At 40.2% G+C, this 115,000-nt stretch overlaps 4 protein-coding genes across 7 annotated transcripts in view; 1 reads left to right on the plus strand and 3 right to left on the minus strand.

The window, feature by feature from the left end:
- crebbpa (CREB binding lysine acetyltransferase a) overlaps positions 1 to 47,592 on the minus strand; it is a 59,796-nt gene extending 12,204 nt beyond the window's left edge. The window contains exons 1-27 of one of the 4 annotated variants that reach the window (XM_077719637.1): positions 46,701 to 47,592; positions 39,700 to 40,391; positions 35,338 to 35,517; positions 27,863 to 28,112; positions 26,406 to 26,519; positions 25,922 to 26,191; positions 25,655 to 25,754; positions 25,414 to 25,542; positions 23,780 to 23,897; positions 23,488 to 23,662; positions 23,202 to 23,264; positions 22,635 to 22,756; positions 22,283 to 22,495; positions 20,658 to 20,975; positions 20,229 to 20,408; positions 18,583 to 18,745; positions 18,277 to 18,395; positions 16,268 to 16,507; positions 12,568 to 12,656; positions 11,160 to 11,240; positions 6,873 to 6,929; positions 6,269 to 6,346; positions 6,116 to 6,183; positions 5,779 to 5,929; positions 3,028 to 3,174; positions 2,817 to 2,930; positions 1,315 to 1,480 (exon numbers count right to left, since the gene is read on the minus strand). In XM_077719637.1, the coding sequence (XP_077575763.1) occupies positions 1,315 to 1,480; positions 2,817 to 2,930; positions 3,028 to 3,174; positions 5,779 to 5,929; positions 6,116 to 6,183; positions 6,269 to 6,346; positions 6,873 to 6,929; positions 11,160 to 11,240; positions 12,568 to 12,656; positions 16,268 to 16,507; positions 18,277 to 18,395; positions 18,583 to 18,745; positions 20,229 to 20,408; positions 20,658 to 20,975; positions 22,283 to 22,495; positions 22,635 to 22,756; positions 23,202 to 23,264; positions 23,488 to 23,662; positions 23,780 to 23,897; positions 25,414 to 25,542; positions 25,655 to 25,754; positions 25,922 to 26,191; positions 26,406 to 26,519; positions 27,863 to 28,112; positions 35,338 to 35,517; positions 39,700 to 40,391; positions 46,701 to 46,788 (4,485 nt within the window). In that variant the 5' untranslated portion in view covers positions 46,789 to 47,592. Of the gene's footprint in view, positions 1 to 1,314; positions 1,481 to 2,816; positions 2,931 to 3,027; positions 3,175 to 5,778; positions 5,930 to 6,115; positions 6,184 to 6,268; positions 6,347 to 6,872; positions 6,930 to 11,159; positions 11,241 to 12,567; positions 12,657 to 16,267; positions 16,508 to 18,276; positions 18,396 to 18,582; positions 18,746 to 20,228; positions 20,409 to 20,657; positions 20,979 to 22,282; positions 22,496 to 22,634; positions 22,757 to 23,201; positions 23,265 to 23,487; positions 23,663 to 23,779; positions 23,898 to 25,413; positions 25,543 to 25,654; positions 25,755 to 25,921; positions 26,192 to 26,405; positions 26,520 to 27,862; positions 28,113 to 35,337; positions 35,518 to 39,699; positions 40,392 to 46,700 lie in introns of all 4 variants that reach the window. The other 3 variants (XM_077719636.1, XM_077719638.1, XM_077719639.1) reach the window with 3 other exon arrangements.
- Positions 47,593 to 50,230: 2,638 nt separating this feature from the next.
- Positions 50,231 to 89,875, minus strand: adcy9a (adenylate cyclase 9a). The gene is made up of 11 exons (XM_077718286.1): positions 86,246 to 89,875; positions 69,488 to 69,678; positions 68,971 to 69,078; positions 68,589 to 68,863; positions 68,230 to 68,332; positions 66,639 to 66,856; positions 63,658 to 63,817; positions 59,785 to 59,927; positions 59,518 to 59,547; positions 56,787 to 57,069; positions 50,231 to 53,887 (listed from the first exon to the last, which is right to left on the minus strand). The coding sequence occupies exons 1-11, from the start codon at positions 88,131 to 88,133 to the stop codon at positions 52,958 to 52,960; spliced, it is 4,329 nt and encodes a 1,442-aa protein (XP_077574412.1). The 5' UTR covers positions 88,134 to 89,875; the 3' UTR covers positions 50,231 to 52,957.
- Positions 89,876 to 93,040: 3,165 nt separating this feature from the next.
- On the minus strand, positions 93,041 to 114,357 carry srla (sarcalumenin a). The gene is made up of 8 exons (XM_077718161.1): positions 114,280 to 114,357; positions 102,228 to 103,628; positions 100,688 to 100,780; positions 100,483 to 100,578; positions 99,956 to 100,072; positions 98,698 to 98,931; positions 95,447 to 95,796; positions 93,041 to 94,445 (listed from the first exon to the last, which is right to left on the minus strand). The coding sequence occupies exons 1-8, from the start codon at positions 114,335 to 114,337 to the stop codon at positions 93,963 to 93,965; spliced, it is 2,832 nt and encodes a 943-aa protein (XP_077574287.1). The 5' UTR covers positions 114,338 to 114,357; the 3' UTR covers positions 93,041 to 93,962.
- Positions 104,792 to 108,037, plus strand: LOC144198286 (uncharacterized). The gene is made up of 2 exons (XM_077719212.1): positions 104,792 to 106,787; positions 107,902 to 108,037. The coding sequence occupies exons 1-2, from the start codon at positions 105,001 to 105,003 to the stop codon at positions 108,035 to 108,037; spliced, it is 1,923 nt and encodes a 640-aa protein (XP_077575338.1). The 5' UTR covers positions 104,792 to 105,000.
- Positions 114,358 to 115,000: the final 643 nt, after the last annotated feature.

A 115,000-nucleotide genomic window follows, 5' to 3' on the forward strand; every position in this document is an offset into this window, starting at 1 on the left:
CAAGGGAGCCATGACATTGTTCTTCACAAGTGTATGCAAACTTTTGACCACAACTGTATGTGCAACAAATGGCAAATACAGCCCGCGAAGACGATGCTGTCGTTCTCTTGCTTGATGTGGCCAAGCATCCCAGCTTGGCCACCTGACATTAGTGGAGCATTATCACTGCCTAGTGCAACATAATTTTCCCAACCACGATCAAATTTCAGCAACTCTGCACTTAGTGTGTTAAAAATGTTACGACCATTTGCAGACACGTGTATGTACAGGAACAGATAAAAGCAATGTTGAGATTTTGTTTTCCACTGAAATGTTGCAACACTATGGGAAAAAAACGTAGCCGAGTTTTGGAGTATTCCGAGGATTGTTGGGCTTTCAAAATATCAGTATCACAGTTCTCTCATCTTCGCTTGGAAGCCATGGCTATGATACGTCTATGCTGCTTAAAAAATCTATGGAAACTATATCCATGTGACCTAAACAGATGTCACATCACGTAGATGTCGTTTCGATTTGTGCCATCTTCAATTGGCGAATTTTAACCGAAAAAAGTTATTAAAAGTAAACGTAACATGATCGCATTAGACCTTGCTTGATTTTTTTTAATTGCGTAGTTTTCATAGAAAATGCGGATTTCGTAATTTGCTATAAACTGTTTAGTATTTGGTAGCTCTGGATTTGGGTGGATGTGTGAGTGTGTTTGCTTTTCACCTCATGTCCCGGACCTTCAGAGCTTTCCTTGCTCCATGCCGCCGGAGGGACACGAGAGATAAAAAAAAGCAAACACACACACACATCCACCCAAACAAGACATGACAGTGGTTGTGTTCTGAGGCTTTCCGGGCAAACTTCCTGCTTCTTTAAACGTATCCTCCTCCATTACACTCGGTCACCGTCATCATGTCTCGTTTGATGACAAAACGGTTAGGGACCAATTTCAATGTCAACTCAAAATCAAAACAAAGCTGGAATAGGCACGTCGTAATATTTCTCCACAAGCGATGAGCGAGATGGGAAATTTACTCTCAACAATTAGGTAGAAGGCAAGATATCGGCCTTTTTTATCATTCTTCTTCTATAGATAAATGTGGCTTCTTCAGCGCTGAGTGGCACCCAATTCAATGCCGAAGAAGAATTCTGCCATTTTTTTCATCCCGTCTTCCGCTTGCGAGTTTCAGCGTGAATTTTGTCGAGAACTTTTATAATACTTAAGATTAAAAAAAAACAACCTTATGTACTGAAGCCGCGAATGTTGAATGCGCGAAGTGGTGAGGGATCACAGTACTGCAGACATGAAAGCTAAGTTATGCTCACCTTGTAGTCATGCAAGATTCTCTCTCCAAATGCTTTGTCCAGCATCTTCCGATACCAGTCTTGAAGCCTCTTAGGTTTGGGAATCTTCTGCTCAGGAGGATGACAGTGGAAGATATAGTCATCTCCCTCACTTGGTGGGCATGCCCAGATGTGGCCTTGAGCATAGCTGCATACAAGCAGAGACCAAAAGGTTAAGACCTGGGGACTGCATGCGATTGGAATAAAATGTGCGACATATCGTGGGGCAGATAAATATTTACTCAACCACCAATTGTGCAAGTTCTCCTACTTGAAAACATTGTTCCCTCTAAATTGCGAGCATGCGCAATTCCTCACTACTTTCGTCTTCTCTGCGCAGCAGTAATCATATGGCACGCAGTAAATAAAATCCAACGTTGTTTTTACCCCTTTCCCCATGATGGCGCCGCTTACGCGGCAGCCAGTTGCAGTAGCTCTGTTCACTCTTATCTTTTTCGTGTTATACAACATGTTTTACATGAAAAATTAGAGGGAACATTGACATGCACCTGCTTATGGCAGGTGTGATACTGGTGTGCCCATAGCGAGCAATGATGATGTCGCTCACACTGGTACTCAGCCCAGACCAACGAAAGATTAGAGGGAGCATTGCCTGTAAATGTCAACATTGATAAACCTCAACCATAAGAGACAGAATGTGGAAAAACAAAAAAAACTGAAAATCACATTAATTGATTTTTAAATAATTTATTTCCAAATCAGAGTGGAAAATAGGTATTTGGTCACCTGAAACTTCTCTACTTTCTTTCTGGCGGTCAGAGGTCTAACTTGTAACGAGGTCTCCACTCATCACCTGTATAAATAACATCTGTTTTAACTCATTATCGGTATGAAAGATACCTGTCCACAACCTCAGTCTCTAAAAATCCATACTCCAGTATGGCCAAGACCAAAAAGCCGTCGAAGGAAACCAGAAAATTGAAGACCTGGGTCTTTCAGCATGACAATGATCCCAAATACACAGGCAAGGCAACAAAGGAGTGGCTTCGTAAGAATCATTTCAAGGTCCTGGAGTGGCCTAGCCAGTCTCCAGATCTCAACCCCATAGAAAATCTGTGGAGGGAGTTGAAAGTCCGTGTTGCCCAACGACAGCCCCAAAACATCATGACTCTAGGGGAGATCTGCATGTAGGAATCGGCCAAAATACCAGCAACAGTATGTGAAAAGCTTGTGAAGAGTTACAGAAAACGATTGGCCTCCTTTATAGCTACCAAAGGGTATATAAAGTATTGAGATTAACTTTTGGTACTGACCAAATACTACTACACCATGATTTGCAAATAAATTCTTTAAATATCAAACTGTGATTTTCAGTTTTTTTTCTTCACATTCTGTCTGTCATGGTTGAGGTTTACCCATGTTGACAATTACAGGGCTCTCTAATCTTTTCAAGTAAGATAACTTGCACAATTGGTGGATGACTAAACACCCATTTGCCCCACTGTATGTAGAACTGGGATTACCCGAGTTTCTTGGCATATTCTAGATAGCCGATAAGGATCTCATGGTACACTGCTGTTCTTAAAACTCTGGGTTTGAAGAAGTGAATACTGTCGAGGTAAGATATGTAGACTCGTCTGTAAAGTTAAGGAGGGTAGAAAAAGTTTAAGATTTCCTCCACATAAAGCCATTGATTGTTATGTATAATATTATGAAATAATTAGAACTACAGACCTGGTGTTGGGGAATGGGCATTCAGAGCCGTACTCCTGTACATGCATGCCAAAGAAGCACACATCGACACCATCTATCTCCTCAAAGGCGAAAAGTGCTTTGGTTCGGTAAGGAAAGCTCTCTGGCATCTCACCAGTATCCACAAATCTATAATTAGAAAGAGAAAACATACTTGACAATGAGAGATGAATGTAAAAGTGTTTTTTTTGTATCAATCTTAAATACACTATGTCTCAACTTACAAATATCCGCTGCCTGCTCTATATTTGCATGTACCGTATTTAAACGCCTACGGGGCACGTTTAAAAATCTAAAATTTTCTCTAAAATGGATGAGGTGTCTAATTAATCGGTGAATCTTGTGTATGCACTAAATTGAAAATTCTATAGATCTTGCTCTGTGACCATGACCACTTGACTGTCTGGGTGCATGTCTTGTTGAAATGCAACTTTTACACAAGAAAATCCTTGACGCTAAAGGGGGTGGAAGAAAAGAGCACGTACCAATAGGGCATTTTGCAAAACAATACCAGTTTGACACCTGCAAAGAGATATGCTTACGGGGCACAGTTCAAGCTGAGAGCATGGAGTTATACAGATTTGCACCGTATTTTCTCCCATATCAGCCGACAACGCGTTGCTCAAATGCAATGGTGAGCATCGATGGCTATCTTGAAAAATATTGACTACATTTATGCATATCTAAGACTGTCTGTATGTTTAGTGGTATCTCGACCTACGATCACCTCGTGGTACGACATGCTCGTGGCACAACAAAAATTTCGATCGAATAATTCGCCCGAGATGCGATCAAAATTTTGAGATGCGACCAAGCCAGGTGGCCATGGCACTGTTTTTTTCGCATCTCTTTCATGTATAAAATATACCTACAGGCACTGGGCGGACTTTGCATTTCCCCACCCATTTTACCCCACGTTGGTCTACATTTACATAAAGTAAACAACTACTATGGATCGGCAGTTTTGCAAAGAAAATGCGACCGTTGACAAACGACATAAAACACGAAATAATTGAAAAATATGAGTGGGGTACGTGGTGCTGAGCTTGCTATGAGTGGAATCTGTTAACCATTTCCACCATCCTTTAGCAGAAGGACGCAATTAAGGAGAAGAGGCCTTCCAAAGGACTAACTATAATTTCCCACCGGCGCAGTGACATTCACGACGAGATGGAGAGCCTTCTTTTGTTGTGGATAAAATAAAACAGTTAGCAGGAGATAGCGTGACCGAGTCAACCATATGTGAAAAAGCCAGCGGTATTTACATGGATTTGATAACAACGGAAGGAGAGCCTTCAACACCTTCAGAACCCTTTAAAGCGAGTCATGGCTAATTTGAAATTTTTTTAAAAGATCTGGAATACACTCGGTAATCAGAAACGGTGAAGTGGGAGGTTCCAATTTGAAAGCTGCGGTGGAATTTATCAAGACATTTCCCCTCAATTATCACCCAGTAAAGTTACATCCCCAGCAAGTCTTCAACTGCGACAAAACTGGTCTTTTTGTAAAAAGATGCCCAGGCGGACGTTCATCGTGGCAGAAGAAAAGGCATTACCGGGCATAAACCTACGAAGGACCGCTAACAAACTTTGTGTGCCAATGCCAGCGATGACTGTAAAATTAAGCCGCTAATGGTGTACAATGCTGAGTGCCCATGCACTCAAGAGAAAAAACATCAAGAAAGAAAACCTACGAGTTATGTGGCGCGCTAATTCTTAGGCTTGGATTACGCGCATTGTGATGACATGTGTGCATCGTTATCGAAATATTTTGAAGGGGAGGCAAAAACAAAAAGCTCTTGATGCGTTTGTTTTGAAGATTGCGGCAAAACGTCCGGGTGGGCTCAACCCGTGGAACTAAGGTAAAACAAATGTCTAGATGCGTTCGTTTTGAAAACTCCAGCAAAACTTTCGGGTGGGATCAAATATGTTCATTAAAATGTGCCGTCCCTTATCAAATCAATCAATCGATAATCAATCAATCAATCAATCAATCAATCCCGTAGGGCACGAGCATTGCTCAGGGCTTTCCGCCAAAAGAGCAGATTTCGGCACTACTGGTTGGTTGAGGACCTTCTACGGAACTGTCTAGCTCCTTGAGAATAACCACCAATCTCCTGAAATCTCCATGTTCTGGAGATTGTGTTACAAGACACATTAAAAACTCCTTGCTCCAGCACATGTGGATGTGACATCCGGATGACGTTGGACAGCCTGTGCAACTTCTATAGGGTTCAGGAATCGTCTCAGTGGTAGTTAAGCAAAAACAAGCACAAGTGGAAAACCAGCCGATACAAATCAAGAGCGAGAAACTTGAGATAACCTCCACATGTAAAACCAGTGCAGTTTTGAGTTTTTGAAATGTTGCAATTGTAGTGCACCTGTTGTTAATTCCATGAACACCTATACAACTGAGACAACAACTCAAGTGAATAATAATGCCCACAGCTGCTTAACCAGCCAGAAAATTGTCAGACAGGTTTATGTCATAACAGGACCAATAAAATAAATACATTTTGGGATTTTAACTTGAAATTTTTTCATAATGATTTTGGAAATTTTTATTAAATTTTGTGAGCAGTGTACATTTTAAATGAAAATTGTGGAAACAATCTTCATTATCTACTGTATGCTAAAAGGGAAATTAAATTAGACATTTATTTCTAAAATATATAAAATAAGGACACAAAAGTGTTTTGTTTTTTTTATTTATCTTGGTTAGTAGTACTCTCACCTTGCTTTCATTCCTTGTTTAACCTCTACCGTTTTGTCGGAGCTAGCAACCACCCGCACAAACACCTCTCCAGCTTCTGGGTGGTTCTGTCGCTTCAAGAATTTATTGACACGCTCTTCTATAGACATTCCCAGTCGCGTTGACTGCAGCCCTATAGTATAAATACAAGAATACAATTGTGATGCTCTATCAGGTGGATGAACCGAGGTGTGGCAGACCCTCAGGGGATAAGCCTAAAACTGTATGCTTTGTTAAGAGCACTCTCTAGATAATTAAAAAAATAAAAATAAAATGACAATGGATCTAAAATGGCTCATATTAGAGACTGAGAACTAACTTTTAGCCGAAAACTTGTTGTCCTTTCGTGTTTTCCCACTCCTCTTTAAACAGTTGTCACAGATGAATCTGTCGATAGGTACAAAACCAATTAATAGTAAAGAAAGAAGCACATTGAGATGTAACGTATGTCCATTTTGGATAGATTTCTCACCCAGATGGCCAAATAACTTCATAGTGCAAGACACATATCTGGTGCATCTTCCGCCCACAATCTTTACATTCAAGAAACCTGATAAGAAGCAAACAAACAGTAGATTTTCCATCACAACATAAACATGTCAAAATACTTGACTGTTTCTAACTTGGATAACAAGCATCGCGCTGTACATAAAGTACTTAGAAGTTATCATCTCATCTCATTTTCTGAACCAATTTATCTTAATTAGGGTCATGGGAGGGGGGTGGCTGGAGCCTATCCCAGCTGACTGCGGGCCAGAGGAGGGGGACACTAAATCAGTGCCCAGCCGATCGCAGGGCACAAGGAGACAGACAACCATGCATACTCACACCAATATCTATGGGCAATTTAGACTGTCCAATCAGCCCATCATGCATGTTTTTGGAATGTGGGAGGAAGCCGGAGTACCGGGAGGAAACCCACGCAGGCCCAGGGAGAATGCCTTGGATGAACCCAGGATCCCAGAGCTGCGATGCCGTGGCGCTAATTATTCACGACACCGGGCTGCCCATACTTAGAAGTTGACAAGTGCATATAGCCCCAACAGGACAAGTTGTGGGAGTTGTTTTCTACTTACGGCTCAGGTTCTAGGACATCGTTCTTCTTTTTTTCAAACTGGTCTTTTGATATCATCCTGATGGGGAAATGTGGATGAAATGGAAGATAACGTGAGAAAATAATGTCATCAAGAGAGGAAAACAACACAAACACTTGTTTCAGTAACAATAAAGCTGTGGAAACTAGTGGGGTAACACAGGCTGTCAGGTGTTGGAAAACCATGGCCTGTGATTCTCATGGATGCAGGCAGAGCTGCCAATCTCCGTCGACCCCATTTCAGGAGTACCCATGTCCCATTTCCGGAGTTTTATGTTTTCATCAGGGCCCAATGCAATTCGCGCAAAATCGATATAAAATGTAAAAAAATATAACATCGGACAATTGAAATCAAACTTCACTTAAAAAAAACCTGGGATTTGTTTCAAAACAAAAGACTGGTGGTGAGCCTTAATAATACTTCCCTTATGAAAAAAAATAGTGATAAAGGCTGCCTATGCAATTGATTTTGAACCGATTGCCACACTGAAGTCGCACAAGACGAATAATTTGTCAGAACTTGTAACTCGGATGATTCACAATGGACTCATGTCATCATCTTATCATTTTCTGAACTGCTTTGTCCTCATTAGGTATTTTGGGGGGGGGGGGGGGGGGGGGAGCCTATTCCAGCTGACTCCAGCTGGGGATGTGGGAGGAAACCCACACAGGCCTGGGGAGAAGATGCAAACTGTACACAGGCGGACGTGATCTGAATTTGAACCCAGGAGCCCACACCTGAGGCCGACACACTAACTACTCGCTTCACCGGGCTGCCCACAATTCACTCGTGTTACCAAATTAATCTGTATTACTGTGGAGTTGGATTAAAATGGCGGAAGACAGAGCAATGGTGGGAATTTCGAGGCATCTAATTAAATTGGAAATCTGGTACTTTTTCAAAATGGTTGCTTCAAAAACACATTAAGTGACTTTTTTTATGATTTCCGGAATTTAGGGAGGTTGTCGGGAATCCCAAAGTTTGAGTTGCTGGTCCAGAGTAAACTCTGGAAATTCCAGAGCAGTTGGCAGCTCTGTGGATGTATTGAAACATTACCTGATGTTGTGTAAAATTAATTCCTAGTGGAATGTAAGTGCCGGGTGCAGAACTGATATATATGGTGGTTTCTGAAAAAGCAGCTCCTCGTGTCAGACGAACTGACCAATAGCGCCACACGTAGCTTTAAAAAGTTAACTGGATAAACCTGTACTTCTGTGTACATTACTCTGCTGTCGCGCATGGTGAAATGAACCTATCTCAAATATTAACACTTTTAAAATTGCACCATGCGACAATGAATTGTGCCTGCGCACAAAAGAAAATCAGACACTGGAAAGAGATTTGTGCTTCATGCAGAAAAGGCCAAAAAACATTATTTACATTTACCATGTTCTAGCTTTGCTGCTAAGGGTTCAGAGAAGAGAATTTTGCTTGTTTATTCATGTTCTATGTTATTAGGTTGTCCTAATGATTACAAATTGTAAACGTAATTACACACATTTAAGCTACTTTTGTCAGACAAAAAAATGACTTAATCGAGGGTACGGCTTCTATGCGCATAAAACACGTCATGCAAAAAAACTGCAAATCACTCCATGATGACGATGGCGTCGTTGCCTCGACGCATGTTGTCACGAATTCGGCAGATACTTTAATTTACTTCAAAGTAGAGAAAAGATAAGCAGATAAAATGCTTAACAAAATTAATTTTGACGTCTATGAATGAAATTCAAGAAAAAAACAGTACGTATCGTGAATAAAACGTGAAAAAAACGTGTTCCCATCCCTCTTTCCATCCATCTTACGTAGGTCCCCGGCAGCCAATTTATCTAGGGCGCTGAGTATGAACCTAATTAACGTGCTTTGACTGGCCAGACACGAGCAGCCTTTATTTTGATATAAAACAAAATTCCACTTTTATTGTTATGAATTTCCTATGTTTTCCGTTCTTTTCATTAAAAGGTTGTAGCCTTCTTTTCGTTAAGCCACCGAGGAGGACAGCTTGGGGTCCTATAGTTGTAGTTTGACTTGGGGAAAAAAACTGAGACCACCGCAAACAGTTCCAGCGGAGTTTGATTGAGTAATGTTCATCAAAGTTTTATGGAATTTGTTGTCAATGAAGAATGCTCTACATTGTCAATTACTTGGATTTGATCTAAAAGAAAAGCAGCTGCTTCTGTTTTTATCATCATCCCTCCCAAGACATTTACCAGTGCAAATGAAAAGAAGTGGTCAGCGTGGATGATTAACTGGCCGAGGGGGCATAAATACAAAATCTCTACTGTTAATGGAACAAGCCAATACGAGTGAATACATCAAGAAAGCAGATGAGGAGGATGCAGCGAGCATTGCAACAGCAAAAAAAAAATAACAAAGAAATGCTTGAGATATTGTCTTAGAAAAAAAGAAAAAAAAAGAATCCAGTAAGAGTCGTTCGATTCGCCCATTTCGATGACATTTGTCTGTTGCATTATAGAAACGTTATCAAAAGTCGTCAAAGTCAATCGTCTTTGGATAGTTTCAAAAAATGTCCGTCAACCAGCACGCCAGAAGGGCAAGTGAAATCCCAACAGGAAAGAACCAGTTGCGACTAATAAAACGGGTGAAAAATTAAATTTCAAAGAAACCATAAAACGATAATTTTTGTTGTTGATTAATGTTGTTGTCAGAACTCTTAATGTTGCGTTTATAAGACGTGTGCTTAAGTGTCCGTGTGGATGTGTGTTTGTGTGTTTGATTTTCTCCTCTCGTGTCCCCGCCCAATCGGGCTTAATTGCTCCGTGCCACCTCAGAGGAACAACAGAGAAAAGCATTCATGAAGTTTGGTTCTTTTATGACTTTATTATGGGTTAACGGAAAGTGATCAAATCTGCTGGATCTGCTGTATACATACAGCAACAGGAATTAGAAATTTTGGTGACTTAGAAAGTTGGGTCAGTTAAATGAGCTTCATAGCATGGCCTCTTAACTTCTTGTGAGTGACTATGAGAGAATACAGCTGGTGACTTCTCCGAGGCCATTTAAATAGGGCTCATTGGATGCAAATGCCCACAAACGCTACACTGGGAGAATAAAAAGACCTCAGCATGGATCTGAAAAAGCGAATCCTTGACTTGAACAAGTCAAGAAAGTCACTTGGAGTCATTTCAAAGCAGCTGCAGGTCCCAAGAGCAACAATGCAAAAAAATGTTTGTAAGTATAAAGTGCATGGCATGGTTTTGTCACTGCCACGATAAGGAAGAAAATGCAAGCTATCCCCTGCTGCTGAGAGAAAATTGGTCAGAAGGGTGGAGATTAAACCCAGAATCACCATAAAGCAGATCTGCCAAGAATTAGAAGCTGCTGGCCAAGGGACATGTTAACAAATATTAGCGCTGCTGTATGTATATTTTTGACCCAGCAGATTTGATCAATTTGTTCTGTTCACCCATAATAAAGTCAAAAAAGAACCAAACTTCATGAATGTTTTTGTGACAAAGAAGTATCTGTTCCAATCATTCTATTAGAGAAAAATCTGAGTTGTAGAAATAACTGTAAACTCAAGAGAGCCATGACATTATGTTCTTCACATGTGCATGTCAACTTTTGACCACGACTGTACATCCACTCAAAACAAGAGTTGTTGTGTGCTCTCTTTGTGTGCTGTCAGTGCCTCTCAACACGGATAGATTTTGTAAGCTTTTATGACATTAATAAATCATGTTCGTTACAATTTTCTCTCACTTTGCTTTTCCTCATATCTTTCATATAAATTTGGGACACTGACCAATTATAAAGGGTTTAGTCGGCAGTTGTGTGAGGAATGTGAAACGAATTAGAGAATTTACATATAAAGTACACCTCTACTTAAGAAATTTTCAAGTTACTAAAAAAGTTTTGGAACTAATTAATTTTGTAAGTATATGTATGACTTTTAAAATATTCTATTTTACAAAAAAAGTTCTGGTATGGCTGCTGTTTAATTGAAATCTCTCAGAAATAGATCTGAGTAACTCAAGTACATAAGTTCTATTGTTTAGTTTTTTTTAAATAAAGCCATTCCAGGTATTTTTCTTGCTCAAACCCAACCAGGTACTTTACAGCCCTTGTGTTAATATTGGCCAGTACAATACAATTCTTTGACATATCTGTAGCATTAGAAAACAGGAACAACTCCAATACATAAAATTAATGAGTACCTTGATGTACACAACACATTGGTGTCCGAGCTAAACGTACAAGAATATTATTTAGATCTGAACTATCTCTTGTATTTGTCAATTTACTTACGTCTGTGGCTGCGCTGGGTCATCTCCTAATGTCACACTCTCTCCTTGAATCTCATTGAAGCATTTCTCACAAAAGTGGTACCTGTGAACATTGTGCAAATTAATTGACTGTTCAAATATAAAATATAAAAACTTTTTGTAGGTGCCTTGAAAAAAATAACAACCCCAGCAAAAAAAAAGTAATGCTACCTTTAAGATACGAACTTAATTCGCTCCAGGATTGAACTCGTATATCGATATTCTCGTAACTCAAAAAACACAGAAAAAAATGCAACGCTCCGCCGAGTGCTCGCAGAGACATTACAAATAGGTAGTTGCGACCAGAAATATTACATGAGTTGCGGGTGAGAGAGCCAGTGCCCCTGATGTTCTTATGAGCAGCAAACGAGAAGTAATATAATATACTCCTCGTATTAGTAAACCAACATTTGAAATATTTGCATAGGGATGAATGACCAAATAAATAGTATCTTGGAAATTAAACTGCTGGGATTGGCTTTTGTGTCCATAGTCTCTGGTATCAAGGTTGATATTTTAATGCTCAACCGCAAAACCTTTGATCAGCCTTAACAACCATTGGAATGTGCTGGCCTGGTGAACACTATGAATACTATGAATCAAGGCTTTTCACATCTGGCCAGTCAGAGCACGTTTGACTACCGGTAAAAGGTAAGATGGGGCGCCCTGAGCGAGCAATGGTGGGTACAAGTGAGTTTTTTCGCGACTATGCGAGATACGATTTTTTTCATAAATTCCATTCTTAAATGTCAAAATAAAATTTGTTTAGCATTTTTTGATATTTTCTCAATTTTTACATAAATGACCGTATCAGCCGCATTATCTTGAGTTATGGCGTTTTGTCAGTCCTGCCACCTTGCAGTTTCTTGTATGTCATGTCTAATTTGTGCACATATAAGTCGTACCTTTGATTTAGTCATAATTTTTTTAGGTACAAATATGGCTTACATGCGAGAAAATACCGTAATTGCATAGCACAGTGATATTTGAAACCCATAAAGCAAAAACTTTCAATGCACTCATTTAATATTTCATATCTAAGAGACATATTGTAGGCTGTTGAATATATGCTGTATGGTAACATGATTATTGCCAGGATTTATGTGTAGTTTGTTATCCTGTGTCTTTTCTGATTGAAATTTGTTAAGACAACATCTTGATTCTCCTTGATAACATGCTTATTTGGCAGGCCAAGTGGATTAGAATAGTGTGCATCAATATTTAGTTCCTTGTTCTAGTACCATTTTAGACAACAAATGTTCTTCAAAGTCCGTGTATGATTCTACAATTGTGAGATGTGGACTGCTTAAAAGTATGGTAAGCCTTTGAGGTTGTTCTAATCACTGTGAGAAAACTGGAATTGTAATAACACAGAACGGTGCGAAGAATACCTGTTTTGGTAACTGAAGTATGTTCCGCCGGTTGGGATGGTACACAGCTGTTTTCCATAACAACAGAGTGTTTGTGGGGAAAATTCAAACTGCACATAAACATGGGAAAAAGGAAGATTTTTTTTAGTAAAAATAATAAACAAATAAATAAAACTATTTTCACACCTCTAGGGGGAACTTAAGTCTAAATTATTCTCCACAATGGACGGGGTCCCCAATCAGTCGATGCGCTTTGGTTATGCACGATATCCCAAATTTTGTATGACCTTAACCGGTTCACTGACTGGTTTACTTTCTTACCTACTCACCTACATTACGTGCGTCCAACCCAGCGGACGCTCAACCTAAAAATAGCCTCCCCGCATATTCCAAGCATTGCGGTCAGTCCGTTCAAAACATCCCAGACTAGTGCTGAGGGAGGTGACTTTGGTGTGTGCTCATAGCGCTTTTAACCCTAAAAAACTCTTCTGAATAGAAACTACACATTTGAGCTATACAGAAGAAAGGCTTGACATGAATGACAAGAATGCAGGTGTGTGAATCCTTGGAAAATGGACCGAAGCCATGGATACAACAGGTGGAGAAAGTGTTGCGAACTGCTTGGGAGTGAGGAATGTCAGATGGCAAACATAGTAGTCTTTCCTTGAACATCAAGGCCTCACTTATTGAAAATGCACTGCTTCGTGGATATTTTTCTGCATTTAAAAAAAAACTTTGCAACCTGAAGACATTAAAATGGCGGGGGGAAATAGCGAATATCAGGGTACCGCCTTTTTTTCTGCACTTGAACTGGTTGGTTTTAAGAACCAATTAAGAAAAAAAATATACCACAGAAAAAGAAAGGGCGCGTCGAAAACTCCGACGTCAAACAGAGAGTCGGCGGTGAGCAAGGTTTGCCCCGCGACAGGCAGCAACAAGTACAGTGGTACCTTTACTTACGAAATGAATTGGTTCCAATACTTTTTTCGTAACTTGAAATTTTTGTATGTAGAAGTTTACTTTATATGTAAATTCCCTAATTTGTTCCACGGTTGTCACACATCTACAAACTAAACCCTTCAAAATTGGTTAAAGTGTCCCAATTTTGTTGGAAAGATGTGAGGAAACACAAAAAGGAAAAAAAATACAAGGAAATTATTTTGTCTTAAAATAGATAAAGCATTTGAAAATTTGTCCTGCGCCGACGAAATATTTCCCCCCGTGGTCATTCTAGATGTAATGCCTGTGTTTGTCCGCCGCATGGCGGCTAGGCCCCGGTCTACCAGGGCAGAAAAGCCATCCACTTTCTAGTACATTTTAGACCAGGGGTCTCAAACTCAATTTACCTGGGAGCCGCTAGAGGCAGAGTCTGGGTGAGACTGGGCCGCATCAAGATTTCCACAAGAAAAGCGCTGATAAAACATTCCAACGTTATCAAATATCTTTATTTTTTTAACAATATTTTTTAACAATGGGGGTCAACTCTCAAAAATTGCCAATGCTTGTCTGCTTCTCCACTCACCTCCCTGAAATTGGCTTTGAGTGCAGAGTTGCACTGCAGGTCAATGAGCTCCATTTGAAGCTCAGGAGGGGCATCTTGCACATCAAAAGAGAAGGGGTCTTCAAAAATTTGAGATGTGGCTTTGTGTGTCTGCAAATCTGTGATCAAATTCCACCTCCAGCTTTGACATGGCCTCCACCAATGAATGATGTGCCTGCATCCACAAAAGCCTTGCTTGCTGGGAAATGGCAAAGGTTTGCCTGAGAGAGCTGGGCTTTCCATAACACAAGTTTAGTGCAGAATGCTCTCACGTTGTCATAGGCAGCACTGACAAGTTGCCCCTGGCCTTGTAGCTTCTTGTTCAGTACATTAAGCTCATGTGTAATATCAACAAGAAAAGCTAAGTCCATAGGCCATTTGGGATCACTTAGCACATAAACAGCAACCCCATCTATCTCCATGAAGTCTTTTACTTCTGCTCTCAACTCAAAAAATCTCTTCAATACGTTTCCCCTGCTGAGCCAACGTACCTCAGTGAAGTAGAGCACATCCCCATGTTCAGACTCCATTTCCTCCAAAAAAGCACGAAACCTTTTATGCTTTAAGCCCCTGGATCTGATTTGGTTGATGCATTTCACAACGACAGACATCACATTGTCAAACTTCAGGCATCTGCTGCAAAGGTCCTGCTGATGGATAATGCAGCACAGAGCTATGGCCTCCTCCACACCCTCCTCTTCCAGTTTTTTTTTTACAAGTGCTACCAGTTCATTCTTCCTCACCATCATTGATGGGGCTCCATCAGTTGTTATTCCAACAAAGCTTTTCCATGGCAAACCGGCATTCTCAATGGCATCACACAGCTGATGAAATAATTCCTTAGCGGTGATCTGGCCAAGCATTGGAATTACTGTGAGCAACTCCTCCATCACTTCAAAATTGTCATCAACACCACGGACATATATTGCGAGCTGGGCAGTGTCTGTGGTCTCATCAAGAGCCACTGAATATACACTGAAACATTGCACTTTCTCACACAGTTGATCATAAATGTCATTTGACAGGTCAGAAATGCGCTCTACCACGGTGTTGGCAGAAAGGCTGATGTTGTTGAACTGACTTTTCTTTTCAGGACAGACAATATGTGCGGCCTGTAATTGCACTTTTTGATAAATTCACCTTCTGTGAATGGCTTTCCTGCTTTAGCAATCAGCTTACAAATGGCGTAGCTAGCTTCGACGGCTGCATTACTTTCTTTGGTAGCCTTCTTGAAAAAATCCTGTTGCCTCAGAAGACGTGTTTTAAAACTGGCAACCTGGTTGGCCTGGTATTTTTCATACCCCTCAGCATGCCTCGTAGTATAATGACGTTTCAAATTGTATTCCTTGTGCACCGCAACTTTTTCAGTGCAAATGGGACATGTCGGGGTACCCCTGTGCTCAACAAAGAAATATTGCACTCCCCACTTTTCTTGAAACTGTCTGAGCTCATCACTGACTTTTCTCTTCAAGGCAGGCTTTGAAACAGACATCTCTGGGGCTGTAATATGTATACTTGGAATGAGTCTCGGATTGAACTTTAAACTTTCAGTTGCGCAAGTCATTGGCGCGAGTCTGTGGCACTAAGCGACCATCTAAGCCAAATTCTGCCTGTGAGTTTCAGCACAAATTGACAAATTTTTATGAAAAATCTTTTGTTTTGGATACTTATGGTAAATACCACGATGTACTGAAGGCGCAAACTTTGAGCTGCGAAGTGGCGAAGGATAACAGAAATATGAGACTGGTTTCTTATTTCTGCACTTGTCACCTCGTATCTAGGCCTAATTTAAATACAAGAAAAGGGAGGCTTAGGGAAACTGTTCCTTGTTTTTGAGATTTGTGAACACCATGGAATTTAAAGTAAACATTTTCCTTAAAGGCAGAGTGGTTAGCAGGTTGTGTCGACCTCGCAGTTCTGAGTTTGAGGGTTCGATCCCAGGCCTGGGCCTTGTGGTTTTTTTTTTTTTCTAGGTACTCCAGCATCCTCCGTGACCCTTTGAGGGTAAGCGGTACAGAAAATCATACATTTTCCACATTGAATCTTTTGGACTGCTTTCCATTTTCTAGGCTAATTAAAATGTCGCACGTAAAGCATAATTGCATGACATTATTATTTGTAATGCGCCACAAATTTTGAAACCTGACATATTGTACAGGTAGGTTTCTTTGTATCACATACCTTCCTCCCGCAGCAGTAGCCCAAGCTTTGCATGACTGGGTCAATCTCAGCCTCGAAAACCTCGGCTAGCTTGGAGCAACACTTGTACACACGAGATGTCTTGCGGTTGTACAGCCACGCGTTGTTGAACATCAGCCAGACATCATCAACATACTGCCAGGGATCCTGGTACTGGCCTGTGTCCAGTTTGCGCTTTATTGTGGACAGGTCTATTGGGTTCTTAACTATGTCAAAATAGTCCTATAAAGAGAAAATAAAACGTTTTAAGTTACAAAGAGCTGCTTCGTGTGAAGTGCTTCACTAGCATAACTTTGGTGCAGGCAAGCATGGCTCGATTCACGCCGTTGGCGGTTTGATTGTAAGTGGGAATGGTCGTCTGTCCCTGCCCTGTGGCTGACTGGAAACTAGTCTAGAGTGTAATCTGCCTTTTGCCTTAAGTGAGCTGGGTAGGGTCCAGTAACCCCCGCTACCTTTACGAGAACACGTAGTACGGAAGATGAATTAATATATGGAAGTTACAGAGAAGTTACAAAGAAAACCAGTGAAACTTCTTTAAATCAGTTCATGTTTAAAGCTTTCATAATAAATGCTGTTCAAAATGTAGTTGCAAATCTAACGGCAAGTTTGAAAAAAACAAGACAAACTGATAAGATTAAATTATGAAGGTTGATAAAAAGTGAAGAGAGAAAAATAAAAATCCAAACTCGTTAAAGTTAAAATGGCATCCCCATCAAACAAACAAAAAGGTCTTAGTGTTTTGTTTCAAATGTTTGAATTTGCTATCAGTTGGATTTTTTATTTGCTTGCGGTGCAAAGCGCAATATCTTGAGGAAGTATTTTCTTCTTGGACACAGGGACACGAAAAATTACTGTAAAAAAAAAAGTGACGGCGCTATCAGTCCTCCTCCGTACAAGCAGGTGTCGAGTTTCATTTGCAAACCACTCATTTTTCTCTTTTAATTTTGAGATAGCACCATATTTAGTGAGTAAGAATCTTTAAAAAAAAAAGGATGTTAGCCCGATTAGGCAATCCAAAAACGTTTGCAAAAATAAGTAGATAGTTTTGTGCTTTCCATGTTTATTTCCTTGAGTAAAGTTGGCAGTTGGCTGTCGTTACTCTAAGTATTTCACAGTGTAATATGAACATATTAGGAGTTCCTCCTCCTTTTATAATGATTATAGGTCTTGAGTGTAACGTGAAGGCTGAATTTCTGAGTATTCAATCGGTACTGTAATTTCTTGACTGTAGAGCACACATTAGTTTTACAACTGCCCAAATTGCAAAAATTCGATGGGGGGAAAAAAATCGATACAATAATATATCCATCACATCGGACTATATGTCACAAGTGTACATACATATCTTGATGTAGGACCTGGGTGGCCAAGACCGGTCCTCAAGAGCCCCTATCCATTCTGTTTTACCCATCTCCCTCCTATACCAGACCTGAATCAAATGATCAACTCATTAGCAAGCTGTCCAGAAAGGAGAAGAGACGGATAGGGCCTCTCGAGGACCGGACTAGGCCAACCCTGATGTAGGATATTTACAAGGAGAGATGTTAGAGAAATATTAAAGTTATTAAAATTGCTTAACATTAAATGAAAACAACTTTCTAGTAAGAAAAAATAAAGCACACAAAAAAATGCATAAATAACACCACAAAACAGAAGAAGAACGAATAAATGTTTTGTTATGCCGACATGTTCAGCATTTGCCAGTAACCAGTATACTGGTGCAATCCTTGGTGTGAGCTGAGAAAAACTAAAAAAAATGTGTACCAATTTTTAGTCACAAATTATGGGTGCGCGTTATGCTCGAATAAATATGGTAGTTACTGCACAAGACGACCATTTATTAAAAGAGTGTATGAACAATTTCCACGTGATGGGAAATAGTTTCTAGGATTTAAAAAAATAATAAGTCGGTTCTCATGCCCACCATAATATTTGTAAATGTTTCAATGTTTATATTTTTGGTGTGAGGTATGTTTCCGTGTTTTACTTACTGGAATACATAAAAGCATAGGGTCAACTGGCTGTCTGAAGGGCAAAGACTCTGAATCTTGTCTGTAGAGGGATTCCAAAGTCGGCATAAGGGCCTGGCGCAATTCTTCAGGCTTAAAGACTGAAAGAAAAAAAAACATGCAAAGTGTTTGCCTTATGTGCAAGAACAATTAAAAATCATATTTCTTCATAAAAACTAAAAGAATGAAATTCGATACTGTTTTCTTTACAGGTGACTTTTGAATTTCGTCTTCAATTTCTTTTCTCCCAATTTTCACCCCAATTGTTAGTTGGCTTCACTGACTGACCTTTTTTCCGAAAGGGGGAAGAGGAGGCTGTTCTGTTAGTTCCATCCAATTCTTCTTTAGGCACTGTCTTCATTTCTACTTTCTTCTCTTCTACCTGCATTGGTTCATGTTTTTCCTCTGACTCCTCCTTCTTCAGCAATGAAGAACTTGAGTTTTCATCCATCTAAATATTAAGGTAAAGTCAAAAACCTAAATGTGGTTTAATGTAAAATACTCATCTACTTTCATCCTTCGACAGCTTGCAGCTTCGACATTTGGGGCTTCAGTACATCGCATTGTTTTATATTAGGTATCCAAATAGAAAATGTTTATAAAAGTGTCAATGTTCGAAGTGAAACGGGCAAGTCTTCCACTTGACACTCATAAAAATGTCCCTCAACTAGAAGTAAGATTGGGCCAAAAGAAATCCAGCCTGACTTGAAAAAATAAAACGCTACGCCCAGTGCTCGTTGAGACATTACGAGGAAGTTGCGGGGAGACAGACAGTGCCCATGATGTTCATATGAGCAGCCTCTCACATCCGCTGTATGCTTGTATATCAAAATTTGTCTGTTATCGCAAGATAAATATTTGCTCTAAATTTGACTCGTATCTCAAATTGCTCGTAGGTCGGGGAACTCCTATGTCGCGGTATTACTGTATACAAAAAATGAATGTATAAAATATACAGAATCAGGATGAGCCTTCTAGTAAAAAGTCCCAGCAGACTCCGGGCCAGACGCACAGGAAACCCTGAATCCGTGGCCAACCGATCGCAAGGCACAAGGACAACCATGCACACTAACACCCATACTTAGGGGCAATTTAGAGTGTCCAATCAGCCTACCATGGATGTTTTTTGGAATGTGGGAGGAAATCGGAGTACCCCAAGGAAACCCACGCAGGCCCAGGGGAGAACATGCAAACTCCACACAGATGGACATGACCTGGATTTGAACACAGGACCCCAGAGCTCTGAGGACAACACACTAACCACTCGCTCCACCGGAGCCACCCACTTTTAACCAATTATGCCAAAAAAGAGGAGTTCTCATTTCATATCGAGTTGGGAAAGGCATAACCAATTGAAGCGCACCAAGATGGCAGCACAATCTTCTGAATTCGAAAGTGGTGGCGAGGCTTTGACCTCAGCGGTCATCAATAATCCTTATGAAACGTGATTTATGGATGGGTGTTTGTCCGTGCATGTTAAGATTCTCTCACTGCGTTTCTCCAAATCGTGCAAGGTAGAGACTTGACATTTTTTATGGTGGCCAGAAACGGCTGGTTGCATTTCTTCACCTTTTCCAAGTGTGTTAAGTCAATGTCTTATTTGTTAAACCCCCATTTTTCCAAAAGATATTTTTTTAATAGAGCAACAATTGTATTTTGGTTATAAACAAGCAGGTGTGACCAACGAAGCCGGGCCCCCTGCTTGTATGCCTATAACTGTAACATTTGATGAATACACTGATAATAGTACTTCTGTATTTTTTGTATAGGCACGAAAACATAGTATTGTAGTAATAATAAGGACTGTGGAATTTTGATCGTTGTGGCCATGTCTGGTTTATATTCATCGTGAAATGTGAGGGATTACTGTATAAGGTTAAAGTCCTCAAGTATCAATTCAGATGGATAACTGTGGGAATCTAGTTTCAACCAACCTCCATTTTGGGTTCAGTTTTTCCACCAGAAGCCTCAAGCTCATGTTTATCATAGTGATCCTCTGTTTTGATCCCCTTTGTAGGCAGGTCAGCTGCACCTTGCTGAGAGTGGAGGTCAGCACTTGCAGCTGAGGCTGGTGTGGGCACCCGGTTATCCAGACTGACTGCTGGTTGAGAAAGCTATAGGGACAAAAAAACAAACTCAAGTTTAAACGACTGCACAGTGCAAAACAAGTGGGTCGTTGCATGCATTGCTGAATGGACTGTACAAAAGTCACCCAAATGAATTTTCCTGTTCTCTTACAATGCTAAGGTGTCAAGGATGTAACAAAAACTGGTGAAATTATGTTATCAGACAGTGAAGTGAAGATGATGGCATGGGTTGGCAGGGGTCAAGAGTGGAGGGCATGCGAAGGAGCTCAGGCTCACCGGTGTGGTAGGGGGCTGTGGCAAGGGTTGAGGCAGGGGCTGCGTCTGTGCTGATGAAGGGACTTCCACTTGTGTTTGGGGCTGAGTGGGACAGGGTGGGGTTGCACCTTGAGTAGATGCAAGGCCAGACAGGGTGGGAGTGGCACTACGGCTAGAGGATTGGGGGAGGGGCAAGTTAATGCCTGCCCCGGCTGTGGAGGCGGAAGAGGCAGGAGGCGGAGGAGTTGAATGCAAGGGGTTTTGGGAAGAGGCTAGCTGAGGGCCCAGCGAGGGGCCAAGTGCATTCATGGGAAGGTTAGTGCTCTGCTGCTGCTGTGGCTGCTAAAGACACACATACATACACACACACACACACATACAGAAGGAAGGCAAACAAGCACACACAAGAAGCAGACAAATGAAGTTATCAGATTAGACAGACAATCAACATGCCACACCACACAACAGCATCATCTTTTCGCTGTGAGACCTTGGAATGGGAAATCAATTCTAATTAGTAAAGTATGAGTGGTGTGATTGTTTGGAGAGGAAATCCTGATACCTAAATATACCTATATATAAAACTGTTTTAACACAAACATAAACATTCGGTAGTCACACTGTCTTAACTTAGTTCAGAGATATTGGGAGAGGGGCAAAATTGAAATCTCATGGCACTAAACAGCCTCCTAAAGGACATAAAAAAAACAAACAAAGTGCCTAGATTACAGAATTTCAATTTTAAATCCAGGGTGAATTCATCTAAATTAAATGAGAAATTTATAAATTTCAATAGTTACTGTAATTACCATTGTATATGGGCTAACACTAGAGCACATGTGTCACAGTGGCGACCAGGGGGCCAAATCTGGCCCGCAGCAAAATTTTGTGTAGCCTGGGAAAGTAAATCATGGGTGCTGAGTTTCTGTTTTAGGATCACATTAAAATGAAGAGTATAGATGTATATTAAATTTCCTGATTTTCCTGCTTTTAAATCAATAATTGTAATTTTTGTAATCATTTTTTTCAGTTTTTAGTCCAAAAATTGTTTTGTAAAATCTAAAAATATGTAATAAAAGCTAAAATAAATAATGTTTTAGATATATTAAAAAATGAATGTTGAGGGATTTTAATCCAGTTCTTTTAATCAATTTAGTTTTTAAAATCTAATTATTATATCAAAAATGGTCCAGCCCACGTGAAATCAAGTTGATGTTAAAGCCCGCGAACCAACCCGAGTCTGACCCCCTTGCACTAGAGGTACATTTTTAACAATAAATTATTTTTTTAACACAGACCTGTCAAAGAAAAAAATGGTAAGATTATAAATGTGAAAGGCATTACAATTTAACGCAACAAACTTGGACAAAACAAATAGTGTAGAATGCCAATTTCACTACCACAATGTATTAATATGAACAGTTCAGTAATATGCCGCAAGACTTGGTGTACCTAAACCTTCAGTGTGAAAGTCAAAATTGCATTAAATATATTTGGATGAATATCAAAAATTGCACATTGTGATATTGTAATCAATGTCAAATGGTTTGCAAAATCTAATAAAAGATTGCACAATTCTAAAGTGAGGTGATTGGAACATCACATGCAATATAAAATTTTTGCTAAAATACTTATTATGGTCTCACCTGAGTAACAGCAGCCTGTGCTTGGGGCTGACCCACACCTGGTGCCAATGTGACATTCATTGCCCCTGTAGCAGAGACAGTAGAAGATCCTGGACCGAATTGAGTCTGAGCCACAAACTGTCCCTGACTCGCTGTTTGCCCCACCATGTTACCACTGTTGTGACTTGCTATCATAACCTGGGTTTGCGGCATCCGGGAGGGTGACATTCCCACCTAGATGGCAATGGAAGATGAAAGAAATAAGAAATTATCAGGTAAAGAAGATATACATTGCTAACAATAAAATAAGACTGTAATAAAAGTGACAAATACTAAGCAATTATCTGGCCCCAGTTTCCCCAGCCCTCCTCACCGCTGGGACAGAGTTCATGTTCATTTGTTGTGGATGGTTCATTGGCGAGGCAGCACGAGGCCCCATTGGCGTCTGAGATATCTGAGCATTGGGCAAAGCCATGTGATTAAACTGGTTGATTCCTGACAGATAAGCACAAAACATACAAAACATTATGGATTCTGAAAGTGCAAAAAAATAATTCAAAAATCAAATGTAAAGACATCAAGAAACAGTTCCTTGTTTTAAATGAAATGTGTTAATGAAATGTTAAACAAAAATCGTGTGCAGATGCAGAAACTGAAATCACCTTTTCTAAATGGTTTGTAGGGTTATTTAGCTGAGCAAAAACTGCAATTGTCTTTATTTCCAATAAATGAAATAGAATGTTGGACTTTTATCTTAAGAATATACTGTGGATGGTTAATGTGCAGATCAAAATTCAGCACTCAAGAATGCAATTAATAACTCCTGACACTTCTCTCATTAATTGCTAATCTAGTGGTTTACAGGAGCATGTTTTTTAGTAAGATGTGTATGAATACAGACAAACAGAACACTTGCTATGGCTGAGAATTTAAATTGTACCTTGTGTAACCTGCATGCGGTTCATGATTTGATTTGGCATGTTTGGAAGAGGATTAGGTCCATCTGAACAAATAAATAAATACCAAATTCACAGTCAGGGCATTCGTTTCCATCACTAATTATTCTAGTAATCCACCATATTAGATAATACTGCTCAGCAAAAAATATGTTGAGCAAAATTGATTGATTCTTCATTTTTCCCAAGAAGTAGGACAATGTGGATGATTGCAGTGAAGCATATTTCCACTTTCCATATTCAATGAATCCAATAACACCTGATACTTACTCTGTGGCCTGGGGCCCAAGGCATTATTGGGCTGTGGGAGCCCAGGTTGCTGGGTGCCCTGGGCGGCCATGGGTGCCTGATTGATGATTTGTTTCTGTAACCGTGAGCGCCTCTTCTCTTCCAGTTCCTTTTGAATTTTGTATATTTTTTCAGCAAGGAAGTGATAGTACTCATCCTTAGCAGAAGGAGGTCAACAAATTAAAATAATTTAGTCAAACTTCAGGTATTTCATGGCAATGATTTGTGAATATTAGTCATCTATGAATTACTAATGAGTGGTCAATTTAGTCACCCGACTATTCGCTGACTCGTACATGTCCCCCTCCACTTTTCTGGCATAAGCTACCAGGTTCTCCATCCGTCTGTCCTTCAATGCCGCTGGGTCAGGGGTAGGAAAAATGGCCTGTACCCTGCAAGTGAATGGGGGAATTGAGAACACTGAGTCAAAATGACATTCAAGTAACAGTCATGAAAGATGCGATATTACAGTAACACCTTGACATACGATTGCCCCGACGTACAAGCAATTTGAAATACTTGTAAAATTCCGAGCAAATATCTACCTTGAGATAAAAGACACATTTTGAGATACGAGCATTTGAGACATCCATTTGGCCAGGCTTCGAGAGGCTGCTTTATGATTTCAACGCAGTGTCTCTCTCGCCGCATCTCCGCGTGCCTTGCTTTTTTTTTCATGTTTTTTTTAATTAAAATAATTAAATAATTTTTAATAATTTAAATAATTAAAATTATGAGATTAAAAATGCTTAATTAATTATTTTTACATCACTAAAACTGGAAGTTGTTCAGAGTCTGCAAACACTGACTTTTGTTGAGATTAGGTCGGTGTAAAAATTTAGATTTTTAATATTTATTTGATTCCTGTTGATAAAACGTTCAAAATCATTGTAAAAATACGTGAGAGTTTTAAATTAGAAGATTTTCTGATGATGCTGTGCCTTGGAATTTTGTTCAACGCAAAAAGAGTGTCACAGCTAAAAAATGTTGGGAAACACTGTTTTGATGCACCCTGTTGATCGCTAATAATATGGCATAGACCAGGGGTGGCCAACCAGTCAGTGACCAAGAGCCACATTTTTTACTGTGTTACCGCAAAGAGCCACATTTTTTACTGTGTTACCGCAAAGAGCCACATCACACACAAACCTTTCTTTGCTCAGCCAGATTTATTGTAAATGTCACACACCAGCATAGTAATGACATGAATTGACTCCTACAGTACTAACAGCACAGGCCAGTCATTATCAACAATGAACATTGTGTGCACTGTCTCACACAGACAAACTCTCAGTTCAACCAAGTCCACAAACAAAAATATTATAATTTACAATAGCGTTTTTCTTTTACTATGCATGTTACTTAGTGGGACTTCTGTCATAAGATCAGAGCCTATTTTTGCGCAACATTTGCTCCTTGTGAGCTGTCATTTATTATGAATGGCTTTTAACTAGCGCGCCCACCACGTGGGTGTACACCTCGCTCTCCTATTGGCTGCTCCCGGCTGAGCACTCTCGCCTTGGTCTGCCTCGCAGGGGAAGTGGCTTTTTCAGCCGACGCTCGATCTTTGGGATACTTTTTGTGTGCGCGACGCCGTTCATTGTCGCTTCTGGTTCACGGGAGCTCTCCCACTCTGTTAAAAACGTTTACTCAAATGATCTTGCTCCTACTGGGAAACTTTGAGGTATTTTCATCCAAAGCACATGCGCATTGGACGAAAATACCGTATTGAACTCAAGCGAAGCGCACACGCAAATTAAAATAAAACACAAATACAAACTTTGATATGGACGTAAGAGCCGCATGAAACCGGGCAAAGAGCCGCATGCGGCTCGGGAACCGCGGGTTGGCCACCCCTGCCATAGACAGTCAGAGAAATCAAGCACTTTATTAATGGTCTAAACTTACAGTTTGTGTACAAGGTGATTGCGTAGGTCTTGGGTGACATGTTCATGCCAGGCTTTCCTGGTGCCTGTGGAGGAGATGGGAGCTGCTGTGGGTAGGTTGCCTACAGCTGACCCATCCGACAACAGCTGACTAAAGTTGGGAGAAACAGGATGAAAAGTTACGTAGACTATAAACGGTTTATTCTAAAGAATTTAAATAAATAATTTCCAAGTAGCTGTATGCAACAGGTAAAATTACTGACTTATTAGTGTTGAGTGTATTTGGAAGTGAGTCAATGTGCAAGCTGGTCTGTTCTGAAGTGGTCACACCCATTGCGCTGCCTGTAAGGGCCATCTGGTTGCCTGTAACAACACAATGGTGTGAGTACACAGCTGTGATTTTTTGGTGTAATAATACGAGTTCAACTACCTAGCTGTATACAAATTTAGGTGGCAAATTGTCAAGTAAACACAACTAGGAAAGACAGCCGGCAGAAAATTTGAGATGGGACAAGCATTTCTGACTTTACCAAGTGCATTAATGGACCTCATCTGTTGAGGAAGCTGTTGTTGGGCCTGAAGGTTCTGTGCACCAGCAGGCTGCCCAGGACCAGAGGCTTGCTGGGAATGGGCCTGGCCAGTGGCTTGGCTACCATAAGGCAGCCCAAGTGCTGCGTATGCTCGCTGCATGGAGCTCGGGTCTATGGGAGTTGAGGTATTGATGGTAGGGGTACTTGACTGGCCCACACCCACAGTAGACATGGAGTTCTGGAGACTAGTATTGGGGGAACTGAGCATAGCTAAAGAAAAGAGTCACAGCAGCATTGATTGTGTTTTTAAACATACATTTTTTTTACAGCAATAAAGACACTGATTCGACAAGCTAAGAAAATAAAGCGCTACAACAACAAACACTACAGGACATAAAATGAAAATGTCAAACAGTCGATCTTTAAGATATGAATAAACATTCATAAAATTCTAAGAAGTCCGCAGTGTCTTGCTTCTACTTACGCTGCTGTGTGCGCTTGTCACTAGCGTTCTTCAGCGGCAGGCAAACCGGACAGTCATGACGCGTGCAATTTTTCCAGTGGGAGATGATCTGTCTGGATGATGCACAATGAGCAACTGCAGAAAAAAAATACAAGTACGATTCATTTTGCAATAGTTTTTCCAGAACGAATAATAGAACCTATTAAACAGTTGTGTTGAAAAACCAAGGGGATTGGGAGGATGTGGATCGCTGTAGGGGATCAGTCAATCGTGTTTGACCTTAGTGTGCCTCTTGTGTTTGGACGTACAGATAAAGTAAACGACATGGAGATTTCACTTGAATCTTTTAGTGAGTAGGCTTGTGTTGTCCTACATCTTATAATCGCTCATATTGGCTGTGTTATAGTCCTTTCGCTTTCATGGCCTGTGTGTGCCACTATATTACTAACTTTGCTTAGCTGTATCTCACTATCTTCTTCGTGTACTGCAAGTTGGTCTGGAACTAGAGTTCATGCAGGTGCTAAGACAGTGGAGTCCTTACTTTTCTTTAGAAGGCACTCATTGTCTAAAGTTAAGTAAGTTTTGTTTGCCCCGGCTTCACCTGACTGCTGAGTATGCTATTTATTCATTGTCATATTGACTATTTATGTTGATAAAGTTAATTATTTTGGGCTGCATAGGTGGACTGGAGATAAGTTTAGACACCCCTGGGTGTACAGATAGTTTGTTGCACTTATACACGTAGTTTATTCCCCACGCCTAGGCTTTTATTACATCAGTTCTGACAGTGGCACCCTTGGGCCTTATTTCCTGTATTTTTGGGGGTGTTTATTTGAGCACCTGTTTACCTTTTTCATTTGAGCGTGCCACTTTGGTATCTTTTGCTGTTGATGTCCCGTAGTCCAGGTTTTCTGTGGACTTTGTTATAAATAAATTATCATTGAATACTACTTGCCCTGTGTGCCTGTCTCCTCATTGGCCAAATTTTTCTGCTGTGGTAATTGCAGCTTCCTCGTACCTCTTACTACCAGGGGGAGACGTAAAAATGTGTGTACAGTAATCTAAGTTTATTTAAGTTAAATTGAAAGTTTATTATGTTACGAGGCAATTGCCGTCCGTCAAGTCTTTCCCCTGTCCTGTCTCTCTCATCCGTATCAGCATTCGCTTGTTCCATGATGTCACGGCGCACGCAACGGCGCAATTTTGTCGTGATGTCATCGTGTCATGGCACCGTAAACTTGCAGTTTTTTATGCGCATATAAGCTACCCTCGATTCAGTCATCATTTTTTGTCTGACAAAAGCCGCTTATATGCGAGTAAATACGATATGTACGGTACTTTGAGAAATTATCTACGAGAAACCGAATAGATCAATAGTGGAGAATGTTAGCAGTTTATCAGGGTCTTAAATCCCCTTTTCTGAAAATTCCACCGATCAGCCATTTGTCGAGTTACTTATCCTAATTACACCAACATACCCTGGCATGACTTCCCAGCTTGACAGTGAGTCATGTGGTTGAGGACGTTCTTCATTGTGCGGCAATGAGGTAGGGCACAGGACCGCAATTCTCCATTGGCCTGCTCACGTCGCTGGCACTTGTGTGCATGCAGCAGCAGGACCAGCTGCTGCTGGATCAGCTTGCGTTTTTCTGGGTCAGCTGTCGGTCCGGCTGAGGGAGAGGCCACACTTCCACTGCCAGACAGTGGCAACATGGCTGTCTGTTGTTGCTGTTACATGGATGAAAGAAATACAGGTGTTTAACGAGAGTGTTCGTGTTGTTCCAATAACCTACACAAACAACTTCCGATTACTGTATTTTTTGGACTATGAATTTTACAGTAATCCTTCGAATACTGTGGATAATGACGACCAGATAATCTATATATTAAAAAATGTGAATACTTTACTGTACTAATAGTGAAAATAGTTCCTCTCCGCTGAATTTAAATTTTTAAAAAATTGGGAAGTCTTTTTCAAGAGATTCAGGAGGTATTGGATCATCGATGGAATTTTCTGGAGGCGCCTTAGGGGAGCTTTTCAGGAGGAGCTTTTGCGTGAGGTTTTGGCGCACAAGAAAGATGTTGGTGGGGAGTTGTGACCGCTAATTCTTTTTGGGAAAAAAGATGCATTTGTCAATGACATGAAACTGTCAAGATGATCGCCATATTACATGACTATGACCATGTTGTCATCAATCTCTGTGCTTCTCAAATAGTGAAATTTGGTCACGCCGAAAATTATGGCCAAAGCCTCTTTCTCTATCTGGCTGTATTGTCTTTCTACCTCCGACAATGTACAAACGCGATCGGCTTCTCCTCCCTATCTTCCATTATGTGAGACAAGACTGCCCCTATTCCATAAGGGGATTCATTTGATACTAGTCTCAGGGGTTTCTTGGTGTCATAATGAACGACTACACAGTTTTTTACTCACTGTTCCTTCGCATCCTTGAATGCCGCTGAACATTCAACTGTCCATTTCCACTCAACTTCTTTCCTTAGCAGTTGATGTAGCGGCTGCAGCAGTGTCGAAAGATCCTTCATGAATCGACCATAAATAGTTCGATATACCTAGCAAAGACCGCAGCTCTGTGACCCATTAACGATGGCTGCAATTTTCGTCTCAGTGGGGAGCAATCCCTCCTTATCTATCAGATGCCCCAGGTATTCCACTCTCTCCCGCAAGAATTCACATTTGGCTCTTTTCACTCTCACCCCGTAGCTTTCCAGGCAGCTCAGTACCTCCTCCAGATTCCTTAGGTGCTCAGCTATTTTTTCCCTGCGACCAATGTCATCCAAGAAACAGGTCACGTGCTCCAAACCTTGGAGGATCTGGTCCATCACATTCTGAAGGTGCACTGGACACTCCGGTACACATAAAGTCCTTTGTGAGTATTTATCGTTAAATACTTTTGAGTCTTTTTCCAACTCTAGCTGTTGGTAAGCGTGTGGACAAGTCCAATTTGCTGAAAGGGGTGCCCCCAACTAGGCTGGCAAAAAGGTCTTCAACATTTGGTAGTGGATAGGTCTCTTCTTCCACACTCTGATTCACTGTGACCTTATAGTCCCCGCAGATACGAGTTGACTTGTCTGCTTTGGGCACTACCACTATGGGCGCAGCCCACTGACTACATTCTTTCCTTGAGATAATTCCCGCTTTTTCTAGGGGATTCAACTCATTCTCTACTGCATTCTTTAGTGCATACGGTACTGGCATGGCCTTCCTGAAGATCGGTTTGGTATTTGGTTTTACTGTAATGTTGGCCTTAAAATCACAAATCGTGCCTAGCTCTTCAGAAAACACTGCTTTGTGTCTTCGCAACACTGCCTCTACATCTGAATAGTCAAATCCTCTCGCTGGTCTAACTCCGAAGATGCTTCCCCAGTCTACTTTTAAAATTTTGAGCCAGTTACGACCAAGGAGGGCTGGCCAGTCACCTCTTCTGACTACCAGTGGTAGATCACCATTCTGATTTCCAATTTCTACCTTCACAGTTACTTGTCCAATCAAAGGAATGTTCTCCCCAGAAAAGGTCGCCAGCCGCACTTTACTTACTTTTAATGGTCGATGCGAGAGATGCCTCCTATATATTCTTTCAGAGTTAGAGCAGCTCCTGTGTCGAGCTACATTGCTAGAGGAGTTTTTTCTAATCTTAATAGTCCTGTCATTTCCTTCCTCCAATTTCCAACTGTATTTGTAGGATACACGGCATTCAAGGGATATGACCCAACAAGCTCATCAACATTTCCTGTTGTCTCACTTATATCCTCAGTTACATTCCGTGTGTGTCCTTGCCTTTATTCTGTTGTACACATCCTTGCCATGTGCCCTACCCTGGAACACTTGTAGCATTTCTGTTTTAAATCGGCATACTTGAGCTTCGTGATTGCTACCGCCACATTGGTAAAAGGGTTGGTAAGTTTCTGCTCTCTGTGGTCTGAAATTTCTAACATTTGTGGTTTTACCCTTCCATTTGCTGGTGGTTGTTGGTTGGGATTTCCACGCACCTTTATTTGTTTTCTCCTTGTTGATCCTATTCACTGTGGCAGGTCCCTCCATTTTGCTGGTGAACTCCAATGTACTCCTTGAGGCCATTTCCATTGATCACGACAGTTTGCATGTTTTTTTAAATGTCAAATCTTGCTCTGCAAGTAACCTTCTCTGAAAAGCCCCCACTCTCAATCCACTAACGAATCTGTCTCTCAGTGCTTCATCTAAATGAGTACCAAATTCGCAGTGGGTGGACAACTGCTTTAAAGCCACAACATAATCTGACAGACTCGTTTTCCTTTTGATTCCTTTTTTGAAATTTGAATCGCTCCGCAATCACCAGCGGTTTCGGGTAGTAATGGGATAACTTTTGGCTTAATACCTCATACGAGAGTCTACCTGGCTTCTCTGGAACGCATAGGTTTTTTAGCAGTCCGTAAGCTTCGGCACCTATTATCGCCAGGGAAATGTTGGCTTGCTTACCGTCCTCCACCTCGTTTACAATCATCGATTGCTCAAACCTCTCCACGTAGGACTCAAAGTCTTCTTACCTTCTTTGTACTCACTGAGATTTCCAATGAACCTCGCCATGGTGCCCCGCCGCCGTTACCTTGACAACTCTTGCTAATGCTAATTTGCAAAGTCTGTTACCTCCGTGTAAGGCCTTAGTTCCACATACCGAAACTGGGAATCCCTACTAGCTTGAAAGGGATCCTATCCTCATTGCCACTGTAATAACTTGGCCGTATGGACGACGGAGCCAACTTGCATGCGTGCCAGAGGCTAGTCTAGCGATACTCACAGACAGGCTTTTAAACCATCAACATCCGGGTCACTCGTAATACGTAATGCCCATCAGGTGGCGATGGTTTCGCCCACCGTTATTGTATCCATATATTACAATTCCGTTGCCCGGACTTAAATGGAAACTAAACTTCCACATTGTTTCTCCGCGGCTTCCAGTCGTCTTGGCCGCCCAAAGGGCTCTATTTTCGACGCGGCCGATGGCATCCGCCGTAATGTCGCCCAGATTTTGTCTTTTGAACCATCTCTGGGAAATTCCACTGTCAGTTCCGCTACCACAAGAATCCCACAGTCCACGGAACAAGCTCTGTTTTCAGTTTAGGACCACGGTGTTCACTGTAACTTCGCCCAGGGCTCGCATTGCTGAAAAAAAATCCCCCTTCACCGAGGATCTCTGACATCCAGTTCGCCGAGCAAGCTCTATTTTCAAATAAGAGCAACAGCGTCCGCTGTAAGGTCACACTTTGCTCGCATTTCTGATGAAAATCCACCCGCAAAGAGGCTCTTTGCCGCTCAGAGATCTCTATTTCTGGGAAAAATTACGGCAACCGCCACCGACGGTTCCTGCCATTAGAAAATGGTGCTGAGTTGAGTGACAGTCCACCGTCTTCAGCCAGTTTCTTAGTGGCAAGTGTGAAGACAGTGAAGTGTCATTTGACATTTTTATGAACTTTTTGGATCTGGAAAATTAATATGAAAAAACTGCTACGTACTGACGCGGCTGTCAGTATGATGACAGTGAATGAGTATGGCAGCTGCTTTGACTGATGTAAGGACCCCGAAATGAGACAGTCTGCAACCTTACCCACAATGAGACACTTAGTTTGAAATGTGGTCAGATTTTTTCAAATATTTTTTTATTTTCATTTTAGCAAAAAAGAATATGTAATGTTGATTTTCCCCCCATAATTTTGCACTGATTAATGCAAAAAATGCAACGTGTACGGCCGGTGCTCGTAGATATCTTCACGCAAGGGGGATGTGGTGAGAGAGACAGAGTAATGCTGATGTCATAAGAAGCCTCTTGCACACTCGGTCGCCCAGACGGCCGCACCATATCTCAACTTTGATTCGTATCTCAAAGAAAAGATTTGCAAGGCATTTTCCTCGTATCTCAAATTTTTCGTATACTGGGACACTTGTATGTCAAAGTATTACTTTATATCAAAGTAATTGCCCCACTATTCTTTAGAATAGTACAAGATAATTTTGGACAGATTTGGTCTTTCGGGACACAAAAACACTTTCAATTACAAAAACTGAGACGACCCTTTTGACAAAATCAACTTTTTAGAACGTGGTTTAACTTTGCGTGTTTTGAACAAGTATGAAATCTCTTACTGAGTGCAAACAGTTCACATCTATTCATCCATTAATCTTCTGGTCCACTATCTTCTCGAGGGTAATACCGTATCTGTTCGACTATACAAAGCGCAACTTTTGTACCAAAAAAAATAAAGCAAAATTCGGGTGTGCGTTATACATGTGGTCTTTGCTTTTATGACCAAATCCTAGTGAAAAACTGCCCTCCGCTGGTGGAAAAGTTCCCTACACAGCCATTATAATGGGAGACGAACAACACATTTTTGTCCGCCAGATGGACCCAAGTAGTTATATTTGAGCCCACTTTTTGGGAGATATAATCTATCTTTTACAAAAGCCAGTCCTCTCCAAAGAGCATTTGCCAAGTTTAAGAGGAGGGTAAAACAAAAAACATTGCTCCAGAGAAAATGTTGGCCAGGCAGCCACTCATGGGAGTCTGCCCAGAGATCTGCCCAAGGAGCGCTATCCTCGCTCAAGAAGAATGGAATCAATTGTTTGGTGAATCTGGTGAAGATGAACCAGACTATAATTTTTTTTTAAATGATGATGAATTAGACATAAATGATTTACAATTATAAATTCCATTTGAGAATTGTGTTCATACTGGTAGTTTGTATAACCAAGTTTCATACAATATATTGTGAATAAATGTTTTGTCATTGCGACACGTGTTCAGCTATTGCCAGTTACCAATACTGGTGCAATTCTTGGTGTGAGCTGAGAAAAAGTGAAAACAAGTATACAGATGCTCCCCTACTTACGAACAAGTTAGGTTCTGAGTGCATGTTCATAAGTTGAAAGTGTTCATAAGTTGAAATTGTTCAAATTGAAATTGATTGAGTGCTATATTTTGTATTAATTTATGTTTAAGGCCTATATAAGTATATTGAAGGTTTATATAAGTGAATTTGTGTTTAAGGCTTGTACAAGTACCAGCATTGGTTTGTACTAAAAAAAAACATTTCATGAAATGGAGATAATACATACAGTACTGTATACATACATTAGAGAGATGGAGAGAGATTTACTAGAAACTGGCCGAAAGAAGCCATCTAATCACGATTGCAGTTTTCTTTTTTTTCATCATAAATGATGTGGTAGCACTGCATGGCATCATTCGATTGATTTGCAACCTTTGTGCAACATTCAATATTTGGGTCCTGCTCCTCGATCTTTCTGTTTATAAATGGTACAGACGGTCGAACGATTCAAGATGGCGCCGTTCAAGCGGGAGCCTGTGGCAGTAGCTCTGCACCAAGGGTGTCAGACTCTTATGTTTTTCATGTTTTACAGCCCTTCTTTCTTTTTTTAAATGACATTTTAATATTTCCTAATACATTCCTTTTTACTTTAATGTTTTTACAACTTTCCTTGTTCTGTTAGCCTGGCATTTTTCGGCCACTTCTTTTTTGTTGGGGGGGGGACCAGCCAGCCATGCCAACGCTGTCACACACATGGAACTATCTGTTACAATACGCAGCAGAAGGAGCAATACCTCGGTACCGCCGGAGGTCTGGAGCTGGACAAAAGTGCTGGGAGAAGAGGCAACGCTTCTGACCAACCATTCCATCGTGGGATGGGATGGGAGAGCTGTCGGCCCCTACCAGCAATGGAGTTGAGGTGTTCTGCCCTGCTGCGGTTTTTTCAGCTTCAGACTACTGAGTAACTGTGCGGATAAGCTTGCAAGAGCGACTCTGTACATTCTCCACCTCGGTCACAGTCTGCTGAAGTTCCCCATCTCGTGGAAGACTTCCTGTGTGTGGTTCCAGTTTTTGTCTTTACAAGGTCTTTTTGAGTCCGATTCAGTTACCGCAACCAAAATGGCGCTGTTTAAGCGGCAGCCGGCGGCCACGGTAGCTCTGTCCACTCTTGTTCGTTTTGTGTTTTTGCTGCTTTTATGTTTTAATGATTTGATGATTCCATTTACTTTGATTTGCTTTGTACTATGTGTTTTTGCTTTGCTGTTCTGTGGGGTTCCAGTTTTTGTCTTTACAAGGTCTTTTTGAGTCCGATTCAGTTACCGCAACCAAAATGGCGCTGTTTAAGCGGCAGCCTGCGGCCACGGTAGCTCTGTCCACTCTTGTTCGTTTTGTGTTTTTGCTGCTTTTATGTTTTAATGACTAGATGATTCCATTTACTTTGATTTGCTTTGTACTTTGTGCTTTTTGCTTTGCAGTTCTGTCTAATCACCCTCTTGCTACTGCCACAATGTAATTTCCCGAATACGGGACGAATAAAGTTATCCAATCCAATCCAATTCCCGTGCAATGCTCACCACTTTCTCACGCGTATTAAGCTTCTTTATTATTGCCACTTTCGTTTTAAATGAAATGGCTTGCCTCTTCCTTGCAACTCCCTCACCAGAAGCCTTTCGCTTTTCACCAACCATATTGAACAATGGATGCACGAGATATTTAATGATAGAAATGAAAAAGGTTCTTTGCGCATTGGAGATACGTCACGCACTTCCGCACTGCAACAAACTGGGCAGAGGAAGGTGGATGCTGGGTGACCTGAGTTGTCACAGCGCCTGGTGTTGGTATTAGCGGCGGAAAGATGCACTACTCGGAAAGAGGCGCGCAATACAAAATCGAACTTACGAACATTTTTCGACATAAACGCAATTTTCAGACATGTTCGTATGTACCGTTTGTTCGTAAGTTGAATGTTCGTAAGTAGGGGAGCGTCTGTACACCAATTTGTAGTCACAAATTATGGATACCCGTGATACACGGACAGACGGGTGCGTGCCATATTACATAGTACAGTAATCGATGGGATCTCCCATCCATTGTTCATAGTAAGGTCACGAAAAAATATGTGACAGTCACATACCATGTTCGGCACACTGTTGACAGCTGCCACCTTCAGTTCATTCAAGAAAGGTGGTAGACTGTTACCAAGGGCGGCCTTGTGTTGGAGCTGTTGCTGAGTGTTGAGCTGCTGGCCAGGCCCTGTCGTGCCCTGTCCATAAGGCTGAGTCACAAAAGGACCCCCGTTGCTTCCAAGACTCATCTGGATTAAAGCAAATATGAGAAATTCATGGCTTTACAGCTTAAAATGTAAAAGGAAATAAAAGTAGAACCCTTTGGTGAACAATACTGACCCTTACAGGGTAGTGTGTTGAAAAGAGAAAATGCTAAAAGCAGCGGAACAACACATTAACATGGACAAATACGCAATGTTGTCATCACAAGCCCTAACAGCTTTCTGGCCCGTCTTTACAACTAATGAAGTCAGTTGGCCTTCTATTTTTAGCAAGGACAAAAACAGTATGTACTCACATATAAGCCACACCCTGAATATAGCCTTGAGTTTTGTTAATATCACAATTTCTCATGTATTAGCCGGCCCCCTGATCTCCAATTTTCACATCCATATTCATGGTTTTAGAATGGAGTAAAAATGTGTCACTTTGAACAGAAAGTGGTATTTCTGAGATACACTATGAATCAAAAGCACATTATTAGGGTGAATATGATAAGGAAGTTAATATGCCTGCCTTTGTAAATGCAAAATATCAAATTATTCAATTTGAAAGGAGAAATAAGTCTATATTGATAAGGACCCGATGCTTTCTATAGTGGAGCAAATAAGAACAGTGGCACCTCAAGATACAAGCTTAATGCATTCCGGGATGAAGCTCGAAAAACATTTTGATTTGTTCTAATTCGCGATCTTTTAAAAAAGTAAAAAAAATAACTTGTTTAATAGTAATGAAATGTGTTTAATAGTACTGAAATTAGCCGGATTTCGCGGAGGGGAGAGAGAGGGACAGAGAGGGAGCGGGTCTTTTTACATGGCAACGCGCTTCTAATATAACAAACAAATTTAAATGACATTGGATTGCGGTGCGCAGACACTCAACAATAAGTATAATCTAACTTTGCACTCAACTTAATTCTAATTTTGTTTGAAACTGTTATACCTTTCCCTTCAAAATATTCCCGTCATATCAGGAATACAATCCTTTCCTCATTTGACCCTCACCAGTTTGCTTATAGAGCAAACAGGTCCACTGAGGATGCTATCACCATTGCTCTATACACAGCACTGAGCCACCTGGTGCACCAAGGGAATTATATGAGGCTTTTCATCGACTATAGCTCACCCTTCAACACTATAATACCGGACATTCTGACTGACAAACTCTCCCACCTTGGACTATCCTCTTCCATCTGCTGCCGAATAAAGAACTTCTTAACCAACCAATCAAAAACTGTTAGACTTGGTCCCTACCTCTCTTCCTCCATTACACTGGGCACTGGCTCCCCTTAAATGTACTCTTCAGTACTCCCTGTACACATACGAATGTACACCAACCCACCAGTCTGACTCCATTATCAAATTTGTCGATGACACCACTGTGGTCGGACTCATCTCAGGAGGGGATGAGTCGGCCTACAGAGATGAGATAAACAAACGGTCTTCATGGTGCTCGGTGAACAATCTCACACTGACCACCACGAAAACTAAAGAAATAATCCTGGACCTTCGCAAACACAGCACAAATCTGGCCCGACTCCTTATAAATGGATTATGTGTAGACAGGGTCCAGTCCTTTAAATTCCTGGGGGTCCACGTCACTAAGGTAAATCCATTCACAACATCCCAGGGGAGTGGCAAGGCATTTGACTTCCTTGTGCTTGCAGCGCTTTTAACCCTCAAAAACACTCATTGCGCACGGATTTGTAATGAAATGTCGATGCCGACATGGCAGCGAGGAGAATCAGAGGCATGAGAGTGATGCATGTCACGAGTTACAATGGATTTTGGATGACTGGGCTCAAATGTCGGCCAGCACTGTTGTTCGAGCATCTGTCAAAGCTCGAATCAATTTTCGGAAGACACAACTCTGTCTGACAGTGGACCATAGCATGTTGAACGCCGAACTATTTATAACAGATACAGACACAACTTGTGTACCTTATACCTCAATGAAGCACTATCAGACTTAGTTCTGCTCAGGCTATCTTGGGTTAAAACACGCTGGTGGCAAGCTTAACATACGATAGTGGCTAGCCCAACATAGGTACGCTAGCGGCTAGCATAAGATACACTATCCTAGGTTTGTGCTAGCGCCTTTTCCGGGGAAGCGCCATATATATTGACAAAAAACTGAAAAATATACCTGCAACTGAGACTGCTGCGCCCTATCAGACAGTGCTTGCTATAGGTGTGAAAATTGATTGCAATAAGTAGGGTATCAGCAAGAAATTAAACCAGTCAGTCAAGTGGTCAAGGTCAAATTAAATTTTGAATATAGTACATAAACAAGGCGCACCGAATTCATTTTAGAGAAAATTTTAGACTTTTAAGTGCACCCTATATGTATGAAAATATGGTACATACATATGACAAGAAAAGCATTCAATTTAATTCAATCAAAACCCCTATTTTTGTGTGAATGTTTGTGTGGAAGTTTGTTTCTTTCAAGATCAGTTTTTAGATTCTACTGTCATCCTTCACCACTTAGTGACTTAGTGACATATGATCCATAGCTCCTGTCCGTTTTTTTTTAATAATAAGTATCCAAATCAAAAATTCTCATTAAAATGTCTTCATTAATACTGGATTAATACTTGCAAGTGGAAGACAGCCAGAGCACTGCGAACTTTCATTTTAGAAGAATAATGACGCGCTGAATAACATAGAAGGGCGAGAAGGGCGAGGTCTCGCCCTTTTCTGCTCTTTTCCCCCAATTGAATATCACATCGTGCACAATCTCGTGGAAGATGATTATGCCGACCTTTTTCCAGCTTTGTTTGGATTCCGATGTGCCCATGACAATGCCTCCCCAAGAGTCCTGGGGCCATCTAAGGCATCCATCCAATGAGTCCCAAAAAAAATTTGACATGATGACATGAATAAGTGACGGTTTTGCTGGTGTCCTAGGATTCTTGCTTTGCTTTCAAGGCCATGTAGATTTCACTGGCTTTTTCACAGATAAGCGACTTGGTCACGCTATCTCCTGATAAGAAAATTGCAACCTGTAAATATCTACATGAAAGAGATCCGGCGAGAAAAACAGATCGAGGCTGTTCTTATAAGCAGCCTCTCGCATACTTGGCCACCCAGGAATTTTGCTTGCATCTCAAATGTCTTGTGTGTTGGGACCATCTTAGGTCAAAGTATTACTGTATATATTTTTCCAAGGACACCAAGTGAGTGACAACTACCAGGAATAAAAAATGAATCTGGTTTATGAGGGATAGTTCATGTACTTTTATTTATGGCTAGGCGCACAAACGTAGTGTGGTAGAAATATTAGGCGTGAACCTACCTCACGGTTTTTCGATCATCGCTGTTTTTTTTTTATTATGGCTGGTCTACATTATAAAATCAGAGGGGTTACTGTAGTTTGAGATTTCGTCAAACCTGGAATCACTACACTAATACCTCAAAATACGGTTGCACCGACATACGAGCAATTTTGAGATTCGAGTAACATTTCGAGCAAATATTTGCCTTGAGGTACGATTCAAATTTTGATATGCGAGCATACAGCCAGGTCTGACCGACGTGAGAGGCTGCTTTTGAGATCAACACAGGCTTTCTTTCCCGTCGCAACTCCCCCGTGTAGTGTCTCTACAAGCACTGGGCGTTTTTTTTCAGTGTTTTTTTTATGATGATGGATCTTGCTCGCTAACACGAGAGGAATATACTACTACTCGTTGGCAATTGGTCGTGCGTTATCCTATTGTGAGGACATTTGTGTGCATTATTTTCAGAATATTTGATGGGAAGACAAAAGCAAACAATCCTCGATAGGTTCCTTTTAAAAACTGCATCTGAAAGTCAGGGTGGAGGCGGGGCAAAAAGAGCCAAGAAAGGTATAAAAACAATGTTTTTCCAATCCAATATCCTGTTTTGGGTGTTTTTCAAAGGTTTGGAACAAATTAATTCGCCTTTTAGTTCATTTCTATGGGAAATTTTGATTTGATACGAGTAAATCAACATACAACCTCAATCCCGGAACGCAATAAGCTTGTATACGCATTAAGCTTGTATCTCAGGGTATCACTCTATTGTTAAGTCTGAGAGCATTACATGGTCATGATTCACTAACGTGACTTGATTCAGCCTTAAAACACCACACGGGCACAGAGGTCAGATATAAAAATATCTATGAAGCCATCTAAAGTTCAGAACTTGAATCATGACAGTACAACACTTAAATCGATAATGTCAACTTACCTTGTTGATGTTGCTTGATTGTTGTGCTGCATGGAGCGTAGCATGTGCACCTATCTGCTGTCCTCCCTGTGTGACTGTATCTGCCAAAGCACTGCTAGCTCCCGAGGCAGCTCCTTGCATCGTTTTTCCTTGGTACTGCATATTGACCACGGCTGACCCCCGCCCTCTCCCACCACCAGGACCAATTCCCCCATTCATGACTTGCCCAGGCTGGGGCTGCCCACTCTGGCTTAACAGCGCAGAATGATTCTGGCTATCATTCATCAATGCCGGACTGAAGCCTTGATTGTTCAAACTCATTGTTGTAGCACTGTTGTTCTGTCCTGTTACTCCAGTTGGTGTTCCTGCCTTTTGAGCTACAGCAGATGGGTGGTTGTTAGGGGAGCCTTGGCTAAGAGGGATCTTACCCAAAGGTGTACCAAGCTGAGGAACATTACTTCCAGGCTGAGGGCTTCCAGAGCTTAGCCCTACACCTGTGATCGTATTGGTGCTACCTGCTCGTAGAAGCTCCGAGAGCTGCTTGTGTTTTGCAGCAGCATCAGATACCACAGTGGTACCGCCAGGCCCACCTGCCCCAGGAGTTGGTCCTCCATTTGTTGGCATCCCACCCATAAGGCTCAGGTCTCCGCCATTGGGTATCAACTCATCTGGCAGATCATTTTCTAGATCATCCCAAGACAGTGATCCTAGATCTTCAATAAAAATAGAAAAGAGAAATATTAAGATGAATAATATTATAAAACATAAAGTAAGTTACAACAATGAATACGAAACACTGACGAGTGATCAATACAAAACGAGGCTAATATTATCAATTTTAACAACTGTGCAATCCGTTGAGCTGGATATTTCCTGAACACAACACAAACTGCTATTAATCAAAGTACCCCGCCTCATCGCCTAAGACTTGCGTCACCTACACAAATTTCATCCCCATCATTTCAGTTGCAATTCAAGGTGGCATGGGGCAACTTCCACAATACCCTAAAACCCCCAAGTCTGCTCTGGATTGTGAGAGGAAAGAACTGAGTTGAGGACTGGGCCCAGTAGACAGTATGAGGTCAGCAGGAATCACTGGTAAGAAATCAAGCACTATATACCTGACGGTTACCAAAGCCTCTGACTTGAAGAACATATTTGTTATGCTGTATCCAAAATAGGAGGGCCCAAACACTTGTCCGACAGCTACTGCTACACCTGAAACAGGATTCTGATTGTGGCAGCGGCGGTGCCATCATCTGGGCAAAAGACATCCTGCCTGGTTTGATTCAGGCAAATGGTTCAGATCAGGTGAATTATCTAAATTGGGCGTTCCTGTGTCAACCATTCATGGGTTCCTTACGTAAACAAATAGATTACCAAAACACACGCAATAACAACCTCTGCCAAACAGATGCGACCGGGGAAGCTGGGCCCCTCTGCTTGTAGATACAGATGCTCCCCTACTTACGAACTTTCAACTTACAAACAAACGGTATATACGAACATGTCTGCAAATTGCATTTGTGTCGAAAAATGTTCCTAAGTTAGATTTTGTATTGCGCGCCTTTTTCCGAGTAGTGCTTCTTTCCGCCGCTAATACCGACGCCTGGCGCTGTTATAGCTTAGCTCACCCAACATCTACCTTCCTCTGTAGTGTGGAAGTGCGTGACATATCTCCAGGGCGCAAAGAACCTTTTTCATTTTTATTAAATATCTCGAGCATCCATTATTCAATATGGTTGGTGACAAGCGAAAGGCTTCTAGTGAGGGAAGTGGAAGGAAGAGGCAAGCCATTTCATTTGAAACGAAAGTGGCAATAATAAAGAAGCTTGATGCGTGTGATAAAGTGGTAAGCATTGCACGGGAATACTACAACTTGAATTGTTCAACCGTTAGTACCATTTATAAACAGAAAGATCAAGTAGCAGGACCCAAATATTGGACGTAGCACAAAAGTTGCAAATAAATTGAATGATGCCATACAGTGCTACAGCGTCATTTATGAGGAAAAAAAAAGAAAACCACAATCGTCATTAGATAGCTCCTTTCGGACAGTTTCTCGTAAATCTCTCTCTCCATCTCTCTAATGTATGTATACAGTACTGTATGTATTCTCTTCAATTTATTAAATGTTTTGTTTAGTACAAACCAATGCTGGTTACTTATACGTCCCTTAAACATACAAATGCACTTATACAGATGCTCCCCTACTTGCGAACGAGTTAGGTTTGAGTGCTTGTTCATAAGTTGAAAGTGTTCATAAGTTGAAATTGTTCAAAGTGAATTTCATTTATTTCATATTGGACAGCAACTTTTGGTTGGAAGGCAAATTTTAAAAAATAAAAATGACTGTCAAAATTTCGGCAGGTTTTATTATTTACTTTGCACAACAGAAAAACAAAAATAGTTTTTAAAACATTTCTTTCTTTTCTTATAAAGTAAGGTAGCATAGTTACTTTCATATTTGAATAAGCAGGAAAATAAATTATTCACAGAAGTTTAAAATTTCAAATTTGAAAGAAAAAAAGATATGACAGTTACCGTGATAAGATTATAACTTTATTTTATCCCGGATTTGGAAAATTCTCTTGGTTGCAGTATAAAGACTGTAGCAAGCACAGACACAGAAGACATAGTAGATAGATCATTATCGATATTGACCGACATTTTTTCTTTTTTTATCATGATAACAATTTTTGTTATATCGCCCAGCTCTACTTAATATGCAAAAACATGATCTACTGAAGCCAGGAATGTTGAAGCCATAAACCGGTCAAGGATAACAGTGCACTCTGGTACAGTAGGTGACAGCCATTAGAGATGGACGAAATGGCAAAAATTGTCTTAGCAAAAATTTATCAAACTCCATTTGAAATGATATTTATGTTTTTAGTAAAAATATATAAGAGGGAGCTGCACTTCCACTCCCGTCTACTAGTTCGCAGCACCCAACCGCCGTGCCTTGCAAAATGAATACATTTGTGTGACCGGAACTGTAGTATCATAAGAAATGAATAGACGAACTTTAAACCCTGTGTCCCGAGAGCAGCCAATCAACAATCATTCCCAGCCGTGAAAATTACTGACCGTATTTTTATTTACTGTGGGATAAACTAATTTATTGCATATCATGACAGGTTTTAATCTGAGAGCGAAACCGACATGCACATTGAATGGCATTCTGAGCTACAAGCTCCAATGGTGCAGGCCCCAAGTGGAGCCTATGCCGTTGGTCGGTGCTCTGATAAGTTGGGCTACCTCTTCAAAGTAAGCTCCATGTTAATGGCAGTGGTGTTAAATTGATGGCAACATGCTTTTATTTGTTTAATTTGCTGAGAGCCACATGACTTCACACATAAGCACACAGGCCTTCTCCTCTTAAAGGTGAATGAGCAAAGCCTAACAACATGCATAGTCAAAGCAGGCTGAAAACACTACTTTTATCACTTCATTAAACAAATTAACCAACATGTTCAGAATTACATCAGTTATTGTGAATCATATCGGAAATTATAAACCGTCGGTAAAGCTCTCTACAAGCGAACCCACATTTATATGTATTTAAACAAACTAGTAGGGGTGTGTATTGCGTTATATCTGGCAATACAATTTTTGTCACGATACCATTCAGATTAATCCCAATACTACATTTCAAGATGATTATTGTGATTTTGTATATCACTTTGGTAATAACTAATCAAAATGGACATTAAACTACATTTATACCACTATTTTTCAAAACCTCATTGACCACTGAAATCGACATGTTTTATGTTTGCAATACATATGGCCATAATTACAACATTTTTTTCAGTTTTAAGGACAGACCTTCTAAGGTGCAAAGCTGCTTTAGTACATACCTGCAGAAATCGAGATTTCTAAATAAGTTAAAAAAATATTAAAATGTATAACACTCAATATGAGATTTGATGTCGGACTTGCACTGGGAAAAAGCCCCCTCATATGTCAGGGGATCGTGGCTGGCTGTTGCTGACTAGTCGAATTGAGTGGAAATGTGACCGCTAATTTTGTATTTTCACATAGCAAATTGTAAATCAATACGACAATTGTGCAATGGAATATTGCAATACAGTAATACCTTGGCATACAAGTGCCCCAACATGAAAAATTTGAGAACAATGAGGAAAATTACAAGCAAATATTTGCCTTGAAATATGAGACACATTTGAGATACGAGCATAGGAGACAGCCTAGAGGCCGAGTCCGCGAAATGCTACTTAAGATAACAGTGCACTGTCTTTCTCACCGCATCTCCCTCACGTAAAGATATCTACGAGCACAAGCCTTACTCGCGCATTTTCAACGTTAATCAGTTCAAAATTAAGAGGAAAAATAATGGGTCCAAAGCAGGCCAGTCCAATGAAGGGCTAGCCATCATTTCCTAGCTGTGCAGTGACATTTATAACGAGACGGAGCCTTCACTATGTTTACTACCTTCAAGGTACCTTCACTACCTTCAATATGGTTAAAAGATAAACAGTTAGTGGGGGATAGTATGACCGAAGCCAGAATCTGCGAAAAAGCCAGCGGAACATATATGAACTTGAAAGCAAAGCAAGCATCTGAAAAAGACAGCTGAAAAACCCTTGAAATCGAGTCGTGGGTGGTTCGATAATTAAAAAAAACTAAATGGACGAAAGAAACACTTGGTTTTGAGGTACGGAGAAGCAGGAAGCTCCACTTCAAAAGCCACAGTGAAATACATAATATATATTGCCTCGGATATTGCACAAGAAGGTTTAAATTTAGTGCAATTTAATCGATGTATCCAACCAGATTAATGAACACGCAATGAAACATTTTATCATTCATCTTAGTGAATGGTGAAGTACCTGAAAACTTACAAATCCCCATAGGTACCAATTTTCAGGTAACAAAACCATTTCATATGCAAACGACCGTTCCAACATACGAAAAGATCGAAATTACAAAACAGATATCTACGAGCACTGGGTGGAGCCTTGCATTTTTTCAGTGTTTTTTTTCCGCCACTCAGCGCGAATGGCGTAGGGATCACTAGTACAAGGAGTATATACTACCTCTCGTTGGCAAGTGGTCGTGCGTTATCCTATTCTGAGGACATTTGTGCGCATCATTTTTGGAATATTTTGAAGGGAATACAAAAGCAGACAGCCCATGGATAGTGAAAATCGGGGTGGAGGCGGGGGGGGAAGGTATAAAATTTAAAACAAAAAATTAGAATTAAGTTTAATGTAAGGTTGGATTAAATTTATTTTTGAGTGTCTCTGCATTGTAATCCAAGTTCATTTAAATTTGTTCATGTTATATTGAGATTCACCGGTGCAAAAAGTCTCCCCCAGCTTTTCTATAGATTATTCCACGAGAACCACTTTGTCTTAGTGTTGTGATTACATTGTATCTGGGGCTGAAAGCACCAATAGTGGGAGAGAAACATTATATTTAACCCTATATGTCTAAATATATCATATTTGAGACACAAATTTTGAAGAATGTTATATAATATCTTCTGCTAAAACTGATGTATCATAATTATGGTAGTAATTCATGGAAAATTATATTTTTAATGTTGTAATCTTGCTTTGACAGACCACTAAAGACTCATTTTTTTGTTGCTGTCAATTATTTTGTAGTTTGGGCTATAATGGATTAAGAAAGAAACCTGTCGTCTGTATTAAAAAGTAGGAGAAATTTAAAAGAAAAACTTTTTTTTTTAAATCTAATTTTATATTTTGGCCATTTCGCCTATCCTGGGCTGCCATATAGATAGCAATAGATGTTGAAACTGAAATTAATCCTTCCTGTTAAAATGAAGTGGATATCCATCAACACAAATCCCAATGAGTGAATAAACTCACACTATTGAAATCATTCGAAACAGAGTTTGCTCAAGGAGTTATGCAGAAATGCACATAGTTCGGTTACGAAAATTAAATTTGGGGTGGCCCGGCAGATGAGTGGGTAGCACGTTGGCCTCAGTCGGAGTCCTGGGTTCAAATCCAGGTCGATCCACTTGAGTGGAGTTTGTATGTTCTCCCCAGGCCCATGTGAGTTTTCTCTGGGTACTCTGGTTTCCTCCCATATTCCAAAGACAAGCATGGTAGGCTGACTGGACACTCTAAATTAACCCTAGGTATGAATGTGAGTGGTTGTTTGTCTCCTTGTGCCCTGCGATTGGATGGCCACCAATTCAGGCTGTGTCCCCCGCCTCTGATCCAAGGTCAGCTGGGATAGGCTCCTGCACGCCCCACAACACCAGTGAGGATAAAGCAGTTCAGAAAATGAGATGAGACCGTAAATGTTTCCATGAGGGCAGGGGACACAATAAAAAAAATGAGAAGCACTGCTATAACCAAACATAATTAAGAGGTACCTGCTATGTATACTTTTTTGACACATTGTATGTGGGACTAAAACAACCTGGTTTCTTTGTGATAAGCTAATGTCAGGTCCTGAGTTTTCTCAAGCAAAATGTGAGGTTTATGGAAAATAAACGCTTGGAAAAATCGATTCAAGGTGTATTGGTCTAGTCAGTGGTTGCCATTGACGAGGCAAGACGCCCACCCAGCTGACTGGTAGCTTGCTGTCTTCTTTCAGTCTAAATACATTGGACGTATTGCAATGAAAAATTACTATTCCCAGCAGAACTTTAGTTAAAATAAATTGGATATCTGTCGATGTCGATAGAAGGCAATTAGTTACGCCGCTGGCTAACTATTTTCATTAACTTCGATTCCAACTTGATCTTTAGAAAAGGTGCTGCAACATTCTCACGCTGTGATGAAACGTTAGATAGCGTGCTTACGCAGCCGGACAACACCCATACTTTACATCTGAAATTAAATTGACACCAGCTATTATTTGTTAACGCCAGTCCCGGACGTTACTAGCAAGCATTCCTGTACACATTCGCGGCCTGTCAACATGAACGCAAGCTGCAAGCATGTTGACAACGAATGTTATCGGCAGACTTCTAGTTGCACATTTAAACACTAAAAGGGTTTGTGAGGCCTTTTTACCTGGTCCATCGGACGCGGACAGGGCAGGTGAATTCAGTTTCGGCCGCTTGGAGCTCGGAGGTCCCACATCCAGCAGGTTTTCAGCCATGGCTATCGATCGTGTCCCACTGATCACTTGGATGAGATCCGCAATTATTGAACGTCGCCGGGAACGTCGTTCGCTTTCCGGCTAATACATTAGTGAGGTGACTTGCTAACGTGAGCTAACTGACTAGCAGCTAAGTTAAGAGCTAGCGTTAGCTAGCTCCTCCGTGTTGAGCGAGTCGGTGTCCTCAAAAGAGATGCAATAGCGCCCCACTCCGCCACCGCCACTCACCCCATGATAATCCAACACCCACATTATTAGCATCAAATAACCCAAATTATAAAATTCTCCATGCAAAATTCGAATTTAAGGCGGTCTGTCCAAAGAAATCAAGTAAACCGCTGCATTTCGATGAAATGTTCGTAAATTCTAGATGTTCAAAGTACTCATTTGCGTGACGTCAAAATTTCTTAGTGCAAAAATTTGCAGAAGCTCCACAAAAATGCATGGCTGCACGAACGAAAATATGGGGGGGAATGCAATTTCCTCACGAAATCCGCGGGCCGATCCCTGTTTGCGAACCGTAAACAACACTGCTCCCGAACGGCGACGGGTTGGTTCGCCGCACTCTGAAGGGAAAATCGGATATAGCGAGCCTTGCTGTCCGACGACCACCGATCCGGTTTGCCTTTTTTTCTGCACAAAATGTCTCCGAATCGATTTTAAGATTTCATTTTCAGGGGAGGAGGCTTTCATAGCGCGAAAAGCATGCTCGATTTCAACGTTAAACCCAATGTTAGACCGAAATTCCTATTCCGAGCCACGACAAGATGGCGGCTGTTGATTCCTTCGATACAAAAAAGTTTTTTTCTTTTCCAGCTCGGCTGTGAAGGGGGAGGGGCCCTCCAATCACGCCCTATGTGAAAACACGTACCCTGCTTGACCACAGGGGGCAATATGGTACTGTCGAAAGAATATCTTCAAATGGTTGCCTCATTTCATTTTATTAACCGCTTTATCCTCACTAGGGTCGCTTTGTGCTGGAACTTATCCCAGCTGCCTTTGGACCAAAGGCAGGGGACACCTTGAATTGGTGGCCAACCAATCGCAGTGCACAAGGAGACAACCATTCACACTCACTCATACCTAGGGGCAATTTAGAGTGTCCAATGAGACTTCCTGCATGTCTCTGGAATGTGGGGGGAAACCGGAGTAGCCGGAGAAAACCCACGCAGGCACAAGGAGAACACGTGAACTCCGCACAGGTAGACCGACATGGATTTGAACCCAGGTCTCCCACTGTGAGGTCATCGCATTAACCACTCAACCGCTGGGCCGCCCTCAAATGGTTACCCGCAGCCATAATTCCTTTGAAAACTGGAAACCTAACACGCACTTGCTTGACTAAGCATAGCATCGAAACATATCGGGTATCTAAAACGACCTAAAAAAAACGCCATTGTCTGTTCTGGACGAATCAGTCAAAACATAGACTCTATTCTTGCATTTTAAAGCATGAGGGTGGTCAAACATGTTGATTGAAACTGGCTTTGCCATGAAGCCAGGCAGCAGCATTCCCACACATGATAATGATGATGATCTGCGCATTCAGTTAAGCTTTGAATAAAAATGTCCAGGAAGGCAGGTCGCAGGGCAGACCTCGCTCGCCCCCAGCATGCATCGGCTGCATGGATCGCCGGCATGCGCCGCCGGATTGCCAACCGATGCGGCCGGCATGCTTCACCGGACCGCCGGCAGATCTCACACTTCAAACTCCCCTATGGCCAAGACCAAAGAGCTGTCGAAGGACACCAGAGACAAAATTGTAGACCTGCACCAGGCTGGGAACACTGAATCTGCCATCGGTAAAATGCTTGGTGTAGAGAAATCAAATGTGGGAGCAATTATTTGAAAATGGAAGACGTTCAAGACCACTGATAATCTCCCTCGTTCTGGGATTCTATGCAAGATCTCACCGCGTGGTGTCCAAATGATAACAAGAATGATAAGCAAAAATCCTAGGACCACACCGGGACCTAATGAATAACCTACAGAGAGCTTGGACCACAGTAACAAAGGCTACTATCAGTAACACAATGCGCTGCCAGGGACGCAAATCCTGCACTGCCAAACGTCTTCCCCTGCTGAAGACAGTACACATCCAGGCCCTCCTGCGGTTTGCTCGAGAGCATTTAGATTATCCAGAAGAGGACTGGGAGAATATGTTATGGTCAGATGAAACCAAAATCTAACTTTTTTTGTAGAAACACAGGTTCTCATGTTTGGAGGAGAAAGAATACTAAATTGCATTTGAAGAACACCATATCCACTGTGAAACATAGGGGTGGAAACATCCTGCTTTGGGGCTGTTTTTCTGCAAAGCAACCAGGACGACTGGAGGAAAGAATAAATGGGATCATGTATCGAGATATTTTGTGTGAAAATCTCCTTCCATCAGTAAGGACATTGAAGATGACACGTGGTGGGGTCTTTCAGCGTGACAATGATCCCAAACACACAGCCAGGGCAACAAAGGAGTGGCTTCGCAAGAAGCATTTCAATGTCCTGGAGTGGCCTAGCCAGTCTCCAGATCTCAACCCCATAGAAAATCTGTGGGGGGCATTGAAAGACTGTGTTGCCCAACGACAGCCCCAAAACATCACTTCTCTTGGGCTACCTGGCTTTTGGGTTAAATTTCACGATGATCATAAATTCACTATTACCTTCCTAGAAGAACTACATTTGACCATTCACAAATGTTTTAATACTTATTTCGCACCCACATTGGTGTTCTCAAACATGAAGCTGAATGACAAAATTGATTGATCATAGATTACATTTTAATTTTGAGGAAAATTTAATCACTTCCCCCCTATCTTTTTTTATATTTTTGACACAATTAAAACATGACAACCACTAACAAATCATCAATAAAATGCAATTGACACTTGGAACATCTCACTCTCTCAAGGAACAGACCTATTGTCAGAAATGGTCATTCAAAATTTAGGGGGAATGAGCTTCAAATGATAAAATCCCAGTGCATATAGGGTTTTTTCAAATATTGATTTCAAAGCCTGATATCCCACAAAAATGTTGGGAAAAACAATAAAACACTAACAAAATAATATTTTGCAAAAAGACATTTTTATGAAGTGTTGACAATTTTTTTGTTTGGAGTTTTATTTCAATAATACTGAAAGAGAGCAATGAAAATCATGACATTCACACTCAAATAGGCACACATGTCATCCCTTGTAAGAAAAGATGTCTCCTTTTCATAGCAAAATTTGACATGTGTATAAAAATAATTATTTAACAAATCAACGGCATATGTACAAACATTGAGTGCTTTTGCAATATGTGTATGGTTAATGATCATGTGTTGATATAAGATGATGTGCAGAAAACAAAGCATCACATTAAACCAACATGTAATAAAAAAAATCTTGGGTGAAATATATATATATATATATATATATATATATATATATATATATATATATATATATATATATATATATTTTTTTTTTTACAAAGCTCCCAATTGCTGGAAAGCCAAATGCTATTAATATTGAAATGAATGATTAAAATACATTGGTAACCTATCCATAGTATTAATGGGACAGATTAACATTATGATGTTGTACTTTTAACAAACGCTTGCCAAATGTGAAAATTGCTTGATTGTTGGGGGCTTAACCAAAAGTTTTTGTGCAAAACAGGTGTTGCAGTACAATCTATCAATCATGTCCTTCTGTGTTGTAGTTATCCAATCCCTCTCATTCATTAAGCATCTGAAATGTTTGTTTTAAAAATGCATTTCATCATTGTATCTATATTTGTGAAATTCTCATTCATATTTATCTCAATTAAATTTTGATTTGAGATTGAATTTTTGATCTTCCAAGCCTTGACTACTAAATTTATTTACCTTGGCCTACCAATAAAATTCTATTCTATTGAGAGGCCAAGGTAAATAAATTTAGTAAACAAGGCTTGGAACCTTGAAGCACCTTGTGTGACTGACTGTGGAGTATCTTTTCTTTATTTTCGAAATATGCACTTGAAATGTAACGTGAGGTTTAAGCAGAGGCCACACTGATGTAGATAATACACCAGATTCGTGTCAAGGCACTTTTGGAATTTCACAATGGCAAAGGTAAAACATTTCCTAAATGATACATTTTTCAAAAATAATAAAACCAGTGATGTATATTTAAACTTGATCAGGCAGTTGTGCACTTATGGTCTTAGCTGAACACAAAAATGTTTGCTTATATTATTATTTAACTAAAATCATGATTATCGATTCAAAAGTCAACACCATTTTTGGAGTGTTTACATGTTATATTGATTTCAAACTAAAGCAATGTAAAAAGATGTAATTTTGCCCACAGCAATGCAATCAGTTAAACAGTGGCTGATTGTTTCTTTTTGTGCTCAATTATTGCAATTATATCAGCTTTAATAACTTTAATTTTCTATTTCTTGGGTGTAAAAGAAAACAAGTGCTTCATTTGATACAGACACCGCCACCAAAACAGAGGCAGGCAGTTAATGCAGCGTTGAAAATGGTAAAAAATATAACTGTCACTTATGAAGACAAATTTAGATACTTTTGCGCTAACGCAAGTTTCACCCCTGAACATATAACCATCTATTTTTGACAGCATAGCATTAACACTCATACATTCAGGCACTATATATATAATTTTTGTTTTTTAAATTTAGGCTTACATGTGCCCAAAGATCAAACAAGTGGCACAATATTAAAAGTCTATTGGTACACGTTTGGAACCAACATAAGATCCCCCCCCCCCCCCCCCCTCCACACCCCGAATGAAAAGGCTGTCCCACACTCTAAAACAACAATCATCTAGTATAAAGGGGGGGGGGGGGGATCGATCTGAAGAATTAAATAAATATAACGTGGACTGACCAGTCAATATGTTATTCTTTTCTCCCGACAACAAATCCATATTTTGTGCTTTGATTCTACAATGTGAATATTTTTGTGTCTAAATAGTGATTGTGCATCAGAGTCCCTCTAAACTCTGCCAATGATGGAGGTATTTGTTCAATCAAGTCAAAATGAATTGCACATCAATTTCTTGTCGTCAGGTGTTTTTATAAAATATATAAATGTTATTTTTCTAACTGCCACAACACATACTGTGTAAATACTACACATATAGGATTTAAGAGCTGGCAGTGAATGACTTAATCTACTTTTTCTTTTCACTTCAGGGTAAATCTTTTCAATTTCATATGCTCAGCTTTGCATGAGAAAAGTCTCTTTGATGTTGTTCAAATTAAACTGAAATTTAATCATTTGACATTTGAACACTTTGCACTTCTAGTCAGACTGGAGACAAGTGAGTTTGTAGTGTGGCCATTGGTGTTAAACTTTAATGAGTTTAAGTTAAACATTTCATTAGCCTGAAAGATTGTTTCATGGTCATATTTTGGGTAACGGAATCTAGTATATCTAATGTGCAATCCTGCTATTTGTATTGATCTCCCTTTTTGTCCTAATATGAATTTTAAGATTTAACTTTAATCTTTTGATTTTTTTTCCCACAATTTTCAAAAGTGACGGAGGAAAAACACGTACAATCTTTGCACCCTGCTTTGTAGTATATATCGTAAAATCCGTGCAAAGGTCAACACTGAATAGAGCAATCATGTCAAGGTAAAATACATGGAAAATTTAACACTGCTTCATGTGATTCCCTCATTCTTCCCAAAATTCCCTGTTCGGCCTATTATTACAAAGCCTTATTATTTCCCCTTAATCATCATTAACTTTGAACCATATGGCGAAACAATGATGATTTTGTTGTGTGTGTGTCAAATAAAAAGCCACAGAATGTTTGGTAGTCTACATAAGTAACTTTGTCAGTTATTCATATGTTTTGTTGTAGTCCTCAAGGCACTTAATGACAAAGAGAATAAAAAAAAACAATAGCAACAAAATATGGTTCGCCCCTCTGCCCATCCTTCTCGACTGTCCTTAACCCAGGTTCAGTTCGCTGCCTCATTAAATTCTATTTAACAATAAAGGAAGAGCTTTTTTTTCCTTTTAGACCTCAACCATATTCTTCTTGTTCTTCATGACTCATCAAGAAGGTACATCCTGCCTGGACCAGCAAACAGCTCTGGAGTCATAGCAGCTCATGGCAGCAAGGGATGGAAGGGGCAGGGAGGGCATGACAGGTGATTAAGAGGATCAGAGGCGAGAATAAAACTCCTCATTGAGTCTTGTTAGCTCATCTGCCTCCAACTCTATATGTGTACCTCCACTTGACTGCACCTGATGGGGAACTTGTGTCAAAGTGGTGGAAATGGACTCATGGTTTTTGTTTGAGAACCTCCGACCTGGATGTGAAGTGTCCGTATATCCTTCCTTTCTTGCTTCCTTGGACAAAGCCAAGGCGGTCTTGGGCCTGACTGTGCTCTCTAAGGGCAGTGCTGCTCTGGCAATAGTGTTTGTCAATGGCGAGGGCCCGGCCCGAGCAATAAACTCCCGTTGATCTTGGCATATACACTCCTCATTTTTCGGGAAGAGAAAAGTCCTCATTTGACCTTTTCCTTTCACATTTACGGTTCCTCTATAATCAAATTCCAAGCCCAGACCCCTGAGCACACCATGGCTTTCCTCACTCACCTGCACCCGACATTCCACACCAGTGGAATCCATGCGGCTGGCAATGTTGACCGTGTCTCCCCAAATGTCATAGAGCAGCTTGGTGGTGCCGATCACCCCTGCGGTGAGGGGGCCGTGATTGAATCCGATGCGAAGCTTGAAGCCGAAGCCCAGCATGTTCTTGTTGAAGTCGTCCAGTACGCCCATCATCTCCAGTGCAAAGTTAAACAGTGCCTTCAAGTGAGCATGTGGAGATTCCTCTTCATTACCTGCCAGCTGCTGGACATTTAGGCCAGATGCCGCCATGTAGGTGGCACCAATTGTTTTTATTTTTTCCACTCTTTTAAATTCAGGTTTTCGAAGGAGCTCATCAAAGTCTCCAATTAGTTCATTGAGGACACGGTAGCACTCTTTGCCACCCTCGTAGCTCTCCTCATAGAACTCACTGAAGTTTACAATACTGGCAAAGATCACGCCCGCGCTGTCGTGGTTTTTGGAGTAGCTCTGTGTCACCTGAAACAATAAAACAAAAATAAAATAAGTTTAGAATTGACATGTTATTGCTCTTATTTACACGGCCTGACCGCAAGTGGTTGGCGCCAGTTCTGGGGTCAAGGGTTTGATCCCATGTCGGTCCTCATTTTCTGGCATTTGCATGTTCTACCCGGGCTGCCATGGGTTTCTATCTGGTTTCCTCCCACATCCCCTAAACATGCATTTAGGCTGTTTGACACTAGATCTAAATTGCCCCTTGGTATGAGTGAGTGTAAATGGTTGTCAATTTAGGCTGTGGCCCTCCTGATGGCCAAAGTCAGCTGGGATAAGCTCCAGCACCACCCATGAATCGAAGATAAGTGGTACAGAAAATGTATCAATGAATGCTTATAGCTATTATTGTAGGTCAATTTGGCCAAAAGCCTGATCTCAATTCTATTCACATTTTTTGTACATTAAAACAATAATTAGAGAATAGATCAACATTTTAGTCACGTTTGAAATGTTTAGACCACACGTGTCAAAGTGGCGGCCAGGGGGCCCAATCTGGCCCGCCACATCGTTTTGTGTGGCCCGGGAAAGTAAACCATGAGTGCCGAATTTCTGTTTTAGGATCAAATTCAAATGAAGAGTATAGATGTATATTACATTTCCTGATTTTCCCCCTTTTAAATCAATAATTGTCATTTTTTAATCATTTTTCTGTTTTTAGTTCAAAAGTCATTTTGTATAATCTAAAAATTTACATAAAAAAGCTAAAATAAACATTATTTTAGATCTATGAAAAATGAATATTCAAGGCTTTTAATCCAGTTCTTTTAATCCATTTATAAAAAAAATTAAAAAATATTATATCTAAAATGGTCTGGCCCACATGAAATCGAGTTGCCATTAATGCGGCCCGCGAACCAACCCGAGTCTGGCACCCTTGGTTTAGAGCAGACATGGGCAAACTACGGCCCGTGGGCCACATCCGGCCCGTTAGGCCTTTTAATCCGGCCCGCCGATGTTGTCCAAATAATGTTTTTTTTTTCTTTCTCCAAGATGGCGCCGTCACGCGGAAGCCAATGACAGTAGCTGTGTCCACTCTTATTTGTTTTTCGTGTTTTACAGCCCCTCTAGATTTTTCTAAATTATATTTTAATATTTCTTAATACATTTCTTTTCACTTGACTTTCTACTTTCTACTTTTTACATTAATGATGAGTGATGAGTATGTTAATACTTTAGTCCTTTTTTTATGTTTATGTTTCATATGTACTGTTAACGAATGCACTGTTTTATTTGTATCGTATCTTGTGCTGACCCGGCCCATCTGTCAAATTTTTAAAGTCAATGTGGCCCCCGGGCCCAAAAGTTTGCCCACCCCTGGTTTAGAGTCTAAACCAAGGGTGCCAGACTCTGGTTTAGCTTGAGGTGCTTTATTTAACCGTCTAAAGTTTAGACTCTAAACTTTAGACGGTTAAATAAAGCACCTCAAGCTAAATTTTGTTTTTGAAAGCACATCAATGGTGTCTTTGATTGTAGCATTATGCTACACACTGTTTGAAAATCAAATATCATATACCTTGCATGTTAATTCAAAGTTTTTTAAATGTTTAAATTTTTTAAATTTAAACTTTTAAATTTTGTTTTTGAAAGCACATCAATGTCTTTGATTGTAGCATTATGCTACACACTGTTTGAAAATCAAATATCATATACCTTGCATGTTAATTCAAAGTACAGTAATACCTTGAGATACGAACTTATTGTGTTCCGGGACCGAGCTTGAATGTCAATATACTCGTATCTCAAATAAATGTTTCCCATAGAAATAAACTACGTCAATAAAAAATAATTCATCCCTTCCCTCTTAAAAAAGGTTATTACACTGGAAAAAAACACCTTTTTATTGGTTCTAATTCCCCACCTACTCACAAAGTAACAAATACTACCAAATCTAGTGGTTATGCCCTTCAATACAAAAATGTGACGTTACTCAGTATAGACAGACGGCGCGGACGGGAGAGGACAGGGGAGAGACTTGACGAACGGGCTCGTAACATAACAAACTTTAATTTAACTTAAATGAACTTATATTACTATACACACACTTAAACACTTAATCTTACGTTACACTAAATTTAAACCTTCTTGTGTGATAGCCGAGGTAAAGATTTTAATGGATTCCACCGCGGCTTTCGAGGTGGAACTTCTCGTTTTTTTTTTAAATTTATCCAGCCAGCCACGACTCGCTTGGAAGGGGTTTCACGTGTGTCTTTTGCAGATGCTTGCTTTGCTTTCCAGTCCATGCAGATTTCCCTGGCTTTTTTGCAATTTGTCAACTCGGTCAAAATGCAACCTGTAAGGCCCAGTGCTCGTAAATACCTTTACACAGGGGAGATACGGTGAGATAGCCAATGTGCTGTTATCATAAGCAGTCTCTCGCCTGCTCTGCCACCATGCTGTCTCGTATGCTCGTATCTCAAAGTTGCCTCGCATCTCAAAGCAAATATTTGCTCGAAATTTTCCTTTTATCTCAAATTTTTCATATGTTGGGGAACTTGTATGTCAAGGTATTACTGTATGTGTAATTTTCTTTGTTTTGTGTGTTAAGAGTTAGTTTACCACAACTGGTTTGTAATGTACTACTTTGAAACCATCAACATTGGACCTTTTTTGAGAAACGATAAGATATCTGGCAATGTACAACCTTGGTCAAAGTTATCTAAACACCTAACCATTCCATAGGTTGAAAACATATCGCAAAACCTTTGAACACGGGTGTACAGTCAATTAAAATATGTCATTGCTGAACATCGCCGTCATTTTTTGTTTTGCTCGAGAATGAGTGCTCTTATAATTGCTCAGCCATACAATAAAAGTCTTGGACTTGAAAAGAAGAATAGCCTTGTTATTGAACATTTTATGCAACCTTGAGCTGGTCAGCAACATGGATAGGTATTATGTTGCCAAGTAACCACTCTGCCTGGTCCCGCATCGTCTGGATCTTGGAGCGGTGCTTGTCCGCTTCCACGTTGCCATGGTAATGCAAACGGTAGCTGACTTCAAACTCGCGGTTTAGGAACCAGACAAGTAGAAGAAGCAGGAAGAAGGCAAGAACTGCTTCTGACACCAGTAGATCACGGGGTCTAAGAAAACGGTCATGGTCTAAAACTGTAGTTGACCCAACATTGCTGAGCTGGGAGATGTTCAACCTAGGGGACAAAAAAGATGGTAAGTGAAAAACTAAAACATCAAAACTAGAGAAAATGTTTGAAAAGCATTTAAACGGTAATTAGATCATCTGCCCCATAGTTTCACCCATTAAGACTGGGGCTATTTTGTCCAATTCCTCAAATATCAGGTCGTTCCTTCTCTCTCACAACGCATGAATACTCCAACATCACTTCTAATACAGTCATACCTTGAGATACGAGCTTAATGTGTTCTGGGACCAAACTATGTCGATTTATTAGCATCTCAAATCAACATTTCCCATAGGAATGAACAAAATAAAAATTAACTTGTTCTCACCCTCTGAGAAAAACGCCCAAGTCATCATATTAAATGAAAACAAAACATTTCTATTGGTTGTAATTCACAATTTACTAACAAGGTAAATAATAACTAGTAGTTATGATGTTTAATAATAAAATGAGGCATTATTCATCATTCGCGGATGGGCGAGAGCGCGAGAGCGTGCGAGAAAGAAAGAGAGACCTGACGGATGCGCTCGTAAACACCAGGGTGGCTGCTGGCCCCGACAGAGTATCTGCTGACCAGCTGGCTGGAGTTTTCACAGAAATGTTCAATTGTTCCCTACAACAATCCAGTATTCCATCCTGCCCAAAATCTGCCACCATTATCCCTGCCCCCAAAAAGCCAACCATTGACAACATGAAGGACTATAGGCCTGTTACACTCACGCCTGTGATCATGAAGTGCTTTGAAAAGTTGGTCGCCCGCTTATCAGGAATACAATCCCTCCCTTAGTTGACCCTCACCCGTTTGCTTATAGAGCAAACAGGTCCACTGAGGATGCTATCGCCATTGCTCTACACAGCACTGAGCCACCTAGAGCACCAAAGGAATTACGTGGGGATGCTTTTCATTTACTATAGCGCAGCCTTCAACACTATAATACAGGACAAGTGATTAACACCGCAAAGTCGGCTGCACTCTGCCCTCACTGGAAAACATTGCCAGGAAGGAGCCAGGAACATTGTCGCGGACCCATACCACCCAAGTCACAACCTGTTCCACCTGCTGCCCTCTGGCAGATGCTATAGGTCTCACCAAGTACGGACAAATAGGCTTAAGGACAGTTGTTTCCCACATCCATCAGGACTCTAAACTTGCAGTAACACGACACACAATCCCTTCTGTGTAATAACTCCGGGGTTAGGTAACATGAAAAGACGTTGGGCGGTGATCTGCCTCCTATTGGCTGACTGAAGGTTAGTGAAATACAGTGAGATCCGCTTGGCGGGGTGATGCAATTTATCCATCACAGCAGAATGTCAAATTACGAGTCTAAAATTATCACTTATTTGTGTCTTTTGCCGGGAAAACGCACCGTATGGAGAAGCACTACCAATTTCATCATACGCAGCTGCGTATGATGACATTTAGGCTTTTGTTGAGTCAATGATGATGACAAAGCCTATGTCCGATTATTATTATTTCTTTCCTCCAATGAGAACGCGCCCATTTTGTGACTCATTTTCGTATTCTGCGCAGATGCCTGGGCATGTGAACTTTTTCCGCTGCTCGTGTGAAATATTTGTCTATGTTTACTTAAGGTCACTGCACTACTCGTAAAATGCCATAATCGTGCCAGATGCATAGCAATGAGGAATGTTCTCAGACTTTTACTTCAGTCTTAGCATTGCAAATTTTTATCTTGCACTTTGACTTGCACTAAAACATTGTAACTACCTCAAGTACTGCTAACCACTTTAGTCACTTCATTTATATTGTATTTACAGTGTTCCCTCGTTTATCGCGGTTAATGGGGACCGGGACCACCCGCGATAAGTGAATTTCCGCGAAGTAGGGATGCCCCTTCAAAAATGCTTAATTTTAATTTAATTAAAAAAAATGTTTAATTTTTTTTGTGTATAAAACACTAACAATAAAGGCTATAATTTAATCCAATCCTAGCTGTACTGTACTATTACTTGAATAGAACATGTTTTTGCATTATTATTCATTTTAATACATTAATGAACAAATGTTCTAACATTTTTGTCTGTTTCTCGCATCTTTTATACAAATGTGGAACAGGATCACTTTTAAAGGGTTTAGGTGTTATGTTTTTGAGGACCATGGAAGGAATTACATAATTTACATAAACAGTAGTGCTCTACTAAAAATCCAGATTACGTAAAAGGTCTGGAACCAATTATTTCGTAAGTAGAGGTACGATTGTATGCATTGTACCATTATCAAAAGAAATTACATTTATCAGTCATGTTAGCTAGTGCGCAGTGAGAGTGATAAGGAGATAAGGGGCCATGTGGACTCATAGGATTGTATAAAAGCCAGCTGAAAATGTAGTTCTTTATAAAAAATAAATAAACTAATGAACTATTGTAGGCTCCTTTTGACCCAGGAAATGTCACTTATCCATCATACATTTCTGTTCCTATGGAAACACTCACCCATGAACTGGCAAGTTGTTATTACTGGAGCTGAAAAAAGAAACTTGTGTCAATCACAACTGCAGTCATGTAAACATAACACACGTATACACAAAAAATATGATGACTTAGTATATGGCCACAAAAAACAAAAAAATATGCTTAAAAGTTACTGTTTTAAATGTTTTTTTTTAAATTAGTAGGAAACAATACACATTGAAACATGCACGGTGGTGGTGTCATTTTTTTTCTAAATAGGAAGGATAAACAACCATAACGGACTTGTACCTGTGCAAAGGGCTATAGAGCAACAGCAACATGGCAATCCCGGTCGCAGTAGCAAGGACTGAACGCATCCAAAAACTCAGTTGACAGAAATTGCAATATTGGATGATGGCGATGATATTGGCACAGCACAAGAACATTGTCATCTAGAGGAAATGAATTAGAGAAATTCAAGAAGGTTCAGAGTACATACTCATTTGCACGTTTGAAGATATTTGGGCGTAACTACGGCAGTATCACTTTGGAATACAGCAATGCACTACACTAAAAGAACATTAGCAAGTTACTTTTCCTCCTTCATATCTGGCCAAATTGTGCCTTAGATTTACTGCACTCTGCTCATTTCTACCACACCACCATGCAATTAGCCAGGTAGCTAACCAGGTTTGCCTACACATATAGTTTCAATTCTGTTTGTCGTATGAGATGAGGCACAGCATGATTGTGTTATGATCCCGCTGCTGCGTCGTGGCGCGATTGGGAATGAATTAGGACCCAATCGCGGGTAAGCAGGATGAGAGGCAATTGGCTTCAAAACAACTTTTATAACTTGGAAGGGATCTTATAAAACAACAAGGACTTGTGGAACGGTAACATAACCAAACCAGAAACAGGAGAACGAGTGGTATTGTGAAGGGTAGCGTGGCTGCATGGCTATTGAACCTACGCAGTGACATACAGGAATATGCAGGAATTGTAGGACGATCCGACAATGATACTAGAACTCATCGATGTTCAAATACAAACTCAGGAAGTAATCAACAGATTGATTCCAGCTGCTATGCCTTGACGGCAAGCCAGGAGTGACAAAACGGGCCGCTCCTGACAGTACCTCTCCTCTAAGTGACAGATTGTAGACGTCCTAATGCCGAATGTCCAAGAAAAAAGAAAAGCAGGCAGGGAGGGCGGGTGTCAACCCTCCTTCTCCCTTGTCCGGGGGGCGTCTGCGCCGGACGGTGACGAGGTGCAGGAGTCACCGATCCGGCCGGCGTCCGCGCCGGCCAGTGACGAGGTGTAGGAAAGGCCTATCTGGCGGACGTCCACGTCGGGCAGGAACTGGGCAGGCAGGAATTGGGCGGGCAGGAATTGGGCGGGCAGGAACTGGGCGGGCAGGAACTGGGCGGGCAGGAACTGGGCGGGCAGGAACTGGGCGGGCAGGAACTGGGCGGGCAGGAACTGGGCGGGCAGGAACTGGGCGGGCAGGAACTGGGCGGGCAGGAACTGGGCGGGCAGGAACTAGGCGGGCAGGAATTGTAGTATGATCCGACAATGATGCTAGAACTCATTGATGATTCCAGCTGCTTGGACGGCAAACCAGGAGGGACAAAACCGCTCCTGACAAATTGTGTGATTTTGCACTTGAATAATTGACTTTGCTTATCACAGTATATGAACCATTCACAGCGGAGGTGTCCAAACCGATCCTCGAGGGCCGCTGTGTATGCAGGTTTTTGTTCCAACCGATCCAACATCGTTTTACCAATGAGGTTTCTGCTAAAAAAAGAAGCACCTAATTGCAATACACTGATATTGCATTTCTATTGGTGGAAAGGTTTTCTCTCACAGGTTGGAACAAAAACCCGCACCCACTGGGCTGGCCAATTCAGCAGTTGTTGTGAGGAAGTGGCTGGGCGACTTGCCTTGGCGCATGATGAGACGCCAGCCGCCTTGTCCTGAGAGCATGATGGGACGCCAGCCGCCTCGTCCAGGGAGCATGACGGGACACCGGCCGCCTCGTCCAAAGAGCATGACGTTACGGCGGCCGCCTCGTTCAGAGAGCATGATGGGACGCTGGTCGCCTCATCCTGGGAGCATGGTGGCTCGCCGGCCGCCTCGCCCTTGAAACTTGGTGGGTTGCAGTGGGCTTCACCCTGAACACATGGTGGGTCGCAGGCTGCCTCGCCCTGGAAACATGGTGAGTCGCAGGCTGCCTCGCCCTGGAAACATGGTGGGTCACAGGCATTGCGGCCCCTTTCACAGAGCATGCCCCCATCTAGTGGTAGAACAGGCGCTTGGAAACGGCACTTGGAAACGGGGCGTCGGCACGGGCGTCGGCACGGGTGTTGGCACGTGCGTCGGCACGGGCGTCGGCACGGCCGTCGGCACGGGCGTCGGCACAGTCGCTCGAGCACGGGGCATCGGCACGGGCACTCGAACATGGCGCGTTGGCACAGCCGCCGCGCAACCGCCTCCGGGAAGACGTAACCCTGCACATTCATTGTCTTCATCCTCTATTTCATCTTGAAGTTCGGTTATCCGTTTCTCATTGGTTTCAATGTGTCTGTTAATTCTCATCTAGCCAGTTTCACATTCTTCATTTAGCAACAGTCTATTTCTACTTTTAGCTTATTTATCAGTTCTCTAATGTCATCCATTCTGTCAGATAGTAGTTGTCTTTAATGTTACCGTCGCCGTTGACCACCACACTTGCTAGCAATTCACTGATGTTTCTTTTTCCATCTGTAGGTCAGCAGCTCGAAGAAGCAGCTGTAGGAAATTTCTCACTCTAGCATCCGAGCCGATCGATGGTCAACTCCTGACTGATGGTTTTTTGTTTGTTTTATTGTATTCCATTCGTTTATGAAAAAACATCGAACCACCTTGAGAAATTGCGGGTGCTAAGCTATAAAACTGACTGACGAAACTCCTCCGCGGTTCACGCTTCAACTGTTGCTAAGTTTCGGACCTTCTTCAAATTAAATAATAATACACAATGAACTAATATAATCAAAACACTGTTCAAGAAAGTAACAAGTACAAATGTGATAATTCCTGAATTAAGTCATTTAAATTACTAGAATTTTTCATAAAAGAACAAAGGTCAACTGATAATCATTGTTGTGGAGATGTCGTAGCAGACCGGTTGAGGTGTTGCAGCTGATACAAAGTGGTTTCGTTGGAGTAACGGGGTATACTGTCCCATTAACCGGCATAAAATACTGCTTGCTTCTACTCGAAGTTTACAAAACTATGCTTTGTAAAATGCTCTTTTGTACCCCTTTATTGTTGGAACAGTTGGGATGTACAGTTAGTTGGTCGAGTAGGTCGAGTGTTACCAAATTTTTAGAAGGGGAGAAAATAAATGTCATTCACCTTCCTCCTTTTGTAATTAAGAACATGTCTTGCGCCCTCTTTTGATATGATACTTTTGTTGATTATTTAGGGGGTTGTAGAGTATTATAGCAGCGCATGACTTTCGTATTGCCATTAGTGGCAGGAGGAGGAGCCGCGGTCCTGTATAATAGCTCTCCTTTTGTGTTGCTCTTAGTGAAATCTTTTTGATCACCTCACTTGTCGGTAGTTTAAATAACAGCACCATGTTGTTTAGTTCATTGTCGGATCCAGCAAATGCGCATTGTAAAAGCAATTTTGTTATTCGTCCTTATTAAATTGGAAATCTGACAGATTTATATCTTGGTTGTGCCATGTTTTGTTGCGGTTTGGTGGTCGCGCGTGTTTTCCCTTCTGTGTTCCATCCGCGTGATTGCCAATGTGTTTCACCTGGTGTGTTTTTCCAGTGCTCGTTCACTCGTGTGATCCCAAACTACCCCGAGGATCTACTAGTCCCAAAAGCAATATAAAGATAAGGGAAGAGAAAGATGCAAATTAGGGTGAGGCAGAGGTCAAAATGGAAAAATAAAACACAAAATTCTTTGTGCTTCTTCGATTTACGAGGAATATAAATGAAAATCGGTATAGCTACAATACCGTTAATGAAAGCTTGTGAATTGTAAGGAATGCAATTATCTGTTAACACAAAAAGTGCAGTATTATCGAAGATTATCATTAAGTTATGTTATACAACCCTAGTAAACACATTGAGTGATTATTTCTAGGATTCACAGACAGATTATCTTTCAGAACCCCCTGGTTTACCTGAAGAGATAGCTGAGCACTGTGGGTCAGGTGGGACAACACAGAGATGGCTGGTAGTGAAACTAACACAGCCCCAATCATGTGTCGAGCAGTCCACCCAGATACCGCCAGAATCAGAGAGCGGGTACAGTTCATCACGTCCTCCAAATGGAAAGCCATGCTGCAGGGGAGGAAAGATGACTTAGTCTCACACAAAGAGAGGATCTTTACAACAAAACAACAATATGACATGGTTTGGCTTCACTAAAAACATTAGGGACAACATTGGGTGTGGTTACATGCACAAAGCGTATTGAATTTCCATTCGCGATTTACGTTTAAATTCTGCACTTACGAACCGGTAAAAAAAAAAAAAAGACTGAAAAAATGAAACTCCGCCCAGTGCTCGTAGAGACATTTACACGAGAGAGTTGCGGAGAGAAAGACAGTGCCCATGATGTTCTCAGACTCGCGTAGGCTGTATGTTCGTACACCATGATTTGTCTCGTATCTCGAAGTAAATATTTGCTCGAAATTTTACCCGTATCTCTAATTGCTCATATGTCGGGGCACTCGTATGTCAACGTATTACTGTATGGTGAGTATCCAATACTTTGGCCCCAACCAAACTGGAAGTCGGCCAAGTCTTGGCTGAAAGTTGGAAGAATGAGCAGCATTTGCATTGCAGCCTTTGCATTTGAACAAACTCGTCCTAGGCACGTTTTCCGATTCGCCTCAAAATTGATGGCTCTGTTCCTGAGACTTGGTAGATAAAAATATCAAAATGTTGATTGATTGAGTGTGGCCTCCATGATGGGTCATGATGGATGAATTAGTGTTTGCCAGCGTGCCAAACTCACTACATTGCCAAACAGTCCTAAAGTCTATTTTTAACTATTAAGATGAACGCCCTAAAAGGCAAGTGTAAGGTTTGTCTTGATTTTGAAGGTGGGCATGGCTAAACAGCTCATTGGCAGCCCCTTGCTTTTTTTAAATCATATCTTTGCTGTAATTAAACATAACTACTCCAGACCTCATGAGCTCGTTGAGAAAAAAAACATTTTTTGAATTCACAAGACCTTTATCATACTATAATTTGAAGCCCATATCCACGGGCCGTTGAATGTTGCCATGGCGACCCAGTGTTCGCTGTGCACAGACGTTTTATCTGGCCTATTAGGAAACAAGTACGGCCTCGAAATATGGCACGCCTTTTCGCCGTGCCCCAAATAGGACATTGATTTGGGTTTTGTAAGAGGACATGGCCTTGGTGCTAACTGCCACCTTCTTTCATCCTACAAGCCTCTCCGTGCGAACTAGCGAATTTGCCATGGTCTGGGATGCGTCAGGTCGAGAGTTGGTGTATATCCGACTTGCGCAGGGATGTGTTCAGGCCCATTCAGTAATGCTTGTCGTCCTGGTTCTTTTTATTACTATTGTTGCGGAAATAACACTCTTAACATCCTATATAACCTAACCACAGAAAGTGCTTCTATTATGAAACTATATAGTGGGGAGAATAGGTATTTAGTCAACCACCAATTGTGCAATTTATCCTACTTGAAAAGATCAGAGACCTTTCATTTTCACTATGGGTAAACCTCAACCATGAGAGACAGAATGTGGGGAGAGGAGGGGACGTGGGGGGTGCACAGAAAACCACATTGTTTGATTTTTAAATAATTTATCTACAATCATTGTGGAAAATAAGTATTTTGTCAATACCAAAAGTTCATCTCAATACTTTGTTATGTACCATTTTTTGACAATAACAGGCCAAAAGTTTTTTGTAACTCTTCACAAGCTTTTCACACAGTTGGTATTTTGGCCAATTCCTCCATGCAGATCTCCTCTAGAGCAGTGGTGTTTTCGGGCTGTCATTGGGCAACAGACTTTCAACTTCCTACACAGATTTTCGATGGGGTTGAGATCTGGAGACTGGCTAGGCCACTCCAGGACCTTGAAATGCTTAAGAAGCCACTCCTTTGTTGACCTGGCTGTGTTTGGGATCATTATCATGCTTAAAGACCCAGCCACGTCTCATCTTCAATGCCCTTGCTGATGAAAGGAGATTTTCACTCAAAATCTCTTGATACATGGCCCCATTCATTCTTTCTTTTACACAGATCCGTCGGCCTGGTCCCTTTGCAGAAAAATTGCTCCAAAGCAGGATGTTTTCACCCCCATGCTTCACAGTGGGTATGGTGTTCTTCGGATGCAATTCAATATTCTTTCTCCTCCAAACACAAGAACCTGTGTTTCTACCAAAAAGTTATATTTTGGTTTCATCTGACCATAACACATTCTCACAGTCATCCAAGTGCTCTCGAACGAACCGCAGGAGGGCCTGGATGTGTACTGTCTTCAGCAGGGGAACACGTCTGGCAGTGCAGGATTTGAGTCCCTGGCAGCGCATTGTGTTACTGATAGTAGCCTTTGTTACTGTGGTCCCAGTTCTCTGTAGGTCATTCACTAGGCCCCCCAGTGTGGTTCTGGGATTTTTGCTCACCATTCTTGTTATCATTTTGACGCCACGGGGAGCGATCTTGCATGGAGCCCCAGATCGAGGGAGATTATCAGTGGTCTTGTATGTCTTCCGTTTTCTAATAATTGCTCCCACAGTTGATTTCTTTAGACCAAGGGTTTTACCTATGGCAGATTCAGTCTTCCCAGCCTGGTGCAGGTCCACAATTTTCTGGTTTCCTTCAACGGCTCTTTGGTCTAGGCCATAGTGGACCAAATACCTGTTACCACTCTAATTTGGAAATAAATTCTTTAAAAATCAAACAATGTAATTTTCAGTTTTTTGTTTTTTTTTCCCACATTGTCTCTCATGGTTGAGGTTTACCAATGTTGACAATTACAGTCCTCTCTAATGTTTTCAAGTAGGAGAACTTGCACAATTGGTGGTTGACTAAATACTTATCTGCCCCACTGTATATGCCACAAGAATTAAACAGAAAGTGAAAGAAAATACAATTTATTGAATATCTATATCTCACCGTATCGAAAGCACCAAAGAGGTCAGCTCTAGCAGACCAGTCAGAGGGGCCACAGCCAGTGATGCAGAGGACGGAGGGCCAACAGAGACTGGGCTTACCAGTGGTGGAAGGAAACATGCCAAGGTGAGGGCCATGAAGACAAAACAGCTTAGGAGAACATCAAGAAAAGAGCTGAAAGTGCAGCTTGCAAATGTCTTTTCCTGGACCGGGTTTTGCACCTTAAAGGGAAGAGTGACCCAAGAAGCTTAGTTGTATTGGAAATAATCACTGCATCGCTAATAATAAATAACCACATTTATTAGTGTCAAAATCAGTTCTTCAATTGATGAAAAAAACTGGCAGCAGTGTAGTGCAGTATAAAAAGAAATTTATCAAGATTTGAACCATTTTATGGCATAATAATAAGATGGCCCTGGGTAATAACTTTTTATTTTTATTGAAAAATTGACATATAAAGTGGGTTTTTCTTTTCCAAGCTACTGTGTATGTCCACCCACCTCATACCATATTATCAACCAATAACATTTTGTTTTAGCAGCCTGCTGGCCGAGTGTTTAGCGCACTGGACAGAGATAGAGGGTTCAATCCCAGTTTCAGACCTTCCTTTGTGGAATTTGCAATTTTCCCTGGGCTGGCTTAGGTTATTTCCTAGATACTTAGGTTTCCTCCCAAATCCCCAAAACATGCATGGTAGGCTGGTTGATCACTCTAAATTACCCCTACGTATATGTATGAGCATGCATGTTTGTCCATTTCCTAGTGCCCTGCTTTTGGCTGACCACCAAGTCAGGGTGTCGCCGACCTGATGCCCGTAGTTGACTCGGCTAGGCTCCAGAAACAACTTCCAACCCTTATGAGAATAAATATTACAGACAATGAATGAATGTTTGTCTTATTTTTGAGTTTGTGTCATGTGGTTAGTTGACACTAGTTTTTCCCCCAGCAACTGCGAGTCCATTAGGTGGGACCTCACTATTGCTGATGGAAATATTATCTAAACTTAACTAATGCATAATACATAAAGACAGAAAAAACATGTCTGACATCCCTAGAACAATTAAAATTATTTTCATATCACCCATCACTAGCTGTTGATAAAATATCAAACTACAGAGTAAATTTAACATTAATTTGACCAAAATTAACCCTAGTGAGATGTTGTCATACTACTGCATTGTGAATGTTAAGGTAGAATAAAATTGTATTCAGTTCTAAATTTCTAAATCTCAAAAAACATTGCGCTATTTAAACTTGAAGATCTAAAATAAAAGGACTTCACAATTTATCCTATTGTGAAACCTACACAGAGTGAAATTTCCTGCAACATGTTTGTATTAACTGAGCTTAAACGAGTCACGTTTGTATTGACTAAGCTAAGAGATGTGTGACATTCAGTAATGGCGGTGCAAATGCAGGTTAGCATAGAGTACGGGAACATCCCTCCTTAACCTTTTTCTTGTATATACGTGATGGGCAGCACATCTCACTTTCTCAAAAGAAGATATAGTTTCAAATTAATTTGATCACATTTATTGATATAATTGATAAAATGCACTGCAACATTTTATATCAATATTGATTGTGTTTCAACCTCATCCTTGTAGCTGCTGCGATAGGCTGTCTCCAGGGGTCGGTCTAGAAAGGTGAGGCTGATCTTGTTGATGGGTGGTTTGAAAAAATAGTCTTTCATCAAACTTGAAACAGGACAGAAAAGACAGCCATGTATTATAGCAACAGTAAGTAGCACACCAAAATAATGAACAAACATCAATGCTTGAGTAGATTATCACAAAGTAACTTTTGTAGTATACTCAGTGAATGATAAAGTTAGTGGTAAGTGTTATAACACTAACAGTGAGGAACAAAAATGATATCAAACATTTCACCAAAGCCATGGACATTAAGTCATGTGTCGTAGGCATCATGAGTTGAGAACTCCCACTTGCTTACCTGTCCTCTCTGATAACATCCACAAAGTGAGCATCACTCTTTTCTCGAAAGTTCTTGGCACGCAGCTGAATGAGAGCAGAGTGCTCCATCCCTCTAACTGGAGGTCCAGCACCAACTGCAATGCCCACATTGCTGTTGGTCATTGTGCTTGTGCTGGTTTTTTTCTCTTTCTCCTGGAGTATGTCAGACAGTGAGCTTTGGCTTGCCCTAACTGGATCCTCTATTGGGGGGCTCAAAAGGCCATTGGCAGTCCTAAGACTGTTACTTGGAAGGTACTGGAAATTGAAAAGGAAAATAACAACTCAGAAAGAAAATTAAATTACGGAGACATGGATGTGAAGATTTTGAAGGAGTAGCAGGCATATTCACTCGTATGAGATACCTTAGAACTGTTATTCTTGTGTTCATCTTGGCAGCCATTAAGCACAGCCACTTCATCACCCTGTTCTAACACTGAAGACAAAACCTCAAGTCGGGAAGCACATGGATACTGGAAAAAAAAAGAAATCATTTGGGAAAGTGTAAAATCACTACACACTTTCTTAAAAATATCTCTGAGCAATAATTTTGCATTGCACATTTTCTAAAAATCCTCATTTAAAAGAAAAGATATTGCCACAAAGATTTGGATTCAGCACCACTTTTAAGATTAATTATTTGCACTAATGCAAAATTTGAGTTGACCAGTGTAAGAAACATTTACTGAAAAAAAGTTTATTATTACTAAACAAGGATAGGGCATTACCATAATAATGTCAATTACAAATATCATAAAACGGTAACATGGCGAAAGTATACAGGAGAAAAGAGTGAGTTTCATCAGGTGCTCAGGCGACAAGAGTAAATGCACCAACAGCTAATTAGGTCTAAAATGGTGCTTAATTGTTTTTGAGACTTACCCCACTCATTTTTGGTTGTTGGTTGGCTAAATAGGATTCAGCAGCTTTGACACCCCCATGGATATTTTCAGGAGCATAGCAATGCATACAGGAGGAGAGTCTCATTCCAGTAAAGTCACATCCAAGGTGAGGACAGCCACAATGCAAATTTCGTTCCAACTTTCTCCCAGATATCAGGTATGTTTTCAGCCCTGCGAAGATGTAGCAGGTGAAAAAAATGGTCAAACGTATTTTTTTTTTTAAATTCAAACAACAAAGAACATTAAACAAGAAAGAAAGACATGACTCAAGGTGCCGTTTTGGAGGCCCGTAATGCAAAAACATGGTACACATGTTGTACAATACGTACATTGTATTTGGATTAAAAACTTAAACCAACCATGGCAAGAAGGTGGTATTGCAACGCTACGTGTTTCCCCGACTTTGCTTAAAACATAATTTCAGAGATCATGCCCAAACTGCTTTAGGGCAAGAAGTATGCAAACACTGGATTTTGGTGATGGCCTATAGTCACCTCTAATCAAAGTGGGCAAACGTGCATAACTTAATTCATTCATTCATTTTCATAATCGCTTATCCTCACAACATACATATATGTGTGTGTGTGTGTGTGTATGTATATATATATATATATATATATATATATATATATATATATATATATATATATATATATATATGTATATATATATATATATATATATATATATATATATATATATATATATATATATATATATATATATATATATATATATATATATATATATATATATATATATATATATATATATATATATATATATATATATATATATATATATATATATATATATATATATATATATATATATATATATATATATATATATATAGATATAGATATAGATATAGATATAGATATATATCTATATATATATAGATATATATATATAGATCTATATCTATATGACAAATAACAAATTTTATTGGATATTTTAAACCTTTTTAACAAATTAAAAACGGAAATGTGGGGCATATATATATATATATATATATATATATATATATATATATATATATATATATATATATATATATATATATATATATATATATATATATATATATATATATATATATATATATATATATATATATATATATATTCCGTTTTTAATTTGTTAAAAAGGTTTAAAATATCCAATAAATTTTGTTTTTACTTCACGATTCCGTCCCACTTGTTCATGACATTTTTGTAAAATGTTATATTTTTGTGTTTGAAGCCTGAAATGTGGCAAAAGGTTGACAAGTAGAGTAGTTCCACAAGGCACTGTAGCATATAGATGTTTATATTGACCTCCATTAAGTTTTACTTTTCAGCTAAGTAAAACGACACTTGTGAATTCTCCAAATTGTCAATCAATTCCATTAAGCCAAAAGAAAAATATTTGATTTAACTCGCCTAATTTAGGTGTTAAAAAAAAACACTGTGGTTCCACATGTGGTAGATTGTGCGTCAGTCTGATGCTGAGTGGGTGCGCTCATGTAGTGGTTTGTGTACTAGTGTATACTTGATACATTTTTACTAAAACAAACAAAGTGAAACAAAATGTGTTCGCACATGTGCTTGTGTGTGTATGGTTAGCCATGATGACATAATTTTCTTGGTAGTATCATAACCATTTAAGAATTTCTTAAAGTCATTTGTTTCATAGATTTCCAAATCAAGTTTATACAAAACTATTATTTTATTAATCCACCCCGTCTAACAGTCAGTCAAACGATGAGAATTAGGGTTACCAACCTTTCCTTGAAAAATGGACTCCATATCCAGAAAAAAATGTACGCATCGCATATTTAGCTTAGCTGTTAGTTTCCTTCAAACCTAAATAATGTCTCATTTGTACCTCAACATCGCAATGTGCCCACCGCAATACTCACACTTTGTTTGAAAATGCATATCTGACTCAATTAACAATGGTTAAGGTCTCATCAGGATCTAAGCATGGTGCCAACCACTTCTGGTAACATTTACGACCTGCTTCACAGCTGCTTTTTAAGGCATCCATTTGATGTTGAACACATTCATTTTGCCACCCTTTGTTGGTAATCAGGCGTCCAAGGATGACGGGCCGAAAAAGCACAAAGTAAGATCACCACTAACATTTCTACCATACTACAGTAATCCCTCGAATATCGCGGCTTCAATTTTTGCAATTTTTTTCTGGGGATTTTTTTTTATTTGTTTATTTTAATTTCTTGAAGTTTATAAAAATATGAAAATTCCTCATGAAACTCGCAAGTGGAAGCCACTTCCCTGTCCTCCGCTTGGAACTAGAACTCAGCACTGAAATAAAAAAAAAAAAAAATGTAAAGTTCATCAAATGTGAAAATCTTCGCTGAAACTTGCAAGTTTCTTCAATTACAATATGGACAAAAGGTTCTGTCTGAGATTATTCTTTTGAGGTTGGATTCATGCTGATAAGGAGAAAGATGGTCTGGATGATGTGGATTCGAGGATGGAGAGTGTGAAGTCCGGAGAAGACACCCCTCTCGGCAGTCGTGGACCAGTCCGCATCATTGTCAACCAGCAAATGAGTATGCATTTTTGTAATACTATAACTGGGCAAATGAGAGTCTGGGCGATGTGTTTCTCATCCTCCGCTGGGGACAGCGACACTCAATGGGCTTATTCTTTGGGAGGGAGACCCGTAGCTCTGTATGGATCAATTTGTCCGGAATAAATCATCTGTGGATTAACTCGCTCAACCCTGGTTTGTCTCCTCCGATGCTGAACACGCTCCGTTGTTAGACGGGATAAGACAGTGTTAGGGAATTGGAGTCAGGTGCTAAAACTATAAGTCTAACACTGGCTAGACGTGAGTAGCTTTGATACGTGTATGTAGTGTTTACCATGTCAGCACATCCCAATACTTTTTAAGCTTCTTGCAGTCGTAGTGCTTATGTGACTTCCTTTTTTAATTTGTCCATGTGCGATGATTTTTCTTAAAACTTTCCCTTCAAAGTACATTATTGTGAAATCTGCGACTGATACATTGGTGGCGGGGAATATCAAAGAGGGAAATGAGACGGCCGACAGAGATCAGGTCCTTAGACTCAGCGAGTGGTGCGCTCTCACAACTTGGCGCTTAACATTTCCAAAACCAGAGAACTCATCCTGGACTTCCGACGGAACGAGGCCACTCTGTACTCCGTCTGTATATAAACAGTGGGTGTGGAGCGAGCAGAGATTTTCAAATTCTTGGGGCTCCATATCTCTGCTGATCTCACCTGGGCATCAAACACTATAGAACTCTTCAAGAAGCGCAGGGGAGGCTACATTTGCTGAGACTACTAAGGAAGGCGCAACTCAACACCAACCTGTTGGTGACCTTTTACTGGCCGGACAGAATATGCTGATCTACACTGTTTCAGTGTGGCACTCAAGCTGGACAGAAGCGGACAGGAAAAGTTTGCAGAGGTGAACAACACAGCCCAAAAGATCATCAACTGCTCCCTACCTCCCGTGACCCCCATCTACAAATCCCGTTGCCAAGGAAGGGCACAGAGCATCATAAAAGACAACACACATCCCGGATTTTACATATTCAACCTTCTTCCCACTGGCAGGCCCCAGAGGACCAACACGGCCAAGACAAACAAACTCAAGGAGAATTTCTTCCCAAGAGCTGTCACCATACTCAACTTGAGTTCTGCACCGAGGATCTAATCAAGACGTATCTTATACTTGCACTAAAACTCCATAGGCTGCGAACCACTTTTGTACCTTACGTGACCACTAATTCATGTTGACGACGTATCTATATTGACTACAAAGGTAATACCTTGACATACGAGTGCCCCGACATACGAGCAATTTGTGATATGAGTACAATTTTGACCAAATATTTATCTTGAGATACGAGACAAATTTTGATATACGAGCATACAGCGGACGCGAGAGGCTGCTCATAAGAAAATCATGTGCATTGTCTTACTGGTTGCAACTCCCTCATGTAATATTGATTTGATTGATTTTGTAATGTCTCTACGAGCACTGGGTGGAGCATTGCATTTTTTCAGGGTTTTTTTTCACATCAGTCAGTGCGAATGGCGGAGCTTGTTTGCTAATCCAAAAGGAGTACTACTTCCCGGGCAAGTTGGCAAGTGCGTTATCCTATTGAGACGACAGTTGTTTGCATCATTTTCAGAATATTTTGAAAGGGAAGACAAAAGCAAACAACCCTCGATAGGTCGCGTATGTAAGTCAGGGTGGAGAGATTAAATAGAGCCAACCCGGGAGAAGAAAGGTATAAAAATGTAAAAGAAAATTAGAATTAAGTTTCGTGTAAGGTTAGATTAAACCTATTCTTGAGTGTCTTCATCGTATATCCAAGTTCATTTAAATTTGTTTGTTAAGTTACGAGCACGTTGCCATGCAAAATATCTCCCTCACCCTTTGTTCCTCTCTCTCTCTCCCCTTCACGAAATCCAGCTAATTTTAGTACTATTAAAAACATTTTAGTACTATTAAAAACATTTTAGTACTTTCAAACACATTATAGTACTATTAATCCACTAGTAATTTGTTACTATGTTAATAAATGGCGAATTATAACAAATACAAATGCTTTTCCAATCCAATATTCTGTTTTTGGTGTATTTCTGGAGGGTTGGAATAAATTAATTTGTTTTTGGTTCATTTCTAAGGGAAACGTTCATTTGAGTTACGAGTAAATTTACATACGAGCTCAGTCCCCGGATCGCATTAAGCTCGTACCACTGTAGTATGCAAGAAAACAGCATCGTCGTGTCTCCATCGTCTGAATACATCTTTTCACAAGATGGCTATGTCAAGCGACAGTGGCTGTAGCTCCGTCCACTCTTAGCTGTTTTCTATGTTTTACCGCTTTTCTTCTTTTTTTATTACATTTTAATATTTCTTAAAAGCTTCATTTGTACTTTATACTTTTGTTGGGTTTATTCTGTATTACTATTATACATATATGTGTAGTAATTCATTTCGTTGTTAAATCATTAAATCAGTCTTTCTATTGTTCGGCTCAAGGTCATAAAAAGCCACCTGGTCCACTCTCACGTGGACTTCTTATCCAAGGATTCTTTATGCTACATCTCACCCAGTATCGGGCTCGGAGGGCTGTTGATCAGGAGGCAGCAAGGACTCGGGATATCTGCCATTTCCAGCAACTCACCCAATCTGGGGCTTCGAGATCGGTTGTTCTCTTTTGCAACGGAGCCAGGGTCACTGGCCAATAACAACGATGTTGTTTCTGCCACTTCCATAACACTTGTGACGCACTTCGGGCTTCTTTATGTAATTGTTATATGATTGTTAGGTCAAATGAAGGCGTGATAGTTTTTATCCAAATGCCTTAAAGCCGTACGCAAAATACTGTTCGAGAGGATACTTTTGAAGACATCCTCCCTTAAGGTTCTTATCTGTGATCCAATCTATTTAAGTAAATGTCAATAATTGAATAAGATGTCTGCCTGCAGTTAATGATAATTACGAAGAATGGTAATTATTGATGAACCTATCAACTTTTTACTTTAATGTTTTTACAACTTTCTTTGTTCTTTTAGCTTAGTTTCTTTCTTCTGCCTCTATTTTGGAGCCATTCAGCCATGCCTCTGCTGTCATACACATGGGAAAGGCTGTGAAGTTGTGAAATACGCAGCAGAAAGAGCAGCACCTGGAAATTCGGAGCAGGACAAAAGTGCTGGGAGAAGGACCAATGCTTCAGACCAATGATTCCGTCTATTATTATGGGTAAAGTGAGATCCCTCCTTGTTGGAAGAGCTGTCAGCGCTTACCAGGCCGCAAAAGGAGTCTTGGGAGCATTTCACTCTGTTACTGTTGATCCTTCAGCTCCAGACTACTGGGGGACTGTGCAGACAAGATTGGAAGAGTGCTTCTGTATATCTTCAAACTTTGTCTTAATGGCAGAAGGTCCCCATCTTGTGGAAGACTTCCTGTGTGGTTCCAGTTTAATCTAGTTTTACAATGTCTTTTCCTGTGTCTGTATCTGTTCTGATGGTGCCACTCAAATGTTCGTAGTATAACATCAACTTTAAATTTAACTTAAATGAAAGTAAATGACTATACACACACTTAAAAAAAGTTTTTAATCTTATGTTGGCAAGCCAGCTCAGTCATGAGTACGCCACTGTCATGTTTTTCTATAATTTCATGCTTAGTATTGATTGTCAACATACACTTTTTCTTCTCACTACCCTTTATTGTACCGGCTTGCTTTGGACCCATTGTTTTTTCACTAAAATCTGCACTGATTAACGCAAAAAAAAAAATTTTACTCATATGTCAAATTTGTCATATGTTGGAACACTTTTCAAGGTAATTCTATAAATTTAAAAGGTATAAGTAAGCATAAAATACAAAATAAAAAACACATTTCGAGCCAAATAGGTTTTCTAAACAGGTATTAATTTAGTGGTGCTATTTTTAATCAAACATGTAAGGAGGGAATAAAAGCGGTAAATTAAAGTAACTGGTTCTCTTCAAAGTCCAACAATTTAAAATAATCATCTTAATTAATGCTTCAAGCTTTTATCACTTAAGGAGACAATTATTGGACTGATCATAGATTTATACCCCAAAAGACCAATTTGTCATCACTTATTAGGCTTGACTGTATTTTTTCATACATGTGGGTTTGTTGGTGGGTCCACGTTAACACATAGGCACAAGAAAGACTTTGTGCAGGGTCGCTCTTAAAAAAATCTAATTTGCCTGGCACTGATTTGGGAGATCCCGTCTCATCACCACCAAAGAGCGCCAGATTGTAGCACACAATTAATTGAGGCACATGTTTGAAGTGTCCAAGATTAATGTACCACATAAATGGCATCTGTCACAGGTCATTTAGTATGTAAGGCGAGGCTGTCGCCCCCACGAATAAGTTTTTGTAAGCAGAGAGCCTGATGCGTCTGTGGTGATGAGTGAGCAACAGTAGTTCTCGTTTAACATGAGCCAGGCTCTTAATTATCAAAGGATACATTTCAATGACCCACCGAGTTTCCTAAATGTTCAACTGTAGCAGAACCCTTACATTTCCAACACATTATTGAAGAGGGGGGCGACCCGGCGGCTTGGGTTAATAGCACGTCAGCCTTACAGCTGTGGGGTCCTGGGTTCAAATCCAGGTCGGTCCACCTGTGTGGAGATTGCATGTTTTCCCTGTGTGGGTTTTCTCTGCGTACTCCAGTTTCCTCCCACATTCCAAAATCACGCATGGTAGGCTCTAAATTGACCCTCGGAATGAGTGTGAGCATGAATGGTTGTCCAACTCCTTGTACCCTGCGTTCAGCTGGCCACTGATTGAGGATGTCCCCCGCAACTGGCCCAAAATCAGCTGGGATGAGCTCCAGCACCCCCGCCACCCTACTGAGGATAAAGTTGTTCAAAAAATGAATGAATGAATGAATGAAGGTGTTTTAGAGGCAATTCTTTACAGACAGTTCAAAACATTAATATTACTGAAGAGCAGAGACCATAAATGTGAAACTGATGAATGCATTTAAAATAATGCTTTTTATATTTTTCTCTGCTCCGAACTCTTTGTACATTTGAATATTTCTATGCATCATGAAATGGCAGTAAAAAAATGGGACATCTCATGGTATTTATAAAACTAATAGAATTTTTAAAAATAGGCAAAGGAAGGAGGAATGGGAGGGTATTTGAACGAGTATCCTGAATCCGTCTCGTCCCACACTCCCATCAGTGTGCCCAAATATGGATCTGCTATTGCAAAAGAGTCTGTTCTCAAGACCTGCCACCGACCAGGCAGAAGACTGGAGGATAGGAAATTGAGGGGAGAAGGAAAAAAAGTCACATGGGAAAAGGTTAAGTTAAAGGAAGACAGAAAACAGAGAACATCAGACAGATATAAAGATCAGCAGTGTGAGATAGTGAAGGATGCAGTCTTGGCAAGAAAACAAAGACACTTCTGGTTATGTAGTTTTATACAATATAGAGTGGTTGAAGCAAAGTTAGTTATTTGGAAGTCCACGGCTGAAAAAAACGACAAAAACTATTTTTATTCTTGGAACTTACTTTCCATTTCAAGGAGTAAGCTAAAAGTGAAGAATTACAATAAGTTTGGAGACTATTGGTAAAAGTTTAGCAATTAATCATTTACGCTTACGTATAGTACATGTTGGCTAACATATATAAATAGAAACACAAATATTAACTTTGCCCAAAGAAAGAGTAAGCTAATGTATTAAGTGTTTTTTTTACTTTTGCCCCAAATGAAAATAATAATGATTTTATATATATATATATATATATATATATATATATAAAATCATTATTATTTTCATAAATATATATATATATATATATATATATATATATATATATATATATATATATATATATATATATATATATATATATATATATATATATATATATATATATATATATATATATATATATAGATATATATATAGATATATATATATATATTTATAGATTTATAGATTTATATATATACACATACACATACACACACACCCACCGACCCACCCACAGCCTTTGTTGACTGATGTAGGCAAAACCACCTCTACATCAACACCAGTAAGACGAAGAAAATGGTCATCCACTTTCGGAGGAATCCTCAACAGACCACTCAGGTGAACATCCAGGGTAAAGACATTGAAATCGTGGAGAATTTGAAGTACCTGGGTGTTCAACTCAACAACAAACTAGACGGGTCCACAAACATAGATGCCCTGTAAAAAAGGGGCCAGAGCCGCCTCTACCTATTGAGGAGTCTACGGTCCTTTGGAGTGTGCAGGACACTGCTGAGAACTTTCTACGACACTGTGTTGGCATCTACAATGTTTTGTGCAATGGTCTGTTGGGGATGCGGGAGCGCGGAGAGGGACAGGAACAGGCTGAATAAGCTGGTCAGGAGGGCCAGCTCTGTTCTGAGCTGTCCTTTGGACTCTGTGGAGGAAGTGGGAGAGCGGAGGATGCTGACCAGGATGATGTCTATCATGGATAAAACCTCCCACCCCCATCATGAGTCTGTGGAGTCCCTTCGAAGCTCTTTCAGCAATAGACTGTAGACTGCTGCACCCTCAATGCAGGAAGGAGCGCTTCCGCAGATCCTTCCTCCATCAGCTGTCAGGCTCATTAACAAAAAAATCGCTGTGTGCTATATATATATGTGTATGTATATATGTGCTTATATATAAAAAAAAATTTATATTTATATATATATATATATATATATATATATATATATATATATATATATATATATATATATATATATATATATATATATATATATATATATATATATATATATATATATATATATATATATATATATATATATATATATATATATATATATATATATATATATATATATATATATATATATATATATATATATATATATATATATATATATATATATATATATATATATATATATATATATATATATATATATATATATATATATATATATATATATATATATATATATATATATATATATATATATATATATATATATATATATATATATATATATATATATATATATATATATATATATATATCTATATATATATATATATATAAATATATATCTATATATCTATATATCTATATATCTATATATCTATATATATATATATATATATATATATATATATATATATATATATATATATATATATATATATATATATATATATATATATATATATATATATATATATATATATATATATATATATATATATATATATATATATATATATATATATATATATTTCAGCAACACGGTTGCACGGTCATATATTTATTTATTAACTTATTACCTATTTATTTGTCCAAAATGCCTTTCCTATTTCTGCATCCTCACCCTCTTGCTACTGTGACAACAAAATTTCCCGAATACGGGATGAATAAAGTTATCCAATAAACGTACACGCACACGTACACATATGTAAATATTCCCACCAATTATATTGCACTTGTTTCTGTGTGAAAGTGATGGACTGAGTTCCCACTATGATCTGTGTTCCAACTCTCTCATTTCCATTGTTAGTTGAGTCAGTCAATTTTTCTACGCGTGGGAAAACCTCCCCCCAGTAATACATTTTATTGTTCGCTATACATTATTAGTTTAGTATATTATGAAACTTTGTATTTGAAGCACAACTATCTATAATTGGTTATTTATTGTGGCATTAAATATTTTACATATTTTTGTGTGTGAATGTCATCGACTAAGACGATCAGTCATATTTTGTCAGTCGAATTCGTATTCATCATGGCAGTCAAACAAAGCAAATAAAATCATAGCTAACTATTTTAACCTATACTGAGTGGAATATTATTAAAGTTTTGTATTTGAAACACATGACGGGTAATATACAGTAGCATTAAAAAGGTTGACAAACTTTTACATGCATTTTTTGTCCCTAATGTCTTCTCGTTGGTCCTTATTCAACTACCGTATTCACTTGCATATAAGCCGCCCGACTGTTTAAGCCGCACCCTTAAAATTGCCTTAAAATTGTTGCATTTTACAATTTCTCCCGTATAAGCTGTCCCCTGATTCCCAATTTTCACCTCAATTTTCATGGTTTTTAATAGGGAGTACAAATGTGTTACTTTAAAGGGAACATTTCAAGAAAAACCCTCACACGTGGTATTCCTGAGATACTGTATGAATCAAAAGCACATTATTATTTCAAAATCAAGGCTACACGCAACTCAGAGCACGTTTAACTAGGTTTAGACGGCAGCGCCCTAGGTAAGTTGGCCGTGCCTCGACCTAGTTAAGATGGCCGCGCCTCGACCTAGACAAGATGGCCGAGCCCTGACCGAGCAGTGATGGGAATGAGTTTTATGCAAGATCCTTCCTTTTCTTAAATAAATTACCGAATCGATCGCAATGTCTTGCGTCATGACATCACGCTATTGATGTCATCGTGTCATGTCGTGTTTTTATGCGCATATAAGCCATACCATTGATTGAGGCATTTTTTTGTCCGACAAAAGGGGCTTATGCGAGTAAATACGGTATACTAGGGATGGGGAACAAGTTAGACACAAAGAGCAAAAACTAGAAGTATACAACGCAGTGACTTCCCAAACATACAGATATCTTCATATTTTCGTTTAGCTTGCATTTTGCCAAAGAGGGTAATAACTTGCATCAGTATTAAATGTTCATACTTCATTTCCCGGCCTTAGATGTAACCTCCGAAGATGATTGCTGGTCACTTACGTAAGAAAAAAATATATAATCTGGCATTTTTTTTAAATATATAATTTATGATGTCTTTTTAATGGGCCCTGATGAATCTGAGTGCGTTTTAAAAGAATAAAAATAAGAGAAATATGAAACGAGACAAAGAGCCATAGTGTAAACCAAATAGGATAGGAATCAAAGAGCCACATTCATTTTGGCTGGAAGCCTTATGCGGCTCAAGAGCCGCATGTTCACCCCTGAACTATACAATGGCTTGGAAATGTTTGGGCCCCTTGAGTGCTCAAAGTGCTTTATAAAGTGTTTCTTAATTTTTTAATTAGAATATTAAAGTGTTGAGACACAAAAGAAATATAGACATGGGCATTATGTAGAAACACTAGCATGCATTTGTCATGGGTTGTACCTTGTTTCATGGATAAATGGTGTCTTTTCAGCCTTTAATTTGTAATGTATTACAACCACTTACAAATGTGCTATTTCCAGCCATGGTCTTGCCGCACTCTTTACAGTAACTAAAGTCAATTGTACCATTATCTTTACAGTTTTTATATTCTTCATTTCAAATTTGTTTTCAGAGTAAGTGTGGCATGTGCAAGGGTGATAGTCAGAAGTTAGAGGGTGTGTGATAGAATAGTGTTTTTCTGAGGTGTGTGTCCATGGTGTTTATGATCTTGTGTGCATGTGGAATTTCACAGCACAGTTCTGCTTCCTCTCCATTCATCCGTTTCTTTAGTCATTCAGTTGATCAGGTTTTATGTGAGTTAATGTGTAACAGATATGTATTGGCAGGTTTTATAATAAGATACAAGAGAAAAGTCCAATGATTCAAGATTGCACGACTTAAGAGGAGTCATTAATGGGTATGTCATCTTTGTGTGGTGTGAAAATTAAGTCTGTATGCATGTGTTTAGGACATGCCATTCAGGCAAGCAGATAACACATCTGTCCTCCCAAAATATAATTTTTGTGTGAGTTAGATGCTGCACATTGTATATCTATAAAAGGGTTTGCAGTTACGTTAGGAATATTTTGCTGAAGGCAGTTTACATTAATGTTAGCTGTTAACATTGATTTGAATTAGAGTAAATATGTAAGTAACATTTTATGTGATTAAATTAGGAGTTTATTACTTTCAAATTATTAATTTATGAAATAGCACAATACTGGACTGACTCATCCCACTATATCTCAATACATACATTACTGATACCTGTCTCTCAAAATCAATCCATGGTGCAACTAGTTAAACAAAAATAAGGATTTCAAAATCCATTTTTTATTGAATCCTTTATTAAACTGTGCACCTTTTGTGTTAAAACAATGCTGTAAAACATAAATATAATGCTGAGAATTTACTTGCACATACAGAGAGAAGATGCGACAAAACAAAAAGACCTTAAACAAGTTTAGGTCCAATAATAAAGATTAAATACCTTGAGAGACAATGTGTAGTTGAAAGATGGCATCAATAAACATTAAACAAATGGTAGAGCTTAAACACTTGTAGGTTAAACTGAGCCTCTGGAATCGAAACACGTGCTGAGATATTCTGTCATTTTTCAAGCCTTGTAACTTTGTGCTTGTGCAAGACACTTGCTGGTAGCACTCCTTGTTTGAAAGTGCGGAAGTAGAGCTTCACCCTTGTTTTAGCCTCAAGTCAAGCCTACTTATTAATGTTGTGACTACTTATTTATTATTTATGAATTATTCATTATTATTTATTGAGAATGTGTTTGTTTGTATAAGTATTTGTGCACTTTGTAGTGAAGCTTTAAATCTCATACTTGTATAATGACAATGAAAGCATTCAAATCACAATTAATTTCACCTTAAAAGGGGAGATAAATCCCATTTGAATTTTATAGTATTATTGTCCTCATAAATAAGCATTGAAACACTGCATAGATCATGTGCTTGTCCACATTTTTGTAATTTCTTGTCCGTTTTTCCCTAATCACAAAAGGCAGGGGAGAATTACATAGCCCATGATTCCATTCTGACGTCACACCAGAAATTGACTACTTGCGCATTACCATAATGCTTTTCTCCTTGGAGGGTAACAAGAATGTAAACGAAAGGGCTTCCCAACCTGTAGAATGTGAGTGGATGCTGAAGCTTCCTAAGATCTTAAAAGAAGTGTCAAAGCTGACAAAACAGAAACTTAAACAAAAATGTCCCTTATTCAGAGCTGCCAACTACTGTGTAATTTCAGGAGTTTACCCAGAAATGCAACACAAAGTCCGGGACTTCGGACAACCTCTTTAAACTCCGGAAATCCCAAATTAGTCACTTATTTTTTTTAAGCAACCATTTGGGAAAAGTACCAAATTTCCAATTTAAACGCCTTGAAATTCACACCATTGCTACAACTTGCGCCATTTTGCAGTGGAAACTGGAAGAATTACGTAGCAGTGCATTGTGAATCATACGAGTTACAAGTTCAAGAATCGATTTCATAGGTAGCCTCTATTGTTTTAACATTCTCATTTGTATTCATAAGAGAAGTATTATTAAAGCTGACTAAACCACCAATCTTTTGTTTTAAAACAAATCCTATCATTTCAGGGCTTGTTCTAAAGGAAGTTCAAGTATGTGTGCACAGCACTTATCAGTATGCCTCCTCGGAAGTTCAAGTAGGAGTACTGTGAAATAATCTTAAAAGTAATCAAAGAATGTTTCAATCTATGACATATCAATCCGTGTCACGGCCAAGTCATAGAGACCTTCCATCCATATCACAACCATCAGTTTCAGAGAATTTGCATGTCCTTTGTTTATATGTAGCCTTTACCATCATTAGTGTCACAACCATCATTGTTATCACTGTCCTGCTGCAGCTTTGTAATAGGGAATTTGTATGTCCCTTGTCATAAAGAATTGTATGTCACAAAATCTTGCCCTAATTAAAAAAGGTATTAGAAGCAGAGTTGCCGGACCCACTACCTCTGTACTCTCCTTCTGCAGAAGCTTCAAAATCTCACTCATCAGTCTTTGTGTTCTTCGTGTGCTTTAAATGGGACAAGGATACTCCTGAAATGGGGTCAACGGAGGTTGGCAGGTCTGCTCATTATCTGTTGATCTTGGGAAGTTAGTGGGGAAAAACATTTGTGTGTAGTGCCTTGACCATATCAAATTCTGGGCTATCTGTCCAGTTTCAAGCTAATACTATCCATCACTGTTAAACCTCCAAAAAATTAAACTGGCAGAAAATTTTGACTTATGTCTCCTTTGTGTTTCACAAAAACATAGAAAATGACTTTTGATCTGCACTGTTCCCCTGAAACTTTTCTGGTTTAAAAGAGTAATAATGTAATTTACTTGGACAATACTATGTAATATGCGTGCAGTTCACCAGCAGAAATACAACATACAATGTTTCAAATATTTTTTAAAACATCGATCCTTTATTTCATAAGCAGTCTATTTGTAACCAGAATAAAGGTTTCAAAGGTCCAGAAGTTTTGCGTCCTGTTTCCAGGTTTGACTTGTTGATAAACACTCACAAGACCAAGTGGTCTTATTGCCGGAGTGAATGTGATTCAGACAAAATCTGTATAAAATGTAAACAAAATAAGCATAGGGCCATTTAAATATAACTTATGTTTTTACAATAATTTAAATATTATGTTTTTGCTTAACTATTGTAAAAGTACAGCATAACAAAAATAAGTATAAAAGTGAAGCTGGTCAGCTGGTCCCTTACCCGCAGTTGCATGTTGTGCAATGTGCAAATGTCAGTCCTTTTGGAGACGGTGTCAACATGGGATATTTCGTCAAGTAAGAAGCAATAAAGTTCTGCAAGTGTCTGGATTTCTTGGAAATTTCATCCAAATTGGGATCCATTTTGCACGGATTCCGGGGAGGCATACTGATAAGTGCCGTGCACTCATACTTGAACTTCCTTTAGAACAAGCTCGGAAATTATAGTATTTGTTTCGAAACAAAAGACAGGTGGTTTAGTCAGCCTTAATAATACTTACAGTAATACCTTGATTATTGTGGTTAATGGGAGGGGGGGTAAATATTTGCTCAGAATTTTACTTGCACCTCAAATTCTTCATAAGTCAAGATATGTCTTGGTACAGCGGATCATCAGAACTGAAAATACGATCATGCAAAAATCAAAAGGCTTTACTGGATATTATTCAAAATAATACTCCAGATTTTGTGAATACAGATACACATGCCAAAAGCAGCATACACAAATGTACTGATCAAAACATCCTAGTGTACTTTGTGTCAATGTGTGTGCACGAAATAATCAGTAATCAAGCTAAAAGTAGGTAGGGCATGCTTATCTGCACTCAACACAAGCGCACACAAACATACACTTGACTCAACACATTCTTTAGCAGTCCTATTGACAGGCCAACTTACTTTAAGAGTATCAAGAGCACACATTATGGGTAAAAGAGCTTATGATGTAAATGCAGAGAAGATAGCATGTTAAAGTAAACAATATCTGCAGTTGAACAGAAAGTATGTTCATGGTTGACTCACATCACATCAGCTCTACATAATAATGGCAAAAGTTTCACAACTTGAAGCAAAGAAAATAAGCCGAGAAGGAACAAAACTGAATTACGACCAATTACCAGAACAAAATTTTGCTTTGTGATAGATTGTATATAATATATCATATATATTATCTTTTTTAAATAGTATTTTAAATACTCTTTAAAATGAACCCCTTCAAGGTTTATATCAATTGGATACCGTAATCATCGATTTTCTCACATTAGTGCAACATGCCAATGAAATTCAAATACCCATTTGTTATTTGTGTGGGATCGGTACCCAAAAAAAAGGAGTGTTGCTGAAATTTAAGGAAGTGCTGTGCAAAATAGCAAAGTTAGGCTAATAGGCTGCTGCTCAGTTACTTTCGGCCTACTGCCCTCATCGTCAGAATAAATGTTGCGTCAGTATAGGACCCTGTTGTTAATTTTTCATCCCAACATTTTCTTTCACGCAGGTTACTTAAAGTACTAAAACCAGCATAGTGTTACTGAGACAAACACCACCATACCGATAGCAGTCACGGTGGACCTGGGGGTGAAACAACAGTAGCAGGCTCTGTATAATAATTGTGTAAGAAAATTAAAGCGTGAAATTCTGTACTCAAATGAGGACAAACACTACTAAATGAGGCAAATGCTCTCCATTAAAATTAAAGTATTATTATCAAACCTGGAACAATGGGGTGTAAATATATTTTCACTATTAAAATATGTCCCTCCTTTTAATGCTACACCCCCCCCCCCCCCCCCCACTAAACCCATTCCAGCTGTGATACAAAATGTGCCCATTTTGGGTACTTTAATCACTATGTCATCGCCACGATTTTTTGCAGCAGATCTAAAGGGCTATTCCAACAGGGCAAACTAGTCAGATAACATACGTTCATGCTGGAAAAGCATACAGTAAACCAACTCAACTTTTTGTGATCAAAGTCCATCTTAATCAGAGGTTAAAATTTACTCACCCTTCAGCTTCTCCACCACACTCTCACCAGCTCTCTCCACCACTTGGCCATCCTCCCGCAGGTAACGGTCATCCAGGAATTGAGCAGTGGCTTGTGATAGATGCACCTTGCCTGCCACACCAAGCTGCTCCATTAAATTGGCCAGATTGACATCATTTGACCATACATCAAACTTGAAGCGCTTCATTCCAAGAATACCACAAAGTACGGTGCCGGTATGAACACCAACACGCATGCTGACAGTCTCACATGTCTCCTGGCAAAATTGTTCAATGGCTTTGATCATACCTAGGCCCATCTCTACACAGCAGTAGGCATGATCAGGTCTAGGATCAGGACAGCCTGCAACGCAGTAATAACAATCACCTAGTGTGCTAATCTTCTCACAATTTGTTAGTTCACAGAGATGATCAAAGCGTCCAAAGAGATCATTAAGAAGACCAACCAAGGCTGGTGCAGATTTGTTGGCAGACATTTTAGTAAAGCCCACTATATCTGCAAAAAGGATACTGACAGGTTCCATACGTTTCATGTTGAAAGGTCGAAATATTATCTGTCCTCGAGGGATGGAAGTCTTCTTACGTTTGTAGTTATTATGAGGGTAGTTTTTCGGGCTACCAGCATTTGGTGATTGCGAGGCTCCAACAACACCTCCTCCAGTGCCCAATGAAACAGCCGATGAAGAGCAGGTGCCGGAGGAATAACGTTTTCCGCAGTTCTCACTCCCTCCACCTTCGTCGTCACCTTGTTTCATTAGCTCGTCTGCAACACGTCGAGGCATGACCGAATGGATCATACGCTCTTTCAAGGCCTTCTCCACTCCTAGATCCTTGCCATGCATTATGGCCTGGCCGACTTTGAGAAAAGTGCTGCGAGAGCGCACCTCTGACATAATGAACAAATGGATACCAATGACGTGGACACACAGGTGAAGCATTGCTTTTGCAGGACCAAGCCATTTGAGAGTTTCTTTTTCCCATTTGGAGCTGGAAATCCTCAAGTCTATCCCCCACTCAGTAGAATCATAGCTTCTATGAATCAATGGTAGCCACCCTAGTGCCTCAAATAATATAGAATATAAGAAGCCTAGTATCACTGAGGCATAGAGACGCACGTGAAGAACACTGTATAATAACAACAGAACTTCTATACATAAAGAAAAGGTAGCCACTGGGGAGATGCAAGGGGATGGTTGTGCATCAGTAAAATGGGAAGAAGTGTTTGCATGTTGTGCCCACTCGAGCTGTGTGTAACCTGTAGTCTGTATCTGTGGGGCCAAGGTGATGGCAAAGGTGACTGCAATGAGAAGCAATGAAGTTTGGTTGTAGAATTGTGTGTAGTACTGAGTTAAGGTGAACACGAAAAGGAGTGCTAGGAGGACTAAAAATGAGGCAGTGGGTGCCAAGAAGGTCATGGGGTTGCACCGTTCACTGTTGATGCTAAAGTAGACGGCCCAGAGCAGAGCTGCCACAGCCAGGTAGAACAGGACATATCGAAAGCGCCGTTGAGTCTGAGGAAAACACCTCTCTTGGCACGCCTCCTCGAGTATAGGGGAGTCAAACTTGGGGTCCCAGCATTGAGCAGCTGAACGCTCAAATAATGGTGGTGCCTTCCTGTGTACCCTTGTTGTGGAGTTTGCAGCCAGTCGGGAGTCAGCAGAGCTGCAGCTGGAGGAAATACTGGATTTGTGGATGTTAGAGTTGATTTTGCTTCTATCCTCGTGGCTTCCAGCTTCTTCTCGGACACTGGTTCCAGGCCTAACATGCTCATCCTGTTGCGGCAGTGTAGTGTTGGTAATCCGTACAGTCACAGCACCATCCCTGCTGGGATTACATCTTACTTCTGTTGCGTGAGTGAGAAGCCGCCGGTGTTGTTTCAGCAATGCCATATTGATGTTGGATTGGAGATGTGCAGGAGTGGGTTGAATATTATGTAATAGCTTTTTGTGGTCCTCTGGCAATTAGATGTGTTGCGTGGTCGCTGCGTATTCACCTGTGGAGCTGGAGAGGGCGATGCTCATCCAGGTGTTTCTTTGCAGAATTACACATACAGCACTGAGCACAAGGCACATACATCTTTGCTATGGATACAGAAGTTAAAAAATTCATCCGCACCAGTTACACCATTCCATCTTATTGAGCTCCTCATGATGAAAGCCTTGATTTGTGTCATGTATAGCATTACAAAGATCATTTTGCAGGGGGCATCTGGGTTTTATAAAGTTTCTCCATGTAAAATAAGATAAAAAATAAATAACTGACTACTCAGTCCTTCTCCAAAATTTAAAATCCACAGCTGCATTGTGCGAGCACATCCAAATGTAAGCTGTCAACAGTTAGTGGTGCACAACAATTAAAGTTTCTTGGTAATGACTGGCACCTTCAATCTATCTGAAAGCCCCCCTTAAATCCACTATTGTGGAAGCATAGATTGAAAAATGTATTTAGATTTATTAGTCCAACCTTCGAAACCTCCACTGCAGAAAACAGAATGGTTCCTTGATCAGGCAACTTTACCTTCTGCATTCCTGCTCAAGCAGTGTGCAGAACAATTGGATTTCCGTGCATTCATGCCTTCCATTTTAAGTCGTATAAATCTTCCTGACAGCGAAATTTGGGAGTCCAATGCATGACTAGTATCAAGCTTCTACAGTGCGCGAAGCCCAAATGAGGCAAAGGCAGGCATGCGGGCCTATTCCCATAGACCCATCCCCGTCCTTTCCTGTACTCCTGCTCCGAATCTCCTCGTATACCCCCCCTCTACCTTACAAACAGGGTCAGGGAGGAGGGAGGTATGTGCTATTCAAAGAGCGTAGTTCGACAAGAGAATCAGAAAAAGTATCAACAACTGATCCGAATTAGTGTCTCTTTGCCTCTGCTGGGAGTGATTCCAACTTGTTGCGCTCAATTGGCAAAACATACAAGAAAAATACGAGGAACTGCTTGGGTCGAGGCTGCGCTAAAAATAGTGATGATCAAAGCTCTTTGCAATACTAACAACACAAAACAGAATTTAACATTGGGACACTTCGATCCATATATCCAAAGGCGTTGGAATCCCGAGGTTTGGTTGAGTAAAAACAGTACCACTTTAAAATTCCAGTCGTGCAAAACTTCGTCTTAACTGCCCGTCTCAAAAAAAAGTTTTTTCCCTGGGCCGCATTTCCTGCGTTTAGAGAGTAGACCCAGTTTGGACTGGGGTTATTTTGAGCCCGATTTCCTTTATCCTCATCTCACTGGGGGGGAGAAAAGTGAAGAATCCCTAGAGCTATAAAAAAAAGAGGAAAAACCCTCGCAGGTAGAATCCTTGTTGAAAATATCCAAGCGTAAACACAGAACAGACTTCTTAACGGAATGAACTCCACGGGTTCCTTATGGCACTATTTCTGTCCAAAATAAACGAGTGGGCACACAGTGTGTCTTCTTTAGTCAGCTGCTCGTCGCCTATTTTTATTGCTTTACGACTTCTCGCTGGGGCTCGAACGCACGTTTCATAGACTCCGGTAGTATACGCTCATGGTTGCTTTTATCTCCTGTTATCCAGGCGAGCAGAACATCCACACACTCGGAGCTGCCACCCACCATCTTCGCCGTGACGGATTCGGAAATCCTCCCCCAGCTGTTGTGGCGGTATGGGATGGTGGGATCAATCTGTCAAGTTAGACCACCCTACCAAAACATACCAGTTCCGGTTAAAACACCGAAAAAGGCTCATATTTAGAATTTGTATTATATTACACTCAGACTCTTTAAACTCTGAACCTTTTATTTTTTATAAACGAATAATAATATTTGTTTCCTCGACAATACAGAGAACTGACACTTCACAATGCGAAATATGCTTTTACTAAATATTGTTTTTTAAAGAGCTTTTCTTAAAAAGGAAGGACAAACCATGACCATGTGCAAAGGATTTCTTGTTTAAAAAAAATCTCATTTGTAAGAGAAAAAGTGGGCAAAAGTTAAATAAAAGCCAGTATTTGGAGGAAATAGCCACGTAGTGCACGAGTACACTTTCTTTCACTCCTCGTTCTATTCTGGCCAATCACAGATTGCCCACCCTTCCTCATGACAAAATAAATACCCATTGTCCTACGCACTTATGTTCGAGAGAATCCATGTTTATGTGCATATCTTAACTGAATGCTACGTATATGCTCATTTACTGACCACTTTATCCTCACTGGGGTCGCAGGGGGTGCAGGAGCCTATGCCAGCTCACTTCAGGCCAGAGGCTGGGGACACCCTGAATTGTTGGTCAGCTGACCGCAGAGCATGAGGAGATGGCCAACCATTTATTCTCACACTCGTACCTAGGGGCAATTTAGAGTGCCCAACCAACCTACTATGTATGTCTTTGGAATGTGGGAAGAAACTGGAGTACCCGGAGAAAACCCACGTGAAGAACATCCAAACACCACACTGGTGAATATATATATTATATATATATATATATATATTCATATTCATATTTATATATATATATATATATATATATATATATATATATATATATATATATATATATATATATATATATATATATATATATATATATATATATATATATATATATATATATATATATATATATATATATATATTATATATATATATATATATAAGAGTACAAAATTTACGTATTTTCATGCACGATTGTGAATTGTTGATGGTTATACTGTATTGGCATTTAGCATCGATATAAGAAGCTTGGAGTTGTCCGTCAGGATGGTCTTGTTGTTGCTGGTGACAAAATCCTGCCCTGGGTGTCGCTTTCTGTCATCAGGGACTCTTTTTGATGCCCTTTGCTTGCTGCTGATCATAACAGGGTACTGAAGAGGGGGTTGTCTGCCGAGGATATGACCGGCAGTTCTGGTATGTAGGTGCCCTTTTTAGGCGGTTACGGCAGCACTCCTGTGTTGATGGGTATTTGCGGTGTGGAAGGTGCACTCGGGCGGATGGCCTTAACTGTTAATGAGCATGATGATCTTGTCTATCAGAGGCATGTTGATGGCCGACCGTTCTGGTGCGGTTTCCACATGTAGTTCCATGGTAATGAATATTTGCGCTGTGATCTTGATGAGGTTGTTGGCCGAGTCGAACAGTGGTTTCATTTTTTTGAACCAATTGGGTATGGACGACATCCTTGCATGATGCCTGGTCTCATCATGGCCTCCTTGTTCCAGTGTCTCATGTTTTGCAGGGGATGGCCTCTTGAGATAACCATCTGATCAGGTTGTGAAGTATAGAATCTATTCTTTATACTTTTATGCTGTACAGTCACTAGGATAGAATTTTGCAGAGCCTAGTGGTAAGTTTCCTTCATAACACCTATGAGTTAGGGGCACGTCATTTACTAAGACACGCCCATTTCTTTGTGTCACTTCGTCCCGCCTTAAGTTTGTACCTAGGTCACATGACCCTTTGTTAATAAAAGGGGCTACTCTGTTGGAGGTAGGTAGGGATTGGAACTGGTCAGGCAAGGAGATGGACTCATCTCCAAGCGCTGGCTCCTCCCGACCCCTCCCTCAGCTGATGTCTTTGAAAATCTCATCAAGCCGACTCTGCGTGTGCTACCTCTGATTCGAAGTTATTGAATGTATATGGTTCTAAACCTGACAAGGTGATTGTGCAGCGTGACGTTTGCCTGGTTCAGGAAGTGCATTATTTGCAAGTTCCTTGTGGCTATGTTCTCTATGCCCGGCATGTGCGTCATGTGCGTGTTCAGCCATACCTCTTCGCTGGTCGTCCACTCGTAAGTGACAGCGTTCTTGCCCAGGCGCAGTTCTAGGATTTGATCGGGATTTACGAGCGGGTCCCACTCGTAGTGTACGTTGTGTCGGTCGTGGTGATGGTCGTGTTACCTTGGATGGCGGTCTGGTCGGTCGGCAGTATCATGTTGGATAAGGTGCATCTCGCCCTGTCACGCAGAAGGCTGGGTGTCTTTAGGTAAGTTTGAACCAGTCTTTGGGCATCAGGTAGTTGATCCAGGTCTGATTTGGTATGCGGGGGTAGCCCGTCAGGTACTCGAAAGGGGTTTTGATCTTGGCCTAGCGGCAGATAGTCGCACTTTCTCTTTTCTATGTGCGTGTAGTAGCTGTTGAATTATTCCATTATATGCTGTTCTCTTTGGCGGACTGTTTCATGTACAGCATGTAGTCCACCCAGTCCTGCTCGTATAGGTGCGCCTAGGTCATCGTCAGCAACAGCAGCCTGGTCGCCCAGCCTTCCAGCTGTTTCAGCTTTAGCTGTATCCCTCCTATCATACTCGCAAAAGAGTTCGGTAAGAGTGTATGGTAGTTCCTCACCAATCTCACTATCTGTCTGTCTTCCTCGTTGTCCGGGTCCAGCACGTCTGAAGGAACATCTTTGAAGACGACCAGGTTACATGCTCTACCCCCTGCGGCGCCGCCAGGTCAGTGTTCTGAAAGCAGCTTTTCATCAGCAGGGTGCCAAGGATAACTGCTGGTCCCGTTGCGTGGGCCCGCCCTGTATCCTGCTGAGAGTCGCCGCCTCGTCCGTCGTTGTCGTCCCAACTAGCGAGCACGCAACAGGTGAGATCAAGTTGTTGAAGAGGTTCCTTGCTTCTTGTAGCAGCGTGTTGCCTAGGGAGACTGCTGGATCTACTTGGCCCAGGAGATAGCCTGCCCCCTGTAGCGTGGAATTGACTGGTTCCGGGTTGTATCCCGCTTTCCCAGCCACCCTATTCAAAGGCATGGCTGGGTCCCCAACACAAGTCGAATAGGTGGAGGCCAAAAACCATACAGTTATTTCAACCATCCACTTTATTAAAATTCCCCATTTCCCCTTGCCACAGAAAACCTGTCGCTTTTGGACAACATCTCTTAAAGGAACACGCACATAAAATATCTTTAACAAAACCTAACTCAGCCACATGCATTCACTAAGCTATTAGGTACATAAGGTTTTTGTAAACATGTTTTCAAAAATTATTATTTTATTGGTATCTTTGTTGGTTTTGCAAAGAAAATATGGAGATTTTATAGTTTAAACTTAAAATAAATAACACAAAAGAAACGTGATTGCCCCATAAAATAAGGCGACTCAATGCGGTTCACATAATTTCTGTTATTGAAAAAAATGCATTCCTTTGTTATGAAAACAAAAGTTGATATAGGCAATTAGTCTTCCACTTGTGTTAAAAACATGGTTGTCTTGCTTGTTGAATTCAAATGTCACAGCATTTGATTGTCATCCTTTGTTCACCGCACAGAAATAACAACAGTGGCAGTGTTTAGCATCCCACGAGAAGTGTCTTTCTCTGAGATTGTTAATAAATAACGTGCAAAAACAAAATGAGGACAAAAAAATGCCTTTACAAAATACTTCTTTTTTGAAAGGACACCAGTTTACATATCCTTAGTTTTATCTAAATAAGAAAGCAGAGGAAGTTTTCAATAGTTAATTTGAAATGTTTTAGCTTTTCTTCATCAGTATGATATTCAATTCTAAAACTATATGCTGTATTATGTTTGCAAATCCTGTTTCACTTATTTAATCCATATTCAGTAAGATTTATCTATTGGTATTATATAACCCATGAGGCCATCAAAATTTGTTTTTGTAATTTTTTATAAAAGTTCTTTATTATTTAATTTGGATCCCCATGATTAGTTCTGTGAATCACAGCAGGGAGGACTTTTTCAGTATAACCTGAAGGCTGCAACCTTCTGCCAAGGTGATTCATCCCATCCAGCTCACTGCCTTCTCCAACGGTTTTTGGGTTTCTCCTCACACTCAGGGCCCTCACAAGTCCCAGAAAGTGCAATCGCAGGCTTTGCTGAGACCTGCGTTTCCTTGCCAAGACTCATGAGCAGGCCCGGGAGCTCGTACGAGATGGCCTTCTCCAAACGATCTAGCATGCAACCCCCATTCCAGCTGCAATGGTAGGAGAGCTGCTGGAAGTTGGACACTGGATTCACACCAAAGAAATCCTGATAGGCTTCCTTAGTGGGCAAGTCAAATTTGCTGACATTGGTCTTGGCCAGAATGGACTTGAAAATATAGTACTTATCTGGGTCAGAGACAATGTCCTGGATCACCTCGTAAGGATCACTAAACCAGCCTAGCATTTGGCGATAGGTCTGAAGGTAACGGTCAACAAGTAGAGAGTGTATGCGCACTCGAATGCCATGCTGCCGGATGAATGCGATCTTGTTTTCAATCTGGTTCTCTATCACCTGCAAGAAGAAAGACGTGAGAACTGATGAGAAAGTATTAACTCTCTCTTGAACTGTTGCAAAATAATATTTTTCCCCCTGAAAGCCAATGTTGCTCAAATAATTATACAACACAAGCTAAAAGTCTAAAAGAAAAAAAATGTTTTGGTTAATAACCCAAAACAGATCTCAATTTTTTTCTATCGAGTTTTTTTCTATACTACTTATATTGTAGTCACGGCTATTTCTGTCATTTCAATATCAGTAAATATTTAAAAATTTGCATAAACAAGCGTGTTAAAGACAGTTTTTTTTAATTTAGAGAAATCCGTAATTAGTAGTTGGAAAAATATTGTGAGAGAAAAAACTGAGAACGGGTTTGTATTATGCCGTTAAAACTTTACCACCAGTGTCATTAAAATTGAACAATATTTTCAAAACATTATATATTTATCTGATTCAGGATTTGTAAATGGCCATGAAGTTGGGGCAACCACATTTTTTTAATATTTGTTTGGCCAACACAAAAACACTGACAAAAATACACCTTCCACTACTGTAATCTTTTTTAGGTTAACATACCGTGGTTGACTGCCACAATGTCATTTTTCAAATCTAATGCCCCATAAAAACAGACTAATTGTATCACGTTTTCTGACTGCTTTTATCTCCCAGCTGACTTCGGGCCAGAGGCGGGGGACACTCTGAATTGGTGGCTAGTCAATCGCAGCGCATAAGGAGACAAACATAAATTCATGTTCATACTCATACCTAGGGCCAATTTAGAGTGCACGTCTTTGGAATGTGGGAGGAAACCGGAGTACCCAGAGAAAAACCCCACAGACCCAGGGAAAACGTGGAAACTTCACTCAGGTGGACGACCTGGATTTGAACCCAGGTCCACCACTGCGATGTCGATGGGCTAACCACTCAGCCGCCGGGCCCCCTTAAAGCTAAACGTTCTAACATATTTGGTAATTAAAAGAAAAAAAATACAAAGGGGAAGATGCCAAAATTCATACTTGGTTCAAGTCCTCCAGCAGAGATATCTCCTCCTTCATGAATAGCTCCCGGCTAGTATCAACGGCATATTCCCGAGTCCAGAATGAGCTGACGTAAACTCGAGGTGGTTCTGTGGCATTAATGAGGGGTGCCATGCTCCAGAAAAGGGCTCCATAGACCCTCATCAGGTCTTGAGTGGTGAGGCTGTCAGCTTTGTTGAGGATGATGCGGATTTGGGACTCACGGCCCTTCATCTGCTTGAAGAGCATTTCCAGTTCCCCTCCCACATCAAGTTTGGTGGGGTCAAAAACCAGGAAGATGAGATCAGCTCGGTCAATAAACCACTGGCACACCTCATTATAAGGGTATCCTGATGGGGTTGAGAAAAAATGACTTAAATTAAATGTGAAAAAAGCCTAAAAGTGTGAGTATACCATGATCTATGTATACTACTTGATTTCTATAATGAAATTTAATTAGTCATTTGGGGCTTGTAGGACATTTACATCTCACTCATTAAATCTTAGATAATCTCAGTGGCAGTCCGTGCATTTTCTTATAGCGCCTTCAACGGGTAAAATCCACTTCATAGCAGCATTAAATGAGTAAATACAAATACTGGAGCTTTTCGGACATTACAACATTAATGAGGGGGGATTTTCCTGGGAAGAGACAGCGATGAGCGTCAATGGCGTACCGGCAAACATTGCCCGAAAATGGGGTAAAATCCAGCCAAAATTAGCATTTATTGATTAAATACAAATACTGGAGCTTTTTAGACAACAGAACCGGGCCCGGAGTATCATTTCCTCGGGAAAAAGACAGCGATGAACATCGATACGTCCATGTACGTCCATACGCAAAACGGCAAAAATTTCACTAAAAAGGGGTAAAATCCAATTCCTAGCAGCATTTAGTGATTAAGTACAAACAGTGGACCTTAAATAGAAACACTGGATTTTTTTCAGACATCAGAACTAGGACCACAATTGAAAGATTATTTAGGAATGTAGCCATATTTTACTCATCAAAAATCCCTTTTAACTGTACACAATATCCATTCTCCTTTCTTCCTTCCTTCTTTTATATCACCATCGAAGCTAATGCTGAAAGTTGAGCCTGTCCTGTAATATTTCTGGCATAGTCCGTCTTGAAAATGGCTTTAAATCAACACAACAATATTTTTGCTCGTGCAGCTCGCTCCAAATGCAGTTTGGTAGCTCTGGATAATGACGTATCCCTACACCTGCGACAAGGCAATGACGTATCCCTATGCCTGTGACAATGCATTGTGGTGTTGCCAACTCGAAATCTGATTGGTTAAGGCAACAGTCTTATCGATGCTGGTTTAATGCAGCAGAGCCCGCAGAACTGATTGAACTTAGATAGAAAATAGTACTTAGATATTAAACAGTACTTAGATATTAAACAGTACTTAGATATTAAACAGTACTTGGATAATAAATAGTACTTAGATATTAAACAGCACTTAGATATTAAATGATACCTAGATATTAAACAGTACTTAGATATTAAACAGCACTTAGAAATTAAACAGTACTTATATATTAAACAGTACTTGGATATTAAACAGTACTTAGATACTAAACTCTCTCATGAATATAATTTTGAGAGTTGGTTTCAACAGCACTTAGATCCTAAACAGTACTTAGATATTAAATAGTACTTAGATATCAAACAGTACTTACATATTAAACAGTACTTAGACTCTCTCTCTCTCTTAGATATTAAACTCTCTCTTAGATCTTAAACTCTCTCATGAATATAATTTTGAGAGCTGGTTTCAACAGTAAACTCTGTGTCACCATTTTACCGGCGACCAAAAGACCGGCGACCAAAAGCACCAAAAGACCGGCGACCAAAGTCTGGTCACGTTCCACAGTGGCTCTATAGAAGGTTAGCAGAAGCTTGGTGTCCAAGTTATTCCTCCTGCGTAGCCTCGGGAAATTGAGTCGTTTCTGGGCTTTCTTCACCACTACCGTGGCGTTGGTAGACCAGGAGCGCTTGCCCATGACGTGGAGCCCCAGGTATTTGAAGGTCTGGAATGGGGCCAAATATGTGCTGCGTTTGCAACAGTCCAGGATTATTTCTTTAGTTTTCGTGGTGTTTAGTTTTAACCTTTTTCAAGTAAAAAAAACCTGGACATCATTAAGAAAGATCGGACAACTCCAGAGCAACCAAGCCTGTCACAAACGGAAACGAACATTTTCAGCACTAAATCGAATAAAAACGTTTGCCAGAAATATGACAGGATAGGCTCGACTTTCAGCATTAGCTTCAATGGCAAGAAAAGAAGGAGGAAAAAAAGGAGGATGGATATTGTGTACAGGTAAAAGCCATCACATTATGTTCTTCATAAGTGTACCACAACTGTATGCATACGCGTGCGCATACGCATAGAGTTGTGGTACACTTGTGAAGAACATAATGTCATGGCTCTCTTGAGTTTCCAGTTATTTTTACAATCCCTGATTTTTCACTGATAGAGTGATTGGAACAGATACTTTGTCACAAAAAACATTCATGAAGTTTGGTTCTTCTATGACTTATATATCATTTGCCTCCACTGAAGCCATGCCCCCTGCGCCAAATGATTTGAAACTGAAAAACTAAAAAATATTTGCAAAGGAAATTTAAAAAATTGTACAAAAAAATATTAAATTTGAAAAAAAAAGTAAAATCGGAAAAACTAAAATTTTAAATAAATTTAAAAGATCTGCAAGTATTTTTTGCGGTGTTCTTAAGTTTTGAAAACAATTAGAAAAAGAAAAATGTAAACTTACAGTTAAAAACATAATTTCTTTCATGAAATACTTTTGCCCTTTGTTAACTACACAGATCCCCCCCCCCCCGAAAATGTCATTTTTCCGCTTCAAAACGATTAGAAGGAGACTATTAGGGTTTTATTTGTTATTTTCACATATGTATATAAGTGATTGGGTCCTTTTTGTCACCAGTAGCAGTTAGCTAATCATCTCACTTCTAGTCATGGAGAAAAAGATAACATTAGTCTGGATTTTCAACCTATATATTGAAAACATCAAATCATCTACATCATAAAAAATACAATTCATTTGTCCGTTGAGCTAATTAAGCTTTTGATAGTTAATTCCTGTCAATTTGTTTTTGAAAATATAGGTGAAAAAGAGAAGTGATTGTTTATGTTTCAAGACTTTTTTAACCCAATTGTCCCAAATCCTCAAATGACCCAAACATTTGAATGAAAATGTTAAACAACTAAAAACATTACCTCTTTCTTGCTGTTTTCGGTTCTCAATGATGCCAGGAGTGTCAACAATGGTGACTCTCTCCAGCAGCTTGTGGGGCATCTCGTACCCCACCAGCCTTTCTAGGAAACCCTGGCCAAACTTCTCCAAGGGTGAGAAGGAACGAGAGCTGTCAGCTGCCATAACGATGCCCTCTATAGTGCGAAATTTCTCACCGTGCATTATGACAGTATATTCAGCGGTTGTGGGCTCCGCACCTGGTGAAAGGGTGAATGGATAATCTCCAATCTTTGGCATAAAACCTTTGCTGCGAATGTCTGTTAGTCATATTGATATATAGTACTGGCAATATGTAATGTTAAAAGTAATGTATACATGATTATGAAAGAAAAACTAACATGGGGAACACAATATGGATATTCCTCATCCTCACAAGGGTTGCTGAAGCCCATCCCAGCTGATTTAGGGCGAAAGGCAGACTCCACTCGAGACTGGTCGCTAGTCAGTCATAGGGCACAGAGAGAGAGAGTGATAGACAACCAAGACAACCATTCGAGCTCACATTCAAACCGCCAACAAGTGGGAATCGATGGTGTCCCATATACTCTACTACACTTCACTACTAGAACGCATTTTTTTCTGGAAAAAAACTTCATAAAAATGTGAAAATCCACGCTGAAATTGTAGTTAACTGACAGGAAATCCTGAGAATGGGAGCAGAGGTAAAGCGGGATTTTAGGTCCACGAAAGCGGCCTCTGCTGCTTCTGTCCCATGGAATGGGGACTTTGTGGACGTGAGCGCGGTGAGGTTGCGGCAATACGGCTATAGTCCCCGATAAAACACCTATAGAAGTTTGTGTTACCGTAAAAGCGCTCAGACGGTTCAATTGTGTAATCAACCCTAGTTGTTGAGACGTCCATGTAATCCGGGCCAACAATGGTAAAACAGCAACAGAAAAGATGTGTAAGGTCAGAAAGGAGTTGGGAAGCTTGGGAAATTTAGGAGCCTGTCTTTTCCTCACGGTTACGAAGGGTGTTAGGGCTTATCCCAGCTACTTGCACACAGGGGGGAGGACACACTGAATTGGGGGCCAATCAGACAACCAGTCATGCTCACACTCATATTAGGGGCAATTTCATAATTTTCATTCATAATTTTATGTTAATAGACCAGAAATATGAATTCCATTCATGATAACTGAATGTTCCTCTTTAGAACCTCATTCATCCATGACTATAAATACAATATGACAAATATAATGTTAAACTGAATTCACATACCTGTGTAGAGTTCTTGTGAGGGGTCTTCAAGACCGAGCAGATAGTTAATCATTGAGGACTTGCCCACACTCCAGGGTCCCAGGAACAAAATCATCGGCTTTGAAGTTATCTCACCATCTACAAATTAATTGAGAACAGCAAGACCAGAAATAATTTTAATGTCAGTAGGGTTTATCAATCAATATTGCAAACATAGGATCTTGTGTGCAAAATCATGACTTGTGAAACTTCCTTGACCTGCTTTCTTGTGCCTTCTTGCGGACATAATTTTTTGTCATTCTTCCTAAAAAAATGATGAGCACCTTTGCCTACCTTTTGGTTATGTGATACTTAGCAATCATTAGGTTCATTGGTTGTTTTATTGATTGATTGATTTATTGATGGATGGATGGATGGATGGATGGATGGATGGATAATGGATGGATGGATGGATGGATGGATGGATGGGTGGGTGGGTGGATGGGTGGATGGGTGGATGGATTGGTTGATCGATCGATTGATAGAGATGCTGTCACTGTCTAACCTACCTGTGACTTCATGTTGTCTCAGTTCATTGTATTTGAAGGCTTGCTCTACTGGTTTGATGGCGGAATGGTAGATGTTCAGTAGCTTCTTCATTGCAGCTGGAACAAATAAGAATATGGGTAGGTTAAAGTGAAAAGGAGGAATTTTGTAACGTTCTACATGTGACTTTATTGCATGTAAGGTTAAAACTTTGATTAAGTTCCATACCTAGTACTTGAGTTGATGAATCAGTAACAGCCAGTTGTAGTGTGTCGTCAATATGAGATCGGTCTCTTGGTGTTGGACCTTGATCTTTTTCTCCTAAATGGCAGAGTAAACTGTCAATCTAAACCAAAATTATGGCCCTATAATAAAATGTTAGTGTTGTGGGTGGATCATACGCCACATGTTTCCTCATTTATTTCTTAAACAAAAAACCCATGTCTCCATGTCAAATGCTCGTGGCAAGTGGACCACATGTCCTCAGAATAGCTATGACCCTTAAATCATGCAGTAGCCCATGCACATATATCACTCTATTTGCTCCGTTTGCTATTTTGGTCTGTTTATTTCTGTAACAGGGATTGCTGATAATTCCTCTTTTGCCACTCACAGTGTCATATTCGATAGAATGCAAATCCCTGGAAAATAAATACTGGTAACTGAGAAAGATCTTTCTAGTGTTATGAGGCGTGACATTAAGTAAATGTTCTACGCATTCTATTACAATATCTATAAATGATTAGTTTACAGTAATACCTTGACATACGAGTGTCTCAACAGATAAAATTTGAGATATGGGGAAAATTCCAAGCTAATTTTTGCCTTGAGATATGAGACAAATTTGAGATACGACCATACGAGATGGTTTCTGATGCTCCTGTACGGGTGGCCTGAGTATGTGAAAGGCTGCTTATGAGAATAGCATCGCTCTGTTTTTCTTGCGGCATCTCCCTCGCGTAAAGATATCCATGAGCTCCAGCCGCACAGGTTGCATTTTTTTACGGTTTGTTTTTGCGTTAGTCAGTGCAGAATTATGGGAAAAACAATGGGTCCAAAACAAGCTGTTGCAATGAATAGTAGTGAGAAGAAAAGGCAAATAATGGCAGTCGATATTAAGCACAAAATAATAGAAAAATATGAGAGTGTTGTACGCGTGACCACCATTTCCAAGCTGCACACTGACATTTTAATATGGATAAAAGGTAAACAGTTAGCGGGAGATAGGCTGACCAAGTCGATAATCTGCGAAAAAGCCATCAGAATCTACATGGACTTGAACGCAAAGCAAGAATCTGAATAAGGTCTTTGACACCGGCGGAACCTTTCAAAGCGAATCGTGGCAGGTTCGATAATTTTTAAAAACAAACTGGGAGACACTTGGTTCTCTTTCTCGTTCGCGCACTCCGGGATAAGCAGCTATCGTCTGTCTGTACTGAATAATGTAACGTTTTAGTATTGAAGGTCATAACCATTAAATAGGTATTTATTACTTTGTGAATAGGGTGTGAATTAGAACAAATAAAAACATATTTTTCCATTGTAATACCCAGTTTTTGGTGTTTTTTTCAGAAGGCGGGAACAGGTTACTTTGTATTTAGTTATTTTCCATTGGAAAAATTGATTTGATAAATGATTAAATTCACATATGAGCTCAATCCCAGAATGCATTAAGCTCGTATCTCAAGGAATTACTGTATATCAATATTGTAGAAGGTTGTTGTGTAAGGTATATCAATGTATGACATCTATTATATTTTTATGGTACCTGTGGTCCATGCAGGATTTTTGAATTCTAGAGAAATATTCTCCACCTCTGGAATTTTTTCAGATGTTCCTTCTCTTTTATCTTCCATTCTTGCATGCTCAGTAGACTCGGGTGTGAATTCTTCAATAACCTCTGAAATTGCTTCGGGTTCAGAAAAAGGTGCACTTTCTGTTGCATCTACCTCAGTGTCATTATTAGTAACTTTTAGCCTTTCTTTTTCAGGTTTTGATAACACTTCTGCTTCATGGTCTCCGTCAATTTCAAAAATCGCTTCTGTTTCAGTTTTGTATTCTACCTCAGGTTCTGATATCACATCTGCTTCAGTTTCTAATCTCACTTCTGCCTTGTTTTCATATTCCAATTCAGGTTTTGTTATTACACCGTATTCAGCTTCAAATTCTGAATCCAGATCTGATATCACTTCTGTTTCAGGTTCAGACATGACATCCAATTCATATACTGCTTCATGTTCTAAGATAACTTGTTCAAACTCAAACCCTGATTCAGAATTCGAAATCACTTTTGGTTCAGCTTCATATTGTGATTCATGTTCTGATATCTCCTCTGTTACGGTATCATAGTTTTCTACCAATTCAAATATCACCTCTGGATCAGCATCATGTTCTTCTTCAAGGTCTGACATGGGTTCTTGGAGACCATCATTATTTGTTTCATTTTCTGAAATAACCTCAGTTTCAGTGTCATAATTTGGTTCAGCTTCAGAAGACACTTGTGGCTCATCGGGTCCAGGACTGATTTCAAGAACAATTGCTTGGCCTTGCTCCATTCCTTGCTCTGATCCTACTTTTTCAATGGTTATCTCCTCTATATCTTTTAGCACTGTTCTTTCATTGTCTTCATCTACCTTATGGGTTTCCTCATCTGTTTCAAAAACCACCTCTTCCTCTCCAGAATCTGCGTCGTGAAGGACATTTGGTTCATCTTTTGGCAATTCATCTTCTACGTCTTTACTTATATCTTCCTTATCCATACGCACTCCTGTTGTTGATGAAACCTTACCAACCTCTTCATTTTCATTCACTTCCTTCACATATGTCACTTCGGATTTGTTTTCTTCTTCTATGATAACATGTAGGGCAGAGTCCTCATGTTCCTCTTCATTGCTTGGTAATGCAACAAGAGAAACCTCAGTATGTTGTAGTAGTTTGTCATCTAATTCTGATTCTTCTTCTGGCCATTCTAGAGGGGCCGACTCTTGCTCAGATGCAGCAGATATTGGAGTCCGGGGTTGACACAGGGGCCGCTCTGGGGCTGGAGTGTCATTTGATGAAGTCGGGCTGGGATGTTCATCTGTTGTGTCACATCCAGAAGAAAAAAGATTTCTCTCCGGCTCCTGGAGCTGAATGGGTAACAGTGGATCTTCATTGGGAATGGATGAGCCTGGCATTAAACCACAAAAATTGAGAAAGAGAGAATTTTATTAACATATGATTAGGGTGTAGTCAGGTGCTTTTATCTGTTAACATTTTGTCCTTTCACACTACGATATTTTCATGTTAACCATGATGATCCTCAATGTGCAGTCTATTACTGACACCTTTGAGGTGATTATTGCTATAAAATTACCGCAAACTATTTTACTTCACGGTGACACCGGCGCCCCGCACCCTCGCGGCGACACCCCGCATCCTCGCTCAAATATCGGCGGCCCGCCCGTGTGACAGGGTGAAGTAGTTGATGTTATACATGAGTGCAGGTGTTAAGTTAAAAAGGGACTCATGCCGCTAGCATGCGTTAAACACGGGGCGATGACGTAATGACTAACCAATGGTCATAGACCTTGGTAGGGTATAATAACGGGCTATTCAGACATTTTCTCTAAGTTGGTTTTGGAAATACAACAAAGAGCCTGTCTGATTATTTCACCCGTCTTTTAAAGGTATGTTGCTTTGTTTTGAATAACGACTGAGTGTGAGATGTGCAAGAGGCAATAGTAGCATGTCAGAAAGAACGTAATGCTTAGTGATGCTTGTTTACTTCTTTATGTGTGCGCGTAAATGTGCGAGTCTCGGGTATTGTTTACAGCAAGCTACCTTCGGCCGCTGGTTATTTACTTTTTCATGTGTGCGAGTAAATGTGCGAGTCTCGGGTATTGTTTAAAGCGAGCTACCTTCGACCGTGGGTTGTTTACTTTTTTTTATGTGTGTGCGCGAATGTGCGCGTCTCGGGTGCATTGTCTACAGCAGGCTACTTTCGGCCGCCGTTATAACAGTAGCATAATAGTATGCAGTAAATGACGGCCGGAACAAAAGGTAACAAGTTACAATACTCATAAGTTATAATCGTTTATGCAGCAAGTACATTGCTTTGGATTATAACGGGTTGTTAATATGTTACTATGTATATATTTGAGTGTTATTGTATATTATGTTTTGTGTGAATTGCTTAAATAACTAAAGTTGGTTGAAATACAAATACCACGAAGGACCTGTCTGATTATTTCACCCGTCTTTTAAAGGCGAAATACTACCACCCCGTGGAAAATCACGGGTACAACATTTTTGGAGGCACCGCTGGGATTGCTGCTTTGATGACCAGTATTCACAACCTGAGTACTGAATGCTGAGCCCGCAAAACCTAAACCACAACCAGGATCAAGACAGTGAGAAGAGGTGTTGCTGTTAAAAGGAACGTGAAGTTGGCAGAGTACTCGTCATCTGAGGCCAGTAGAGATCATCAGAGAGACGGTAAAAACGTGCCAGTTCAGTGTTCACTTTTGCATCATAAACCAAACTCCTACCGTGTTGAGAAAATGGAAATGGAACGGGAGCAAGTACGCATAGAGGTAGAAGAAATGTTGTACAAGCTAACAGTTAATGACCTGTTAGAAATATGTGATTTCCTTAACATAGGGAAAACGAAACGCATATCAGTATGCAAATTGTTGTGTCACATCGATAACCACCTGGAAAGGAACGAACTCAAAGACGAGGACAAAGGTATGTCTGAGTTGTTAAAATTAAAAGAGGGGATAAGGATGTTGTATGAAGACAGAAGACTGGGGTGGCAGAGACTTTTTGGGGCAAAGCAGGCAATAAATAGTGAACACTTGGCCTCTCTTGAGCGTGAAAAAATTCTCAAGAGGGACCTTGAAGCCATGAAACAAGAACAAGCTAGGCATAATGGAGAGAGCGATAAGCAAAGAAGAGATTTGTTGGAGCAGCTCTCTGCGAGAAATGAAGCTATAGAAAATCTGCAGTACGAAAATGTAGAGTTGAAGAACCAGCTTGACAAAACAGTTGGCTGTTTAGCAAAGGCAGCAGCAGATGTGGAAGCAAAAGAATTGAAGCTTTCATCTTATGAAGAGGAAATAGCCCGACAGAAAAAACTCTTGGCGCTAGAAAACTTGCATACTGATGAAATCGTTCAATCTAAAGATCACATCATCAAAAAACTGGAAGAGGACATATTGCAACAGAGAGAAGCCTTTCAGAAAAAGATTGACCATCTTGAACTTCAGTTTGAACAAGCTGAGCAGCAGAAAACTGATGAGATTAGCGTACTGCAAGAAGAGAAAATGGCTCTGGAGAAACAGGTGGACATGTTTGTTGTGGAGAAGGAGAAACTTTTTCAGACCAAGCAAGCAACAGAAAGAGAGATTATGGCATCTCTCCAGAGGGAGGAAGTACTGAAAGAGGAGCTTGAATTATTGAAGCTGCAAAAAGTTACATTCTTGAGAGAAAGGGAACAAGAACAGGCGAATGAGAGGTTAAAGATGAAATCAACAAGAGCTTTGACGCAATATGGTAGAGATACTGACAAGTCTCCCCTTGAATGTCAAAAATCTAGTGAATTAATTCCTACTCAACAGACAAAGACGAGTAGATTCCCAAAGGTCAAACCAAAACCAGGAGAACGCGTCCTGATAAAAAACCTGACACCAAGAGGAGGACCTGGGAAGCTCCGTGACTTCTGGGAAGATACAGTTCACACAGTGGTGAAGCAAATGGGATCTGGCCTACTAATTTATGAAGTTAGGCCAGGAAGAGGTAAAGATCGTTCCAGAATTCTGTACAGAAATCTACTAATGTCTTGTGAATATTTGCCCGTTGAGATAACACCAGAAGAAGGGAAAATCGGCACGAGGACGCCGAGAAAGAAAAAGCAGCCGGCATCTCATCAGGAGTCAGAAAAAGAAGGCGATGACGAGGATGACTTCCACTGTGAGCTGCGCCAGCTAAATGAGAGAGGTGCCCAGGAGATGGAGCCGGAGCGCGGGCCACTGCCTGTGGACCGGACACACGGGGTGGGGGGCCCTGCTTCCGGACCAGTACAAGTGGAAGGGGACCATCAGCTGGAGGACCTGCCTGGTGAGGGAGCAAACCCTCCTCTTGAAGGTCCTAGTGCTGAACAGTTATCAGAGACTTTCCCGCCAACCGCCGTGACGGAACCTGAGGCGCTGACTGATGAACGGCCGAGAAGGGAGAGACACCCACCACGACGTACGACCTATGACCATCTTGGAATCCCCTCCTGTTATAGTACACAGTCACCGCAGGAGCGGCTAACTGTTTACCCTGCACCAGGAGTGGGCCCTTGGTTAGTACACCTGCATCCATATTACCTGCAGCCACCTTTTTTGTTTGGACTTCAACAAGCTTGAACCTACAAGGACGACGTGCATGATGCGGTCATGGACTGTCATGGACTGTCATGGACTGTTATGGACTGTTATGGACTGTCATGGACTGTGATTACTGTGCCATCCAGTAAAACGTGGACCGTACGAGTTGTGGATTATATTTGAACTGTGGCCGTGCCGCCTGGACTTTAATGAGCATCGGCTCACCAATGTGGGAATGTTTGGGAGCATATTAATGTCGGGACGACATTTGTTTTTGTGGGGGAGAGTGTGACAGGGTGAAGTAGTTGATGTTATACATGAGTGCAGGTGTTAAGTTAAAAAGGGACTCATGCCGCTAGCATGCGTTAAACACGGGGCGATGACGTAATGACTAACCAATGGTCATAGACCTTGGTAGGGTATAATAACGGGCTATTCAGACATTTTCTCTAAGTTGGTTTTGGAAATACAACAAAGAGCCTGTCTGATTATTTCACCCGTCTTTTAAAGGTATGTTGCTTTGTTTTGAATAACGACTGAGTGTGAGATGTGCAAGAGGCAATAGTAGCATGTCAGAAAGAACGTAATGCTTAGTGATGCTTGTTTACTTCTTTATGTGTGCGCGTAAATGTGCGAGTCTCGGGTATTGTTTACAGCAAGCTACCTTCGGCCGCTGGTTATTTACTTTTTCATGTGTGCGAGTAAATGTGCGAGTCTCGGGTATTGTTTAAAGCGAGCTACCTTCGACCGTGGGTTGTTTACTTTTTTTTATGTGTGTGCGCGAATGTGCGCGTCTCGGGTGCATTGTCTACAGCAGGCTACTTTCGGCCGCCGTTATAACAGTAGCATAATAGTATGCAGTAAATGACGGCCGGAACAAAAGGTAACAAGTTACAATACTCATAAGTTATAATCGTTTATGCAGCAAGTACATTGCTTTGGATTATAACGGGTTGTTAATATGTTACTATGTATATATTTGAGTGTTATTGTATATTATGTTTTGTGTGAATTGCTTAAATAACTAAAGTTGGTTGAAATACAAATACCACGAAGGACCTGTCTGATTATTTCACCCGTCTTTTAAAGGCGAAATACTACCACCCCGTGGAAAATCACGGGTACAACACCCGCACCCTTGTGCCCGTCCCCGCGCCCACCACCCATCGCCGTGACCTGCTCTTGTGTGCCCGCCCCGACGCCCCGCCCTCGTGCGCCCCAGTGACGGTAATTCTCTTGGCGGGGGTAACGATGGCAGCGTGGACTTGGAGGCTGCGGACGGCCATCTTTTTGGCGGGGGCCACGGCGGCGGCGTGGATTTGGAGGCCGTGGACGGTCTCCCCAACAGCCAAAACTTGGAGGCGTGGACTTGAAGGCCGCGAGGGGCCATCCCTTTGCTGTGGACTTGGAGGCCGTGGACGGCCATCCCATTGGCGGGGCCCCCGACAGGGAGAACATGGAGGTCGAGGACAGAGACGTCGATGATGACTCTGGCAGCGATTAGCCTTCAGGCTCCCTGGTCGATGCTTCTAGCAGTATTGCTATTGAGTGTTAGGTGAGTCTTTCCGCCACCTTGCACCGCTACTCCCTAGTGGACCTGACTGTGCGACCTTTCGACGGGCCAGCTCACCACTTCTTTCCAGGCCAGCCGGGACGACCACCTGAAGGGCCTGCTCGCCGCTTCTTTGCGGGCCGGCCGGGACGACACCCTGAAGGGCTTGCTCTTCGTCCCTTTTGTATTCTTCATTTTTTGTCATTAAAAGCCCAAGTTTTGCACCAGCAGTTTTTGCCATCATTTTTCCCTGCATCCTGGGTTCAACTTCACCACGCACAAACTAGAACTCTGGAATAAGTAAAATTATTGTGATCTTTGTATATTGGTGTATTAAGAAAATTCTAATTGATAAACATGCTAATTTTATTAAAGTGACCAAATACTTTATTCACCAAAATTGTAAATGTCATGTACTTCGTTATGATATGCCATACAAAAGACAAATGGATGAATTAATGTACTTTGCATATTGTGTAATCAATTTGGCCGAAATGATTTTACTGATATTTCAGGGTAATAATGATTTGCTACATTACATGTTATAAACGGCCCAGTGGAGCGAGTGATTAGCACGTTGGCCTCATGGTTCTGGGATCCTGGGTTCAAATCCAGGGTCGGTCCACCTGTGTGGAGTTTACATGTTCTCCTCGGGCCTGCGTGGGTTTCCTTCGGGTCCTCCGGTTTCCTCCCACATTCCAAAAACATTCATGGTAGGCTGATTGGACAATCTAAATTGCCCCTAGGTAGGGGTGTGAGTATTAATGGTTGTCCGTCTCCTTGGGGCCTGCGATCGGCTGGCCATCGATTCAGGTTGTCCCCCACCTCTGGCCCAAAGTCAACTGAGATAGGCTCCAGCACCCCCTATGATCCAAATGAGGATAAAGCGGTTCAGAAAATGAGATGAGATAAGACACGTTATAGGACTTTGAAAAGAGCTGCTGTTTGGGGATCTCCAGGTAGTAAGAGTTTGAGCATTGTGAATATTGGCTGACTAAAATCAAATGACTTTAATGTGCTTCAAACTTTCCCTCCCTGGGTTCGACCTGACCAATTAACCACTGATTGTGTGTATAGGAAAACTAAACACTACAAGAAGGAGGAATGGCTGAGGCTGTCATAGCAGTTTGCCGCAACTGATTTATGGACCAGTGGTCTGGCTAGGGAGTTTTCTCCCACATTGTTTATTTCTTCCAATGTTGGCGTTAAAATACTGTCTCTTTTCAACCGTGAATGTCCCATTACTGTTAAATTCTACTATAGGCACTATTGATTACTTATTTATAAAAAAAAATAACATTGCTTTTTGACAATCTTGGAAAATTGAGTAAGTCTGAGGAATGTGATGTTCAATTTATACTAATCATTGTTGTAGTAGTTATTTTATTTCCAGTAACACCGCCTGGGATGGAGAAGTTCCTGCTTGAGAGCAATTCAAACTCTTGGCTGCACAATTTACACACAATACACATTCAGAACTCTCCCTTGCTTTGAACTAACGGATACTTGCGTATGAGACACCACGACCGCGGATCGTAAAAGAAAGAACTTCAACTGCGGACTATCTAGTCGAAGAGTATTTGATTTTATATATTTTTTCTCGTTTTTTGTTACTATAATAAAGTATTGTGTAAAGTATTATTTTCTTTCTTGTGTACGTCCAGATTGCAAATATTTTTTTTACCATACTGAAGGTTTTGATGTGTTAATTTTTATAGTTTTTTTATTATTTATACCTTGGAAAATCCTTATATGTAAATTCCTTTTTAACTGAAACCGACCCACTAATATTCAAATTAACACCCACTTTGGGCTGTGGGAGAGAGAGCTTTTAAGCTGGAGTCAGATCATGAGAAGTTGTCCTTTACTTTGCAAATAAAGAGAATTGACCAAGCTTCAATAATATCTTCAATAATAGTTTGTCAATTATCTCACAAAATCATTCAGAGCAAAAATAAGAACATTATCACATTCTAACATCCTAAAACAGTCTCTTTACTTTAAAATCTCATCCTAACAACATGAACTAAATGTGCCATATTTCTAGGCCTTATCGTTTACTGCTTAATAGTACTGATATCAAGGGTTCAATGTCAGGCTCTGGCCTTCCTGTGTAACGTTTGAATGTTCTCCCTATGCCTGTGTGGGTTTCCTCCAGGTACTCCAGTTTCCTCCCACATCCCCAAAACCTCCATGGTAGGCTGATTGAGCACTACAAATTGTCCTTAGGTATGCGTGTGAGGGCGAATTGTCGTTTGTCTCTTTGTAAGCCCTACGACTGACTGACGACCAGTTTAAGGTGTAGTTCACCTTTCGACCGAAGTCAGCTGCAACAGGGTCCAGCATCACACGTCCCTAACTAGAAAAAATGGTGATTAAGATGTTATGAATAAATACCATTCTACATTTGTTCATACTAACTCAGAAAACTCTTTTTCCTTACAGGTACCTGAAGATGAAAATTTAAAAACATATTATACACATTTGCCCGCATTAATTTAATCTGTGATCCTAGACAGATTGAGTTTATCTGTCCGATGTACTTTCTCTTCTTCTATTTTAAGAGATTGAATGACCTATTAAGCTATTTATTGCAGATGATGTGCTTTGCTATCTTATCACTCCCTAGATAGATTGTCAGGTTTCAAGGTCATGGGCCGCTGAGTGTCATGTGCTCACTGTACGTTGCAACCATGTCGCTTGTATTGTAGCACAGGTGTGTCTTTGCTAGACTTAGGTGTTCCACAAATGTCAGCAAGTAAGTGACAAATATTTCGGGGCACCTTGTCCTTGGTGCTGGCATGCACCATTTGGTTTTATCTTAGTAGTTTGGGTCCTTCCTCTGTGATTGTCTGGAAGCCGCCATGCTACTCTGATGAAACATATGGCACCACACATTCCTTTTAACAAATTCAGTGGTTGGTGGGCGCAGTGACATCTGTTTAGCAGACAGGGTGTTTAATGAATAAATTTTTAATTAGCCTAAATACAATGAAGGCCGCCCTGCGATTGGCTGGGCACCAATTCAGGCTGTTCCTGGCCTCTGGCCCGGAGGCAGCTGGGATTGGCTCTAGCACCCCCCACTACACTAATGAGGATAAAGCGGTTCAGAAAATTAGAGATGAGACAATGAAGCCCCTTTTCAAGAATTTCAACATTAAATTTAGTTTAGTTTAGTGGGAATTTCAATCAGCTTCACGATTTTGAGCCTCAAATTGGATTGGATTGGATAACTCTATTCATCCCGTATTCGGGAAATTTCATTGTCACAGCAGCAAGAGGCTGAGGATGCAGGAATAGAAAAGGCATTTTATACATAAATAGATAGGTAATAAGTAAGTTAATAACTAAAAAAAAAAAACGCAAAAAATAATATATAGACAAATAAACGTGTTGCTGAAATGTATATATATATATATATATATATATATATATATATATATATATATATATATATATATATATATATATATATATATATATATATATATATATATATATATATATATATATATATATATATATATATATATATATATATATATATATATATATATATATATATATATATATATATATATATATATATATATATATATATATATATGTATATATATATATATATATATATATATATATATATATATATATATATATATATATATATATAGAGAGAGAGAGAGAGAGAGAGAGAGAGAGAGAGAGAGAGAGAGAGAGAGATAGATAGATAGATAGATAGATAGATAGGATAGATAGATATATGTATATGTGTATATATATATATATATATACATATATACACATACATACATACATACACATACATATATACACATACATACATACACATATACACATACATACATGCATGCATACGGTAGGTCTTATCACTCAGCCATTTTTTTGTTAAAGAGCCTCACAGCTGATGGGAGAAAGAATCTGCGGAAGTGCTCCTTCCTGCAATGAGGGTGTAGCAGTCTATTGCTGAAAGACCTTTGGAGGGACTCCACAGACTCATGCAGGGGATGGGAACTGCTGTCCATGATGGACTACATCCTGGTCACCATCCTCCGCTCTCCCACTTCCTCCACAGCGTCCAAAGGACAGCCCAGAACAGAGCTGGCCCTCCTGACTAGCTTATTCAGCCTGTTCCTGTCCCTCTACATGCTCCCGTATCTTCAACAGACCACTGCATAAAACACTGTAGATGTCACCACAGTGTCCTGCACACTCCAAAGGAACATAGTCTCTTTAGTAGGTAGAGGCGGCTCTGACCCCTTTTATACAGGGCATCTTTGTTTGTGGACCAGTCTAGTTTGTTGTTGAGGTGAACACCCATGTACTTAAAATTCTCCACGATTTCAATGTCTGTACCCGGGATGTTCCCTGAGTGGTCTGTTGAGGATTCCTCCGAAAATCGATGACCATTTCCTTTGTCTTACTGGTGTTGATGTAGAGGTGGTTTTGCCTACACTTGTCAACAAAGGCTGTGATGACTCCCCTATACTCCAGGTCCCGTCTGTCACTCGTCCAACAATAGCGGTGTCGTCAGAGAACTTCCGTAGGTGGCAGGTGTCTGTATTATGTTTGAAGTCTGATGTGAAATTAATGTTTCATGAATGTTTTTGGCAGCTAAAATACTTACCTAAAAGACAGGTAGAACCATCAAATTTCATAAAGATGCCCTATGATAAGACTCCAACAAAGAACTAACTGTGAGGTAATCAATACAACAGGGGTGGCCAACTCCGGTCCTCGAGGACCCCCATCCAGTTCGTTTTCCATGTCTCCCTCAACCAACACACCAGAATCAAATAACCCAGATCGGCATGAAGCTTCTGTACAGCTTGCTTATGAGTTGATCATTTGATTCAGGTGTGGTAGAGGAGAAAGATATGGAAAGCAGACTGGATAGGGGCTCTCGAGGACCGGAATTGGCAACCCCTGACCTACACCATGATGCCTGAAAATGAAGATAGTCAGTTTTCTAAATATTCTCTTACTGTTAAAAAAAACATTGATTTTTTTTGCTAAATAAATAGCTAAGATGTTCGAGTAGGTTTTTTAACCATTCAAGAATCAACTATTCCATTTCATGAAAATTTGTTATCCTGAGAAATTTATAGTTTTTCAATAATTAAAATTTTAATATACAGAATTTTGTATTAAACAAAAATTATTATACGCATTTTCTGATGATATAAGTCAATGTTGTGAATAGCATATATTTGTGAATATATTTTCTTTGTCCTTTGACATTACATTTCCAGTGTCTCACGTACATCTATATAGCAAACTGTTTTTTCAGCAATACATATCTGTTTTATCATGATATCCATACATTCTAGAAAGCCACAGAGACACCAGTGTGTCAAGTATCTGGTGACGATTTAGTTGCACAAATGCCTTTCGTGTGACTGCAGCTGTTTTCAGGATCTGAAATAAACCTATTCAAGGGCATAGAGGATATCTCAAACAAGCTGAAAACGGCAACACATTTTACATCAAACTTTTTAAATGTTGTTTTGATTTTATTAATTGGAATGTGATTTTCATTTTGTAAGACGAAACGAAAACAATTACGAAATTGAAGCAGCATGATGTGCATATTTTTCACACACACACACACACACAGATATATATATATATATATATATATATATATATATATATATATATATATATATATATATATATATATATATATATATATATATATATATATATATATATATATATATATATATATATATATATATATATATATATATATATATATATATATATATATATATATATATATATATATATATATATATATATATATATATATAAGGAGCCCCCACATGCAAAAAAAGTACCACTGCAATCACATTTTGCAGCAAGCACAAACACCCAAAGCTTCTTGGCCATACCTCCAGGAAATAGAGCCAGCAGAGCAAGGACGCAGCACCCACTGACCAGAGATTTCATTTTGGCTGCCAGGGGCTTTGCAGTCCTCTACCCAGGTTATATATACACGCCTCAGGCAGAAAGTTAATGGCTGTAATCCCTATGGAGGTGGGCCACAGCAACATTTTCATAACTCTGATTGGTTATTTCAACAGCCCTTCAGAGGTTCTACTCCTACTTTGGATTCCAAAAAAGCTAATGTTGTATTAAGTGTATTGTAGTGTAGTAAAGTATAGTTTCATGTCATGCAGTGTGGTGTCGTATATATGTACTTTGTCCCTTCAGATTTGTTGGATATGTATACAAATAATGTTGTCGTTCATTCATTCATTCATTCACTCACGCACTCACGCACTCACGCACTCACGCACTCACGCACTCACGCACTCACGCACTCACGCACTCACGCACTCACGCACTCACGCACTCACGCACTCACGCACTCACGCACTCACGCACTCACGCACTCACGCACTCACGCACTCACGCACTCACGCACTCACGCACTCACGCACTCACGCACTCACGCACTCACGCACTCACGCACTCACGCACTCACGCACTCACGCACTCACGCACTCACGCACTCACGCACTCACGCACTCACGCACTCACGCACTCACGCACTCACGCACTCACGCACTCACGCACTCACGCACTCACGCACTCACGCACTCACGCACT

Source organism: Stigmatopora nigra, chromosome 6 (genome assembly GCF_051989575.1).
Source record: "Stigmatopora nigra isolate UIUO_SnigA chromosome 6, RoL_Snig_1.1, whole genome shotgun sequence".
Lineage (NCBI taxonomy): Eukaryota > Metazoa > Chordata > Actinopteri > Syngnathiformes > Syngnathidae > Stigmatopora > Stigmatopora nigra.

Coding starts and splice junctions, on each gene's coding strand:
- LOC144198286 (XM_077719212.1), top strand. CDS start 105,001: ATGGAAATGGAACGGGAGCAAGTACGCATAGAGGTAGAAGAAATGTTG. Junction 106,788..107,901: donor GCACCAGGAGTGGGCCCTTG/GTTAGTACACCT, acceptor CGTCTTTTAAAG/GCGAAATACTACCACCCCGT.
- adcy9a (XM_077718286.1), bottom strand. CDS start 88,133: ATGGCATTGCTGAAACAACACCGGCGGCTTCTCACTCACGCAACAGAA. Junction 68,333..68,588: donor GATGTTATCAGAGAGGACAG/GTAAGCAAGTGG, acceptor TCCTGTTTCAAG/TTTGATGAAAGACTATTTTT. Junction 63,818..66,638: donor TCTTTGGTGCTTTCGATACG/GTGAGATATAGA, acceptor CCTCCCCTGCAG/CATGGCTTTCCATTTGGAGG.
- srla (XM_077718161.1), bottom strand. CDS start 114,337: ATGAAATCTCTGGTCAGTGGGTGCTGCGTCCTTGCTCTGCTGGCTCTA. Junction 100,073..100,482: donor GAGACAACATGAAGTCACAG/GTAGGTTAGACA, acceptor ATTAATTTGTAG/ATGGTGAGATAACTTCAAAG. Junction 98,932..99,955: donor CTCACAAGAACTCTACACAG/GTATGTGAATTC, acceptor CCCTTTCACCAG/GTGCGGAGCCCACAACCGCT.